General features: G+C 42.4%; 1 protein-coding gene, 1 long non-coding RNA gene and 2 pseudogenes across 2 annotated transcripts; 2 read left to right on the forward strand and 2 right to left on the reverse strand.

Moving 5' to 3' along the window:
• Window positions 1-8,941: 8,941 nt before the first annotated feature.
• Window positions 8,942-9,664, reverse strand: LOC118574648 (annotated as a pseudogene).
• Window positions 9,665-21,169: 11,505 nt separating this feature from the next.
• Window positions 21,170-22,545, reverse strand: LOC118574649 (annotated as a pseudogene).
• A 4,220-nt stretch (window positions 22,546-26,765) lies between these two features.
• LOC118573984 lies at window positions 26,766-32,007 on the forward strand. The gene is made up of 3 exons (XR_004943681.1): window positions 26,766-26,785; window positions 27,828-27,932; window positions 31,983-32,007. It is a non-coding gene; the product is annotated as an uncharacterized LOC118573984 (long non-coding RNA).
• Window positions 32,008-56,748: 24,741 nt separating this feature from the next.
• Ca5b (carbonic anhydrase 5B) lies at window positions 56,749-109,423 on the forward strand. Its single transcript, XM_036174705.1, has 8 exons — window positions 56,749-56,848; window positions 68,317-68,511; window positions 80,716-80,913; window positions 93,072-93,190; window positions 94,614-94,709; window positions 96,299-96,361; window positions 97,372-97,527; window positions 108,595-109,423. The coding sequence occupies exons 2-8, from the start codon at window positions 68,370-68,372 to the stop codon at window positions 108,772-108,774; spliced, it is 954 nt and encodes a 317-aa protein (XP_036030598.1). The 5' UTR covers window positions 56,749-56,848; window positions 68,317-68,369; the 3' UTR covers window positions 108,775-109,423.
• Window positions 109,424-122,384: the final 12,961 nt, after the last annotated feature.

Raw genomic sequence — 122,384 nt, forward strand, 5'->3', positions numbered from 1 at the left:
GCCCACTGTGAACCCAAGTTCACCCCACTCACTATAGTAGCTGTTCATCAGTATTTGGGGAATGAAAACCTTTCTGTTGTTTTTCTCCTTTTCTTTTCTTTTCTTTTCTTTTTTCTTTTTTTTTTTTTTTTTTTTTTGGTTTTTCAAGACAGGGTTTCTCTGTAGCTTTTTGGAGCCAGTACTGGACTAGCTCTGTAAACCAGGCTGGCCTTGAACTCACAGAGATCCACCTGCCTTTGCCTCCCAAGTGCTGGGATTACAGGTGTGCGCCACCACTACCTGGCTAAATTTTTCTTTAGGTGTTTTAAAGTCAGAATTTTGGAATTCTCTGAAAGCAACAAGGGCAGATTTCTGCCTTTCCACACCCAGATCGTTTTTCTGGAGCCAGACAGCAGGCCACCGTTGCTTAGAATTGGAATGCAAGTAAGGTCAAGTGAATTGCAAGTGAAAATATATGTTAGAGACATGAGGGGAAGAAGGAAGTGCATTGCATTTCATTTTCCGCCACAGGTCAAAGAACTACTAGAAGGAATGTAGAGTGGGGCTTCTTAGACTTGTTAGTGGGGAAGGTGAAGAGAGAGATCTTGCTCTAGGAGCATCCAGCTCCATGTGTACTAGTTTGTCCTACCTGGACATTTCCACATATTTTTCAGTTTCTGTTATTGACAGTTTATTTTTCTGCCCTTGATGTTTTAGATCCCTGAAAGTTATTTTGGTATCTGATTAGTATTACAAGCCGAAGTGGTGACAAATAGTGTAAAGGTCATTCTTGAAGCAGAGCTCTCTGCAAATTACTGTGAGGATGGATTCTGGTTCAGAGGTCCTTGCCAGAAAGGCTCTCGAAGTCTCTGTGCCTGTACTTAACAGACCTGGAACTGAGCCTGTCAGTCCTCTAGTGCTCTTAGCAGGGCAAAAAGGCTTGTTGGGTCTATAAAAATCTCATGTTAAACATATATCCATACATAGGGGAATGTTGACACTCCAATGTGAGGTTATATGCCTGAAGAACTGTGAACGTGACTAGTATGCACAAAAAGTACCCCTTTTTATTTTATAAAATTATAGCATGCTAAAAATTGGTTTGTTTTTGTTTTTTGAGACAGGGTTTCTCCGTGTAGTTTTGGTGCCTCTCCTGGATCTCACTCTGTAGACCAAGCTGGCCTCGAACTCACAGAGATCCGCCTAGCTCTGCCTCCCAAGTGCTGGGATTAAAGGCGTGTGCTACCACTGCCAAGTAGCATGCTAAAATTATGCCATGCAGAAACTGGCCAAGAACTTCGAGCAGTTTCAAGTAGCTCAGAGTCTAGTCTATTCTGTTTGAAGTTGTCATTTTTGGTAAGGTTCATCCAAACATTGCAGTTTTTCTGTAGGTCTCAACTTGTCCAGAGTTTACATTTTAACATTTGCTAGCAGTTCAGTTTGTAATTGTGCCCTACTTTAAACATGGAAAATGAGGGAAATTGGTAGATTTTTTTTCACATCCCTCCACATTCCTTTCTTGGAAATTAAATCCAGGTCATGCTAACACCACACAAAAGGGAATAATTATATATGGGAGCCACACAAAAGAATAATTATATATAGGAGGTAATCATTTTCCTTAAACATTTGTTTTAAATTACGTGTGCATGAGTGCTTCTGTTTGTGTCCACTGAGGTTAGAAGAGGGCATTAGATCACCTGGAGCTGGAGTCCCATACAGTTGTGAGCAGCCTGACATGAGCACTGAGACTTGAGCTTAGCTGCTTCTTGACCACGGAGCCATCTCAGCCCCAGGAGGTAATTATGCTTGATTGTGTGCTGCCCTGAGCACTGAGCTGTTTGTTGAAGGACATTTCTGATCTATCAGTAGCACCTTCCCCAAAATGATCACATTCAGAATTGTCTTGAGACATTCCCAAATTTCCCTTGAGAAGGAGAACAAAATGATGTTGTTAAAAAAAAAAAATTTGAGATAAGGATAAGAGGGTACACATACATAAACTTGTATATATGTGAATGGTGATGAGTTTAATGAAATGACTAATAGCTTTCAAATGATTAACATATTTCCAGTATTAACAATGAATTAGTGTTTTCAAACATTGCTTTGCTTTACGAGTCCATGTTTCTCAACTTTTCCTTTTTGCAGTTTATTAATGTAGGGAAATGAATTCATTACCAATTCTAGTTACAGCTGATCCTTGAAAATTACATCATGAATTTTATCATCAGTAGTTTATTTTCTCCAACATTGATTGTGGTCTCACTGAAATGAATTAGCCTTGACCAAAATAGTTTCTAGCTGTTATTTATGCTTACATCCTACCTAGCCTGGGTTATTTAGAACACTGGCACTTCATGTTCTTAGGCTTCAAATAGAAAAAGTCATATTTATCTAGGTCTAATGTTTCATATGAGTGAGTTTTCTTTGATTTTTTTTTATACATTGTTCTGTCTGCATGTGTGCCTGTAGGGCAGAAGAGGGAGTCAGATCTCATTACAGATAGTTGTGAGCCACCATGTGGTTTCTGGGAATTGAACTGAGGACCTCTGGAAGAACAGCCAGTGCTCTTAACTACTGAGCCATCTCTCCAGCCTGCTCTGATTTATTATTATTATTTTTTTTATTTATGGAAGTTGAAAGCTAAAGGCTGAAATCACTATGCTCATATATTAGGATTGCTTGCTGGGTTTAGTTCCAACCAAGAAAACAAAAAGTAGTGGCCCATGGTTGTTGAATTACTTGATTAGCTTTCCATGATGTATGTCATGTTCATGTTTCTAAGTTGTTTAAAAAAATTAGGGCACAATAGCCTTGATTTGGCTTTTAGAATGTGACACTATCTAACCTGTTTTCACCCAGGAAATATTAGGGTCTTTGCCATTCTACTGAGCATATATCTTCTTATGATAACCCACCCCTCTCCTGCTTAGTTACAAAGACAGTATTCATTGTTTCTGCAGCTTCATGGGCATGGGAAGGCTTGGTGGACACTCAAGACCAAGAATGCCCAAGAATGTTGAGCCTTAAAGAAAGATAAAGTACAAAATCCTTTGCTAGTTCCTACCACACAGAACTTAACATTGGCTGCTGTTTCTAGTGAGAGGATTGTCACCATATCTTTAACATTCTCCTTCAGATGTTGAAATCTGGTTTGTTGGAAGCACCATCACTGAAAGGTGGTAGATTTTTCTGAAACCAGCATTTCAGGACACCCCTGAGCTCTGTGCTGGTATCTTTGCTGGAAGTTATCTTGGACTGTGAACTAAGATTGTTGTCTGCAATTTTCTTAGATAACAGGCTGTAACTGTTGACCATTCTGACTTTTTTTTTTTTTTTTTTTTTTTTTTTTGTATGTGGAGCTGAGGATCGAACCCAGGGCCTTATGCTTGCTAGGCAAGCACTCTACCACTGAGCTAAATCCCCAACCCGACCATTCTGGCTTGTAATTTAACAGCTTACATGTGTTAGTTACATAAGATGAGAATGGTCAGAGCCATTTAGTGTATTATCTAATGAAAATGTGTGGTCACCGAGAAAAGAAATGAGACATAAGGTCCTAAACTATACAGGTTGAATTTTATTTTGCTAATTCTTAATTTGCTATACCAGATGTGAGCTAGACTGGAAATAGTGCAAATGTAATGGTATTCCAGTGATTCTTAATGCTTATGATCTCTGTACCTTCAGAAAGAAGCAAAACGTGGCTCACACCTCGGATCCCAGTCTTAGGGAGGCTAAGGCAGGAGTTCCAAGACAATCTGGGCTACATAGCTATGAGACCCTGACTCACACAAAAGAAAAGAAATAGATGTGAATGGGACTCTCTGAAGTGTAGCCACAAGTCACTTGTTTACAAGGAAATTTTAATTTCATTAAACTTTTATAACTGACTGTGCCTACTCCTTGCCATATTTATAGTGCACATTTTTCTCTTCAGACAATACTGCTCAGTATCATGACTGCATTACTAAGTTCTCCCAGTTTTCCAATTAACTTTGAAGGCCATCAGACATGGAGAGCTGTAGTATTAACAGGCTTGTTTTGCGAAGTCCTCACAAAGAATTCTGATGGAGGATGGGATACCCAGTCTTCTTTCATTAACTTTCCAGTAATCTTAAACAATGACTGGATTAGGAACCCCTTGGGATTTCTTGAGTTTAAGGCTCTCTTCAGTTCCCTGGTACTAACAAGAAGCCCTGTGCTGATAATAGTATGTGATTCCACTGGCCAGTCAATTCAGCATCAGAGTTCCCCAACAACCCTGAAAGTCCAGCAAGGCAATCTGTGCTTCTCTGGCTGTCATTAAAGCCTTAAGGAGAGCCTGTGTGTCCCTGCATGAGGCCAGAGCCTACAAAGATGTGGTCTTTGGTTCTGTAGGAAAAGCACAGCCCTCGTGAAAAAGACAAGCTAGTGAGGACAGAGAGCAGTGCTGTCTGGCAGGTGAGGGATAAAACAGAATGTTCACTCTCAGTTTTCTGATGGGTTAGGAAAGGGAAAGGAAACTAATCTTAGTGATGTTGTTTGAGTTTTGAGCCAGGGTCTCACTGTGTAGCCCTGGCTAGCCTGGAACTCACATAGATCTGCTTGCCACTGCCTCCTGAATGATGGGTTAAAGACATGCACCACCATGCCTGGCAGTATGCTTTATTTAATCCAGTATATTCAGGATATTGACCTCTTTAATGCATAATCAGTCTAAGAATGATTTGTAAGTGAGGTTTTGTAGCAAGTTTTCACAGTCTGAGGGTGTGTTCCATTTTGAGCACCTTGTGCTTTGGACTGACCAAGGAGAGCAGGAGGAAGAAATCAGGGCCTGAGAAGGAAGGGAGAAACGGGCTGAGATAAGTTGGGCTTCAGTACAACAGTCTCTAGCGTAAGCACACTAATGTGATGTGTAGTTTCAGGAGCCTGTTGAGGGGCCCAAACACAGATGTAGAAGGGCAAGAGAGTGGGTGTTTCATAGCATGTATGGGGTCTAGAGATATGAGCTAGGTTGGCTGTCATGAGCAAGGAGAGGAAGAGATGATGTTGAGAGATCCTTAAGAAAGAAATAATGGGAAGGTAAGTGAAAGCATCTTTCTAGTGATGCGCTGTCTTGCTCAGTCAATCCACAAGTTGGGGTGTATTTATTTTTCAAAATAGAAAAAGGCCCTTACTAACAGATTTTTCATGGCAGTATGCCTTTGCTCACTCCATGACTGATACAAATCATGCTCTCCCTTTTCTGCATAAAAGAAAAGCACAGTCGATTAAGAGCATATTATCCTTCTTGGAAGAAAAAAGACAACTCCCAGGAAATTATTCCACACTCCTTTTTATTTAAGAAGAGGAGAGAGGGGGAAACGAGAGTTTATCTTTGTAGAAAAGCAAGCCATTGGCAAAAAGCTGGATCTACCAAGAAGTTGATGAAATCCTCCAGTCTGTGTCTAAGTTAGAAAAAGAGGGGTAAAATACCAGTGGAGCTGAACATGTAAGCCAAAGGGCAAGCATGATAGGAACTTCATAGCCAGAAGAAGCCGGGTGAAAGGGTAGGCCTGGTTCTCCTGGGCTGCTGGGTGTTTGGGTGATAGAATGGACAGTTTCCATTTCTTGAAGTAGTAAGTGATTATGGATTAGCATCATCACAGCATCATCACAGGGACCGCTTTAGTATTCCATTTCTTTCCTAGTTTTTTGTTCTGCTTTGTTTTTTTGAGACAGGCTCTCTCTGTGCAGCCCTGGCTGTCCTGTAATTTGCTCTGTAGACCAGGCTGTCCTTGAACTCACAGAAATCTGCCTGCCTCTACCACTCAAGTGCTAGAATTAAAGGCATGTGTCACTACCACCCGGCTCTCTTTCCCAGTTTTAACAGAGACCTTATTCATTGGCTTGGAAGAAGATGAATTCTGCAGCTACCATTACAGTATGCCAGAGGGAAAGATGTATGGTCTCTGTTGTAGGCATCCTTAAAACAAAATCAGGAGCTGGGTGTAGTGGCATTGGAGAGCCTGAGTGAGGTGTTTAGGGTTTGAGGCCAGCCTGGAATACAGAGCAAGACCCTGTCTCAAAAAAGGTGGTATGCCATTTAAAATTCATGTTGTAGTTGGTTTCTGAAATACAAATCTCTCTAAAGAGCAAGTTATTTTATACTGAAAAAATTAAAGCATTGGCTTCAGGTCTTTTCAGAGATTAAAAAAAATACTGTGTTATACAGGGGAATAATAAAAGGTCTTCTGTTTTCAGGGCTGCTTACAGAAAATTCCTGTGTGCACTTTGCCGAGTTCTAACTCAAAAAGTAGGTTTTCTTTTCAGTCTTTTTTGGATACTGCCCAGAAGCCTGGGCATGCTTTCCCTCTGGGCTTTCTTACTCTTTCTCTAAAGTCCCCACTCCACTTTCTAATATGAACATACTGCTCCTAGACTAATAGTTCAATGGTACCCCATTTTCTGCAATAGGCTTCTGCTATTTAGTAGCTCTGCCTTCTTTCTTTTTTGCTCCCATTTATAATCCTGTAATAAAACTTTCTAAATTAAAAAAAAAAAGACGTCGCTGGGTGGTGGTGGCAAACACCTTTAATCCCAGCACTTGGGAGGCAGAGGTAGGCTGATCTCTCTGAGTTCAAGGCCAGCCTGGTCTACAGAGTAAGTTCCAGGAAAGGCGCAAAGCTACACAGAGAAACCCTGTTTCAAAAAACGAAAATTTAAAAAAGACCTCACTTTTCATAGGGCAGGATTTCTCAACTGTGGGACTGAAAATTTTGGGCTGGTCAGGGACATTCAGCTTGCTCCTGTATTTGAGGTATTGAACAGCACCTCTGGCATGTATCCATTAGATGGCACTGCAGAAACCTTTACTTGTAATATTCCAAATGTCCTCTGAGGGCACATGTGGGTGATATTGTGTTCCTCAAAATATTGTGCACCCTAATAAACTTATCTGGGGTCAGAGAACAGAACAGCCACTAGATATAGAGGCCAGAAAATGGTGGCACACACGTCTTTAATCCTAGCATTCCAGAGGCAGAAATCCATGTGGATAGCTTTTTCTGTTGAGAACCACTGGTCTAGACTTTTCTAAGATGGTTCAATGTCAATGTTGCCGGGATACTTGTACCCACCTCCACCTCCTAACACACAGGCATGCACACAGTCCTGGAAAGAAAAACAAGGGTTTGATTTTGAATTTATACTTTTAGCAACCAAAACAAGAGAATCATTTCTTCTGTGAAGATGAATGAGAATAAGGAGGTCTCTGTTTTTTATGGAAGTAGGACCTTTCCGTGCTCTTCATTTAGTTCACCTGTATTTCAAAAGAAATCAGGAAACAGAAACTGGTAAAGGAAAAAAGAATTTATTTGTAGTTTGGTCAAGTGTTGAGTTGTATGTAGGCTTATTTTAAGCGCCTTTACAAACCAGAAGACAGATTCTTTGGTAGTTTTATTTAACTCTAGGCTTGGGAAAATGGGGTAGAGACCACTTGCCTGCAGAAAACCATTCCCCTTTTTCCTAGGGAGCTGCAGATCCTGGGTTTTTCTAGGGCAATGGGTGGAAAACTTGTGCTCTTAATGTCTTTTGTTGTGCCAGGGAGTGGTTTGTTCTTACTCTTCTGCAGTTTGGCAGGCCCTAGGGATATCCTGCAGCCCTATTAACATACTAAGAAGTAAAGGGAAACTGTCTCCTGGAATGTAGAGCTCAGGAGGGAAGGATTAGTTTGCAAGTGAATCATGGTGATAATCAAGTCTTGCAGTCTTCGTTTAATTTGCATATTAATGCATACATTTTAGTCTATTCTGTTACTTACTACCCTCCTCTCCTCCATTTTTTTAAAGAGAAAAGTCTGGCTTTGTGTAGGGTATGGATAAGATCCCATCCATTATAGACTTTGCCAAGTTCTTTGTGCCTAGGTGTGGAAGTGGAAGCCTTTGGTATTTTGTCTTTGGAGATCAGCTTCCTTGTGAACTCCTGCTTACCTATAAAGGTTCAAAGTCTCAAGTGAAAAAAAGTGAGTCCTGGCCCTACTGTCTCTCTTTAGACCAGTGATACTCAACCTGTGAGTCATGACCCCTGTGTGTGTGTGGGGGGGGGGACCTGAGACCATCTGAAAACATTACAATTCATAACAGTAGCAAAATACAGTTAGGAAGTAACAATAGAAATAATTGTATGGGGGTCACCAAACATGAGAAACTATATTAGGAGTGTCTCTTCTACCTCCAAGGCTTTTGTCACAGCTGCATTCTTACTGTGTAAAATCCTTAGATTCAGTGGTAGGGCATAATACAGAGCTTCTGTTCATTTATGTCTCTCCTACTTTTACTCTTGGCCCTTATTCTACCCATCCATGATATTTCTAAAAGGTAAAGAACTGGACCACTGTGGTAAGGAAAATGAGGCAGAGAGGTGAGGCAGGGAAAGACAGGCTCTATTGGAACAGTGAGGGGCCACAGCCTTCCTGTGGGATGGAGGCTGTGCACTCAGGGCGCCTTTGAGGCAGGCATATACCAGGAGTCTTGGGATAGAGCAGGGCCCATGAGTTAAAGTTGACTTTGCCCACAGGAATAGAGGCATTGCTGGGGTGATGAAGAGCCAGAGCATCGTTAGCATGTTATATCCCTCCAGTGGTGCTTTTGCTATCATCCTATCTCAGAATTGTGAGTCCTTCCCCCATTGGGGTGGCTTTGTTGTCTTCAGTTCCCAGAAGATGTCCTGTCTGCTCTCCCCCTTGTCCTTCTGTGGGAGCCCCATTCCACACCCTAGGTGAGGAGAAGTCTAGGCATTTCCAGTAGACTTGTCTATATATTATGTATCCCCCCTTGGCTGGGGTGGGGTTCAGTGGTTCAGCACTTTTAGTGTTGGCCAGGAGGACTATTAGTTGGTAGTTAGCATTAGCTTTATAGTTTTCTATGCACCATCTGAATGAGAGAAGACAGAGTCCCAAAAGTAGACAGATAGTTTTATTTTTATTTATTTATTTTTTGAAGCAAATAGTCTTTATTGGGTTCACACCAGGAGTCCATTGGTCTTAAGGACCTCTGTGAACTTGCTGATTTTCTTCTCCACGTTCTTTTCTGCCTGTTTCCATAGCCTCAAGAGCTACTGCTTCTTCCTATAGTGGATCTTGGCCTTTTCCTTCTGTTTCTTCTCCAGATGTCCCAGGTAAGCAAACTTTCTGGTAGGCTTCAGCCATACAACCTTGAGGGCGGCAGGGACCACCATCCATTTTTTCTTGTCATAAGGTGGAGGGATCCCATCCAACACCTTGAGGCATTCCAGGGCAGCCTGGCCTCACTTGGTCTTATGGGGCAGCATGCCTCACACAGTGTGCCAAAAAATGCGGATTGGGGCTTGGAAGTGGTAGGGGCCTCAAGAGGGGTTGTTGTTCATCTGCTTTTGGAGAAATGCCAGGTACTTTAACTTGTTTCTGTAGAAATTTCCAGAAATGTTGATGCCCTCACAGCGCACAACCACCACCTAGTACCTGCTTGGCCACAATGGCCGCCAGGTGGCCCTGAAGATGGCCTCAGCCATCCAGCACTAGAACCTGCCCTTCCACCGTCTTTGGCAGCCACCTGGGAAAGCGACAGCTAGTTTTATTGACTAGTTCCCCCTCCACCACCCTGTGGTATTAAGGCAGCCTCCCAAGCTAGTTGAGGGTGGGTAGCATTTCCCACCTGGTAGGATCATTTGGAGTAACATCCATCCAGGTCAGGAGTTGGTGGAGCTGGAAGGCTAGCAGTGGGGCTCAGAAACTAAAGGGCTAAGGGTCAGGAGAGGCAGTTGAAAAGGCAGCATAGTGTTGAAGTGAAGAAACGTATCTGTTTGAGCGGGAAGAATTGGAGCATTCTTTGTAGGGAAAGGATATCAGGTCTCCAGGGCCAGGATCCAGAAAAGGTCTTCCTTGAGCACTTCAAGGAAAAGCAGAGATTAAGATGTGCTCAGGCCAGGCAGTGGTGGCGCACGCCTTTAATCCCAGCACTCGGGAGGCAGAGGCAGGCGGATCTCTGTGAGTTCGAGGCCAGCCTGGGCTACCAAGTGAGTTCCAGGAAAGGCACAAAGCTACACAGAGAAACCCTGTCTCGGAAAAAAAAGAAAGAAAGGAAAAAAGATATGCTCAGGGGCAAAGCAGTTGGTGGGAGTTCCTCAGTGATTTGTGGGAACTGGGAAGGAAGCAGGAAGCCTGGATAGCTTGAGCTTGGTGGGGCTTAGGGATGTAGAGCAAAACTGTGAGGAAGCCTTCTTGAGCCTGGAGAGGTGGACCCAGGAGCTAACATTTAATTTTGCTAAAGTTGGGGTGAGTAGAATGACTTTTGGGGGATCTGCCATTTAGGGGTTAGGGAGAAATGGAATGGGTCAGAAGCACATGTCTCCTTTTGGGGCATTGGGTAGAGTAGAGGGTAGGATGGAGTACAGAAAGGACAGGAGACTGAGATAGGAAAGGAGGGAGTTGGGGACTGTGAGCCCCAGGGTTATGAGGGTCTTCTCCCCTACGGGATGCAAATGGACTCATTAGGGAGGGTTTACTTAGAGGCCTTGGAGTTTCATCCATCCTGTTTTAATTGGAGAGTCAGTTTTGTGAGAATATTTTTTTATGGTCCTGTTTGTCCTTTCTACTGATGTTGAATTTCCAGGGGATTTGACAGAGGTAATGGAAGAGATGAGTCTGGGGACATTGTTTAACTGTATGGAGGAGGGCAATCCAAAGCAGGGAATAATCTGAAAGAGGAGTGGGTGAACGTAGTCTTTTATTTGTGATTGGGAAGGTCTTACCCTATCCTGAAAAAGTATCTACAAATACCGGGAAGTACTTGTGTCTTCTGACTGGAGACATGTGAGTCAAATCTGTCTGCCAGTTTAGGGTAGTACTGGTCTCTTATTTGGTGAGATGGAAGTTGTGTGGAAGTTGTGGAATGGGGGAGAGGGGAAAAGGTTGAAGTTAGGTTTATCTTTTGGCAAGTCTCACAGGAGTCAGCTTTTGGGTTTGTTTATTTGTTTTGTTTTTGTTTTTCAAGACAGGGTTTCTCTGTGTAGCCCTGGCTGTACTGTTACTTGCTCGGTAGACCAGGATGGCCTTGAACTCACAGAGATCCCTGCCTCTGCCTCCCAAGTAGGAGTCAACTTTTTAAGGAATAGCTTATTGGTGGATGTGAAAGGTGACTAAAAAGAGAGTAGAGTCTGATTAGAAGGGTAAAATGGGGAATGTAGATAGGTCAGAATGTTGGGGTGGAAACAGTTGTGGAAGTGGTAATTCATGTACACAGGATTGGCTCTGGAGATTGGATTTTTGCTGTTGGGGCTTATCTGGATATGATGGGATGGTCTGTTGAGCATCGATCAGCCTGGTTATCAAGAAGAGAGCTATTGTGTTTTTTATGTCCCCTGTAGTGAAGGATGGCCACTTGGGTGGGGAGGAGACTGCTTCAAGAAGTTCCTGTATCAAAAGGGAGTTAATAATCAGGAAGCTCCTTTCTCTCCAGATTAAGTTGTTGGAGTGTATTATGTTATAGCTATACCTGGAGTCAGTATATATATTGACCATGAGGTTGGAAGCAAGTGTGGGAGCTTGGGTGTTGCCTGTTGGAAGCTGTATGAGGGGTTAGGGATTTGGCTTCAACTGTGTGTGCACTTGTGGGAGTAGCCTGGTTTTCTTAAAGTATCGTGTATCCTACCACGTAAGGGACTTGTGTTAGGGTGCTACCATCTATGAACTGTGATAGCTGAGAAAACTCCATTCTGTACCAGGTGCCCGCCTAGTAACCACTGGCCTCTGCCCTAAATTCCTGAAAGGTGGGCTCCTAGCAATCTGTACCCTCCTTAGAATGGTGGAACAGCTGCATGTAATGGTGTAAATTAACCACTTGCTCTGGCTTCTATAAACTCGCTTATGGCTCTGTACTGGGGAGTGAGAAAGTTCCTTTATTGCTGTATACATGGGGAGAGAGACAGCTCCTCACATAGCTGAGGGGAGTGAAGAAGTTTCTCATACAACTGCAAATTCAACAGAAACAAGATACTGATTGTGCTCTCCACCTTAAAAAAAAAAACCCTTTATCCCCTGCTGGGTGGCACACCATTGATTTGGCTGTAAGGATGACCCCCCCCTAGCAATTTTTAATACATTTAACTAATTACAATTTGAATTGAGTCTGTTTTTTTTTTCCCTTGGTGTCTTGAACTCCATAACATTTCTGGAGGCTCCAGGACAGGTCCTGAGTGAGAGCAAGTCTGAGGTGCAGTTGGAGCCCTGGGGCACCCAAGACCACAGTTGCCCCAAATCAAAGGTTGCTAGTCAGGGATACGCCCAAGATGGGAGCAAGTTTCATAACTCAGAGGCCCAGAGCATATAGCCTTAGACAGGGGTGAACACACTTGCAGACTTGAGAGGCCTGGGAAGGCCAGACTGCCACTACCATAAATGTGCAAATTGAAAATAAAATGAAAGTAAGAATTGCTGGCCAACATGCTTTGAAACTTGGACCACTAGGTGCGTTGTTCTGTTCTGTTTTGGAGTTCAGACATTTGGAGAGACATAGGAGAGATTGGATGCAATGGCAGAGCCAGTCTCTGGGACCAAAACCATGTCCTTCTGTCCTGGTTCTGGTGTCTGAGAGAAGGAGGCCACACCCTCTGAATTTGTCTGGTCTTCTCTGACCTATTGACGGTCTGTCTTTTTATGATCCTCTCTTGTCTGCTGGAGTTGTGTCTTCAGTTTTGTTGAAGGGCTGGGGTTGGACCAATGTCAGCTGAATTGCCCCTGAACTGCATGCTGCAACATTTTCAGGAGTTCTGAGAGGCAGACTATGGACTAAACTGTCTCCATTGGAATTCTACATGCTCTGTAAACTAGAATGGCCCACTTTTGGTATGGAGTGGCCAGCTGAAGGGTCAGTTGACCCTCAGACTGCCAAGAGTCTGGCAAGTGGTCTCAGAATCCCGGCCACCCTGATCAATTTCCTTACATTGACCATGGACTCTCCCTCCTTCTCAAGCCCCCTCCTTGACTGAAATGTGCCACTGAACAGAGCTCCTCTTGTTTTAGTCTACAAGTCAGTGAGCCAGAGGCTGGGTATGAACCTTAGAAAATGCTGGCACTCCCCATTTTAGCTCTGCAGAGGAGGGGGAGGAGGGTATTCCCCCACCCACCCTGAAATCCATACATTCAGCTGGTCCAGGACTTGACTGTCTAAAGGGGACTCCACCTGCAGTCCTAAGAATTTATCCTGATGTGCTCTCAGGGTCACCTAGTTTTGCCCTCCACTCCTGACCAGTTCTCACCTCTGAATACTCAAAGTGGGCAGAGGAAGGGGCCAACTGGAAACAGAGGCTCAGACCTTTCCTAGTCTATGTACCTGCTTCAACCAATGTTCTGTAGAAGTGGAAGACACAGAACCTTCTCTTAGAACCCTCAGGCCCTCATCAGTCCGGTAGAAACCATTGGTTTTCCTTACCCATCACCCCACCTGGACTGATGGTTTGTAAGCCGCTTTTAAATACCCTTTTTACTGCTGAGGAAAGGGACCAGATCCTGACAGACTAGGAAGGCTCCAATGGACCCAGGGGCCACAGGGTTTGATGCAAAAAGAACTGAGCAAATATTGCCCCCAACCTTACTAAACAGGATCCCAACACTGACCAAGGTAAGGGGGCAAACCTTTGGCCAGGCCTTACTGACCAGAATGGGAGCAGGTGCTAGAAGACCAACTAATCCCTCAAAGTTCTCTGAAATAATTCAGAGAAGTCAGGGCTCTCCTGCTGGGTTCCTGGAGCATCTCTGAGAAGCTTCCCAGGAGATCGGCTCCATTGATGCTGATGCCCCAGAAAAACAGTGGGCTATCGATACTACTTTTGTCACCCAGGCAGGCAGCCCCACCTATGCACAGAAGTTACAGAAATTCGAAGGCTTTGAAGGAGTCAATGGCTCACAGCTGTTAGAGGTAGCTCCGAAGACTTAACAGTAGAGATCCAGATGAGAAGATAGAAGGCTGGCCAGGACCATGGGAGAAGGATCCCAGGGAGGCCAGAAGTAACTGTGGCAACCAAATCAGCTCCAAGCCAGAGTGGAGAAGACCATGTAGAGAGAAAGGGCACTGGACAAACGAATGCCCTAAGAGTCATAGACAAGGAAATAGAAAACTGATCCTTAATCTGACTGGATCAGATGGACGGGCCTGGGCAGCATACCTATGAGTCCCCAGGAATAAACACAGGAAAAACAGGGGCAGAACTCTCTAGTTCCTGGTGGACATGGGTGCAGTCCATTTGTGCTGACCCAACCCCTAGGCCCTGTCACTAAGAGAATCACCATCTAACGGGCCACAGGAACTGACACCTATGCTTGGACCACCAAATGAGTAGTGAACCTTGGACAAGGTTCTGTGGCTCATTCTTTGTGTTTGTTTGTTTGTTTGCCAGATTGTCCATACACCCTGACTGGTAGACATTTGTTAAGAAAACTTGGTACCACCATCACATCACATGAAAATAAAGGCTCTCTCTGGACCTGGGGAGTCCATACTCAGATCCTGGCAACTTGCCCCTTAGAAGAATATAAAATGACAGAAAGGAATACTAAATGAACAGAATGGACACGCCCCTCCCAGCTGAAGTTCCCTGGAGTGTGGGCAGAGACTATTCTCCAGGACTGGCCTTATATTGCCCATTCTACAAGGTTTTTTTTTTTTTTCCCCCAAGACAGGGTTTCTCTGTGTAGATTTGCTGTCTGTCCTGGATCTCGCTCTGTAGACCAGGCTGGCCTTGAACTCACAGAGAACCTCCTGGCTCTGCCACCACCACCCAGCTGTTGTTCAGCTCTTGAGTTCAGCCTTCCTTGTAAGAGTAAAACAATACCCAATCTCCAATCTCGAGAGAGGCAAGACAGGCTTTGGAAAGCATCAGCAGCCTTAGAAATACAGGAATTTTGGTTCCCTGCCACTTAGCTTAGAACAGTCCACTACTCCCTATTGTTAAGCCAGGCACCAAAGACTGTTGTCCTATTCAGGATTTAAGGGAAGTAAATAAAAGTGGAAATTATCCACACAATTGTACCAAAATCTTACACTTTTATCAGCATCCTGGGGCCAGGAATAACTGTTTTAGACCTAAAAGTTGTCTTTTTCTCTCTGCCTCTGGTGCCTGTGAGCCAATCTATATTTTCATTTGAATGGACAAAGGCCCTGAGTCAAGGTTCAGCAACCAATTGACCTGGATCTGACTACCACAGGGGTTTAAGAACTCCCCACTCTGTTTAATGAAACTCAGTATGGACGTGCTTGAATACTACCAGTAGCACTCATAGGTCACCCTCTTGCGGTATGGATGATCTCATCACCGCATCCACTCTGAAAGAGTGCCAACAAGCTACCAAGGAAATGCTTGAAACCCTCCAGCAGCTGGGCTACTGGGTATCTGCCAAAAAGGCCAAATTGTGCCCCAGTAAGGTAAATTATCCGGGGAATTGCTTACTTAGAGAGCAGCAGTAGGACCCTGGCCTTCAGCAGGATCCACGCTATTCTGAACATCCCTGAGCCACAGGATTAAAAGGCAGGTAAGAGAATTCTTGGGTACAGTTGGATACTGCAGAGTGCAGTAAAAATAGCAAAGCCTAGGAAATACAAGCAATACCAGAGCCTAGAAGGAAATGGCCCCCTGAGCAGGAAGGACAGAAAAAAAAAAAAGGAGGCATTCCCAAAACAAGGAAGCCTTGGTGTCAGCCTCAGTGTTTGAGCTATCTGACACTGCTCAGTGTTTCCATTTATTTGTAGATTAATGGCATGGAGTGGGAAAAGGCGTACTGATTCAAACTTTGAGATCCTGGAAAAGGCATGTGGCCTATTTGTCTAAATGCATGCCCCACCCAGTACCAGTATTAAATTTTCACCTACAGTGTTAAACTCAGCATCCTTCCTGCCTGATCCTGAAGAATAGCCAGTCCATGACTGTGCCCAGATCATCAACCATCTGCAGTATTGATGACCAGACCTCCAAGACCACCTTAGAAAGGCAGATGCTGGGCTGGAGAGATGGCTCAGAGGTTAAGAGCACTGGCTGCTCTTCCAAAGGTCGTGAGTTCAATTCCCAGCAACCACATGCTGGCTCACAACCATCTATAGTGAAATCTGGTGCCCTCTTCTGGCGTGCAGGCATATAAGCAGGGAGAAAACTGTATACAGAACAAATAAATCTTAAAAAAAAAAAAAAAGGGAAGATGCATCTTTATTCACCAACGGAAGCAGTTATGTACAAGATGGAGTCAGATATGCAGGAGTGGCTATAGTGACACATAGGTAATCTGGGCCCGATCTCTGCTTAAGGGACATCAGCTCAAAAGGCAGAACTGATAGCCTTGACCCAGGTGCTAAAATGGGGAAATAGCTGTACTGTCAACATCTATCTATACCAATAGCCAATATGCGTTTGCCACTGTGCATGTCCATACTGTGCATGTCCATGGTGCCTTGTTCCAAGAATGGGACTGCTGACCTCTGGGAAAAGAGGTAAGAAACAAAGAGATCTCAGCTCTTCTAGCAGCTAATTGGTTGCTGAAGAAGCTTGCTATTATCTGTTGTCCAGGGCACCAAAAAGAGCAACCCCAAAGCTAGTGGGGCCACTACAAATGTTAGACACTTCCTTGGTTCTCACCCTCCTGCCCAAACCAGACCTGCTGGAATAGCCCACATACACCAGTGAGGAAGAAAATTGGGCTAGACAACAGGGGTTCACTAAGACAGAGGACTATCCTCCAGGGAGACACCCCATCCTCCCAGAAGCCCTAGGCCCATCTATTCTCTTGCAGATTCATCAGAACACACCTGGGATCAACCAAATGAAAGGAATTAGTTGGGGACAAGTACTGCCTACTCCACCTCGGTGAAAGGGTTAAACTGATTACCTGCGAAGAGGAAAACCAGCACGTGGGTGCTCAAGAAAGGGAGCATTGTTCCTGTGAACACTGGGAAGCAGACTTTACTGAAGTTATTCAGACAAGGTTTGGCTACCAGTATTTGCTAGTTTTTATAGATACTTTTTCAGGATGGGTGAAGTCAGAAATGGCTAATGTTGTTGCTAAGAAGCTACTCATGGATATCATTCCCCAATTCGGCCTTCCCTCCTCTTTGACATTAATGTTAAACATTAAGTTCTGGACAGAAACTGGCAAATGCTGGACCGAATTGCTCTCTACTGTTCTTTTTAGGATCAGGTGCTCCCTGTACTGAGACAAGCTGAAATAATTTGAAATAATGTTTGGCTGACTGCCTCCACTTCTTTCTGCCTTGGGAAGGCCACAGATACGTGAAATGTCTAATGATTCCTTCAAGACTTTATAATCCCTGCAATAGACAACTAGAGACATCCAGAGTCATCTGTCACCCCCACCACTTGCTCCACCCTTGATTCAACCAGCACACAAGTTCAATCCCGGGGACTTTGTGTGGGTCTGCCACTTTCTCAGCAAGACTCTGGAACCTTCCTGGACGGAACTATATCTCATAATTCTGACAACAGCAACAGCCATCACAGTAGTGGGGACCACAGCTTGAATCCACCAGTCCCATCTAAAGGCAGACACCACCAGCCAGGAGAAGGGTGAAAAGGGAAGGGTAATGCAAGATCCCTAGCGCCCTCTAAAGGTGAGACTTAGCCGCACCTCAAACTCAGACTAATGCTAATACTGGGAACCTTGGTTGGTGACTCCCACTATGTGGCCAACTGAAAATGTTGAACTATGGGATTGGGAATTTTCTTGAGCCACAGATGGGAAAGTAATAGGCATTTTCCAGATCGCCACCTCCTGACTTGTGTTTAGATTTGACCTGTGTGGTTTCATTGACAACAATGAACTTATGGCTGAATGGTGAAGTTATAGTACAGTTGGAATGAAAATGTGGAAAACATTCTTCTGGTCCTCACTATTTTATGCATGTCTGGCGGGCGGGCCTACACATTGTCTTAAATGGAAGAGAGATTATCATTGCGCCACCCAGTGCTGTGAGACTGAGTCTGACCAGGGTGGGCATAAAACCCATATATCTCCATTCACCAGGTATATCCTTCTAGAGATTACAAACCTGGGGACTGCAATCACCTTCACTTTAAAGATTGTAGCCTAGAATGAGTTGACCACCAAACATTGGCCTACAGGCCAGGCCTGGGGATTTGTGATTAAATTTATTAATTATGGAGCTAGTCCCATGTAGAGTTCACTCACTATAAAAAGGTATCACCCCGCTGGGCAGTGGTGGTGCACACCTGTAATCTCAGCACTTGGGAGGCAGAGGCAGGTGGGTTTCTGTGAGTTCAAGGCCAGCCAGTCTACAAAGCGAGATCCAGTACAGCCTCCAAAGCTACAGAGAAACCCACCAGGCCAATGCTATAAGCCCCAGAAAAAGCTGGCTACTTCAGCCAAACACTAGGGTGGGTTGTCTCCTTTCCCTATTCTCCCTCCCCAGACTACTTTACCCATGGTAATGAATCAATCCATAGTCACAATCACAGGGCCTACAGTAACAGACTCAACCTCAACCCTACTCCAGAACAGAGTTAAAGTTTCATTCCCAGTGATGCCCCTGAACTTGAGACCTTTAGGTTATTATATAATCGAATACATCATACACTCCTCAGCCTGGGAAGAGATACTACCTTTATCTAGGCCCAAGGTCTCCTTTGCCTTTTTTCTTTTTTCTTTTTTTTTTTTTTTTGGTTTGGTTTTTTTGAGACAGGGTTTCTCTGTGTAGCTTTGTGCCTTTCCTGGAACTCTCTCTGTAGACCAGGCTGGCCTCGAACTTACAGAGATCCACCTGCCTCTGCCTCCGCCTCCCAAGTACTGGGATTATAGGTGTGTGCCACCATCGCCCGGCCCAAGGTCTCCCTTTTTTTTTTTTTTTTTGCATTTTAACAATTTTATTGAAAGGAATATTCCTTAGTCAAAACATAATGGCAGTTGGTTAGTTTACTTCAGTCCACTCAAAATCAACATTGTTTTCAAATGGAGGCATATCAGCCTTCAGAAAGAACTGAAAAGTTATCCATGAAACATGGTTTACAAAGGTTAAGGATGAAATACTCCTGTTCTTTGGTTTATTTTTCAGTAGTCATTATCCATTACATGTCAAAACGGTTACCTCTGGGTGGACTCAGGCTGCACAGTGCACTGAGGAGCAGCCTACAGTTCAACAGTGGAGATGATACATTCAAGGCCAGCATTGAGAATCTGAACACAACCTTGGTGGTCTTATGGAGTGCCTCCTTACTTCCCTTAAGACACAGTAGAAGTTTTGTTAATTATTCTCTTTCTTTTAAAACAAAGTACATTAGAAGCAAAGGCAGTTTTATAAAAACTCTGTGGTTAAAAAAAAAAAAAAAACTCGAGCGCTTTATCAAGTCTGAACTGAGTTCGGTGCAATAAATACATTTTTAGAGTAACCATTCATCCAGTTATTAATATAGTAGAAACAATTTTTTTCAAATGGGACTAGATTGAAGCATCAATTCTCTAGAATTATTCTTTTATTATGGATACAAACAACCTATTCTCTAGAAGAAATATTAAATTTTCAAAACTTATGAGATCTGCTTTATATAAAACACCCACAAGTTTAAATGTAATTCTCATATAGCAATAAAAATCCCACCTCTAAATTAGCTATTACTTGGTTATGAGTGCCAAGAAACCATTTACTGCTTAAATTACCCCTTATAATACCTTAAAGGTGCATTTGTGAAATGTTAGTTTTGATGTAAACCTTGTAATTTAAATTTTGAGATTTAAATTAAGTGGTTTACCATTTTCAACACCACCTAAGTATATATCGATCCAATCTAGGAAGTTGGATCAATGTTAAAATGAAGGTTCACAGTTTTATTTCACATTTACGTCATTAGCCTTGATTTGAATGTTTTGTGGGTGAATTCAAATCTAAGCATAGCTCTACCAAGCCTGGAATCAGTTTCCCAACACTGAAACCATTCTGCTAATGTGCTGATGATGTGCTGAGGTTCCATAGCGTAAATTCAGTACCATAGGAAACTCATGGTCAGAGTGGCAGACATAGACTTCAGGAATGGTTATTTTGGTGGTGGTACTACTGCAATCCTACTGCCTAAGCAAACATAAACCCAATTTACCAGAAATCTACCTACATACTTGGAGCTGCTAAAGGTGAACTGATGGTGTCTGCGATGCATGATCATGTATGTATTGTGTTGGGGGCGAGGGTGAGGCCCGTGCATATGTTAGAGAAGAACTTGTGAGTTTGCTCTCTCCTTCCATCATGTGGGTCCTAGGGAATGAAGTCAGGTTGTTAGGCTTGGGGGCAACAAGCACTGTTACCTGCTGAACCATCTTCCCAGCAACATTTACTTCTTTTCCTTTTTTTTTTTTTTTTTTTTTTTTGGTGTTTTTGAGACCTATTATGTCGGTCTCCAGTTGTCCTAGGACTCACTGTGTAGACCAGGCTGGCCTCAAACTCACAGAGATCCACCTTCCACTTGCCTCTGCCTCCGGAGTGCGGGGATTAAAGGTGTGCACCACAACGCCTGGCAACACTTAGCTTTAATCATGAAAAAGATAAATCTTTGCTATGATTAAGAAATTTAGATGGCAAAAATGTGTATGTATCAGGGATCAAGTTTATATTTTTAAGCATATAATTACTTTGTAATGGACCAACTGCTTAGAGATAAAATACTAAATATAGAATTGAGACAGCTCAGCAATTTCCAGAAACCTAATGTGGAGACTCTCTGCCCTATATTACTTTGTAAGTACATCACCCAAGTGCATACTATGTTTTCTTAATCAACAAATGGACTCAAATTTGTTCATATATGGGTCAAACTTTTTGTTTCATCCTTCTGCTTGGGTTTATGTAACTTTAAATAAGCTACAGTGAGGTGACATGTAATTTTAAAAATATTTCATTAACTACTTTTAAAAATTCAGGTTTGGAGGATTCTCTTTCTTAAGCTAATAATCTGACGAAAGTGTTAACATATAGAGGTTTGCTAAAGTCCTTTCTCTTGAGACTGCTGTGCATTGTACATGGTAAATGCCTTCCAATATTCACTAACTAGATCAACAGTCATTTCCCCTTTACTATTTTAATCCCATATTGCTTATATTGATGATAGCATTTCAGTTCTTCAGTTGTAGAAGAAAAGTATCAGACTGGAAAATTTTCTGTATAGAGAGGATAACCACCAGATTTGCCAGCTAAGAAGCCGTTTCCGGAATTGTTGGGAGATGAGTTATTCTGTAGTAACTGTGCCTCAGTTGCTGGGCAGTGTGTCCAGACATGATCCACTTCAACTTCTGAACGTTTGGCTTGGAACATTTGTTTGATGAATACTCAGTTAAACACTTGGATACCAGCTCTTGCCAGAAGGTCAAATCTCAGCCACTTATCTTGGAATGTTTCTGAATACATTCGATTCCTTCTGTTAACTCTACATGCTTTAGTGCTTGGATCTCCAAAGCAATGATAGACAATGCCATCACAGAAGGCTTTGCCTTAGAAAATATGATCCTGCAGTGGCATGCCTTAAATTGGGCTTCTAGTCTTTCAAAATTGAGATCATTTCAAATGGCAAGTTCTCTTGAATGAGTGAGTAATAGAGTTGCAGAAATCGAAAGGCAGTAGTAGCTTTGACTTTCCAACACAGTCATTTCCATTCTCATCAAGTCGAGAAAACCGTGAACCTATACTGGCTTATTCGTATCAAATCAGTAGCCAATGGGACATTCCTTTCCTCTTCTATTGATTTTCCAGCCAAATAAAAACAGCTCAGTCCAACACACCCAAGATGCTTCTCCTGTACCTTCATTTTAAACAAGAATCTGTCCAGTAAATTCACAGCTAGGGAAAATGGCTCCGTGTCGAAGCCAAAGAACTGGGTTAAACTGAGTAGGTCTTTCACTTCCAAGTCCCTGAGTCTTACGGTCATTCTGAGGCCATTATCATGTACCGACTCAATTAGTTTCAAGCCGCAGACCTTTGGCTGACATCTGGACTCCTGTTCCAACAGGGTGTTGAACTGGTGTAGCAGCTTCTGAGACAGCCACAGCTCCTCCTCGGGCCTGCTCTCAGCTCGCCCTACGTAACCGATCCGAGAGGCCCATGAGGGGAAGTGGGCGGGCAAGCGAGCAGAGGCCTGGTGAGAGGCTGGCGTCCCGGGTAGCGGGAGCCGCAGCGCCCTAAATTGGCGCGGCGTTCCCTGGGGTCAGCGCGCAGCCAAAGAGCGGTGCCCAGCAGGGCGGCGCCCAGCAGGGCGGCTGGGAGACAGGCCGGGGACTGGCTGGCTTGTGGGGGCGCATCTTTTTATGTGGGCATAAGGGCCAGTCCTTTCCATTACCCCAACTATCATCCTATCAGAAAATTTAAAAAATTGTAACCCAGAGGAAACTAAGCTCACCTTGGGAGACCTCCAAGGAAAAAGGTACTTGTTTAACCTCTTCAACTTATAATCACTCAGCTTCCCTTTACCCAAGCATTTAATGTTCACCTGAATACCAGCAAGTCTAAACCACTTCCTGTAGTGACATGGTAGGCCTGTACATTCAGCTTTGCTAGATGTGTGACAGCTGAACATCTTGAATTAGGACTACTCGAAGGAAATCTCTGGATTCTAACCACTATTCTGTATACTGGAGAGGAAGGTGGAAAACTTTTGCCTGAATTTAAAGGACACTCTCACCATGAGATCTATGGGGGCCTGGTTAGGAAGAGGGGACTAGCAATCTCAACTATAGTTCTACCCTCCTCTGACAGTGGGAATCCCAGGTACAGGGGCCTTGGGAAGGGCAGTCTTCATCATTCCAGACCAGAATGTTAAAACATTGAGAAGTAAAGGAGACCAGTACATACAGTACCTAAAGGACTACAGGACAACTAGACAAGCAAGTAGATTTCCTGGCAGAACTGGTATTACAAAACTGTCCGGGACTAAGTTTGTTACTCTTGAAGAAAGGAGGACTTTGTGCTGCCTTAGGTGGAAAAATGCTGTGTTCTTATATGTCAGTGACTTGGGGGTAATATGGGAAACACTAGATATGATTCAGAAAAACTTTGATACAAGGGCAAAGGAGAGAGCTGAGGCTTCTCACTGGTACCAGTCTCCTTTCTCTCAGTCCCCATGGCTCACAATCCCCCCCCCCTTTTAACGGCTGTAGCTGGGCCTATTCTTTTACTGCTCCTTGGCATTATGATTGGCCCTTGCATTTTAGTTTAGTTTAGTTTAGATTAGTTTTTCAAGACAGAGTTTCTTTGTGTAGCTTCAGCTGTCCTGGAACTCACTATGTAGACGAGGCTGGCCTTAAACTCACAGAAATCTGCCTACCTTTGCCTCCCAAATGCTGGGATTGTGCAACTACTGCCCAGCTGGCCTTTGCATGTTAAATTGGTTGCTAACATACATTAAAGGAAGAATCAGCTCTGCTAAAACATTAGCCCTACAGGTGTAGTATCACCCTGTACCTCAACACGAACCAATGATTTGATTCATGTGGTAGAGAGCCAGTGGGGAATAATGGCTAAGGAAACTCTTAGGAGGAGCTGCTGGGAGGACATGTACAGATGGTTAAAAACCCTACCTTACCCCTTCTGCACAGCATGCCTTCCATTAGGTTTTAAAGTGGTGGCCCTGCTACCAGTTTTTAATAAATTCAGCTAATTATAATTTGAATTGAGTCTGTGGTCATGAATTACATAACAAAACTGTTAGGGGGTGTAGAGTGGGTAGGCTCCTGTAGGGGATAATCAAAGATACAGGCAATGAGGTTGGAGAAAAGGTTGAGTGCCTCAAGGCCAGAATGATGGAGACCTGATGATATGGAGGGGTTGTAAGGAAGCAATGTCGGGTTGAGGAGTGGGCTTTGCTCATATATGAGGTTGAGATCTAACAAGCATGGAGAAGCTGTGCCCTGGATGGGAGGAGTGTCATGAAAGGGCTGTGGCTGAGGTTCTTGAGGATGTGTACGGGGCTGTGAAGTAAGGTTTGCCTCAGTGACAAGTAGAGCTAGTGTCTGGAGCCAAGGTGGCCAGCCTCTGCTGGTAACCATGTGTAGCTTTCTAATAATATATATCACACAAACACACACCCTTGACAGGGTGTTGCAAGGGCCTGCCTCTGATTAGTTTGTAAGACAAGATAAAAGGGTTTTTGTAGATCTGGAAGGGCTGGGGTAGAGGTGCATAAGAGAGTGGACTTGAGTAGGTTTATGGGAGAAAGAAGGGATTGGAGGGCTAGAAGTGGTTCTTCCAGGGGTCATAGGTTGAGCATCAAGGGAGATGCTGGGGATCCAGATGCAAAAGTTAAAAAGTCCTAATAATGCAAACAATTCCCCTTTGGTTCGGAGAGGGATATAGTCAAGGAGTTCCTTCTCCCTGGCTCCCTGGCTCCCTGGCTCTTTTTGTGAGATTGAGAGGCCCAGATAGATGACTGAGGCTTGGCAGATCTGGGCCTTGTTTGGAGAGACCCTCTATCCCTAAGCGGCAAAGAGCTGAGAAGGATTGTGCCAGTGTTGGAGATTTATCTGTGGGGACTGGATGTATAAGAGAAGATTGTCTATATATTGGAGAAGGAAACCAGAGGACAAATTTAGGTTGGTGAGATCCTGTTGTAGGTCCTGCCCAAAATATTGAGGGCTGTCTCAGAATCCCTGGGACAAGACTATTGTTAGGAACATAAGTCAACGATTTTATACGACTTAGAGTAATGTAGTGCCAGCAAGATAGGAGCCTGCTAAGAGGCAGCTCAGATTGGATGTAGGCCCCAGGGCAAGCTCTGATATGTTAATGAACCAACCACAAGGCTGCTCATTTGTGGGCAAGTCCAAGGTGAGCTTTGATATGCTAATGACCTAACTCCAAGATGGCATTGATATATTAGTGAACCAGCCATAAAGTAAATTTTGAGTTCCTTCCTATACAAATGAAAGGATAAGGAAAAATTGGGACATTGGAAGTGGCCCCTAGGATTCCACTGCTGTGCTGAGACATGTCATCTTAAGGACCTTCTAGATTTCCACTAGTGCCACCTCCTAGCCTGCCACAGCAGAAGACTTCATGGAGGACGTGGGTCAAGCCTGCACAGCTTGTGAAGCATCCTAACCAGAGAAGATTCCCTAGTGGAACCCTGCATCGGCAGATTTCTGCCCAACCAACTGTTCCTCACTTGGTGAAATGTCTGTTTAACTTTTATATTAATAGGCATGGTATTATAAGGAATGGTTATATGATTGAGCATATTCAAAAGACAACTCTTGTGTGGATGGTTAATTCCATCAGTTGAGATTAAGACCACAACCACAATTTTGAACCAAATTTGAAGCATATTTTAATTAAATACTGGCTACAATGATGGACTCTGACCAGGTCCATTCCCAGGTTCCCAGAAAATGGCCATGAGTCACATTTTGTAGAGGTTTATAAAGGCAATCCCATAAAGCTACTGTAATGATACAGCACGTGGGAGGCCTAGGCAAGTTGGGGCAAAGTGTCCTGTGAGTGAGGGAGACACGCCATGCAGATGCAGCGGGCAGTGCCATGGCATGGTGGAAAGTCACTCATACCATGCAGACACAGAATGCAAGTGGAAAGCTTATTACAATAGAGGGGGGAGGGAGAGAAAATGGAGGTATGCAAACCTCAGGGTGAGATAGGGAGGAATGCTGTGGATATCGCTCTGTGTAAATAAAGTTCTGATTGGCCAGTGGCCAGGCAGGAAGTATAGGCGGGACAAGAGAGAAGAGAATTCTGGGAAGTAGAAGGCTGGGGAGAGACACCGCCAGCTGCCGCCATGAGAAGCAACATGTAAAGACACTGGTAAGCCACAAGCCATGTGGCAAAGTATAGATAAGCAGAAATGGGTTAATTTAAGATAGAAAAGTAGATAACAAGAAGCCTGCCACGGCCATACAGTTTGTAAACAATGTAAGTTTCTGTGTGCTTACTTGGTTGGGTCTGAGTGACTGTGGGACTGGCGGGTGAGAGAGATTTGTCCTGACTGGGCCAGGCAGGAAAACTCTAACTACAGAGGAAGAGGAAGAAAGGAGGGGTTTTTCCCTAAAGGAGGCTTTACATCAGGACACAGGGCAGATTCCCAAGGGGTGAGGAAGAATGCCAACAGCTACTTATCTCCCTCCAGGAACCATCAGGGGCAAGCATATTCTTCCTGCCTACATACCTCCTGCCTACATCCAGTGAGGGGCAAGCATACAACCTGATGTGTTTTCTGCTTCCATACCTCCTGCCCACATGTGATCAGGCACATACGGTACAGTTGGGTCAAACAAATTTGTTTAGTGGAGCACAAACATGTGGCTTGTTATTTTATAAAAACAATAGCAGCAAGCATTTCAGGAAGCATCTGTCCTTAGGTAAGTACGGCTTATAGGTTAGAGGCATTTTGTTTTATGGATCTTCTAGACACAATAGTTAAAACTTAGAACAAGGGTTGGGGATTTAGCTCAGTGGTAGAGTGCTTGCTTAGCAAGCGCAAGGCCCTGCGTTCGATCCTCAGCTCAAAAAACAAACAAACAAACAAAAACAAAAAAACTTAGAACATAACTTTGACTCTTACAGAACATCCTATTGAGCCAAGCTGTCTGCAACTACAACCATTCAGATAAGTTACTGGGTGTGCAGGGTGTTTGCATCTTCCCCGGTGAAGGCAAAAAGGGCTTGGGAGGATGGGTGAAGGGAGATAGTAATAAAGGCATCACTAAGATTGAACATGGTAACGAAGGCAGCCAAGGAAGGCATGGAAGAGCATATATAGATTAACGACCATGGATAGTTTGGTTGATTTTTCAGAGGTCCTCAACTAGTTGGTAAGTACCATTGGCTTTTTTGATGTCTAGAACAGGAATGTTGGTGAGGGGCGTTGACAGGAGTTAAAAGGGTTATTTGCAGTAGCTGTTCAGTGGTGGGCTTGAGTCTGTGGCATGTGGTGGGGGTCTTGGACTGTGAAGCTAAAGAGTTTTTCGGGGTTATGAGGCCAGGATTATGATAGGTAGCTATTGGAGGGTTGTTAAAGATAAGAGGCTATGGGTGGAGGTTTGGGTTTGGGTAGGACACTACCTAAGTCCTGGATGAGGAGGAATATGGTAGATATTTGTAGGTGGTATTGCACCTTCTTTCATTGCTTCACTAAAAAATAAAACTCGCAAGTTAAATATTAGGGAAATAAACCTGAGAGATCCACGCAGCAACAGAGAAACTAATCACGCACTCTCCGTCCTTCTTGCTTGAAAAAAGACCACACATCTCCTTAGGCCCCTCCTGAAAGGAAAAATGGTGCTGTGGTGCTGGTGGACTGAACCCAGTGGTGGAAGGAGAGAGAGAGAGAGAGGGAGAGAGAGAGAGAGGGAGAGAGAGAGAGAGAGAGGGAGAAAGTGTTGCCATGGTCATCTGGGCGGTGGTGGCACACGCCTTTAATCCCAGCACTCGGGAGGCAGAAGCAGGCGGATCTCTGTGAGTTCAAGGCCAGCCTGGTCTACAGAGTGAGATCCAGGACAGTCAGGACTGTTTCACAGAGAAATCCTGTCTTGAAATAACCAATAAATAAACAATGAATTGTAGTGGCCTGGAACTCCCAAGTTGGGTAACTGCTGCCCTGCTTGCCGACCTTGACCTTGATGTCCTCCCTATGCTGATTCCCTGCCAGTCTCCATCCTCCTGAAAGCTTAAGGGAAGTTCCTTGTTTGTGTATCCTGCATTTGGTGTGACCAGCTTAGATGCAAGAATGTAGAACATTCCTAGTGAACTTCTGCCCTCCGGGGTTCCTCCATTGTGCTGTAAGCCTGTATTTAAGGTTCCCTCCCTTCTTCAATAAACAGCATTCAGCATTCCGCTCTGTTTTTCAATCCACAGCCCCTGTGGACGTGGTGCATGGGTGGAGGTAGCGCGGGCACTACCGCAACCAATGGAGGTTCTACCGGGATCCAAGAAAGAAGGGAAGAGCTGATGGACACCCGGGTAAGTCTGGCGCCAGCAATTTAAAGAAAAAGAGAAGAGAAGGGTGAATTGAAATGGGTGCAGCTAGCTCACAGTCAGTTAATTGGATTGCTGAAGCAGGAAGGCACCAAAGTTAAGAAAGGGCAAGACAGCTAAAGATTTAAAATAAAAAAGGAAATCTTCCCAATAGAGAAGAGGGAAGGAAAGGAAATTTCCTGTTAGAAAAGGGAGAAAATTTTAATCAAGTAAAAAGGATTTTCCCAGTAAAAAGGGGAAAAATTTTGGAAACTAGGCCTAGAGATTTTGGGGCCTTGTAGAAGAAGGATGAAGGAAAGAGAAAAGCCTCTTCCCAGTGGCGATGGAGGAAGAAAGGGCTCTTTCCAATGTAGAAGTTTCAGGATAACTAGAGCTCTGATCACTTTCTGCCTGCCAGCGCAGAGCGGCAGCATCTGAATTGCAGGGAGTCGGCAGGTAGGCCTCACTGCTGCTGGCTGAACAAGCAAGCCAGCCCAGAGGTTCAAGTTTTGTTGTCTGTTTTTCCCTCCGAGTGGGAATAATTCAATATTTAGGATCCCTTCGTGGGAAATGTTTTTCCTTTATGGTGGGAACAACTGATTATTAGATAGTCCCTTCATGGGAGTAAGAGGGAGTTTAAACGGGAGTGCATGTGCATGTGGCAGACAAAGGCGCTTGTGATGGCCTGTGAGATGGCCAGGCAGGTGAGCAGGTACACACCATGGGAGGTGGAGCTGCAATGGAGTGTTGCCCGGGCGCCAGCACTAGAGCACAAGCACCTGGCAGAGCCAGAGCCAGAGCCAAAGCCAAAGCCCGCACCAAGCGAGCAGAGGCCTTGGAGAGGGACAGGCCCTAAAAGTTTAAACGTGCCCAACGTCTGGTGAAAAAGGTTTCAGTCAGGACTTGGAATGCTAAGTCAATGCAGTTTGAATTTCCAGGGACATTAGTCATTCATTGCATAAAGGATGTTCTGTTCTTTTGATTGTCTTAATAAATGTCTGGATGAATGGTTGATTCTCATGGTAGATAAACTAAAGGAACATAATTCATAATTTTGAGCTATATATTAGGTATGCTCTTGTCTGATCATTACTGAAAATTTGGCTCTGCTCTTTAAGTTGCTTTCTAGAAATTCTTGGTTTAATGCTATAGAAACATAACACCTGAAATGGATTGGGTTGTTAGCTTATTAATAATGTTGTTGCTAAGATAAACCCATAAAAAACAATCTCTTACTGATAAAGAGGTTACAAAATTATTTCTCCAGTAAATAAAATACAGGTAAATTGTTTGGTCCACATCGTTAATTGGCTTTTTGCATTAATGTGTTACTTGGGATCTATAAAGAAGGATCCTCTTTTTAAGATTTTATAAAAATACTCAAGAGTATTACCTAAAGTTACCTCTTCAAATCCTATAGAGATTGTATTTAATGCTTTTATAACTGGTATATGTAAAAAGGACCATAGAAATAAAAGCTGGTGATAGAATTGCTTAACTATTATTGCTTTCATATTTTAAATGCAAAATGGTGCCTACATGTAGGCTTTGGAAGTGCAGGAGAAAAGGTGTTTTGTCGAACAGTTAATCAATGATATACAGCCTAAATTAGAAATAAAATTATATGGGATTGAGATTGAAAAAATATTGATTCTGGTGCTGGATATATCTAAAATTTCACAAGAATCCTGAGATCCCAACTGGCCTCTACAAGAAGTCAGGAAAATGAAGGCTGTTACAGGATCTTAGAGCTGTAAATAAAACCATACTTCTCATGGGAGCAACACAGCCTGGTTTGCCTGCCCCTGTGGCAATTCCTAAACATTGGCATTTAATTATGATTGACTTATATAGATAATTTATTAGCTGCTAAAGATAGAAAAACTTGGTTTTGATGCCTTTTCTAAAATTATAAGAAGTTCTTAGCCTGGTTAATTTACAGATAGCTCCAGAAAAGGTATAGGTATCTTTACCATATCATTATTTAGGTCATGAATATTTTGTTTTTCTCATTCACCTACTGGAGTGTTTTGGCAAACAGGTCCTATTCTATGGGTACATTCCCCAGCTTCTCCAGTGAAAACCATTACTCCTTATCCTCAGGCTGTTGCTCAGATTATATTTAAAGGAATCAAGAGCAGTGTTCAAACTTTTGGTAACGAGCCAGATATTGTGGTGACCCCATACACCCAGTCTCAAATAGCATGGTTGCTAGCTAATGATAATGATTGGACCATACTGACATGCTCCATGCAGGGTCAGTTTGATACTCACTGTATCAATTTTTTAAATTGCATCCTGTCATATTTGCCAAGACAGTACAGATGACTCCTATTCCTCAGGCCCGTGTAGTATTTACTGATGACATATCACTTGGTTTTGCTGTGGTAGTTTCTGGTAACAGTGAAAAGAATGAAAGTCCAAGGCACTTCCGCCCAGATGGTGGAGGTACAGGCACTGTTGCTTGCTTTACAGATGTTTTCTGATGAGTGTGTAAGTATTTATACTGATAGCCAATATGTGGCACATGCAATTACACCTTTGGAGACAACAGCCTACATACAATCCATTTCTCCCATTCATAAATATTTATTGCAAGTGCAAGGACTCATACGGTCCCACTCACATAACCTTTATGTGGGCCATATTAGAGCTCATACTCAATTGACTGGACCTCTAAGTGAAGGTAATCAGAGGGCTGATGCCATTACTCGTATGGCTGTCACACATTAATCTGTTCCACCTTTGAAAAGGCTACTCAGTTGCATCAGCGTTATCATCTTAATGCTGGATTTCTTCATCATCATCATCATCATCGTACGGGCATAACCTGGGAACAAGCCATCCAGACAGTTAAATCATGTCCTATTTGTGCTGAATTTTTACATGTTCCTCATTTGGGAGTTAATCCCCGAGGACTTTTACCTAATCATGTGTGGCAGATGGATGTCACACACGTACCTTCCTTTGGAAAATTACAATAGAGGTCCATGTGTCTATTGATACATATTCCTCTCTAATTTTTGCCTCTGCCCATTCAGGGGAAAAGGTTAAGGATGTAAAGAATCATTGTCTTCATGCTTTTACTTATGAGAATGCCTAAATGCATAAAGACTAATAATGGTCCTGCCTACAGCAGTACAGGATTTTCAAAATTCTGCCAAGATTTGTCTATTGCTAATAAGACTGGTATTCCTTATAATCCTCAAGGACAGGCTATAGTAGAACGCTGCCATCGTACTTTAAAAACATATATTGCTAAAGTAAAAAGGAGGAGCTAGGGGCTCATCTCTCCTCTCCACATTCTATTCTTTTCCTTGTTTTATATATTTTAAATTTTTTATCAGTGAATTCTGCTGGAGTATCCACTGCAGATAAGCACTGGAGGGCTCCTGTTACAAATCACCCTCTGGTACGATGGAAGGATCTTTCTACTGGCACTTGGAAGAGACCCAATCTGGTGTTAGTGTGGGCCCAGGGTTCTGTTTGTGTCTTTCTGCAGGACAATGAGGTTCCTTTTTGGGTTCCTGAGCACTGTGTGCGCCCTGTGGCTGCTGCCGAATCCCAACATGGCAGAGACCTATTGGGCCTTCGTAAAAAAAAAACTATCCCCTTCTGATGCCAATGGGGATTGAGAGCCCAATATGGCCAACCTTGGTAAGCATTAACAATAAGCCTAGGAACTGTAGCCAAGCAGTTGGATTCTTCAGAAGGTAATATATGGTAACTGCTCTTTCAAGTATGTTTGAGAACGTGTCACCAGACACCTTAGTTAGGGATTAAGGATAACCCTGAAGGTCACTGACCTTCATTTGTTAACAGTAGCATGCCACCTAAGCATTTTCATTTTCACAACCCTCTTCAAGCAGGAGTAGTACCTACTTTTCAGGAGTGGCTCTGTGCAACATTTATTGGCCTCCTGAAGTTCATCTAACCCCTTTTGAAGATACCTTAAAATCTGTGAGCCTGAATATAGCCATTATGAGACCATTAGTTCTGCTCCTTGTCTTCTGTCTTTTTTTTTTTTCTTCATGGTTCTTAATTGTTCTTTTACAGAGCTGCCAGTTTAAGTTGTGCTGGGATCAAGAAATGGGCCTTGGTGGTTCGTGTTCCTGGAGCTGTGTCCATGCCAATGGACTGTGGCAGTTAGACACCGATGATGCTCACACACTCCAGAAGAGAATTTGACACCGCTATTGCTGTTGTTGGTGTTATAGCAGTGGCAGCCACTGCTGCTACTGTTTCTGGGATTGCCATTTCACTACAGCTAGCACAGTGGAGACCCTGGCAGCAAAAGTAGCTACTATGGTTAATTACTCTTTCATTCTATTGGGCATGATAAATTTAATTCAGTAGTTATATACATTTCGATTGGCTTTGAAAGTTATAAATTTATAAACTCAAGTTCAATTTGCTTTTGGGATACAATCTTACAAGGACTTCAATTTGCAGTAAGGCTCGCTAAGGAAGGGAATGGCTCAAATGCCTTTAGCCTACTGGCTATGGGTGGGTTAGGACTTCTGTTGGTCTTTTCTGTGACGCACAGATTGCAAGCCCAGCGCCACTTTGAGATCTTTGACAGCAGTTAACTCTACAGCTCACGTGGTTGAGCCTGTATGATAATGAGTATTCAGAGATGGTTAATTCTTGGGCAGTTGCCAACCTAAGACAGAGCGCTTGTGTGGCCTGGGCAGGAGTCTCCATGACGGGTAAGGCAACCTGCTGACGTCCCAAGCAACCTAAGTCAGAAGCTCATTTTTTAGTAAAAAAGGGGAGTGCCCTGGAATTCCCAAGTTGGGTAACTGCTGCCCTGCTTGCTGACCTTGACCAGATGTCCTCCCTATGCTGATTCCCTGCTGGTCTCCACCCTCCTGAATGCTCACGGGAGGTTCTTTGTCTGTGCATCCTGCATTTGGTGTAAACTGCTTAGATGCAAGAATGTAGAACATTCAGTAGGGAACTTCTGCCCTCCAGGGGTCCTTCCATTGTGCTGTAAGCCTGTATTTAAGGTTCCCTCCCTTCTTCAATAAATGGCATTCAGGATCCTACTGGCTGGACGAATTACCCGCTATCTCTTGTCTCTGTTTTTCCATCCCGTAGCCCCTTGCTCGGACATGGTGAATGGGTGGTGGTAGTGCAGGCATGAATGAATATGTAAATAATTTTAAAAATATGAAAAGACTTGTGGGGTCATGGTGTCTCTTCATAGAAATAGAACACTAAGTCATGTGGTCTCATGTAATTCAGGCTGGCCTTGAAGTCGATATGTAAGGAGAATAACCTCCATATTCTGATTCTCTTTCATCCAGGAGTACATTTCTACACTTAGTTTATACTGGTTCTGAGGATTAAACCCAAAGTTTTACACATACTAGGCAAGCATTCTTATCAACTAAGCCATATTCCCAGCTCCTGAGATTTTTTTTCATTGTTTTTATTTGGGTTTTTTTTTGTGTGTAATAAAATGCAGTACCATTAACACAACTAATTACAAAATTTCCTTTTTCAAGATGTTAAATATGGATGGCTCTGATGAATCCAGTAATTGTTTTGGTCAACTGTTTTTAATCAATAAATCTTATTAACACATAGAAATGACTTCTTTAAGGAAATAACCAAAAAGAAGTAAAAATTCTTACTGAGTTCCCTTAAGTGTGACAAGCCTTGACCTGATGGCAATTCTTGACAAATTGACTCCACTGCTATTTTTCATCAGTGGGGCCAGTCAAAGCCAACAGTGTTGTTTTAAAAAATCTTAAGTGGCACTGGTTACCAGGCAAAAAGGTCATGAGACACAAAACCCAGTATCAGAGCTTTATTAGGAGGAAGAGGGGTCAAAAGAACCAGGCCTGGGCAAGAAGCATAAGCAGAGAGCAGAGTGGGAGAACAGAGAAGAGAGAGGAAGAGCCTGTGTCCAGCTTTTTAAGGATTCCTGTGCACGTGGGCAGGTGGGCTTATGGAGCTATGCCATGCAAGCACTGATTGCATGACTGCTGTGTGCATTTGCACGATCACACAGCACACTGATGACGTAAGAATCCTTACTTAGCTACTGAACTGCACATGTGCGGTCATGCACCTGGAGGAATGGCAGAATCCTAACAAACAGTATCTAAGGGGTGCTAAGCATCAGGTCCTTGTTTCTGAAAATCAAAAGAATTGAAGGGGAGCTTGGTTGTTATTTTACAAGTACAAAACTGTTAATCACTAACTTGCTGTGGGTACAAGGGCATGTTGTTCCTTTGTAGACCACAAGAGTCATCCCTAAACAAATAGAGGGGACATCCTTTATATGGACCACACCATTTAACTCAGAAAGAGGCTCGACTGCCTTATACTCTTCCTCTCTTACTAAATGTATGCAGTAGCTAAATAGATGAAACTTGAAATTTCTGTTATAATGAAATAATTGTAGTAGATTGTGGTGATATTTTGTTTGTGTTCTGACAAATAAAGCTTGCCTGGAGATCAGAGTGTAGAGCTAGCCATTAGTTAACCATAGAGGCCATGCAGTGGTGGCACACACCTTTAATCTTAGGACTAGGGAGGAGGAAGCAGGAAGATCAGGAGTTCAAGGCCACCCTGGGCTACACAAGATTTATCCAGTCTAAAAGAGAAATAACCAGATGGTGGAAGCTCACGCCTTTAATCCTAGCACTAGGGAGGTGGAGACAGGAATATGAAGTGGGAGGAGACAGGAGCACACACCCATTTTGGTCTGAGGATTCCACAGAGGTAAGAAGTCTCTCTAGTGGCTTGCTCCTTTACTTCTCTGATCTTTCAGTATTACCCCAATATCTGACTCAATGTTTTTATTATTAGGACCAATTAGAATTTGCATCACAGTTGATCTAGTTTAAATCTTATTGTAAATAGGTGAAAACACCATTTTCCATTGTGTGTGTACACATACACATGTAGAGGACAGAGAGCAACCTCAGGAGGCATCTACCATGTTTTGAGAGAGGTTCTCTCACTTGCCTGATACTTGTCAAGTAAGGTAGGCTGGCCAGTGAATGCCAGGGATCAATCTCTGATCCACCAATCAGGGACCAATTGCTTCATCAGTCTTGGGATTGTAAGTGCTGCACTGTACCAGGCTTATTTTTACATGGGTTCTAGGAATCAAACTCAAGGTAAGCACTTAATCAATTGAACTACCTCTCCAGCCTCCCTCCCAAGTTGCTGTTCTTAATCTAAGACCTAAGCAAATGTTGAGTACTGTGCCCCATGAAAATCAGAGAATTCTACCTACTGAGTTTTCCTCCAGCTTGTTTCCTGCCTTTAAGAAAATTGAAAAGGACCAGCAAGGTGGCCCTGGAGCCAGTAAGGGCAATTGCCACCAAGCCTGATGGCCAGAGTTCAATACCCGGGGTCTGTGTGGTAGAAGGAGAGAACCAACTCCCACAGGCTGTCTTCTAACCTCTATGTGTGCACCAAGGCACAGGTGTGCACATTCACGCACACTAAAGAGATAAATAGCAATACTGTTTTTAAGGAAGAATTGAACAAATAACAAGAAGACAATTTGATGTGAACATTTGTAGCCAGATACAATGAGTGGAATGCCAGTAGTCCTTGGGATGCTGAAGTGGTAAGATTACTGGAGCCTGTGTCTCCAAAGGGGGCTGGGGAGGGGCGCCATCTCTCCAGAATGCCCTTGTGAGTCATTCATTTGTGTGGGAAGGCTCAGGAATCTTCACAAAATGGGGGGTAGAAAGCTTGTAAAATTTAGAGGTGGTGGATGACTACAAGATAACAGTGTTTTCTGGGCACAACAGGACAGATGTGTATCTGAGCAAGCTCAAGCCGGACAAAACTCCCAGCATGGAGGAGGGGAGAGATGGACACAAAATCCCAGCCCTACTGAGGAGCTATTGGCATTTGATAGCTGCTGGGAAAGGGAAAGCCAGTTTTCTTGAAGGATGTGACTCCTGGTAGGTCGATCATGGGCCTGGGCAGGCTCTACACTCAAGAAGATTTGGGCAGCACCATGAGTTTGTTGTTGTTGTTTGTTTTGTTTTGTTTTGTTGTTTTTCCAAGAAGAGGGAACATGAAGTTGGGTGGGTAGAGAAGTGGGAATGGATCTGGAATGAGTTAGGGGAGGAATAAAATCAAAATACATTGCATGAACTTCTTTAAAAAATTTTTTGACAAGGTCTCTCTACATAGTTCTGGCTCTTTTTGTGGACCACGCTGGCCTCAAGCTCACAGAGTGAATTAAAGGCATGCACTACCATACCCAGCCTTGTGTGAACCTCTCAAAGAATTAATAAAAACAATATTTTAAAAAGAATAAAATATGCTGAGTGTGTTTCCCCATGTTTATTACCCATTTTTTTTTTTTTGTTTTGTTTTGTCTTTGAGAATTCTCTGCATTTATTGCCACATGATGTTTCCTGGGGCAATATAAAGAAATATCTATTAACTCCAGATAGAGAGGGCACCAACAGATCAAAGAAAGGATTCTAAGTCCAGCTTGGTGAATCAGTGAGTTTATTGGGTGACCCACAGACAGTTTTACCATTGAAGAGTACCAGAGCAACTTCCGGTCAGCTATAAACTAGCAAAGAGTATGTTTCCACTCTCCTTTCCCTCCACCTCACAAAACTGTTTACCTCCCCCATTATCTTGGGGAAGAGCATCTTTACGACTTCATGGAGGAGGCTAGAGAGATGACTCAGCAGTCAAGGGCAGTTGCTACTCTTGCAGAGTACTGGAAATCTGGTGGCTCACAATTGCCTGTAACTCTAGCCCTCCTCTGTCCTCCGCAGGCAGCCCCATAAGTTTGGTGTACACTCAACACAGACACATACACAGAAATGAAATAATAAAGATGTTTATGGAGGCTCCTTGTGAGTCTTGTCCCTCCTTTCATAAAGGAATGTTCGTAGGCTATATCTCATATGGTCTTCCACATGTGGCTGCAGCTGCTCTGACCCAAAGCCAAAACAAAATGGTTGTGTCCAACCTGGCAGAAATAGCTCACCTTTCCCCATTTGTTTTTTACTTATTTATTTACAGGTCTCATGTAGCCAAGGCTACCATCAAAATGTATAACTGAGGATAATTTTGAACTTCTGCCTCTATGTGCTGGAATTATAGCCATGTGCCAGTATAATTAGTTTTCATTTGCCAATCTTTTGATTGGATGATTTTTTTTTTTTTTTGTATTTAACTTTTTCAGTTCTTTATATATTCCAGCTATTAGTCCCCATCAGATGTATAGCTGTGAAGATTTCTCCCCATTCTGTAGGCTGACTTCTCTTCACCGTGCTGTTTGTTTCCTTTGCTGTACAGAAGTGTAGCAGGGTCCTTTGCTGTTATTCCCTTTGGGGGCAGGGGCCAAGTAGGCGCAGAGTCAAACCACACAGACTCCAGGAGAATGTCGAAACAAGCTCAGTTTATTCAGGAAGAGGCAAGCCTGATATACCCTCCACCCCACCTGGGGGGAGGTCTGATGAATATGCATCAGCTGGCATGACATGGCTGTCTCTCATTGGTCCAGGTTATCTCCAGATCATGTCTTAGCTGCTGTTGCTAAGACCATCAGGCAGACCCAGGCTGGCTCTCAGAAAGGATCTTTTTGTAACTTGTTTGGGCAGTCTGGCCCTCAACCCTGTTAGGGATGAGTCATCCCACTTAACCACTTTTTTTATTTTGTAGGAAATGCTCAGTGGGAGCTAGGGTGCATTGCCCTAACCTTGTTGACCCTACCTCAGGAGAGCTCAGCATAATGGACTGTGCCTGTCTTAGATTGGCTTGCCAAACAAGCTCATACCCATCATTGACTACCAGCCCTGGAAGAGCATCAATCCTGGAGAGCTGTCTGGGTGGTGGACTTTAGGCAGTAGCCTTCTGTATCTCAGTGAGCCATATATACATTATCTCTCTAGGAGGACTCTGATCTAGGTGTCTGAGAACCAATAGAACCCATAGGGTCACCTTTGTGGCCATCTTCTGTTGGTGTTACATTGTTTCTGACAGTGCTTGTTGTGGGCCTCAGTAGAGGATGACTTTAGGCCAGGAATTATAGTCAACAAAATGGGCATAACAAACAACTGGAGAGTTACTCCTGAGGCCACTACACTTTTTCTGACCAGGATCAGAATTCTTATCCAAAGATCAGGTTCCCACATGTTCTCTGGAGAAGCAGCATGCACTCTTAACTGCTGAGCCATCTCTCCAGGCAGCACGACCCACAAGTACACGCATGCATCGCGCACGCGCGCGCGCGCACACACACACACACACACACACACACACACACACACACACAAAACTAAAAATAGTCAGACTGTGGCTGTTGTTTCCTGAGGGACCAGCCCTTTTATGGAAACACCAGGCGAGCCTGAACAAAAGTATGTGCCACCCTACTGTATAGACAGATTCATAAACAAGACAAACAAAAAGAAGAAAGTGGGGGTTCCAGCATTTACCTGCTGAAGGGACTGAATTTACACAACGTAGAGGGGCCTACTCACCAAAAGAAGCTCAAGGGGGCTTCTCAACCAACACCACACATGAGTAAAGGAGACAAACAGACCCTGTTTAAGTACCAAATTTCCTGGGATTCAGCACCAGATGTAGCAGGGTCCTTTGCTGCTGTTCCCTCTGGGGACGGGGCGGGGGGGGGGGGGGGGCGGCAAGTAGGGGCAGAGTCAAACTACACAGAAGCATTTAAAAATTTGTATGTAACCTCATTTGTCAATTCTTAGTATTATTTCCTGGCTATTGGGGTCCTTTCAGAAAACTTGTGCCTGTGTCTTGAAGTGTTTCCTTTAGATTATTCTTTAGCACTTTCAGCTCTGTTGTCCCCACTCCTCTCCCCACACTGCCACACCAATGTTTACCATTTTCATTAAGAGTTTTGGCTCTTACACTGAAGAAGCTGTCTTTTCTCCAGTGTATGTTGGTATTTTTGTCAAAAATCAGGTGGTTGTAAGCTTTACAACATAGGATTTTTTAAATTTTTACAATTTTGTGTATATGAGTATTTGTTTGCGCACACACACACACCCTGAGTAGTTTATTTATTTTTTTTACTCTTTGGGGGCCCACCACCCAGCTCTCAAATAAATACACTGAGACTTATTTTTACTTATGAATGCTTGGTCTTAACGACTTGTTCCTAGCCAGCTTTTCTAACTTAAATTATCCTGTTTCTCTTTAACTACATTTTGCTCTGAGCTTTTTATCTTTATTCTATATATCTTTCTTTCCTTTTTACTCTGTTGCTGACTATCTAGCTGTGTGGCTGTGTGGCTGGCCCCTAGCATCCTCCTTTCCACCTTTTCTCAGTCCTCTTCCTCGATTTGTCCTCCTATTTATTCTCTCTACTGCCTTGCTATTGGCCACTCAGCTCTTTACTAGACCATCAGGTGTTTTAGACAGGCAGAGTAACACAGCTTCACAGAGCTAAACAAATGCAACGTAAAAGAATGCAATACATCTTTGCATCATTAAACAAATATTTCAGAGCATAAATGAATGTAACACATCTCAAACTAATATTCTACAACACACACACACACACACACACACACACACACACACACACACAAACTACATGCATGACTGGTGCTCACAGAGGCTGGAAGGAGTTGAATCCCCTGGAACTGGAGTCACAAGTGGCTGTGAGCCACCATGTGGCTCTTTCTTGTATAAAGAATAACAAGTGCTCATAACTGCTAGGCTATCTCTCCAGCTTCGACAGATATATTTAAAAAATTTTGTGTGTGTGTGTGTGTGTGTGTGTGTGTGTGTGTGTCTGTGCAGAGAGGAAGAGAGAGAGAACACATACACAGGTGACATTACAAGCAGGTCAGAAGACAACTTTTGGAAGCTGGTCCTCTTCTTTGTTGTTTCTGCTGCTATATTGTGTACTCCAGGCTCACTTGCTTTCTAGCTCTGAGTGATTGTCCTGTCTCCAACATCCATCTTGTCTTGTTAGAAGTACTGGGATTAGAAACGCATAGACAGATGTATTTTAAAATCTTTTAAAATTATTTTTAAACTTCCTTTCATGTGGTTGAGTGCTTTGCCTATATGTATGCCTGTGTACCACATGTGTGTGCAGTGCCTATAGAAATCAGAAGAGGGCATCATATACCCTGGCATTATGAACCACCATGTAGGGAACTGAACCTGATTCCTGACTTCTCTGGAGGAGCAGCCTGTGCTCTTAACCACTGAGCCATCCCTTCATCTCCAGAGAGGCATTTTTTTTTTTAGACAAGATAATAGTCCTGGCTGCCCTGGAACTCTCTCTGGCCTTGAACTCACAGAGATCTACCTGCCTCTGCCTCCACCTCCCAAGTGTTGGGATTAAAGCCATGCACCACCATCTCCACTCATTGACAGATGCATTTTTAACATTGCATTGATGCAGTGAAATAACTCCCTTTAGTCTTAATAACTTTGGGCAGGGAAAGTATAACTTTTTGAAATAGAAATAAAATTTAAGTGCTTCTTTTTTGAAACAGGATCTGATGTGACCCAGTCTGAACTTTAAACCTGTTATGTTACCACGAATGGCAGTGAACTTCTGGTCTTCCTGCCTCAGCCTCTTGAGTGCTGTATTTACACGCATGTACCACCACACCTAGTATATGAAGTGTTAGAGACTAAAGTCAGCTTTATTCGTGTTAGACAAGCACTCTTAACAGCCAAGCTGTATCCCCAAACTGTTAATCCTCATTTTAGTGAATGATTTTAAGATTCCCTTTACTCAAAACTACTTTGACAAATATAAGGAAAAATTTATTAGACTTTCATTCTCCACTTTGTTCCTCCTTTCCCTGTTAAGGGGGCAGAGATATAGCAAGACCTCAAATCTACAATCTAGGTGCCCTAGTTAGCCTTAACTGTCAGCTTTACACAGCCTAGAGTCACCTGAGGATAAATCCAAGTTGATGGATTGCCCAGATCAAATCAGTCTATAAGCTCGTCTGTGGAATATTGTCTTGATTGTTAATTAATGTAGGAGGGTCCACCCCACTGTGGGCAGCCCCATTTCCCAGGCAGGAGCTCCTGGACTGTATAGCTATATAGCATGAACCTGAAAGCAAATCAGCAAGGACCATTCCTCCATGATTTCTGCTTCAATTTCCTGCTTTGAGCTCCTTGGCTGACCTCTCTCAATGGTATACTGTATCTTGGCAATGTAAGCTGGATAAACTCTTTCTCCTCTATAGTAGTTTGAATGTAACTGGCCTCCATAAGCTCATAGGGAGTGGCACTTTTAGGAGGTGTGGCTTCGTTGGAGTAGGTATGGCCTTGTTGGAGAAAGTGTGTCACTGTGGAGGTGAGCTTTGAGGTCTCATATATGCTCAAGCCATGCCCAGTGTGATAGTTCACTTCCTGTTGCCTGTGTATCAAGATGTAGAACTCTCAGGTCCTTCTCCAGCACCATGTCTGCCTGCATGCCGCCATGTCCCACTATGATGATAATGGACTAAACCTCTGAATTGTAAACCAGCCCAAATTAAATGTTTTCTTTTATAAGAGTTGTTGTAGTCATGGTGTCTCTTCATAGCAATGCAAACCCTAAGACATCCTCTAAGTTGCTTTTGGTTGTGGTGTTTGTCACAGCAACAGATGAAACTAGAACACTTGGAAATCAGAAAGACCATTGTTGACCGGTAGTGGATATAAGCTGTTCAGATAAGGACAGCTCCTTGACAGAATGTAGAGGTGAAAGATGTGTGTGGTTGAGAAAGAAGGAAGGAGGTAAAGGTGAAGATGTTAGCCTGCTCTTGTCAGAACATAGATTTAAATTGACCCTTGGATAGTAGAACTTATTTGACCTTGTCCTCTGTCTTGTCATGGCTTATTCAGGGCTGGTGATGGGTAGGAGAAAATATAGAGCTTGCAATTCTACTCCCCCAAAAATGCTCAAGAAAGAAAGAAAGATGTGGGAAATATGTACATAAGAATGTTTGCCTGGCGGTGGTGGTGCACACCTTTAATCCCAGCACTCGGGAGGCAGAGGCAGGCGGATCTCTGTGAGTTCGAGGTCAACCTGGTCTCCAGAGTGAGATCCAGGACAGGAACCAAAACTACACAGAGAAACCCTGTCTCAAAAAACCAAAACAACAAAAAGCTCATAACAGCCCAGGTGACTGCCGTGTTTTCCACGTAGTAGCTACTCCGTAAATGCATAAAATTGAATTGAATACATCTTTACATCCCAAGTGTGACACATTACTTTTGTCATTAGTTCAGATGCCTACTTTGGAATATAGATTAAATGCTTGAAGCAGGAATATGAGAGATGGTTCAGCCGTTAAGAGCACTGGATAATCTTCCAGAAGACATGGGTTTGATTCCCAGCATCCACATGATGGCTCACAACTGTCTGTAACTCTCATCCCAGGGTATCTGATGCCTCTTCTGGACTCCTCTGGCACCAGGTATTCATGTGCTGCATAAACATACATGCAGGCAAAACAGCCATACACATTTTACAAAATGAAAAAATAAATACTTGAAGCAAATCGTTTTATTAAGCATTTCTACTTTGGTCTAGTATTGCTTTTAATAAAACATGAGATGGAGGTCTTTTAAATATTTTTAATACATTTGTGTGTGTGTGTGTGTGTGTGTGTGTGTGTGTGTGTGTGTGTGTGAGAGAGAGAGAGAGAGAGAGAGAGAGAGAGAGAGAGAGAGAGAGAGAGAGAGATGTGTTCGGGTGCCCATGGAGGCCAGAGGAGGATATCAAATTCCCTGAAGTTGAAGTTAGAGTGTTGTAAGCCACCCGATGTGGATGCTGGAAATTAAACTAAGTACTCTTAGCCAAAGCCATCACTCCAGCCCTTAGGAATAATTTATTCATGCTTAAGATAACTGTGTAAGGGCTATAGGGCACCAATATCAGGTTGTTCACAACTACTTGTAACTCTAGCTCCAGGGGATCTGACACCCTCTTCTGGACTCTATATACACTTGCATGTGGTGGTATTGTGTTCCCCAAAATATTGTGTGTTCCCTGAAATAAACTTATCTGGGGTCAGAGAACAGGACGGCCACAATATTAAACATGAGGATAGGCAGTGGTAGCACACGCCTTTAATACTAGCATTTCAGAGACAGAAATACCTCTGGATCTCTGAGTTCAAGGCCACGTTAGAAACAGCCAGGCATGGTGACACATGCCTTTAATCCCAGAAATCCAGCCTTTAATCCCAGGGAATGATGGTAGAACGTAGAAAGATTGTATAAGGCGTGAAGACCAGAAACTAGAAACATTTGGCTGGTTAAGCATTTGGCTGGTTAAGCGTTTAGGCTTCTAAGCAACAGTTCAGCTGAGATTCATTCTGGATGAGGACTCAGAGGCTTCCAGTCTGAGAAAACAAGACCAGCTGAGGAACTGGCGAGGTGAGGTAGCTGTGGCTTGTTCTGCTTCTCTGATCTTCCAGTGTTTACCCCAATACCTGCCTCAGGTTTGTTCTTATTAATAAGAACTTCTAAGATTCCTGCTACACTTGCACTTAAATTTTTTAATACAAAATTATGCAGGAGAGAGCATTCATACAATTCAACTTTATTAGAAACATTTAAAAGTGAACAGGCAGATATTCTGCTTACTGCTTTCTCCAAAGCTGTCCTGGCCCAAAGTCTCACTTTCAAAAAGCATTTTCTTATAAAGCACCCGGGTTAGGTCAACCCTAGAGTTCTGTAGTAAAAGTCCATATACACCTTCAATCTCAGCACTCGGGAGGCAGAAACAGCTGAGTCTCTGAGTGCGAGGCCAGCCTGTTCTACAGAGTGAGTTCCAGGACAGCCTGGGCTGCACAGAGAAACCCTGTCTTGAAAAACGAAACCAGAGAGAGAATGGGAGAGAACAAATCCTTCAAGACAAAGGCTTGCACACAAAACTGTTCATCTGCTTTTCAATTTCAAGGCAGTTTCTTGTTGACAGAGCTCAACATACCTAACAGTCACCAGAAAAGAAAAGAGCTGGGGTGGGAGGTGGGAGGGGCAACCCTATAGCATTGTGTCAGTTGAATCATGAGACAAACAGGAAAAAGAATCTCTAACCTCCACTCAAGGCGGGTTTAGTCGTTCTGTGGCAGGATTAGGGTATCAGGAAAACAAGCAAAGCAGCATCTGAAAGACCTAATAATTAACCTCCATGACTTGGGCTAATATTTTCATTAAAGCAGCTCATCTCCTACCGATTATTTGTGGAAGGGTTCAGGCTCGTTGGTTTTTCTCCAGACCCTAGGTCAAAACAGTATTCTCTCAGTTCACTCAAAGTAGGATACCCCCACCTCCACCCCCTAGCTGTCTGATTCAGCAGATGCTATCAAGAACGGAGTCTTCTCTTGGTGTGGAAGAGGAGGGGGTGGTTCTTGGCATAAACTTCCTGTCTTTTCCTACCAAACTATCTGTTCCATCAACGTTGGGAAGCATAAGTCACTGGTTTTCGTCTGATGACGAAAATACAGATGTTCCAGGATGTCCTCATCTGTGTTTCATTGAGAAGGTAAGCATCCTAAGACAGCGACCTCTTCAAACAAAGGGGATCATTCATTTTTGTTTGCTTTATATGTTTATTTGTTTAGTGTGTGTGTTTGTGTGTATGTCCTGCTACAGGTGTGGAGGTCAAAGGACAACTTAAGTGAGTCTGTTCTCTTTTTATCCCATGCAGGTCACTGAGATTGAACACAGGCTTTGGGCAAGTGGTTTTGGTTTTTGTAATTGTTACTGAAGCAGGCTTTCTATGTAGCGCCATGCTGGTCTGGAACTCACTAAGTAGCCTAAGCTGGCCTTAAATTCTTGGTGATTCTTCTACCTCAGCTTCCTGAGTATTGGAGCTACAGGTGTTAACTACCATGCCCAGCTGAAGGAGATGGTTTTGTTTAACTCCAAGGTCTGGTGGTTGGCTAAAGTCAACATTAATGAAATGGAGCCATGCTGTATAATGGCAGGCGCTGTCTGTGCTATCCCCGTGTGGTGGCCAATAGACAAAGGTGACTATTGATCTGGTGTGAAGGCTGCAGTTAGCAATGACATGAGCAGAATGGCTGTCCCTTTCTCAGCTACACTGACCTACCTTGGACCTTCTCACCATCATACTGAGTCAGTGTCTCTAGTCCTAATAGGTCCAAATTGAAATTACAAGCAAGCCCTGAGATACTCTGAGGATTGAGTTACAGGGATGAGAAACTCTCCCCCAGTGGCACCCCACCAACAATGCCAGTAGAAGTCCCCTGGGGTCTATGCTAGGCTTTCCTCTCTTCTCTTATGACACTTCCTTCCTGGAGAGTCATGAATGGGAAGATTAGATTGCATGGCTCTGATGTCAACTAGGACATTTGGGTTTTAAAGCATCAAAATGGAAGCTATGATGTAGCACTTTGAGAGACATAGTAAGGGTGGGATTTTGTTAGAGATGGCCCCTCTCTGTTAGCTCAACCCACCGAGGAAGGTTTTTTACCATTTGATCCACCTTGGCACCAAGGACATTGAGAGAGGAAAAGCTGTCCCAGAGGAAGAGGCAGCCAGCTCAGCCACTCTAGCAAAATCACGTTAGATGCAATGGAAATGTCCCTAAGGAAAGAGCTGACCTAACTACTCCCATCCTGAAAAAAATAGATGAAGTTATATTGAGAAGGAAAAGTCAATACACACAGAGATACAGATTTAATGAAGACTTCAATCAGGGCACAAAGGTGTGTTAGACACACAAACATTTTCTTCCTGTTCTTCAGTCACATTTCTACAATCTCAGCACTCAGGAGGCAGGAGAATCAAGAATTCACAGCTAAGGTAGGCTATATGGTGAGGTCAAGGCAAGCATGGGCTATAATGAGACCCTGTTTTAAAAACTGGAGGGAGAGAATCACATTTCTTTTTTCACTGTTATAAATAACAGATTCAGATAAATTTTCACACATTTTGATGAATGTTTTTGGTATATGTTTATACTAAAGAGTCTGGATATGCAAAAAGTAAGATTTTAATCTGTGTTCACTTTTTCTAAAGGAATATGTCAACATACACATTGTAGTATATGAGTATCTGTTTTCCAATATCCTTCACCAGATGTTACTAATCCTCAGAACCTACATTTTGGCAACACAATGGTAAAGTAATGTGTGAATCCTTCATTGGATTGCAATTCTTTGTTTCATAGTAGAGCTGAGTATCACTGTACGTTGAAGGGTAATGCTTATTTCCTTTGTATAAGTTGTATAGTTTATTATTTGCTCTTCTCTCTCTCTCTTTTCCCATGTTCCTTGTCCTCAGATTTTGTGTAAGTTTGTTTGAGTACAGACATCTTTGCTGGTTCTTAGTTCACTTTTCAATTTTTCATATGGTCATTGCCCTGATTTTTCATGTCTTCTAGACATACCTTAAAAGTTATCTCCCTTCAGCAGACACTAAGACTTTTGTTCTTTTGTCCATCATTTGTTGTTGTTTGTAGATTTTGAGACAGGGTCTTTGATAGCCCAGGCTGGCCTTGGATTTATAGTGATTCTTCTGCTTTATCATCTTGAGTGCCTGGATTACAGTAAGTCATCATACCCAATTTGTCTTTAGTGTTTTATTTAATTGAAGTACCACTACCAGAACAAGATGACATTTTTTTCTAATGTATGTGTGTGTGTGTGTGAGTGTGTGTGTGTGTGTGTGTGTGTGTGTGTGTGTGTGTCTGTATATGTATGTACATGTGCATGAGAGTACTGGCAGAAGCCAGAAGAGGGTATCAGATACCCTGGAACTGGAATTGCAGGTGGTTATGAACCATCTGATGTGTGTGCTAAGAACTGGACTCTGATCCTCTGCCAGGGCAACAAGTACTCTTAACCATGAAGCCATCTCTAATTCAATTGCTTTGGGGGGCAGGGGCCTGTTTTAAGTTAGAGTTTCTCTCTCTCTCTCTCTCTCTCTCTCTCTCTCTCTCTCTATATATATATATATATATATATATATATATATATATATATATATATATATATTTTCCTGGCTGACCTGTACCTCAACTAGACAAGACTGCCCTTGAACCCACAGAGACCTACCTGCCTTGCCTCCTCAGTGCTGGGATTAAAGGTGTGTACCTGCCGCCACACCTGGCTTCATTTTCCTTATTGTAATGGGAAAGTTACTATTACACAGAATCTAGTGAATCACTGTTTTTTTTTTTTTTAAAGATGTATATTGGCTGAGCATAGTTGTTCAGACTAATAAAAAAATCAGAAGGTTGATGCAGGAGGATCTCAGAGTAGACCCTAGCCTGAGCTACATAGGGAGATCCTGTCTCAAAACAAAACAAAAACCCACAAACACACAGATGTGCATATGTGATGGATGTTTTAGTTAAAATATCCTTTTATTCCTATTTTACTAAAATTATCCTTATCAATAATTGTTTTTTAAGCCATGCATGGTATTGTGTGCCTTTAATCCCAGCACTCTGCAGACAGAGGCAGGTGGATCTCTGTGAGTTTGAGGCCAACCTAAGTCTACAGATCTATAAATCAAGTTCCAGGACAACTAGGGCTACATAGTCAGACTCTGCCTTAAAGTATAGTAAGTACAGACAGGTTACTCGTTATTTAAATGGTCATGCTGACTTATTCATCATTACCTATGTTCATCATGACCTATATTTCTATTATTGTAAGATTCACTTCAAGGCCAATAGGCTCACATTAAGCCTCCATTGATAAGTATCTGATATGATGTCTGGTACTTTCTCGATAGCTTATTTATTTATTTATTATAGGTCTTTTGTTTGTTTTTGTTTTTGTTTTTTGATACAGGGTCTCATGTATCTCAGTCTGGATTTAAAGTTGTTCTCTAGCCAAGATTTCCTTCCTGATCCTCCTGCCTCCACTTCTCCAGCTCTGGGATTGTAGGCGTATTTACACAGTGCTGGGGTTGGAACACAGGGCTCCAGAACTCTAGGCAAGTACTTTACCAGCCGAGCTATATTCCCAGGCCATTACACAAGCTAACTAAATTTGATCTTAAATATTCTTTGAGCATCTGTACGTGGTTAGCCCTGTCTCAGTCAGCTGAGGTGTAAGTGTCCCTAGGAAGCATAATAGGGACAATTTACATATTAGTAGGGGCAAGGACAACTTTTATTTTTAAAAATGTGGCAGAGAGAGCTTAGTTGAAAGAGTAACAGAGCAAGGATCTAAAAATGTGGGGCTGTGGATGTAGCTCAGTGAAAGAGCACTTACCTAGGTTGCTTGAGGCCTTAAGTTTAATACCTAGTACCACAGAAGAAGAAACACCATGAAGTGTCAAAGAAACACAGAAAATTCAACCACTGGAATTTGGGGAATCTGTGAGAAGTTCTAGAGGTGATCCTCATGCCGGGTCTTGTAAGCCAGACCAATGGAGGGAGGAGGAGCAAGCAACCTGAAGAAGAACCAATGCTGAGAACTGGGGCAGAACATCTGTATCTTCTTTGGGATGACTGTGGCAGGGGATTGGAGTGGAGGCATTGGGAGAAGTCAGGGAAGCAGGGTGGAAAATGATTTCTTACAGGCTCTGCCAAGGAGTGCGGACTTCACAAGAAACCTTCACAATGAAAGGCTCATGGTGGTTACAGGAAGAGACGCATACTCAGAATTGCTTGTAGGACCAGCATGCTGCATGGCTGTGGGTAAGTCTGGCTGTACGCTGAAGGCATAATCAGTCATTGATAATGGTGGAATGTGCATATACAGCAGTGCACACAGACCAAGAAACCTTTACAAGGTGAAGCTGCAGGCCTTCTAAGCCAGTGCAGTGGAGGAGAGAAAGCAGATAAGGACCATTAAGGCTCCGGCTAGTGGAAATCTAGTCGATAGGAATAACCCTGCTATCTTCATGGAATGCACGTGAAGTAGTACAGCAAGGCCAGCAAAGGGCATGGCTCAATTACAAGTCAGGGCAGGGCAGCAGGGCTGGAGGAGGCTGCAGAGAGGTTCAGTGCTTCTCATGGCCCTGTGGCCCTGGCATCCACTCATCCCTTCCAAATCAAATGTAAAATCAGATTCTAGTCACTGCAGTTAGAACAGCCATTATGAAAATACTGATAGTATTTACTGATGGAGATGATGAGAAAAGAGAACATAGCTTTAGACACTGTTGGGAAGGATACAAATTAACAAAGACACCCTAGAAAACAATGTGGGGTTCTCAAGAAACTACAACCAGAACTTCCTTGTGATCCAACCATACCACTCCTGGATGTATCTGTGAAGGAGATGAAATTGGTATGTAAAAGAGACATTGACCCTGCCATGTTTACTACAACACTATACACAGTAACTGTCTTAGTTACTGTTTTATTGATGTGAAGAGACACCGTGACCAACGCAACTTAACACTAAAAAGCGTTTAATTGAGTGCTGGCTTAAGGTTTCAGAGGATTAATCCATGATCATCATGGTGAGGAGCATGTCAGCATGCAGGCATAACCAATATGAACTTTGCTTTTTCTCCCCCGCAGACTTTTTTTTGTTTACTTCATGGAAAGTTAATCACCACTCCTTCGAAATAAAAATTAACTCAGATGAACTGAGTGTAATTTTGCCAACATTATATTGTTTAAATTAAAATTTTTTTCATATGCATGAGTGTTTTGCCTACACGTGTATCTGTATAACACTTTCATGTAGTACCTTAGGAAACCAGGAGAGGGCGTGGGAACCCCTGGAACTGTAGTTACAGACAGTTGTGAGCCACTATATGTGTGCTGGGAATTGAATCCAAGTCCTTTGGAAAAGCAGTCAGTGTTCTTTCCTTTTTTTTTTTTTGTCGGAGCTGAGGACTGAACCCAGGGCCTTGTGCTTGCTAGGCAAATGCTCTACCACTGAGCTAAATCCCCAACCCCAGTGTTCTTAACTTCTGAGCCATTTCTTATCCTCTAACACTATGTTCTTTTGCTTGTTCTTTCATTTTTTGAGACAAGGTCTCTCTGCATAGCCCTGGCTGTATTGAAACTCACTATGTAAACTGGGCTGACCTCACATGTATGGACTCATCCTGCTGAGTAATGGAATTTAAAGGCATGTGCCCACCATCCCCAGTGTCCTGGCTATTTTTATGTCTACTTGACACAAGCTACAGCCATCTGAGAGGAGGGAATCTCAATTGAGAAAATGCCTCCATGAGATTGTATTGTAGCCTGTAGGGCATTTTCTTAATTAGTGATCTATGGCAGGGAAAGGGGGGAGCAGGTAGTTGATTGTGGGTTGTACCATCCCTGGGCTGGTGGTCCTGGGTTCTTTAAGAAAGCAGGCTGAGCAAGCCATGGGAAGCAAGCCAGTAAGCAGCACCCCTCCATGGCCTCTGCATCAGCCCTTGCCTCTAGGTACCTGCCGTGTTTGAGTTCCTGCCCTGACTTCGATAATGAAAGATGATGTGGAATCATAAGCCAAACAAAACCTTTCCTCCCATCTTGCTTTTGGTCATGGTGTTTCATCACAGCAGCAGTAACCCTCAATAAGACATCTGGCTTTCTTTTTTGATGAGTCTTTTGAATATGCCAGTTTCATACAACTTTCTCTTCTTTGCATCATTCCCAACAGTTTTGCGTCTTGTAGAATTCCAGTATTAGATTAGGATCAGTCATTCATATTCAACCATCAAATAATCATGGGATCTGATAAATATAAAAATGCACCAAATTGGGGCTGGAGAGATGGCTCAGAGGTTAAGAGCACTGGCTGCTCTTCCAGAGGTCCTGAGTTCAATTCCCAGCACCCACATGGTGGCTGACAACCATCTGTAATGAGATCTGGTGACCTCTTCTGGCATAGAGGTATATATGAAGATAGAGCACTCATATACACAAAAGAAATAAATCTTTTTAAAAAGCACCAAATTGTAGGCCATACTTTCCAGGAAATTTCAGTTCACACAGACAAGAGAGGAATGTTAAGGATGTGAAAAAAATGCTAGGGACATAGATGAAGGTGAGAACCCAAAGTTGGTGGACTGTCATTTTAAAAACTCCTTAAAAAAAAAAAGCAATAGAAGAATTTCTTTTTTTTTTTTCCCGAGACAGGGTTTCTCTGTAGCTTTGGAACCTGTCCTGGACTATCGGAATAGCTCTGTAGACCAGGCTGGACTCGAACTCACAGAGATCCACCTGCCTCTGCCTCCTGAGTGCTGGGATTATAGGCATGTGCCACCACCGTCCTGCAAGAATTTCTTACAGGAGAGGCTAGTCACAAAAACCCTAGAGTAAAGGTTCAGATGCTAAAGAATGAATGACAGCTCACAGTGAAAATAAACACCCATTGAGGCTGACTCAAAAGGACTTGCCGATTGGATGGCTCAGAGAAGCCTGGGAAGGGGCGGGGTTGCTGTGTGTGTGTGTGTGTGTGTGTGTGTGTGTGTGTGTGTGTGTGAACAAAGCCAAGTTGGGCTCAGCTTTTAGAGGACAGAGCGGATTCTCTGACACTGGCCCTGGGTTGGGGTATAAGTGAAGCTATGAATATGGAAATAGCTTTAGTGTAAATGACAAGGGGAAGGATCATAGAAATCACAGGGATTTACCTACCTCTAATTCCTTAGTGCTGGGATTAAAGGTATGCACCACTATGCCCAGCTTAACTTTATATTCTTAAAGAGAGAATTTAAGGCATTTACAAGTAATTGTTTGTGGGTCTCAGTCTATGAATGAGCATTAAGTCATAGAGAGTTATGTATATTAATAACCATACTGAACTTTTTATTTCCTAAGAGGTTCAGTCATTTACATTACTTCTGTAACATTGTGTTGAAATCTTTACACGATATTGATACATTATGCTTGTTTAAATTCTCACAGCCATGCATGGAAGTGTGAGGCAGGGGTTTGTGTCTACAAGTACTAATTTGGCATACTGTTGGAGTTTACGCCAAAATGATTAGCCATATCCATTCAAACTTCCTTTGTCTGTGTTTATAAAGAAGTGTCAGATATATTAGGCCATGTGGTGGTTTGAATAAGAATGGCCTCCATAAACTTATATGTTTGAATGATTGGTCATTGAATGCCCAGTTCATGAAACTTACCTGAAAAACGTTTAGTGGTAGTGGCCTTGTTGGGGGAGGTGTGTCTTTATTGAAGGAGGTGTGTCAGTGGGGGTGGGCTTTCCTAGTTAGCTCATTCTCTCTGCCTCTGCTTGTGTCTCAGGATGGAGGCTCTCTGGTACTGTCCCACTGCCATGCCTTCCTGCCTGCTGCTACACTCCCCAACGTGATGGCCATGGACTAAACCTCTGAAACTGTAAGCAAGTCTCCAGTTAAACACTTTCTTCTTTAAGTTGCCTAGGTTGTGGTGTTTCTTCACAGCAATAGAAAAGTAATTAAGCCAAGTACTTTTTTGTTTAGATCCTGTCGTGTTCATAACATAATCTTAAATTACTCCCTCTTGATACATAAGGCATATAAATTATTTAGTATCTCAACATTTCTATTCTTACATGTTGGCCAGTGATATTTATTTTGAGCTCTCTACTGTGGCGTAGCTATCAACAGCTTAATGATAAGTGTCTTTGAGGACTGTAAAAGATGTTATACAAAATTTCTGTTGCTACAAATCAGAGATGCTACATGGGTTATTTCCCACACCCGCCCACCCATCCCTCCATTGTTAGTCAGTCACAGAACTTTTTCCATCTGAGACTAGACTCATAGAATTTCATAGCACAATTTACGAAGGCAGCTACTGTAAACAGATCAAAGTTGAAATGTGCATTGAAACCTGCTTGCCATCCTAAAGGACAATAATCTGAATGCTACTATGGAACTGTGTACTGTACTTAATTAGGCAGGAACATTTGGACAGTACGTAGAATGGACTTAATGTAGTGTGCTTTGTGATTGTAACAACGGTATACTTTGAAGGAATCTGTATGCAGTTCTTTTGAGAGTCAGCACTGTCCTTCCAGTGTGGGTACCAGGGATCAATCTTATGTCTTCAGGCTTGCACAGCAAGCATGTTTACTCACTCAGCCACCATGTCAGTCTCGGGATCCTTTAGGATCCGTGTTTTCTGCTTAGCCCCCAATGTCATTTTCATTAGAGTTTGCAATTTTTCTTTGAACTAAAGATTAAGAAGCACATACTTCCCCAAATCAACTAAACAAAGTATATTGGTTACTTTTACTGTCTCTGTTACCACAGTATCTAACAGAAACAGCTTAAGAGAGGAAAGATTCAGTTTCATCCAGTTTCAGAGGGTTTAATCCATCATGGCAGGAAGGGTGCAGCAGAGTGAGACACTTCATGATATGGTAGCCAGGAAACAGACAGATGAGGAGTTCCACTTATTCCAATTTCCTCTCTGTTGCTGCAGTTAAAACACACTGACCAAAAGCAACTTAGAAGAGGAAAGGATCTATTTGGTTTATGCTTGCAGGTCACAGTCCATCACTGAAGGAATTCAAGCAGGAATCTGAAGCCAGGCCCCTTGCTATTTCATACAGCATTACCTTCAATCAAGGAACAGCCAAGGAAGTACCGTAGAAACCATGGAGGAACATTGTTTGCTCGCTCAATTGCAGACCCATGCTTAGCTGGCTTTCTGCCTAGGGAATGGTGCAGCCCTAGTAAGCTTGGCCCTACATCAACTAACAATCAAGACAATTCCTCAGAGACATATTCATAGACCAATATGATCTGGGCAATCCCTTAACTGAGACTCCCTTCTTAGGTGACTCCAGGCTCCATCAAGTTGACAGTTAAAACTAACAAGGCCACCAGCACTTGACTTGCCTTCTCCTTTGCTTTTGTAATTCAGTGTGAATCACCGGCTCATGGTACACTGCTGTGAATATGCAGGGTGGGTTTTCCCAATCTTCTCTGGAAACACACTCTTGGACACCTCCACATGTGTACTTTACCATCTTTAAGTGATTTGAAATTCAGTCAAATTGACAATGAAAATGAACCATACAAAGAAACCAAGCTGTGGTTTTAATTTTGTGAACACTGAAAGAATCTTCAATTTGTTGTCATACTCTCTTGATAGCGGCACATGGAACATAGAGTCAACCCTTTAGCCCATTTTGAATAAAATGTTTCCCCTTTGTGTTCAGAAGCCTGAATTTTTTCTTACTTTTTGATCTTGTTACTGACTACATTGTTTTCTATTTTTAAATCATTTGATTTCATTATATGTGTATGGGTATTTTGCCTGTGTGTCTGTGTACCATGTTTGTGCCTAGTGTGTGAGGGAGCCAGAAGAAAGTGTTGGCTCTCCTGGAATTGGAGTCACATATGATTGTGAACCACCATGTGGGGGCTGATAACCAAACCTGGGTCCTCCATAAGAGTAGAAAGTGCTCTTAACTTATGAGTCATCTCTCCAGTCCTCAGAGTAGTTTTTGACCAAATATCTGAATACCTTGTTCCAGCCAAATTAACGAAGTTATAACCATTGTGTGTGAAATCTCACAAAAGAAATTTGCCTCTATTACAGTTCTTTGTTCTTTTCATGATCTTCTCTTCTCCCCAGAACAAAGCCTCTGTCTTTCTCACAACTGTCCACTTTCTACCACAGTTTCCCATTACCTGCCAGCCTCCCCACCTCTTTTGGGAGACAAAGTCTCACTGTGTATTCTTGAATTTGCCTGAAACTCACTATGTAGACCAAGCCGGCCTTGAACTTGCAGACATCTACCTGCTTCCACTGGAATTAAATGAAATGTATATGCCATCACACCAAGCTTCATTTTCTTTTTATTCACCATTTATTTTTCTCCCGCAAGTGCTCATTTACTCATAACATCTTTTGTTCTCACTCTTTTCTAATTATCCACTCTTACTCACAATCCCTCATTATGTTCTTCAGAAGAACTCCAGTTGCAGTTGGAACATGTTACAAACGAGGCAGGGCTCTCAGGGCCAGGATGAGTTTGATCAAATGCTCTGTTGTGATGTCTTCTTTTCTCTGTGTTCTTTTGAGGACAACATTTTGACTATTCTCACCATCTTCAAGCCAGAAATGGAATAGGAGGCAAGAAAGAATTGATATGCAATCATAATGCCTTTATTATTAGGATTTGAAGCCAGCTATGAGGGCAGAAATTGTGTTTTTGTGTGCATTTGAAAAGGTAGGTACTCACTAAAGATTTTGGGGGAATTTGTTGCATGAATTAATGTACTAAGTACTATAAAATGTCTTTCTGTGTTTGCCACCCAGTAATATTCCTGCTAATGGGATTGAGAAGACCTGTGAAATTCAATGCATGTTACTGTCTATTCACGTTGTTAAACTACCTAAAATGTAATTTGAGATACATACATGCTTATATTATGAACAATAAGCAATAGGAGATGTTAGGTTTTATCACCCACTACTCTCTTTGTAAGCAAAGACAGTTGATTTAAGAAGTAATTATAAACCAGGTGGTGGTGGCACATGCCATTAATCCCAGCACTTGGGAGGCAGAGAGGCAGGCAGATCTCTCTATAAGTTCGAGGCCAGCCTGGTCTACAGAGCTAGTTCCAAGACAGGCAGGGCTATACAAAGAAACCCTGTCTTGAAAAACCAAAATAAAAAGTAATTATAATTAGGAGTGGGCTATAGATGTGATACTTGGTATTAAAGATAAACTTGTTTGCTTCTTGTGTAATATACCTGAAAGCTTTTTTTTTTTTAAAGGAATGTATTTTCAGGGGCTGAAGAGATGGCTCAGAGGTTAAGATTTCTTTGTGGTCTTGCAGAAGACCAGGATTTGGTTCCCAGCACCCACATGGCAGCTCACAACCATCCATTATTCCAGTTCCAGAGGATCCGGTGCTTTCTTCTGACCTCCATGGGAACTAGATATGCATGTGGTGGTCATATATACATTCAGACAAAATACACACATGAAAAAGAAAATTTTCATCTTAAAAAGTATTTTAAGGAAATAAATGCATATTCATGGTAAAGAAGAGGAGGAGAGGACCTGTGATTATTAAGTCCTCTTCACCTACCAACTCCTTGCTACTTCATCCCTTTTGAATTTTACTTTTTTGGTGGGAGTCACATCTCAGCTGGAGCTGGGGCAACATCAAACCATAGAAACCCTGAGGTTTGTCTTATTTGCCAGAGGAGCCTCTACACCATGAATGTGATTTGAATGAATGAGTAAGGGATGTGAGTACAAAGGCAGCAAGCTGGTTGTAACTTCTCCACATTTTTCTTAGACTGGAAGGAGGAAAGAACTGAGTATGTACTCTCACAACCAGTTTCAGTTAGATTAATGTCAAGATGCTCCGACCCTACGTAGCAAGAGGGCTCTGGTTGCCTTAAAAAATCATCTGTAAGAGACTACAGGAAATAGAGGAGAGTGCTTATTTGGTACCTCTGCCTTGCATTTAAAGTCAGATAAGGACAAAGGGCTAGAAACACAATTTCACAATGACGGTTTAAAGGATATAAAAACTGGTTGAAAGGAACATGAGCCCACAGTTCAAATTAAGAGGATATTTAGAAACCTGGGTAAATTGAGCTGAAAAGTAGTGGGAAAGAACACATCCAACATTTCGACTTTAGCATGTTAAAATCATGGTATTCAGAGATGGATGAAACTTGAGGAAAGCCAATTTTTAGACTTAGAGGCTTTAGGCCAGCTGTCTGATTTTATCCAAGAAATAGTGCTTTTGTTCCAGAAACATTGCCTGCCGCAGGCAAAGAGAGAAAGGGAGGCAGCGGAGGGTGAAGAACTCTGAGGCGTGGCTCGGGTTTAGGGGCGTGGCTTACGTAGGGGGTGTGTGTCAGGGCAGAGAGCAAAGGCACGCCAGGTCTAATGGGGCGTGATTAGGCCGGTCCCTGTGGGTTTAGCGGTGCTGGAAGGGGTGGGGGGCGTGGCTTATAAGGGGCGTGGCATGGGCGCCAGAGGGCGAGGCTTTGATGGACACTCCCCAGTCGCAGGTCCTGGGAAGCTAACTTGCGAGTGGCACTTGTTAAGTGCTGTCCGAGAATCGTCCAGGTAAGGATGGGCAGCCGAATGGAGTGGGAGCCTCAGGGAGGATGGACAGACCCAAAGAGGGCCATGACCCTTCCCACGACCCTCTATCCCACCGATCGGGGCTCCGAGCCGCGACAGCTGTTGATTCTTCGAGTCTTGCTTACTAAGGGCCTGACTGGGCGTCGTCTTCTCTGCTTCGGTCCCCCTTTCTCCACTCTTGGGAGTCACCAGACTCTTTCACAGTTCTTTTGCAATTGAGAGAATTGTGGGGGCACGGGAGGAGCAGTCCCTTGTGAGGGCATGTCGCCAGAGTTGGTTGAATCTAAATAAGAAAGTCCAGCCTGCTAAGAAACAGCTGGAGACAAGGGTAAAGGCTACCAATTCTGAGGCTTCCTTCAGAAACTGAGGCGCAATAAGTCAAGACTCTGATTGGCGTGGTTTCTTCTTCATCCCCACCCCCACTAAGCCAGGAGCTGCGGACAGGCTCACAGCCATCCCTAGACTGTGGAGTACTGTCACAGCTGTGCTTACAGAAATCAAAAACTTTTTCACTCTGAAATCACCCAAGACCTAGAGGAGAGGTACCTCCAAAAGTACAGAATGGTTGGTAGCTACCATTCTTTGGAACATTCCTTGTGAAGCATTTCTGTCCTGAGAAAGCTTGTGGCAGCTTGTTAATATTAATGTCAGTGCCCTCCCCCATGTACTTTCCCTGGGAAGGTTTGAGAAACATTAGGAGCTAATGGGCACACCTCAGTTCGGAGAGCACTTGTGCCTTCTCAGCCGTGGAAAAGCTCCTTGCTTTCTGCTTCCTGGTCTCCCTTTGTTGATACTCTGCAGTCTTCTACTGTTAAACAGTGCTGCTGTTTAAAAGCTGGCCTGGATTATGAGTGGAAGTAACCCCATTTTCCTGTGAGTGAAACTCCACGGATCCCTTAGCAATACCTGGCATTGCTTAGAGTAGCTGATGTTCACAGATATGTAGGAAGTAGAAAACCTTTCCACTTTCTTAGGCGTTTCTTCCTTAATTCACAACCTTGAAAATCAGGCTAGAATTCCTTGAAGGCCCAAAGCAGCAAGGGTACCATTCTCAGATGGGAGTCATGCTCCCAGGGGAGAAGTGGATGAGAGGAGGAAGCTAAGTTTTCTCTATCAAGATTTGGCAAGATAATATCTAATTCAGATTTGAGGAGTTGCAAAAGGCTTCCTTTTGAAATCAAGAGTCAGTCTGATGAGAAACAATTTCTTTCAATGTGATTGTAACCTTTATCCAGAGTACATTTTCTTTCTGCTGTCTGTTTTGCACAGAGAAAGTTTAATCAGGCAGGGTTCAAATTACTTATCATAGTAACTACACAATTTATGAATGAGTCTTTAACAGTTTTTATGTTTTCTCCTTCTCTCACACATTTTCTAAGTCTGCACAGCAGCAGACATGGCAATAAAAATCCAAGCATCTATATAAATAATCAGTGGTAGCAAAGGGCACGTGTGTAGATGTGTAGAAAGTTTAGCTTCCCTATGGCACATGATGCATCTCTATGAGCAATGTAGACACTGGTAGATTCTTCATAAAATGCAGTAATATGTAGTGGAAGATCACTGAGATGTGGTATGTTTGATAGTTAAACGCTATTTACTGTTTAACAAGATTAGACAATTTGAGTTCTGTAAGTTATAAATAACCAACTCTCAAGAAATTATTACTTCCAGTTTAGCAGAAAGGATTGACCCTAGACCTGAACATTAAAAAACTCAAGTACTGTTACAGATACTGTAGCCTAGCATTAGTTAAAGTGGGTTTCTAATTATTCCGATTTTCTTGGAACTCTCTTCACCCCTGACCATCCATATTCAGTTTCTTTCTGGACTCATTGTTCCTTTGCGGTTGGCTGCACCCATAATTGTCCCATCTGCCATCCTCCCCTGGTACACCTGTAACTCTTGGAGGGGGCTGATTTTCTTTTTTGTCTAGCTTTGTAACCGCTCCTGCACACCAGCACAGCACTGCTGACTTCCCAGACCTTTCTTCTTTGCTCTCCCATTGGTGTCTCCCATTGAGTACAGTAGATGGCGAAACCACCATCTTCCCTTGTTTCTCATGCCAGGGGCTCTTTCTCTGTTCATAGATTCATTCTTATTCTACCTGCTCTGTTGTTCATCCAGTGTAAATCCTGCTGCCTTTCTTTTAATATCAAAAATGGCATTCTACTACTGAACTCCATTCTCAGACCTCTCAGGGCCGTTTTGTTGCTGTTGTTTGTTTGCTGTTTTGATTATTTTATCTCTGACTGGCCTGGCATTTGCTATGGAGTCCAAGCTGACTACAAACTCCCCATCATCCTCCTGCCTCAATTTCCCAATTTCTGGGAATATAGATGTGTACCACACCCAGCTCCAAGGGAATTTTTTTTTTTTTCAAGGCATGATTTCTCGGTGTATCAGCCCTAGATGTTCTGGAACTCGCTCTGTAGATCAGGCTGTCCTCAAACTCTGGGAATTTTTGATAGGTAACACTGAGTGATCTTATATAAATAAAAATCAGATTGCTACTCCTTTAGTCAAAAATCCCTGCTAGGCAGTGGTGGCGCACACCTTTAATCCCAGCACTCGGGAGGCAGAGCCAGGTGGATCTCTGTGAGTTCGAGGCCAGCCTGGGCTACCAAGTGAGTTCCAGGACAGGCACCAAAACTACATGGAGACACCCTGTCTCAAAAAACAAAAAAAAAAAAAAAAAAAAAAAAAAAGAAGGAAAGAAAAAACTCTCTATTTTTGCCCTCGTTTCTCAACCTGGGACAACCTTTCCACCAGGCAACATCTGGCACTGTATAGAGACCTTTTTGTTTTTCTAGCTCTGGTGTAGGTGCTATTAGCTTCTGCTGGACCCTGGATAATAGGGATGCTGGTGAGTAGCACACAATACACTGGACAGCCTCTCAAAACCAAGACTCTTCTAGTTAACAATGCCAAGGTTGAGAAACCTTGGTTTAGAGGAAGAACCAGTAGTATGGTATACAAGTCTACGGTATGTGACATCCGTTGCCTCTGGTTCTCATCGGCTTCTTGTTTTTATCCTGGTCCCTTTGCTTTGGGCATGTTAGTCTCCTCACTACCCCTTTAATATGCCAGTTGTGCTCTTCTTCAGGCTCTTTGCACAAACATTTTGCCTTACCTAGAATGCCCTTTCTTTAGATGGCTGTTTAACTAATTCTTTTTGTTTGTTTGTTTTTTGTTTTTTGTTTTTCGAGACAGGGTTTCTCTGTGCAGCTTTGCGCCTTTCCTGGATCTCACTCTGTAGACCAGGCTGGCCTTGAACTCACAGAGATCCGCATGCCTCTGCCTCCCGAGTGCTGGGATTACAGGCGTGCGCCACCACCACCCAGTTTAACGAATTCTCTACCCCTTTCAGTCCTTAGCTCAAATATCACCTCGTCAATGAGGCCAAATATAACACTCCCGCCCCAGTGGCACTCCTGATTCATTGTATCCTGATCTATATTTCATGAAACTTATTTGAATCACCTCTACAACCAGTTTACCACGCTACTTGTTTATGATCTATTTCTCCCTAGTAAAACATAAACTTCATGAGGGTAGGAACTTGGCTTTGTTCCCTTGAGCCTAGAAGAGGGCGTGGTGTTCAATTGCTATTTTTTGAAGAAACTACACATGAATGAAGGGTGACTGACATAACCTTGACTTGTCTGGCTCTGCTCCCCATCCTGGGCTCTTCTGCTGGATCTATCAGAAACCATCCATGACATGGAATGACATCCAAAATGCTTCTAGTCCCTTGGAAACTTGTATTCTCCCACATGAATCTCAGAACCTCAACCAGCCCTGCCTTCCGCTGCATGCCCTGGTCCCTGCTAGGCCAGTACAATTACAGGTATCAATAGAAGACTTGGGATGGTAGGAAGGAGGTTCAGATATCTTTTCACCTGGTTTCAAAACAGAGATTTGGATTTCTTTTTAAATATGGTCTTTCAAAAACCAGGCTTGAATTGAACTCCCTGTGTGGCCAACCTTCAAGTTCTGATCCTCCTGCCTTTGCCCTCCTGAGTTCTGAGTCCTAGGACTACAGGCCTGAGCCACCATTCCCTGTTTATGGGGTGCCAGGGATCAAGCACAGGGCTTCATTTTGGGCAAGTACAGTACCAGCTGAGCCACATCCTCAGTTCCCTGTTGTTGTTTTGTTTTGTCCATGCAATACAAAAGAAAGTCTGAAGACTCAGGGTCCCCTACAGTGGGATACACAACAGAGGTTCAGATTTCCAGAGCATGACAGGCCCTTCGGAGCATGGCAGAGTAAGGGTGACATCAGGTCCTCTAGAGCCTTCCTGAACCCCTAGCCCTAAAAGCCGGTCTTGAGATGCATAGGCAGTGTTTCTTCTGGGCCAGGTGTTACGGCTCATCAGGCTGGCCCTTGTCATATGACAGGGTGATTGTTGAGTGTGAGGCATTCATCTGTGTTTATTCTCAGCTTGTCACGTAGCTCAGCCTTACCTCAGGGATTTCCTGACAACTGTGTGAGGAATGAAGCCATAGGCAAGAGTTCTCTGGGAAACATGCTAACATGTTTAAGGTCCCCAGGGAGTGCATGTGCAGGACCTTGTGCTCTGGCCACGTGTGTGGCCATCCATCTGTTAGTACAATTTGTGCCTTGCAGGCATACCTGTGGCCTTGACTTGTTAAAACCTTCCATCTGAAGGCTGAGATGGCATTCTCCTTCTGTTGAGTACACACTGTAGCTGGTATTATCTTCCTGAAAGTTACTAAGTTTCTCAGACTACCAACACTGTAACCTTTGCTTACAGCCCTCCTGACACTGGCATTGTTCACGGGATAAAGCCTGTTTTAACCTCAGTTGTCCTCTCTAGCTTTGGTACCTGATCACTCTCCTCGTGCCCTCACTTTGCCTGGTTCCCCTTGTCCTTCTCTGTGTGTTTACCCCTCCTGTTGAATCATCCCCGATAACCTCTGCTCTACAACTCAGTGGGGCTGTCATCACATCCAGCTTTAATTAAGAGATTCCCGTTCTATGACGCTAAGTGAAGTAAGGCAGCCACAAAAGAAGAAATACTGTGATTCCATTTATATGGGGTACCTGGAATAGTCATACGCAGGGACTTCCAGTAGACTAGAGGTTAGTAAGGAGTGAGGAGGAGGTATTAATAAGTACAGAGTTTACACTGGAGATGGATGATGGAAAAGCTTTGGGCATAGATAGGGGTGATGGTGACATAATGTTATGAATGCATTTAATGCTTTTGAATTTGTAGAATTAAAATTGGTTAAAATGGAAATGATGCATGTTTTATCACACATTTTTAGAGATAGGAAAAACCTAAAGTATTTGTTTTGCTTTATAGATTGCAAGCTTTGGGGAGTGAGGAGAGGGCATATTCTTTCCTCAATACATTAATACTCTGCTGTCCATCCGGTAACTGTTCACTATTGCTTCTGTTCAGGAATGCAACTCAATTCAGAGACAGCACAGAGCTAAGCAAATTTTCCTTACATCTCCTGAGAGTTTTGAAATTCCATTTTAGTATCAAATCAGTTTTGTAGAGGAAATCCAGAGTAGTTGCTATTGTTTGATGGGATTGGCTTTAAATGTGGCGTTTAAAATTATCCCAAACTGCTGGGTGTAGTACTGCATGCCTAGAATCCCAACACTAGGGACACAGAAGCAGAAGATTCCTTCCCTGCAGGTTCAAGGCCAACCGGGGCTACATAGTGAGTTCCAAGACTACAACCGGGGCTATATAGTGAGATTTAGCCTCAAAAAAAGGGAAGGGAAGCCAGATATGACTGTGCTTGACTTTAATCCCAGCACTGGGGAGGCAGAGGCAGGTAGATCTCTGCTAGTTCAAGGTCAGTCTGATATATATAGCCAGTTGCAGGCCAACCAAGGCTACAAAGTGAGACCCTGTCTCAAGCAAACAAAAATAACAGCAAAAAACAACACACACACACACACACACACAAATAAAAAATAAAAATAAACAAGCAAATAAATCTTTAAAATGACCTAAGGAGGATAAGCAGGGGTATTAATAAAAAATGATTATTAATGGATAGATACTTGTTAAAATAGAATGCTGAATATATAGTAGTTGGTAGCTGGTTTTTGTTGTCGCTGCTGTTGTTTTTGGTTTTTTGAGACAGATGTTTCTCTGTGTAACAGCCCAAGGTGTCCTGTAACTTGCTTTGTAGACCAGTCTGGCCTTGAACTCATAGAGATCCACCTGCTTCTGCCTCACAAGTGTTAGGATTAAAGGCGTGCTCCACCACCACAGGGCATGTAGCTGGTTTTAGGATAGTATTTTTTTACTATGCAATCATCCCATGGAGATTGATTGTATGATCTACTCAGAAACTAAATCTGTTGATGTGCAAGTCTTTTATATAAAGTGACACACTCATAATATATACATGTGTTGAAATAACATATAACATATAGTACTCTGTAAATATGCACAGTTTTGTGTTTTATGTATGTTAAATATTTTCATTTATTTATTTTGATGCCCTTGTTTTGGAAAGAGTCTTACTAGGTAGCTCAGGCTAGCCTCAAATTAGAAATCTTCTTACCTCAGCCTCTCAAGTGCTAGCATTGTAGTTTTGTACCACTATACCCAGTGAAAAACAATTTTTTTAAAGTAATTTAATTTTATTTTATGTGCATTGGTGTGAGGGTGTCAGATCTCCTGGAACTGGAGTTGCAGACAGCTGTGAGCTGCCACATGGGTGCTGAGAATTGAACCTGGGCTGTCTGGAATAGCAGCCAGTGCTCTTAACCACTGTGCCATCTCTCCAGCCTGAAAAACAATTTTAAATTACAAAAAATGCAAACTGAAAATAATTGGTATATGTCCAAAACAGGTAAAATTCTTTTACATGTATTTTTGATTCATGTTTGGCTGAATCCATGTATGTAAGTACAGAGGGCCCAATGTATAAATTTGAAGTTTTTCATAATAAAAGATTAAGAAAAGAAAGCAGATGCTTGCCTAGCAAGTGCAAAGCCCTGGGTTCGATCCTCATCTCCACAACAAAAAAGAAAGAAAGAAAGAAAGAAAGAAAGAAAGAAGGAAAGAAAGAAGGAAAGAAAGAAAGGAAGAAGGAAAGAAAGAAAGAAAGAAAGAAAGAAAGAAGGAAGGAAAGAAAGAAAGAAGGAAAGAAAGAAAGAAAGAAGGAAAGAAAGAAAGAAAGAAAAAGAAAAGAAAAGAAAGCAGAATCAAAATGATGAATTGAGGTGGTCAGTGAGCTCTTATTCTGTAAGGCTGCTCAGTTAATTCAGTTAATGATGATATTTGAAAACAAGATAATGTATTTGTATCTTCCTCAGTTACTGCCTTTTTTGAAAAACCGGGTCACTCATTGAACCTGGAGCTCACCAATTGGCTAGACTGTCCAGTAAGCTGTAGGGATCCTGCTGTCTGTTTCCCCATTGCTGAGATTACAGGCATGCTCTGCAACACCTGACTTTTTACATGGGTAACTGGAGATCTGAACTCCTATCCTCATGCTTACAGAACAAGCACTTTACTGGTTGAGCTATCTCCTCACCCCCTAGTGAAATAGTTTCTTACAAAACTGTGTTCAAATATTGACTCTGGCTTGGCATACATGCTTTATCCAAAGATGTATACACTCCAAAACACATAAAAATATAAATAAAATTGATTCTAACTTTGGTTTGAGAATTTCAAATACCCTTTGAGCAAATTTACACACAGTTTAGAAATCACTTGCTTAAAAGCCGTAGGTAGAGTCAGGCTAGAAGTGAGGACTCTTGTTGGCTTTGGAAACATCTTATCAGTCTCTCCTCTTGTGTGATGGATGCACTTTGCTGCTCCTGGGTGTGCATTTGACTGGGGACTGCGTGAGAGACCAGTGTAACCATCTGGGGAGATGGCGTGATGACAGTTACTGTTCTGCCTGGAACCCTTGACAGTCCCTTGGAGAGTAACTGCTCCTGTTCTCACTGGATACACGTCACTGCCCTGTGACTTCTCTCTCCTTTTCCTCGCATGTAGCCTTCCTTCTTCCCTCTAGCTCAAAAGGAGCAGGATCAAGGGCAGCAGCGCAGAGGAAAGCAGCCAGCTCCTAGCCACTGGATAGCAAGGATGTGCTTGAAGAGGGAGAGGCGGCTGAGGTCATCCTTTGCCTCCTTGCTTTGCACTGGGTAGGTGGATGGGGCTCATGATACCAGTTTTCTGTGTGTGGACTTTCATTCTTTTTTCCATCTAATACTCTTCTTGGAAAGAAGAGATTCAAGTCTGTAGTGAAATACATCTGTCGAATCTCCCAACTTTTCTTTTTTATTTTCTGCCTTTGCCTCAAGACCAAACTGTTGGGAACTGGTTTTTCCATCCAAGACAGAAACTCGAGCGTGGTAATCACCTTCCTGTGAAATGGTTTGCTGCAACTTTCCCTGGTTCTTTCTTTAGAAAATACTCGTGATTAGGTAAAAAGTCACACAAAATAAAACTAACATCCTGAAGTGAAAATTGCAGTAGCATTTAGACTTTTTCACAGTTGTATCACTGTCACCTCTATTTAGTTCCACAAGCTTCCATCACCTCAAGAACATACTCCTCCCTAGTAAGTGGCCAGTTGCTGTTTTCTCTTTCATTCATCAGTCTGCCTTCTGGTCTATAGTTTCCTATGGTTGGTACTACATGTGCTTCGTTTATCTTTATATAAGACAATGCATTTTACTTTACAATAGACGGGCAACTCCTCCACTCTGTTTTAGCTGTGACATGTAGATGATGTAAGGTTGGTTTTTGGTAGTCATTCTGAGCAAGATTATTTTACATTCTTATTTATTAATATCTTTATGCATGGGTGTGCATACACACATGTGTCAGTGATAGGACAAGTTTTCCAACTTTCTGGAAATCAGTTCTGTCTTTCCACCACGGGTTCCAGGGATCAAATTCAGGTCCCCAGGCTTGTATGGCAAGCACCTTTTCCCACTGAGCTGTCTATCTATAGCTTTCCCCACACCCCTGTTTGAGATATGGCCTCATGTAGCCCAGGCTGGCCTCAAACTCAAGGATGGTTTTGAATTTCTGACCCTCCTGCCTCCATTTCCAAAGTGTTGGGATTATAGGCATGAAGTACTACACAGGCTTTGATCAATATTTTTCAACTGGAAAATACTTAGGACCCAACAGATGTTTAGCGTGTCACATCAGTTAACAAATCTGGCATAGATGCACTTGAAGTAGAAATGACAAAGCCATTTCCTTAAAAAAATGTACTTGTTTACCACAGTTTCCTTATTTGATGGCATATGTTCTTGTTTAATCAGCAGTGGTGGAAGAAACTAATATGTAACTTTATATGTAAGTTTGTTCTAGTTAGCATTTTCTGTCAATGTGACACAGACTAGCATCATCTGAAAAGTGAGTATCAATTATCTTTATCAAGTTGTGTCTATATCTGTGAGGGATTGTCTTGACTATTAATTGATGTCAGATGACCCAGCCCACTGTGGGCAGTACCATTCCCAAGGCAGGTAATCCTGGGCTATATAAGGAAGCTAGCTAGCTGAGCTGGAGCCAGAGCAAGCCATCAAGCAAGCATGTCATCAGGCAGCATTCTTCCATGGTATCTGCTTCAAGCTTGAGCTTGAGCTCCTGCCTGATTCCCCTCAATGGAAGTGTAAGCTGAAGTACACAGCAACAGAGATGAAATGGACTTCTTTCCCTCTAGCAGCATAACATAACGCCATGTATCAGGATTTCTTTTTTAATGACTTTTGTCCCTCCTTAGAATCACAGTGTCCAACATAGTATCTGGAACAAAGGAAATTATTATAAATGTTGAAACAATAACCAAAAGAGTTGGGACAATTCCCACCCTTGAGTGCCTAAACTAGAATAAAAAATAATATAAACAAACCATGTGGTCTGAGAGTATAACTCTGTGGTAAAGCACTTGCCTGGCATACATGAAACTTTGGGATACTTACCACTGCAATAAATAAAATAAAATAAATAAAGCAGAACCCTAGGAAAGACTTTTGGTTCTGTTCCAATATGTGCTGGCTGTCATATCACAATTCTCAGTTCTTAAAATTAAGATCTACAATTCACCACCACAAGGAAACCTGCTCTGGTCCTCAAATCCATGTTTTATTTTTTTAAAAAAACATTATGTGTACAGATATTTTGCTTGTGTGTATGTCTGTGCACTAAGTGCATGCAGAGTCTATGGAGTCCAGAAAGAGGGCTTTGGATCCCCTGGAACTGGAGTTACAGATGGTCATGAGCCACGATGTGGGTCCTGGGAATTGAATCCTGGTCCTCCAGAAGAGCAACCAGTGCTCCTAACTGCTGAGTCATCTCTCCAGTCCCCAAACCTATGTTTTTTAAGGCATTGCCCCTAAGAGATGCAGCTATGACCAAGACAGACACAAGCACTGCTCCCACTAGGGAGCTTGGGTCCTGGGGAGAATGGAATTGTAAAGTGCATTTCTGATGAACTTAATTCAGCTGTGATAAGCACCAAGAAGAGGGTGTTATGCTAACCTGGTGAGTGTGAGTTGAGGGAGCCTTTAAGGAAGTGGCTCTGTAGTCAGTCACATAAATGGTAAGCAGGAATTAACCAGGCACAGGAGGAAGGAGAAAGGTTTGGGGAATGAACGTGGCCTTTAAACAAGTTTTGTTGCTTTGTTTGTATTTTTAATTTCAGAACTTGTCTGGTCACTTGTTACTGGGATAAGAGTCTTCAGGAGATGTCAGTGACTCAATAGTGGGGCAGGGGTGAGGGACTGCCAGAAGGGAAATGTTCCAAGTTAATGGTACCATAATCTGAGGCCTCTTGGATGGTGCCTTGGAAAGCATTGCTTCGGAAACCATCACCGTGAATGTGCGTGGTAGAGACAAGGTTTAAGACTTCACCACTGGCCAGGTTTTCTGTGTTCCAGAGCAGGAGTCACAGATTATTCTTCAACTTAGATTTCAAAACTACCCAGAACTCTTTTGGCAGGATGTATCTGCTGTTGTTTTTTTTAAAGCAAGCCAGAAACAAATGTGGTTTTGTTGTTGTTGTTGTTTGGTTTTTTTTAATTCAGACTGCCTGAAGGGAGCATTAATCATTGAATTCTTCCGACATGTAAATACCATACTGGGTAACTAATTAGGATTTGAGGGAATACATTTTCTTTTAATTTTAAGAAACCACCAACAATCTTTATGTGTATGAGGAAGAATCTTTTCTCTGGGCCTCTAATGTTTGCCAACTCTGAGGAAATGGCCAAACTCATGAGTCAGTCCTCTGAACCCTGCATGCCACTAAGGCACTCAGTTTGAAAAACAAGAGTGAATAAACTGTTGACTCTTATTTGCCTGACCCCCACATCAGGGTGTGAAGTAGCCTTCCCAGTGTTGTCCTCTCTGAGGTTTCCTTGGGCTGTTCACTCCGTGTTGGGCACTGTGTATAGCTTTCCTTCTTCTGCCCTCCTCCAGGTTTCTAGGCTCCCTCGAGGTGTTTAGCCACTGCTGGAAAGTCCAAGCTAAAGATGCCGGTGATGAATCACCTGAGAGTGTTTCTGCGCTCGTCTCCCTGTACATTGCTGTGGAGAAGGTTCCAGGTTCCGAGGTCTGTGCCAGTGCGGCCCTGCAGTCTTTACACCTGCACTTACAGAACCCGGAACAGAGCCTGTGAGTACCCCACTCCTTTAAGAGAGTGAAAAGGTTGGTTGCTACTTCCCTGTAGAAATGTCAATGTGGGATTATACACTTTAAGAACTGTGAACACGCCAGGCGATATTGGTGCACACCTTTAATCCCAGCACTCAGGAGGCAGAGGCCGGAGGATCTCTGTGAGTTCAAGGCCAGCCTGGGCTACAGAGTGCATTCCAGGACAGCCAATGCTACACAGAGTAACCCTGTCTCCAAAAACAAAACAAAACAAAACAAAAAACGTGTGAACATGACTGTAAAGACCGCAGACATGGCAAGTCCTTTCAGACCTGTTTTAGCCTGCTAAATAATGTCATGCTGAAAGTGGACAGGGGCTATGAAAATTTGGAAATGTCTTGAAATCGGCTGTCATATTGCTTCTTTTGACTAAGGTTGACGCACAGACTGCCAACTGATGCAGTAGAACTTACATTTATAGAACTCACAGGTTAAATTTTGCACATGGGTGGTTGCCTTCATGCTCCGGAATATTCTGCCTGGAGTTATAAATCCCAGACTCAATTCTAGCTGACCAGCTTGTAAGTGTGTGCTCTGCTTAAAATGTGTGAGATCAAGTGAGGCAGCAGATGGTCTCTTCTTTCAGTGCCCTGTGGCTCCCTTGGAGACATAAGTTATTGTCCACATCATGGTATTAAAGGGATTCTCCACCCTGGCACGGGTGTGGGGCTGTGAGGGAGTGTGTTCACTCCTTCAGCGGTCCTGCATGCAGCCCCCACCCCAGTTAGAAGAATCAAAGGTGTCTGTAGGCATTTCCCAATGAGTTCTAGGGAACAAAATTGCCCCCTGGATAAGAACCATTGAGACGATGAGAAAGGATGGTGTGTATATTTGCGTTTATGGGCAGATGAAGTAGCTAAGTGTATCACTAAAGAGAAAATTTCCAAACAAAACAAAACAAAACAGCCTCACACAGACTTTTTGAATGTTGGCCTGCACTGATATCTAGGTTAGAAAATGCTTTGCCAATGATGGTGTTAATCTAGTTTAAGCCCGGGATTCTGAAACTGCTCCACAAATCTATTTTAACTGAAATTCCTGTTGCCTTCAGCACTGGGTGTCTTCTTATTAAAAGAAATTGGCCTGAGTCATACGACATTTCTGTTTGCTGGGTGTGGCTTCCTACAAGCGTGCCCACATCCTATCCAGACCGGCTTACTGTGGATTCTGGTACTTTGTGGTCTAAGGCCTAAAATGGAAAAAATTAGTCATATTGATCCAGCTACTAAAGTTTTCCTCTTTTACGTTGCAGCAGAAGGTTGAAAGTTAAACATCTAAAACCCTGTCTGCCGTGTTTCAAGGACAGCTTGCTGCAGACAAGAGTGGCAGAGAAGGCCAATTTCCCTCGAATAATCTCTCATACATGCTCTTGTTTCTAAGTCGGTGGGGAAAATGGGGCATGGTTTCCTATTTGGCTCTTGGCATATAACACTGTTCCAGCCCTTTTTCAGGCAGGAGAATATTATGGTCTTTGTTGCCCCAGTGAGCATATTTCCTCCTGTGCTGGCCCATCCTTTGCCTGCTTGCTTGTGAAGACAGTACTCATTGTTTCTGACAGCTCAGTAGGCCAGCAGAAGGCCGCTGCTCTGAGACAAGAAGGACTTGAGGTCGTCAAAGGCTAGAACGTCAGTGCTGGCAGCTCCTATTAGTATCATGATCATTCTTTTGTGAAAGATTTATTCATTTTATTTTGTGTGTGTGTTTGCCTGCATGTATGTCTGTGCACCACATGCATGTTTGAGGGTGCCTTTGGAGGTCAGAAGAAGGACTTAGATCTGCTGGAACCAGAATTACAGATGGTTATGAGCCACCGTGTGTGTGTGTGTGTGTGTGTGTGTGTGTGTGTGTGTGTGTGTGTGTGTGCTGGAACCAAACCCAGGACCTCTGCAAGAGCTGCAAGTGCGCTTAATCCCTGAGCCGCCTTGCTAGACCCCGTCACGATCATTCTTATCTTCTTATCTTCATCACTTTTGTCACCATCGGTTCAGTGCTTGCCTCACATGTTCAAATCTGACCATTTCATGTGCTGTGTGTCTGGGCTCATGTAACCCAGGCTGACTTCCAACTCACTCTGTAGCCCGGGATGGCCTTGAAATCTTGCTCTTCTTCCTGCCGTAGTCACTGGGAGTGCCAGTGTTCAGTCCTGCACCTCTACACCCAGCTTCAGGTCTGACCATCTTCAGGTAATGTAAAGCAAGGAGTAAAGGAAGTAGGAGACTGTGGCAAATTCAGAAGCGTTGTGCTCATCGCCTTCCACCTTTTTTCTCTGTTCAGTTATCATGGGCTGTCTAGTCAAATTGCTGTTTGCTCTTTTCCCAAAATGCAGTCAGTAACTCCAGAGGACTTAATAAGCTATAGGCCTATTACCAGAGATGAAAATAAAATCACTGTCACTCAGAGTACCTTTTAGCCTAATTGCTGCATTAAAAAATTAGGCAGAAGACCTTAAAACACAGGAAAATGAATTTGATGATTTAGTAATTTTTAATTTAATGAATTTAATAAAGGTATAAAGAAGATGATGGAGAATAAAAATGGTGCACATTTGTTATTCCATTAATGATACTTAGTGTTCTTGATCTTCTTACAATTATTTGTTTGTTTGTTTGTTTGCTTTGTAGCTGGGGCTGCCCTTAAACCTCTGCTTCTTCTGTCCTCATTTCTTTAGTGCAGGGATTACAGCTGTGGGTCACCACATCTGGTCTTTTTTTTCAATAAGGAAGAGAAACATTGGAATTATTGAACTGCGCTGTATAAAATGCAGCCACTAAAAAAAAGATATGAAACTACAAAGATAAAAACAAAGAAATAAAAGACAAAAATGGAAAGAAAAAATGTACTCGCTAGTCTCATGTATATACATGTCAATTTAAAGTCATTAATATTTTATAACCATGTGTGCTTAATAGTTACTACACTGGCAGTTTCAGCCTTCAGAAGACATTCTACTGAATATTCATGTTTGCAGTTTTTACAACATTGTTTTATTGCTTCCTCATTTAATTTTGAAGGACACAAAGCCTGGACAACAATAACATTTATGAAGCTTGCTTAGGGGGCTGGAGACATTGCTCAATAGTTAAGGGCTCTTACTACTTTTACAGAGGACTTCTGGCCTCCTTGGGCACGTGTATACACACACACACACACACACACACCACATGCCAGACATAGACACCGACACATGAATAAAAATAAATAAATAAAAAGTAAATTAATCTGAGGGGGTTATTTAGGTGATTCTCCTTTAAGAAGTTCATACTTACACTTGGGTATGTCTTATTCTTGTTTTTTTTTTTTTTTCTGTACTTAAAAATCTGTTAAATCAGGAGTAGTGACACACACCTTTAATTCCAGAACTTGGGAGGCAGAGGCATTGAATCTCTAGGAGTTCAAGGCCAGTTTGGTCTACATAGTGGGAGTTCCAGGACAGCCAGGGCTACATACTGAGACCCTGACTTAAGAAAAAAATCTATATCAAAAATGTTTTTTAATAAACTTCAGTTCTGTTAAAAATTCTTGTTCAGCCGGTGGTGGCACACATCTTTAACCCCAGCACTCAGGAGGCACAGGCAGGTGGATCTATGTGAGTTCTAAGCCAGCCTAGGCTACAGCATGAAACCAAAAACAAAATTTTTTTTGTTTAGCTGAGCGTGGTGGCCAAAGATGTTTATGGTAATCCCAGCATCAACAGACAAACATAATTAAATAGACAAAAGTAAATTAATGAACATATGTAAGACTTCTCTTTTTACATTTTCTTTTTATTATTTTTATTTATGTATACATGTGTATGTATGTATGTATGTATGTATTTATTTATTTGTTTATGTGTGTGTGTGTGTGTGTGTGTGTGTACCCTCTGAGGCCAAAAGAGGGGATCAGGTCTGCTGGAGCTGGAGTTATAGGTGTTGTTTGAGTTGCCAGATGTTGGTGCTAGAACCATACTTGAATCCTCTGCAAGAATAGCAAATGAGTTTAACTATGGAGCCATCTCTCCAGACCAGTTAAAGTTTTTTAAAAGTTTGGCATAATGGCTCACACTTGTAATTTTAACACAGGCATTCAGAAATCTAAAGCAGGAGGATTATGGATCCAGGCCAGCCTGAATTACATAGTGAGACCCTGTTTCAAAAACAAACCAAACAAAAATTCATTGATAACTCCTGGGTGATATACGTCTCAGATGCTTCAAACTGTATTTGATATTGAGAGCTTCTTGGAATCTCTTGGTGATCTTGGGATTATCTTCAACTCCCTGGGACTAACAAGAAGCCCTGAGCTAAGCATAGGAAATGCAGGCTTTATTCCCTGTGCTGATAATGGCATGTGATTTCACTGGCCAGTCAATTCAGCATCAGAGTTCCCCCACAACTCTGAAAGTCAATCTGCTTCTCTGGCTATCATTAATGCCTTAAGGAGAGCCTGTGTGTCCCCGCATGAGGCTGGTGCCTTCTGCTGGCCTTTCCCAACTCTAGAGCTGTGAGAACGGTATTGCTTCGGCTTCTTAGTCACCCATTCTATGATATTCTGTTAGAGAAGCCCAAAGAGACTAAGACCGTGTCAAAGCTACACAAATAAGAGTTGAGACCAAATGCAACATGGAATCTGAAAGTTTGAGGGGCTGAAGAGATGCATCTAGTACACAGCCATGAAGGCAAAACAACCATATGCATAAACACAAAAATAAATCTGTGGTGGTTTGAATAGGAATAGCCCCCATAGACTTACACATTTGAATGCTTGGCCCATATGGAGTGGCACTATGAGGAGGTGTGGCCTTGTTGGAGGAAGTGTGTCACTGTGGGGTCAGGCTTTGAGGTCTTATATGCTCAAGCTATGCTCAGTGTGGAACACAGTCTCTTTCTGCTGCCTGCAGATCAACTGTAGAATGCTCAGCTCCTCTCCAGCACCAAATCTGGCTGCACACTGCCATGTTTCCTGCCATGATGATAATGGACTAAACCTCTGAATTGTATGCAAGCCTCAATTAAATGTTTTCCTTTATAAGAGTTGCTGTGGTCATGGTGTGTCTTCACAGCAATAGAAACTCTAAGACATCTTTTAAAAAAATTTAATGTTGTTGTTTATCAGCTACAGACTCTTTTATTACTATAGTAACTATTATTTGCAGTCCTGGGCATTGAACCTACAGTATCATGCCTGGGAGATAACACTACCACTGCGCTAACACCATAACAATTACAGATTCTTTTTTTTTCCTCTTTTTTTTTTCTTTTTTTATTTGTCCTCAATTACAGATTCTTATGGACAATCTTACTCTACTAACTTGAGCTTTATTTGACACAATCATTGCTGTTTCTCTCTCTCTCTCTCTCTCTCTCTCTCTCTCTCTCTCTCTCTGAGATAGAGGATAGGGTTTCTCTGTGTAGTTTTGGAGCCTGTCCTGGAACTCACTCTATAGACCAGGCTGGCCTTGAACTCAGAGATCTATCTGCCTGCCTATGCCTCCTGAGTACTGGGATTGTACCACCACCACCCAGCCTGTTTTTATTTTCTTTAAGAAATAAAACTTCTTAGATGCAATATAATCTTCCTATTTCAAGGAGAAAAATCAGCAAGTACCAGTAAATTATTCCCATCTGCTTTTTTTTTTTTTCCTGAGACAGGGTTTCTCTGTGTAGCTTTGTACCTTTCCTGGAACTCATTTGGTAACCCAGGCTGGCCTCGAACTCACAAAGATCTGCCTGCCTCTGCCTCTCAAGTGCTGGGATTACAGGCGTGTGTTGCCACCGCCGCCGCCCGGCCTGCTTTTGTTTAAAAGGAGAAAGAAAGGGAGAAAGGAGAATAAAAATGAGTGTATCTTTTGAAAAACAAGCTTTTGACAAAAAGCTGTCTAAGAGGACAATGACCAAGGCTTCTCACTCTCAGTGGTCTAGATCAGTAAAAGGGGAGCTGAATGGGATGAAATAAAGTCTGATGGGAGCTGACTTTGTAAAACAAAAGTTATCAGTTGAGTCTAGTATTATAATCGTAAGTGGGCAGTTGTTGGAGTGTGCCGAGCCCGGTTTCCTTGGGCTGGTGTTTGTTTGCATGGATGTGAGAATTTATAATTCCTGTTTTCTGAATGAAATGTTGAACAATTAAAGATGACTGAGGGCATTGTTTTAGGAACCTGATAACTACACTCCAGTTCTTCACAGGAGACTCTCTCCTGTTGGCTTTGTTTGTTTTTTGATCTGGTTTGGTTTTGGTTGTTTCGAATCAGGGTTTCCCTGTGTAACAGCTCCAGCTGTCCTGGAACTCGTTTTGTAGACCAGTCTGGACTTGTTGGCTTTTTAACAGTATGACTTCTTAGGTTATTGGCCATAATCTGAGGATGTCAGAGGTGCAAGACAGAAGGTTTCCTTGGGCCAGGAGTCTTGAAACTGACTGGGCTATGAACCAGCCTGTAAGTTCACTTATAGCTTTTGGCTGTAGGTGAAGGTTTCTCAATTCTGGCACTAGAGACATTCCTGGCAGGGAAATTCTTGTTTTGGGGAGCCTGTCTGTCCTGTGAAGGGAAAGGTGTTTATCAGCATCTCTGGTCTTTATCCAGTAGAGGGCAGTAGAACCCTATGCCAGCTTTGTCCTGCAGCATCTGGAAACAGTCAAATGTCTAAAAGAGGCTGAATCCTGCCTAATGCTGAGAACAACTGGTCTACACCCTCAGGAGGACTCCATAGGTGCCGGGACACTTTTGATAAAATAAAATCAAGCAAACAAAAAATTAAAGATAAGACTTGGAGAATTTTAGCTTTGGGCAGCTATTAAAAGGAAGTGAAATAACTTCTCTCTAATAGTGAAGCAGAGACAGGATTCTGTTTTTGTGTTAATAGGAGGATGAGAATGAGACCGACATATATGGGAGACTTTCCTGGCTAGCAACACAACTATCTTAATCAAACCCTTAGAGTCAGTGGTGGGGCAAGATGGACAGGGCATTGCTGCTGACTTCAGTCCATTTTTGTTGCCCCTCTTTTTTCAAAGGTTTTATTTCATTTATATATATATATATATATATATATATATATATATATATATGTGTGTGTGTGTGTGTGTGTGTGTGTGTGTGTGTGTGTGTGTGTGTGTGTGTGTGTGTATAACTGTACAGGAACCCGCAGAGACCAGAAGAGGGAGTCAGATCCCCTGGAGCTAGAGTTTCATGTGCTTGTGGGCCCCCTGGTGTGGGTACTGGAAACCAATTTCAGTAGCAAGCACTCTTAATCAGTAAGCCATCTCTGCAGCCCTGTGTTTCTCCTCTTTTTCCTGTTGGCCTGGATTCATAAACTCCCCCCTCCTCCCTGAATGAAGAATCTTGTCATGGAAGCAGTAGTGTGGCCTGTGAATCACACAGTTTACCCTTAGTCCATTCATCTTTTCTTGCAAGTGTTCACTGCCACAAGTCATTGATCTAGTTCAAGGCCTCTGGCTTCTGCTATGCCACCTTTAATGGGCTTTCAATGGGGCTTCTCATGGATACCCTGTTGTCCTGTGTCATGGAGATTCTGCTGTTTTGGAGCTGTAGATTCATCCCCTTCACATCCTCCAACAGTTCATAGGTGAGGCAAATGTTGAGGTGGGCCAACTCTTAGCCCTAGTTCTGGGCCTATGTGGTAGCTGGATTGGTCAGCCTGCCAGGTTTCCCTTATCATCACCACCAGGGTGAGCTCTTCAGCACTGCCCAGGCTAGCTCACCCAATGCAGCCTGTAGCAAAGAACAGAGAAAATAGAATTTCTTTTTGCCAGGTGCTTTTAATCCCAGCACTTGGGGAGCTGAGTCAGGCGGATGTCTATGAGTTTGAGGCCAGCCTTGTCTACAGAGTCAGTTCCAGGACAGTCAGGACTACACAGAGAAACCCTGTCTCAAAAAATAAAAACAAAAGAAAATAGTTTCTTTATATAATACATTCCGATTGCTGTTTATGTATCTTTCCTCTGCTCCTCCCAGTTCCTCTCTACCTCCCTCCATCTAGACTCACCCCTTTCGATCTCTCATTAGAAAATAAACAGGCTTCTATTATTATTATTATTATTATTATTATTATTATTATTTATGTTTTAGTCGAGGTCTTTCTATATAGCCCTGGCTTTCCTGGAACTCACTACATAGACCAGGCTGGCCTTGAACTCAGAGGTTTGATTGCATCTGTCTCCCAAGTGCTGGGATTAAAGGTGTATGCCACCATGCCCGGTACTTTTTATTTTTTATTTATTATTATTATTATCTTTTGACGGTCTGTCTATATATATCCCTGGCTGTCCTGGAACTCACTATGTAGACCTATGTAGGCTAGAAAACAAACAGGCTCCTAAGGAATAATATATAATATAATATAATATAATATAATATAATATAATATAATATATAGATAAAAGAAACACCAACATGTTGGATGAGGAAAAAAACAAACAAACAGAAGGAAAAGAGCCCAAGAAAAGGCACAAGAAACAGATAGAGATGCAGAGACCCATTTGTTCACACACACAGAAATCCCATAAAAATACTAAACTATAAGCCATGATATATAGACAAAAGACCTATATGGTAAAAAGGGAGAAAAAATTAAAATATATATATAATAAAAAATAAGGCCAGCAGTGGTAGCACATGCCTTTAACCTCAGCACTCGGGAGGCAGAAGCAGGTGTTCGAGGCCAGCCTGGTCTACAGATGGAGTTCCAGGACAGCCAAGGCTACACCGAGAAACCCTGTCCTGAAAAACAAACAAACAGAAAAGCCTTGTCACAGTATTATGAGACAAAGAACCTTCGAAAATGCTGTTTGTTTTCTGTTGGCCATGTATTATTGGGCATGCAGTCTACCCTTAAGAATAGTTTGTTTCCCAGTGAGACTCTCTTAGAGAAAACTAAGTATTTATTTTCAAGTGGTTATCAGTTGGAGATACTGCTGGGTTAGGGATGCAGGTATGTGTCCACTTCTCCTTTCAGCTCTAGGACCCCATCTGGTGCAGACCTGTGCAGGCCCTGTGCATCTGCTTCAGTCTCTGAGTTCATAATGAGCTTTGATCATGTTGATTCATCAGGCCTTGTTTCCTTGGTATCCTCTAGCCTCTCTGGTTCTTTCCACCTCCTTTTCCACAGGGTTCCTTGAGCCCTGAGGTGAGTGGTTGATGAACACATCCCATTTCAGGATGAATGTTCCAAGGTCTCTCACTCTGCATGTTGTCTGGCTGTGGGTCTCTGTATTTGTTCTCACCTGCTGCAGGAGGAAGCTTCTCTGATGATGGCTGAGCAAGGCACTGATCTATGACTAGAGCAGAATGTCAGTAGAAGTCATTTTAGTGCTATGTTCTTTCAGTAGAACAGTAGTATTTGGTTTCAGGCTAGGTCCCTGGACTGTCTATTCTTAGGTTCTTGTTCACCCAAGGATCATCAGGTATGAATTTCATCCCGTGGAGTGGGCCTTAACTCAGGTCACATAGTGGTTGGTTACTCCCACAAGATTTGTGCCACCATTGCACTAGCACGTCTTGCGGGCAGGACACTATTATAGATCAAAGGGTTTGTGGCTGGGCTGGTGTTTAGGTTTCTCTTTTGGTAACATGCAGAGTATTAAAGCTGCTAGAACACAGGGTGGAGACTCTATTCAGGCACCAGCGCACTTTCTCCATGTTCACTGAGTTGTGCAGCTGCTGTCTTCAGCAATGGGGCCTGAGTATCAGTTTGTAGAGCACTTAAACTGATAGTCTCAGCAACAGCCTTGGTTGTTTGGGGGTTCCCATGAGACCCCTTAACCAACAACTCAGTTAGGTGTAACCCATTCTCAGTACCGGAAACTTCATTTGGTAACAGGAGATGTTCAGTTGTGGCTCTGTCTCCCCCATTTATGATAATTTCATTTAGATCACCTTCATATGTATGTATATTTTAGGATGCTTCTACTGTATTAGGTTTCCATACTATCCTTCAGATGGTCCTTAATTTTAGCTATTTCTCCCCACTTTCCCTCCATCATCCCCATTTTCCCGTCTCCTCCCCACTTGATCCTCCTGTTCCAGTCACCCCCATTCATCCACAACTATCTATACTGTTTCCCTTTCCTAGGGAGATCTGCCCCTGCATAGTCCCTTATTCTGTGATGCCATGGATTGTAGCTTGGTTATCATTGACTTAATAGCTAATATCCACATATAAGCAAATACATACCATTTTTTGTCTTTCTGAGTCTGGATTACTTCACTTGTAATGATTTTTTCCTAGTTCCATCCATTTATCTGTGAACTTCATGATTCCTTTTTTAACAGTTGAATAACACTCCATTGTGCAAATGTGCCACATTTTCTTTATCCATTCTTCTGTTTAGGGACATCTAGATTGTTTCCAGTGTCTGGATATTATGAATAGAGCAACAAGTGTTTCTGGGGTAGGATGAAGCATCTTTGGGTATAACTGGGTCTTGAGGTAGATCAATTCCCATCTTCCTGAGGAACCGCCATGCTGATTTCCATACTGGCTGTACAAGTTTGCACTCCCACCAGAAATGGAGGAGTGTTCCCTTACTTCACATCCTGGACAGCATGAGCTGTCACTTTTGTTATTATTCTTAGCCATTATGACGGGTGTTAGATGAAAATCCTTTTCATTTGCATTTCCCTGATGGCTATAAGGATGTTGAACATTTCTTTAAGTGTTTCTCAACCCTTTGAGTTTCTGCCATTGAGAATTCTCTGTTTAGGTCTGTACCCCACTTTTAATTGGATTATTTGTTTTCTTGATGTCTAGTTTCTTGAATTCTTTATATATTTTGAATATTAGTCCTCTATCAGATGTATAGTTGATAAAAATCTTCTTCCATTCTGTAGGCTGTTGCTTTGTCTGAAAGATGGTGTCCTTTGTTGTGCAGAAGCTTTTCAGTTTCATTAGGTCCCATTTATTAATTGTTGATCTTAGTGCATATGCTAATGGTGTTTTGTTCTGAAAGTCTTCTGTGCCAATGCATTCAAGGCCATTCCCTGCTTTCTATTCTATCCGGTTCACTGTATCTGGTTTTATGCTGAGGTTTTTGATATATTTGGAGTTGAATTTTGTGCAGGGTGATAAATTTGTATCAGTTTGGATTCTTTTGCATGCAGCTGTCCAGTTTGACAAGGTAAACCACCCAAAATTGATAGGTGTGGGTTCTGTTCATCATTTCTGGGTGGCTTAACAGTTCTGTTTGTAGCTGGGCGGTGGTGGTGCACACCTTTAATCCCAGCACTCAGGAGGCAGAGGCAGAGGCAGAGGCAGGTGGATCTCTGTGAGTTTGAGGCCAGCCTGGTCTACAAAGCGAGGTCCAGGAAAGACGCAAAGCTACACAGAGAAACCCTGTCTTGAAAACAAACAAACAAACAAACAAACAACAACAACAACAAAACCCAGTTCTGTCTGTGTTATCATCAGAAAGTCTGCTGATATTTATTGCTGAAAGACCTGGGCTTGCCTCTATGAAGGAAGGAGCTGCACAGACATATAGTGAGTGCCTGTTTTGGACAAACTGTATGGTATGCCTTAAGAAATTGTGTCGACATTCTTTTGACAAACTGTGGACTTGAGAGACCTCAGCAATGCTGGTATCTATCCACGCCTTTATAGGGTGGCTGCTTAGCCCTCACAGTTGTTTGTAGAGGTGAACCTGGCAGGCACACTTGTGTGGCACAATCATTTTCTAGGAGGCAGGCTTTACTAGCCAACCAACTGAAAACTGACAATACTGAATTAAAGTTTGTTTTCCAACAGTCCTAACTCTCTTTCCTTTGTGGAGATAAAGTCTGTTATTGAAAGTTCACTTGACTTTGTATTTGAAACCAGTTGAGGTGGTCAGAGTTCAAGAAATTGCAATGAAACAAAGACTGGCCTTTGTGAAGACTGGTTCCACACTCTACTCCCCATGTATTTGCTGATTCCACAGAACTGATGGCACTGACTTCAGGGCACCATTAGCAGACAGGCTGAGATGGGTTGGTTTTATGAGATGACAGATGAAGACTCCCCTGCAAAGTGCTCTCTGGCCTGCTTTCCATAGTTGATTAAGGACCCAAATAGCTAATTTCTGAGACTGTGAGGTGCCTTTGCCCTCTTTGGCTTCTTCCCAAATAGGATGGTCTCATGTGTGGTGATAGATAGTGGTTGCTTTTTCTAAGTGCCTGGACTTGCTCTCTCCTAGTACCTCCACTCTGGGAGAACGTGGACCTTGTTCCTGCGGGTGATCGGCAGTCACCCATCAACATCCGATGGAGGGACAGTGTTTATGACCCTGGCTTAAAACCACTCACTCTCTCTTACGACCCGGCCACCTGCCTTCACATCTGGAATAATGGGTACTCTTTCCTTGTGGAATTTGAAGATTCTACAGATAAATCAGGTAAAAGAAAGATCTGGTAGTCATTTGTATAGTGAAAGGAACTATGTTATACCAAATAGGACACATCAGGCAGTCTCCATGGTACTAGTGACCTCTTATTAACAGTGATGTGAAACTTGCTTCTTTTACTTTTTGAATATATATAAAAATGTTTTTACAATCATTTCTTCCATCCAATATAAGTGATATTTTATTACTTACATATAAATTCTATAACCAGTGAAATTTATCTTTGTTAGAAATTTATTTTGTATATATTCAATATGTACAAATTTTCCTCTGTTTGCTGACTTTACATGAATCATCATATTAAACAGAAATATCATTAATCACATTTAACTTATCAGATTGCAATACATCTGAAATGGGGCAAAAATAATGTTTGTTTGTGTGCTAGTCTTAACTAGTTAAGATGAATCATATATTAGAGAAATAAGAAACTTACATAATGGTAGTTTTATTAAATAGTATTACTTAGTTTTGCAGGGTGTGATGACATATACTTTTAATCCCAACATTCTGGAGGCAGAGGCTGGTGGATCTCTGTGAGTTCAATGCCAGTCTGGTCTACAGAGTGAGGTCCAGGACAGCCACGGCTGCAGAGAAAGATCACATCTCAAGCAAACACTGTGAATTTAATGATGTCCAGTAATTATTACTTTGAAACAACTATTATTAAAAAATAGTATAGCTAATGTAGGGTTCTCAATTAGGAATAGTTTTGATACCTTCTTCCCATCGCTACATTTCCACTCCTGGTGCCTGGACTGGGGATTTTCAGGAAACTCTGTAGACATTTTTGGGTATTTCAATTATTAGGGAAGGAGAATATAAGTAGCATTTAGTGATTCAGGATCAGGGATGGTGCTAAGGATCCTATAGTATACAGAACACCATTCATGAAGATTAGCAGACCTTGGATACCATTAGAATTCACTTTGACAGTTCCTGAGCTCAAAGAAAATGGCTTTCTCTCATGAATATGAGAAGGTGAATTAGTAACAGTGATGCTGGATAAGGTATAAACATGTAATTTAAAAGCATGGGCATATTTAACTGGTCTGGAAATCTCGGTTGTTTCTTTGTTTTATTTGCATTTTATTGTAATTCTTTGATGCTTAGATATGGTGCTCTGGCTTCTTTGGCTCCCTGGACTGCAAATAGACCACTCTTCCAGTGGTCTGTCTGTCTGTCTGTCTCTCTCTCCCTCTCCCTCTCTCCCTTCCTCTCTCCCTTTCTCCCTCTCTCCCCCACCCAGTCCACAGCTTAGACCCAAGTAAACACACAGAGGCTTATATTAATTAAAACTGCTCGGCCATTAGCTCAAGCTGACTACTGACTAGCTCTTACACTTAAACTCAGCCCATTTCTGTTAATCTATATGTCACCACATGTTCCATGGCTTTACTTGTGTGCCATTACATGCTGCTCCCTGGATGGCAGGCTGGCATCTCCTCACTCAGCCTTCTTCTTCCCAGAATTTTCCTTGTCTGCTTATCCTGCCTATACTTCTTGCCTAGCTGCTGGCCAATCAGCATTTTATTAAACCAGTGTACAAAAGCATTATCCCACAGCACTAAAATGTCTCCACATCCCCTATTCTCTGCTTTGTCCTGTGTAGGTGCGTGTGTGTGTGTGTGTGTGTGTGTGTGTGTGTGTGTGTGTGTGTGTGTAGTATATACAGATATGTGTAGTACATGCAGATATGTGTACCCGTGCACTTGCATACAGAGGCCACAAAAGGATGTCAGGTGTTTTACTCTATTACTAGCCACCTTATTCCCTTCAGACAGGGTCTCTCATGGAACCCAGAGCTTTCATTTCAGCTAGGTTGGCCAGCCATTAAAATGTTGGGATCCTCTTTCTCTCTCCCAGTGCTGGAGTTACAAGCATGTGTGGCCATGCCTGTTTTTTTGCATGAGTGCTGGGGATTAACACCCAGGTCCTAATGCTTGCGCAGCAAATCCTTTTACCCACTGAGCCATCTTTCCACTCTGCTCTGAATGTGTTACTTAATATGCCTCAAACTAAGAAGGAATTTGCTCCTTTTCCTTATTGATTTGGGAACATTTTTCTCATACTTTCCCCCAAACTCTAGAGTCTGTTCCCATTTCAACTGGAAGCTCATATTATCCCATGTATAAGAATTCCAGAAAATTTCAAAACAGCAAACTAAATCCCTATGACTGTGCTGGAGCACTGCTGTTATCCCTGTTGGCCTAATGGACAGACCTAGCTGTGGGTGCCTACCTGCATACATTCACTCTGGATAGACTTCAAAGTTCCTTCAGAGCTCAGTCGTAGCCCAGTTCCTGGTATTCTTTCTTTTTGTCTGCAGATCCTAGGGTATTAGTCAGCTTTGAAAGCCCTTGTTAGACTTAGCAGGTTGACAATTTATCATCGATGCATTGAGTTGGGAATCTTAGGAAGCTGTTCAAATGGCTTCTCTTAGCCAAATGAGTTAAGCCCAAGAGAGTTTTGTTTGAGACTGGATCTCATGTAGCTGAGGCTAGTCTCTAACTCTCTGTGTAGCCAGGGATATCTTGAACTCCTGATCCTCCAGCCTCTGCCTCTCAAGTGCTGGTATTGCATGTGTGCCACAAGCTGGCTTCAATAGCTGTTTTACAATTTGAAATGTAAACGTTTTTAGTCTCTCTTTTTTCTTTTGAACTGTAGATTTAAGAAGTCCTAGTCTAGTCATTTGCATGGGTAATCTCAGATGAGAAACAAATAAGGCCTTTTTTCATCACAATAGATTCTGGTATTACAATCCCACCTGACTAAAATCCCTCTGATCCTGTTTCCCTGAGTGAGTCATTCTCTAGGATTCAGTCACACTGTTTTGTCATGATTTGTTTTTATGAACATGCAAGAAAAATTCTAGAGAAGTTGCTTGTTCTTTCCTTTCTCAGAAAGAACTAAAAGTGACAGCTCTTTTATAGTGGTTGATTATTATTTCCTATAGAATACTGTCAATCTCTAATAAGTCCATAACTTTCTCTCTTTCTCATTTTTCCTTTCAGTGACTTACTGCCTCTTAATTCCTGCTTATTCTTCATTGTTATTTCTTCATCCTGTCTCAAAAAAATTCATATTACTCCAACAGGGGCAAAAATAGAGCATGGGAACATCAAAAGTAAAGAAATAATAAAAGACAGGCTGGAAATAAAGAAAAGCAAGGGACAGTTCTAAGGAGAAAAATCTAATCTATGAGTTTCAAAATACAATCCAAAATGAAAGTTCCCTAAGAAATGCTGCTGCAGAGTATGTTGTATGATCTGGAATAAAGTGAAGGAGAAGGAGCCAGGGAAGTTATGTGACAGAAAGCATCCTGCCAGACCTCACAGGATGCAGCTAAAGGAGTGTTTGGAGGGAAGTGCATAGACAAAAAGGCCCATAACAGAGAAGAGCGCTGTCCCTTCCCTAAACTTAGCTTCCCACCCTAAGAAACTGCACCAGAAGAAGAACCTAAACCCAAAGCAAGAAAGAAAGACATGATAATGAGCTGAGCAGAAATCAATGGAACGAAACAGTGGTTCTTCAGAAGGAGCAACACAATGAACACAGGGTCAATTAGATGGGCCAAGAAAACCAGGAAAGAAGATGCTGGATGATTTCGATGACTGGAGAGGCACCACAACTTACCTTACAGAAACATACACCTTCAGAATAGAAGGCATGTGAGCATGCCACACCACGGTCCTCTTTGGAGTATGGCTTTATTGTCTGGTTCCCTTGTTATAGTTTTATTTCTGTGGCTATGATAGAATATCCTGACAAAAAGCAACACAGGGCAGAAAGAGTTCATTTGGCTTACAGTTCCAGGTTACAGTCCATCACTGCAGGAAAGTCAAGGCAGAAATTAAAAGCTTCACATCCATGGTCAGGATCAGAGAGAGAAATACTTAATTTAAAATATCTTAAATCTTTGCTTGCTGATTCTGCCTAGCTAGCTTTTTTTTTTTTTTTCTACTCTTGCACCATCCAGAGCCAAGCCATGGTGCCACTTGTACTCAGAGTGGGTCTTCCTACCTCAGCTAACAGTCAACATAATCTCCCAAGGACATTCCCACAGGCCAACCTGACCAAGAGAGTCTCCAGCTGAGACTCTGTTTGCAAGTGATTAATACCAGCACTTGGGAGGTAAAGAAGGTGGATGTGGGGGTGGGGGCGGTGTTGGGGATTTAGCTCAGTGGTAGAGTACTTGCCTAGCTCATATAGCTTAATTTAACTGGTTTCTCTTCATCTATGTTTTGCCTCAGGGCTTTTTATCTTTCATTCTGTATGTCCCACTTTTCCTGCTTCTTCCATGTCTGTCTGTCTGGCGGCTGCCTGGCTGGCTGGCTCTGGGCATCTTCCTCTCTTTCTCCCTCATTCTCACTTCTCCCCCAGCCTATATTCCTCCTCCTACTTATTCTCTCCACCCACCAGCCCCACCTATCCCTCTACTGCCTAGCTATTGGCCATTCAGCTTTTTATTAGACCAATCAGGTGCCTTAGACAGGCAAGGAAAAACAAATGAAAGGCATCTTTATTTTACATAGTTAAACAAATGCAGCATAAACAAATGTAGCACACCTTTACACAGTTAAAGTAATATTCCACAACAGGCAGGGCACTATATTATCCCTAGGCAAACATGAATGATCCCTGCCATTAACTTAATCAGCTTCCTTGAAATTCTTACTGGCATTCAGGAGGAGGAGGGAAGACTCCCATTGTTCTCCTAAGGGTGCTGCCTATCCAATCATCCAGTCGTGTATCTCTTGATACTTTTATGGGCACCAGCAGGTGGTGAATCCAGTAAGAATGCTTTCCAAAACCTTTTCACTTCTCCTTCCATAGTTTGGTTCTACATTCTTTAAAAAAATGAATTATTTTTAGTAAACTTACAGAGTGGTGTCACCATCAGTACAGTCTGATTTTTAGAATATTCCCATCATTCCCAAGAATCCCTATGCCCACTTCCTCCTTAATCTGTCGGGATTCTGTTTGGCAGGTAAATTTGTGGAGGTCAGAGGAAACACAGCCCCCCCCCCCAACCCACACATCCTCTGATCTTCTGTCATATGTATAGTTAGCTATGATCTTTCCCCCATCTCTTCAGGGTATCTCTTTACTCTACTGATTGTTCCCTTTGCTGTACAGAAGCTTTTTAATTTCATGCAACCCCATGTGTCTGTTCTTGCTATTTTATTTCCTAAACTACAAAAGTCCTATTTGGAAAGACCTTGTATGCTTATATCTTGAATTGTTTTCTCTGTTTTTTCTCTAACAGTTTTGGTTCAAGGAATTTTTTAATTTAAAATTTGTGGTGTTTTGACTACATGTATGTCTCTGCACTATGTATGTCTCTGCACTATGTGCACTCAATGCCTGAATAGGCCATAAGACATCTGATCTCCTGGAAGTGAAGTTACAGATGGTTGTGAGCTACCACATGGGTGCTGGGAATCAAGCCTGGGTCCTCTGGAGGAGCAATCAGTGCTCTTAACCACTGAGCCATCTCTCCAGCCCCTTGAGGTCTTCTATTACTATCTTTGGTCCCTTTGAAGTTGACTTGGAGCCAAGAGTGCTTATTTGTTTGAGGCAGGATCTCCTGTAGCCTTGAATTCCTGATTCTTCTGCTTCCACCTCTTGAGTGCTAGGCTTATAGGCATGCCTGTTGTGGTGTTAATGTTTATTCAGGGTGAAGGAGGTCAATTTTCATTCTTCTACATGTGGATATTTTCCAAGCCCCATCTTTTAAAGAAGCTACAGAGACAGTTTTTATTTATATCCAGGCCAAAAGTATGTATGTGTATGGTGGTGGGGGAGGGGTAGTATGATCCCATTCCAGGGCTACCAGAGGTTCTTCTTTTTTTTCTCTAATTGAAGTGGGGAGGTGCACAAGTATCTCTCTTGAGAATATCTCCTCTCCTACCATGGTTTTAGAGACTCAAGGTTAAGCCAGGTACTCAGAAAAGAAACAGGAAGAAGCCGGGTGGTGGTGGGTGGCACATGCCTTTAATCCCAGCACTCGGGAGGCAGAGGCCATCTTGGTTTACAGAGCTAGTTTCAGGACAGCCAGGGCTGTCCTGACAAGGGAAACCCTGTCTTGAAAAACAAAGAAAAAAATGGAAGGAAGGAAGGAAGGAAGGAAGGAAGGAAAGATGTGGTCCCCACCTTTAAGGAGTTGAAAGTATGGTGGAGAGACAGACCTTAGGAGAGGTGCTGTTGCTGTAGAGTAGTTAAGAGCTGTGACAGTGGTGTGTATGTGGGGCAGAGTGAAAGGCTTCCTGGAAGAGGTGACACATAGGGAGTCTGCAGGTCCACAGAGGTGTGAAGTTGTGCGATGTTTGCACTGTGTGTCAACTGTAAGAAGGAGGAGGCAGCAGAGCAAGCTCAGAGGGATAGCAGGAGCTGGTTCTTGGAAAGCAGTATAGACCGTGCACATGGACTGAAAATCTGGACACAGCTTAGCTGAGTGCTCTGCGCTTGACTTTCTCACAGGGCTGTGAGCAAGCATTAGTCATGTTTGGGCTTTCATCCCAAGGTTCCTTCCCTAGGCATAGGATTTTGCAAACTCACTCAAGTGACAATAGCTAGAGGCCACCTCACTTTCTTGTCCTGAAGACTTCTTCATAGGACTGGTGGGGATCTCCCCTGGAGCTGCCCTCTCCAGACCCCACCCCTGAGAAAGTCTTCCAAGCAGCTGCTCCACTCCAGAGGGTATTTAAGGTCTGGCCCATGGGCTTCCCCTCCTGGTTTTCCCTTGTGGTTTCTCCTCTTTCCCTGGGGCCATCCAGGAATGCTTTGCTTGGATTAAACCTGGATTTATTAATATAGTCTGATCTGATTTATTACTTGGCCGAGTTACTCACTAATGAGGGATTTTTTTTTTCTTATCAAGGACAACTTATCACATAACAGCAGGCTTCATCAAGCTTTTCAAATAAGCATGTGAGGAACGTCAGGGAGGGTAAGCAGGATGCCAGACAGCCTTTTTGTAATTTAATCCCCAAAGAGACATTCTGCCACTTCCTCCCTTAGAAACAGGTCTTGAGGCCCAGCTCACACCCAAGGGACAGGATCATACAACACTATGAATACCCAGGGATGGGGATGACTGGGCATAAAGTTAGAAATTGCCAGCACATTTGGCAAGTGATGTTACCGGGTAAAGCTTCTCCTTGGTTCTTGTCTTTTCAAAGGAAAAAAATTCAGGTGAAATGCAGACAGTTTAAGCAGAAGCTTATTTGAGCAGAGTAAAGCAAACTATGCACTCAGAAGAGAATGGACCAAGCCAAGGTGGACCAAAAAAGGTCACATACCACTATTGCATTGAGTTTTAAAGACATTTAAATCAATATTTATGCAGTGGGTAGCATATTCATAGAAGTAAGGTGACCTTAGTAACCTCTCAAATCATGGTGGACCAGATCTCCCTTTTAGGGCATTTCTTCCCATGATCCTCTTAAAAGCCTCTTAAAGGAGGGTGTCAAAACCACAATGTGGGGCTGGAACAACAGCTCAGTGATTAAAAGCACTTAGTGCTCTTCTAAAAAAGTACCTAGCTAGTTTCCAGCACCTATGTGGTGATTCTCAACCACCCATAACTCCATGTATAGGAGAGCTGACACCCTCTTCTGACCTCCCTGGGTACCAGGCACACATGTGGTACACATACACACATGCGGGCAAAACATTCAAACACATAAATATAATCTTTTTCTAAAAACTCCCAATGCAAGGAATACTATATGAAGCCTGGAGCTAGTAAGAAAGCAGACTTTTTGCTGATGAGCATGTTTGGCAATTAAGGAAGTTCTGCAAGCCTGCAGGGTCGAAGCTGGTCCCTTTGTTTCCTGTGACCTGGGTTTCTGATACATGGGGACAAACGTAACTGCAGCTTCAAGGGTATTTAAACTACAATGGGGCATTGAGAACCATAGGCTAAGCTCCCAGTGTACAGTTACAGTTCCACTAATTTCCTCATGTCTCATCTCCCTCCAAAACCAAGAGACACAACTCCCAACATAGAGCTACTGTTTCCTTGGTTATCTCCTATCTAACTCCTTGCCTATGGGGTCTCAATGACACATAGCCGATGGGTTCAAAGCAAGGTTCTTTTCCTTCAGAGTTGATCTGCTCACCATATTATGTGCCTCTCCCTGTTGTACAGTTTACATAGATAAGATGCTAAGCACACACTAAGGATGTTGTAACTTAGCCAGTGCTGGTCCTCTAACCTCTTTGTTCCCAGGAACCACCATGTGGTTCTATCTACCGGCCAGGGAGCTAATGAGAGTTAGTGAGACCGGCAGAGTTTGAAGGAAACAGCAGCAATGGAGAACAAATGGGTCTACTCAAGGGGCCAGCTTTTTCACCCACCCAGCCCGCTGGCCAATGAAATTGTGTGCCCAGAATGGCCAAAGGAGTCTCACTGATGCACATCAGGTTAAAAATATGTATTTTTGCATGAAATTCTCCAGCTTTAGTTTTTTTTCCTGTTTCCATTTTTCATATGTGTGTGGTGTGCATGTATTTTGCACACTTGTGGTAGCACATGGACATGTGGAAGCCTGAGGTTTGTTTCGGGAGTCATCCTCAATCTCTCTTCCTCCATATTGATTGGTCTGCCGATCCAAACCAGAGCCTGCTCCTGATGCTAGTCTTGCTAGCTAGCTTGCTCTGGCTGTCTCCAGTCCCTGCTTCCTAGGCTGGAATTACACGTGGGGCACCTTGTCCACCCACCTCGCATTTGATGTGGGTTCTGGGCATTCAAACTTTAGTCTTCACACTTGGGCACAAGCAGTTTAACCATTGAGTTATTGTCTTAGCCCTGAAATTTTCTAGCTTTAAATTTGGGCACGTGAATTTAAAAATGTATTTAATGTGGTGTGAACTGATGCTGTGTGGAGAACTGAAACACGTGAGACCAATGCTGCTTCTCGTTTCCCTCACAAGCACTTTGTTGGCGAGATCTCTTTGCTTTGCTCATCGTCTTTGGAGGAAACGTGCAGTCAAGGGCCAGGGTGTATTCCCAGTGTTGTCCTAGGGAAAGAAGAGAAACTGACCCTTTGCTCTCTGTCACTTTACTTGGGATTAGAACTTCAATTCCATCCAGAAGATTAGATTAAATATTTGGCAAAAGCATGTTCACAGTTTAGAGCTTTAGAAAAACGGAGCTGGGCATGTGGCTCCCTTGGTAGAATGCTTGCCTAGCATGCACAAAGTCAAGCAAGCATCAAGACCATAAAATTTAAAAAAAAAAAAAAAAAAAGACCTGGTGGCACACATGGGTAATCTCAGCACTAGAGAGGTGGAGACAGGAGGATCAGAAGTTCAAGGCCATCCGCTGTTACACAGTGAATCCAAAGCCAGCCTCTACTACATGAAACCCTATTTCAAAAAAAGTATTTTTTTTTAGGGGAAGGGAACATTTTTTATTTCAGTTCATTGTAGCATTGTGTTCCTATTAAAATAATGATTTGGGCCATTAACTCTACATCACCCCTGCCCTCCAAAGAAACATCACTTTTGGTGACTTTAATGAAAATATCATGCCCCACTTCCCACTTTTTTTCAGACAAAGTTTGACTATGCACACTCACAGAGATCTACCTGCCTCTGCCTCCTGAGTGCTAGGATTAAAGGCTTGTGCCACCATGCCTGGCAAACCACTATTTATTTATTTATTTATTTATTTGTTTGTTTGTTTTTGTTTTTTGGAGACAAGGTTTCTCTGTGTAGCTTTGCTCCTTTCCTGAAACTCACTCTGTAGCCCAGGCTGGCCTTGAACTCACAGAGATCCACCTGCCTCTGCCTCCTGAATGCTGGGATTACAGGCATGGGCCACCACCGCCCGGCCCAAAACCATTATTTAAAGAAAACATTATGTGAGAAAACTTTAGAGGACAGTAAGATACAGAGCTGACCACTGCCTGATACATCAGTGTATTTGGTCCTTGGGGTTTCCAGACTCCATCATTTGTACACATAAGTTGCAACTGATGACATAGTAAACTCTGAAGATCATTAAGATGCACGAGATGGGTACTTGTAGTGCTGCTGGGTTGGTTTGGCCATGTACAGATGTTGCTAGAGTCTAGAGTGAAGAAATAAGGAGCTGATATGCTTTAGCAGAGTTGGGGGTGGGGATCAGCACAGCTCAAAGTGGATTGAAGAGTGACTTTTTCCCCCTCTGGTGACCAGGTTGTACCATATAGCCTTAACTGACTTGAAGCATGCTATCTAGACCAGGCTGGCCTCGAACTCACAGATATTTGCCTGCCTCAGCCTCCAGAGTGCAGGGATTAAAGGCATGAGCAGCCCACAGGACTGCTTCTAAAAGTTATTTTTCCTGAATATTCTTTTGTTGTTATTGTTTTAGTTTTACACAGAGACAGGGTTTCTCTGTGTAGCCCTAGCTGTCCTGGAACTCACTTTGTAGACCAGATTTGCCACTAACTCACAGATATCCTCCTGCCTCTGCCTCCACCTCCCAAGTGCTGGAGTTAAAGGGGTGTGCCACCATCACCTGGCTAAATATTATACTGTACTGATTTCACTGATTTCAAAAAAATAGTTTGAACAAAAAGTATTTGTTATTCATCACTAAAGCCAGTGGTAAACTGTGTGATGGTTCACATTGCTTATTCTTTCTAAAGGGAGCTGGGTAATACTTGTTGTGTTTCTTATTTACTGTATATATTGATGGAATGCAGTATATATTTTTGTATATGTACATATTGTTGAATGATGATATTAAGCTAGTTTATATATCCATCACCTCACATACCATTTATTTGTAGTGAGAACATTTAAAATCTACTCTTGTAGAACATTTGGAGTAGATGCTTTTGTTTGCTATGGCCACCATGCTGTGCAATAGATCTTGAAAATGTTATGTCTATTTAAATGGAAACTATATGCTCTTGGGCCACATCTCCCTACTGATAATTTTTGCCTTGCAAATGTTCTATTCCATTTCAACAAAAGTGAACGAAACACTAGTATGTTCAAAAGTTGACAAGAGGAGTCTGGAGACATAGTTCAGCAGTTAAGAGCACTGACTGCTCTCTCAGAGGACCTATGTTTGATTCCTAATATCTATATGGCCCACAATCATTTGTACTCCAGTTTTAAGGGCTCTGATACCCTCTTCTGGCCTCCATAAGCACCAGGCATGCAAGTGATCCACAAACATGTAGGCAAAACACCCATACACATAAAACATATTTTTAATATTGGAAAAAGCCAAACCCAAACCAATCAAACAAAAAGAACCCCAAAATTGAAAAGAGCCAGGCATGACAGTTCACACCTTTAATCCCAGCACTCTAAAGGTAGAGGGAGGTGGATCTCTCTGTGAGGTCAGCCTGGTCAACATATCAAGTTCCAGGCCATCCAGGGTAACATAGTGAAACCGTGTCTCAAAACAAAACCCCAAAAGTTGAAAAGGAAGGTGTTAGTGTATAGATAAAGAAAAAGGATGGGGGCTGGTGAGATGGCTCAGCAGATAAAGATGCTTACTGCCAAGCCTGATGGTACCTGGGAGACACACACACACACACACACACACACACACAACTTTTTTTTCTAAGAAGGAGAATGAATGTGGTAAAACACACCTTTAAAGCCAGCTCTTGGGAGGCTAAGACAGGGTAATTCTTAGTTTGAGGGAAGGCTGGCCTAAATGAATTTAAAAACTTCTTATAATATCTTTTGTCTGCATAGTTTGGTTTTATCTGATTGAATGGGATAAATACATCAAGAGAAATTTGCATTTTATTTCACACAATGGAAACTAGGCCCAATAACTACAGATGCAAAAACAAGTTAATCTGTAATCCCAGCATTCAGGAGGTGAATGTAAAATCAGGTTCAAGGTCATCCTTGGCTATATAGTGAATTTGGGGCCAGCCTGGGATACACGAAAACTTGTCTAATTAATTTATTTATTAAAATAAGCTGAGATCTAGCCTTTAACATTTGTATGTTGCTTGGTATATGATTCAATCTTGATATTATTTGGCTGAATCTTTATGTATGTGTTTACTTCGTGGAAATCAGTTTTATAGATACTTGTATGTGATATTGCATACTCCGAATGATTCAAGGACGGGGTCCACCTTTTCCCCACGTTCCCTGAATTGCTGGATGTGTCATTTCAGTGATTGAGGGAGGACCCCTGGAACACAACTACCGACTGAAGCAGTTTCATTTTCACTGGGGGGCCATTGATGCCTGGGGTTCTGAGCACACTGTGGACAGCAAATGCTACCCAGCAGAGGTATGTTTCCTTTCCTTTCCTTCTTTTATTTTTAATTCCTGTAGCCTTGGCTGTCCTGGAGGTCACTCTGTAGACCAGGCTGGCTTTGAACTCACAGAAATCCTCCTGCCTCTGCCTCCCAAGTGCTGGGATTAAAGGTATTCATACCTGGCTTGAACAGCAGAAGTATGTTGAAAAGGTCCCAAAGAGCAATGGGTCTGGAACAGTGGGGATAGTTCTGAGGTTTCTAGTTCAAAGAAATTACCAAGACGTCTCAGACAGTGCTTTAAGTGCTATTCAACTTACACGGGACATACCAGAGCCTTCCCATCTTCTACATGTAAAATATATCCATTCTGAATAGCATACATGAAATAAACCTTAAGATGATAAAACTGAATTCTGGGGCTGGAGAGATAGGTCAATGGTTAAGAGCACTTGTCGCTCTTGCAAGAGGACCTGGGTTCAGTTCCCCACACTCACATGGTGCCACAAGCATTTATAACCCCAGTTCCAGATCTGATGCCCTTTCTGGCCTCAGCAGGCACCAGACATGCACATGATACACAGATATACATGCAGGCAAAACACTCAGAAACATAAAATAAATAAACATTGGGAATTGGAATGGAGTTCTTTCTGAATTCTGAGCTAGGTGCAGTCATTCCTAAAGCCACAAGCTACTGTAGAGCTGTAAGACTTCGTCAATCCAAGCGGGCAACGGTGGGGGTCTAAGTGAAGGCTGTGGCAAAAGAGAGAGAGAAATGGAAAAAGTATCAGGGTTCTGAAATCAAAGTGCCAAGGCACCAGAACTTGCAGTTGGGATCCGAGAGGGACCTTGAAATGGTTCACTTGGGAAGTTAGGTGATGGTAATGCAGGTTTGAGAATGATGGCTGAAGAGTGATTGATAGGGAAATGCAAGCAGAGCCCAAGGAAATAGAATTTCTCTTTGCAAATCGAATTTCATCTTGCAACTTTTCCCTTAATCTAGCTTTAAATGTGATGCTAAAAATGAAAACATTTTAAGTGATCATCCCTCCAAGAAGAACTTTGTCTCTAGTTCCCACCTAATTTTCACAGGGAGAATGCATTTCTCTTAATATAAACATCTTCTCTCCTTTAGATGCAAATGGATTTGGGATATTAGTATTTCATGCAAATCAGGATAGGAATGAAGAAAGTGTTGATCCATCATTGCAAAGTTACTTTGCCATGTGAATTTTATTTTTTCTCCCCTAACAAACCCCTCTCTTCCAAAGTACTATTGCTGTTCTTGCCACTATTTCTTCTTCCCATTCTTGACGTCGATCTCAGTGTGCACTCGACTGCTCTATTTGGAGTGATGAAACAAGATTAAATGTTACATGTTGGGTGGGGCTGTCAGTTTATTTTGGTGCAATCCTACAAGGTCATATAGAAACCCCACTGTTTCTGTTGTTTCAGCTGCACTTGGTACACTGGAATGCAGTCAAATTTGAAAGCTTTGAGGATGCAGCACTGGAAGAAAATGGTTTGGCTGTGATAGGCGTATTTTTAAAGGTAAAAACAAACATTCAGGCTGGGCACCATGGCACACCTTTAATCTCAGCTCTTGGGAGGCAGAGGCAGGCGGAACTCTGAGTTCCGGGCCAACTTGGCCTACATGGTAAGTTCCAGGACAGCCAGGCCTATAGAGAGAGACCCTGTCTCAAGCAAGCAAGCAAACAAACCATCTCACCAGGTTCAAATGATATATTGTATCTTACACTGAAAAGATAAAACATTACAATATAAGTTAGATCTGTAGAGATTGCTTAATGGTTAAGAACATGTATTATTCACACAGAGGATCCCAGTTCAGTTCCCAGCACCCATATCCACCAATTTCTGACTGCCTGTAAGTCCAGCTCTAGGGGTTTTGGATGCCTTTACTAAAATGCACATTAACCCTTCCTATGCTCATGTGCACCGTGTACTCAGGCAGGTGGATCTCTGTGGGTTTGAGGCCAGCCAGGACTACAGAGTGAGACTGTCTAAAAATATATATGTTTTACATATAGATAGTAAAAATAAACAGTGGTTAAAATCAATAACTATTATGAATATATTTCAAATGGTATAAAAATGTAGTCCAGGGGCTAGGACAATGGCTTGGCTCTAGAGTGCTTGCTGATCTTGTAGAAGACTGATCCTCAGTTCCTAGTATGCACATCAGGCCACTCACAACTGCCTGTAAGTCCAGCCTCATTGGATTCAACACCCTCTTCTGTACTCCATGGGCATCTGCCCACACATGCACATATTCCTCCTCAGACACACATACATACATACATAAAAATAAAGAATAAAATAAGTCTTAAAAATCCATTGAATAGCTTGATCTGTTTGGGAGGCATCCAGGCTGTGGGACCAGGATCTGTCCTTAGTGCGTGAGCTGGCTGTTTGAAACCTTGGGCTTACATAGGGACACTTTGCTCAGTCTGGAAGGAGGTGACAGGACCTGCCTGTACTGAATCTACCAGGTTTAAATGAATCCTCAGGGGTGCCTTGATCCTGGAGGACATGGGAATGGAGGGGAGGGGCTGCGGGGAAGGTGGGGGTGGGTGCGGGAGAGGGGAGGACAGGGGAACCCATGTCTGATGTATAAAATTTAAAACACATAATAATAAAGAAAAAAATTATTTACTAAAAAAAAAACACAGCCAAATAAAGTAGACACAAGTCATCTGGGGCAAGTGAACACTTGAAAAATGTTTAGTTCGGGAAGTTGAGGCAAGAGGATCAAGACTTTGAGACCAGCCCAAGCTACATGGTAAAACCCTGCCTTGGGGAAGGGGGTTAGTGAAAATGCAGGGTAATTTGTAATTTCATCAATTTAAAATTCAGTTTAAGAAATGATACTTAATTGGAGCAGGAGGTACCTTTCTCTATAGACATGCTGGTCTTGCCAGCAAACAGCCTGTTCATTTTTGTTCTAAGTCTAATTTAATTTAGTGGTGTTTATAATGGTTGTAATTACCAGCTGGAATCTAGTTGCAGTCCTGTGGTTTGTTTATATTAACCACCAGGTGGTTAATTTTGATTCACATTCTATTTGAGTTTCTACAGTGAGATGGCCATTGTATGTACTATTTCTTCTTTTTATTTAGCTAGGTAAACATCATAAAGAACTACAGAAACTGGTGGACACTTTGCCATCAATTAAGCACAAGGTAATTTCCCCCTTATATCACTTGAAGTGTATTTTATATTTGCATCTAGGAGTAGATAATGCACTTTGAAGCAGGAAGACAAATTGAACTGTATTCAGGTCTCTTTCAACACTGCTGCAGGAGGAGAGCAGACACAGAGGAGGTTAAACACTGCAGCGCACAGGAGAGGTTACCTTGGTGGAGTTTTCTGGTTTTGCTGAGTATGTGCTGCTAGGGAATTTACTTTGCTCCTGACAGCTTCTTCTCCATCGTTGTAGAAACACTCAGAACAGCCTTCTCCCCAGCTACCTCCCACAAGTAGGGAGGGGGAAGGGTTTTCCAAAAACTTAACTTGTCTAGAAGTGAAGAACTCCATGTCCTCTGTCCAACTGTCAAGATAAAGTCCTCAAAATGCAGAATCCCATGGGGGCTGCTTCCTGGAAATTAGTACACCATTCTTCTGTTCTCTTGTCTTCCTGTTCCCTTGCCTCCCTCATTTTCCTGTCTCCCTCTTTTTCTCTTTCTCCTTAGTCCAGGATTCTGGCACCCAGTTCCTTCCTCCTTTCTTTCCTTCCTTCCTCTCCCGCTTCCCCCTCCCCCTTCCCTCCCTTTCTCCATCATAGCAGTGCCAGGGATGGAACTCAGTTTCTTGAGCATGCCAGGCAGTAGTCTACCACTGCACTATACCCTCAGCTCTGTGCTAGTTTGAAAGGAAAATTGGTGTTAGTTTCTCTCAAAGAAGAGGAGCCTCTCTGTTTATGAGCCCCCACTACTTAATACTTCCCAACAGAATTATAGGAGAAAATGTTTTGGCTGTTTTCCCAGGGAGAACTATCAGAAATACACAGCATGATTTTGTGTTAGGTAGTGATAACTATTTCAGAAGCTACCCAGAGTCCCTGGACCTCCCCTGGACCTCCCCTGGACCACTGTTTTCCCCAGACACGCTATTAGAATCACTGCCTCACCCTCTGATACCTGAATGACTTTCACCAATGAATAATAACTCAGTAACTCCTTCTCTTGGACAGGACACCCTGGTGGAATTTGGATCTTTTGACCCTTCCTGCCTGATGCCTACTTGCCCAGATTATTGGACCTACTCTGGGTCTCTCACTACACCACCCCTCTCAGAGTCTGTTACCTGGATCATTAAGAAGCAGCCAGTAGAGGTTGATCGTGATCAGGTATTCTGTACACATTTTCCATTCAAGGAAACGCTAGTCTGCCTATTCAAGCTGGGCTCAAATCTTGGCATTATCTTTGCTTGTTTGCTTGCTTGCTTGTTTTGGGAGGAGTAGGGTCTCATGTAACCTAGCCTGGCCTGGAACTTAAAAAAAAATTAACTTTATGTGCATTGGTGTGAAGGTATCAGATCCTGTGGAACTGAAGTAATAGACAGCTGTGATCTTCCATGTGTGTGCTGGGAATTGAACCCAGGACCTCTGGAAGAGCAGCCAGTGCTTTTAACCACTGAGCCATCTCTCCGGTCCCTAGCCTGGGACTTTAAATGAACGATTTTTTGTCCTTGTTTATTGTTTTGTGGTGGTAGGGATTGAATTTAGGGCCTTGCATACACTAGGCAATCATTTACTACTATGTCCCTAGCCTTAACCAGGAAAAAGACTTAAAGCATAGAATGACATAAGCTATTGGCTTCTGTATTTGCTTAGGAATTGTGTGCTTCCTTTGTGACTGTTTATCTCTAGTTAAAATCAAGACCCGGGTGAAGGGAAGAGAGAAATCTGGAAATGCCCAGAGCATTTCTAATACTTAAGGGAATTTTGCAATAGTAGCTGAGGATAAAGAGACTCTAACAATGACTATGAGGAAAATTTAATATTATTCAAACCTATGGTCTATTATTTGCTTAGATAGTCAGTTGAACTGATAATTACTATACCTATACACAAATTCTTGTTTAGTTTACAACTAAAATGCAATAATATTTGCTCATGGGCTTGGGGTCTTGCTTAGTCCTGGGTTCAGTCCCCAGTAACCCTTCCCTATACACACACACACACACACACCACACACACACACACACACACACACACAGAGAGAGAGAGAGAGAGAGAGAGAGAGAGAGAGAGAGAGAGAGAGAGAGAGCGAGCAAACAGACAGTTTCCACTATTTTTTCATATTTGCTCTGTGGGATATATATTGATTACAAAGCATTTTCACAAGAAACAAACAAAATCTCCCAGACTTTTTTTTAAAGCCAGTATCACTGGCACCACCAATGATGGTGAAATTTAGACTGATAGAAAAGGAAAAGAGGTCAAACAAAGTATTAGAAACAGAAGCCAGCAGTATTTCAAAAGCAGAGGGATGCTTGGTACATTTTCATTTTATTTCTATGTCCATATGTGTCTGTTGAGTGTATGCCACTGGGTGAGGTACTTACAAGGAGTGTCTAATCCTTTGGAGCTGGAGTCAGTTTGCTGTGAGCCAACCAATGCAGGTCCAGAGGACAAGTCCCAAACACTCTTAACTGCTAAGCCACCTCCCCAGCCCTGGATGGTTATTCATTATTATAGTAACACAATTCATGGCATCAGTGACTCTATCTAGGAAAAAATAATAACATTTCCAGAATTTTTTTCCTTTTTTCTGCCTGCCTTTGCCTTCTGAGTACTGAGATTAAAGGCGCACACTACCGCCACCCAGAAAGATTCTTTTTTTACATGGTACTGAGAATTGAACCTAAGACCTAGTGCATGCTTGGCAAGCAGTCTATTGCTGAGCCACATCCCTGGCCCTCATTTCCATAAATTCTTAAAAGACATTTGTAAAAGTCTTTATTTTTTTAATTAAAGAAATAGAAATAGAAGCAGTTTACTAAGAAAGAGAAAGTACTCCTTCCTTAAATAGGAATGATCTAGTGAGTTGAAGGAAAAGTCCCTAAAGCCTCTATTTTGTTTTTTTGAGACATGGTCTCTCTATCTAGCCCTGTCTATTCTGGAACTCACTATGTAAACCAGACTGGCCTCAAAGTCCCAGAGATCCTCCTGCCTCTGCCTCCTGAGTTCTGGGGTCAAAGACATGTGCCACCATGCCCAGCTCTATTCTGTCCATAATAATTTGTAATAAAATACAGATGAATAGAGTCTTCCCAATTGATCTTAGTTCAAAAGTAAGGGAGATGGCCCAGCAGTTAAGAACACTTGCTGCTCTTCCAGAAGACAGGTGCTCAGATCTAAGAATTCATGCCAGACAGTTGATAGCCACCTGTAACTTCAGTTCCAGGAGATCCAATGTCCTCTTCTGGCCCACATAGATACCACCCATGAGTATTCTACCCTCTTTTTCACAAATAAAAAGTAAAATAAGTTTTTTAAAAAATACAGTCATCTGCCTGGTGGCAGTGGTGCATGCCTTTAATCCTAGCACTCGGCAGAGCCAGGCAGATCTCTGTGAGGCCAGCCTGGTCTACAGAGCAAGATCCAGGACAAGCACCAAAACTACACAGAGAAACCCTGTCTCGGAAAACCAAAAAGAAAAAAAAATACAGTTATCCAGTGGTAGCTGTAGAAGATTGGTTCTAGAACCCCAAATATACAAAATATGCTAATGCTCAAGTCCCTTATATGGAATTGCATAAGATTTTAACATTTGCATACATCCTACACACATCTTCCAATATACTTTAAATCACCTGTATATTACTTTTAAAGATTTTTTAAGATATTGCCATACAATGTAAGTATTTTTCCTACTATATTGGTTAGGGAATAATGGCAAGAAAAATATCTGTACGTGCTCAATAGAAGCAGTTTCCTAGAATGCACTGCGTAGAGCAAGCTGGGCTTGAAATTACAATCATTCTGTCATGCTGGATTACCTTGCCCAGCCTTTATGCAGGAGGAGGAGCTTGGCCCTACCTTAACTTGATGACCATGCTTTGTTCAAGCCCATGGGAGGCCTGCCTGTTTCCCAATGGAGACAGAGGAGGAGAGGATGGGGAGGAGGGTAGATGGGAGTAGGGGGAAGAGGAGAGGAGGGGAAATTGTGGTCAGTATGTAAAATAAATGAAAAAAATGTTAATTAAATAAAATTTAAAAACTTGAAAATCAATATTTCTGAAAAATAGAGAATCAATATTTCTCATAAAAAAGAAATTACAATGATCCTCCTGCCTCCTGAGTACCAATAGTATTTTTCTAATATTTATGTGGAACCCATGGATATAGAATACCAATAATTGTGTTTAATATGAAAGTAATTTTTTTTTGTCTCATGTAGCCTACTCTGGCCTCCAACTCACTATGTAGCTAAAGATGACTTTGAACTCTTGATCTTCCCTCCTCTACCTCCCAAATTCTGGGATTACATGTACACTCCACCATGCCCACTGGAATAACTGTTACCATATTAAATGTTGTATTAAATTATATTGTAGATGCTGGGTTTGATCCTCACCTCAGGAAAAAAAATATTCTGGAACTATTTATGTGCTGTGCATGCCTTTAGTTCTAGTTCCTCAGGAGTCTGAGGCAAAAGGATTACTTGAGCCTAGCTGTTCAAAACTGGGCTGAGCAATATACCAAGACTACTCCTCTCTCTTAAAAAATACATTATAGAGCTGGGTGTTGGCACATGTCTTTAACCCCAACACTAGTGAGACCCTGTCTCAAATACAAAAAGCAAGAAATGTTGTAGAAATGGCCCAAAAAATAAAACTAAGTGAGGAAACCAGTTAAAAAATACAAAAATAATTTAGCAGTTGGTGAGATATAATGTTAATGTACAGACATAAAAATATATATCAAATATATGCCAGTTAAGAGACACTATGATACAAAGATATAATAAAAGAAAGTCATAGCTATGATCAGAATAAAACTGTAAAATACATTTGAGTAGTTTGAACAAGGGATGCTAACAGTAAAACTTAAAAATCTTCCAGGATACCAAAGAAGACTTAATTAACTTCATACTCTATTACTGGCCAGGAAGACATAACAATGGTATCAGTTTTCCTTAAGTTGTTAAAATTTCCATGAATTGTTTAGTCTCTATAATTTAATGTAGCTCCAGTAAATATGCCAATAGGATTTAAAGTGGATACATTACTTTTAAGAGATTTTATTTTTAAATATATATACATATACATATATATATATATATATATATATATATATATATATGTATTTGTCTACATGTATATATATATGTGCATACCACATGTGTGACTAGTTCCCAAGGAGACCAGAAAAGGGCATTGGATATCCTGTAACTGGGGTTATGGATGGGTGTGAGCCTCCATGTGGGTGCTGGAAACTGAACTCAGGTTCTCTACAAAAGCAGCAAGTGATCTTAACCACCGAACCATCTCTTCAGCCTTGTTTTATTGTTTTAAATTGTGTGTATGTGCGGCACTCACACAGAAGCCAGAAAAATGGTGTCAGATCCACTTAAACCTGAATTAGAGGCTGAGTTGCTCAGTATGTGTGCTGGGAACCAAACTCGGATCTTCTGTAATAATAGCAAGTATCCCAACCACTGAGCCATCTGTCCAGCCCCCTAGACATCAATTTGAGTTAAAACAGATATGTGTAAATAGCCAGGGAGATGTCTAAAAGAACAAAAAAAGGAGTGATTAGATTTACAAAGCTATAAGGCTTCAAGAACCAGTGCCATGGTACTGGCACAAGAATAACACAATCAAGAAAAGTGTTTAGAAACAGAGCCAATGAAAGACACACACACACACACACACACACACACACACACACACACACACAGAGAGAGAGAGAGAGAGAGAGAGAGAGAGAGAGAGAGAGAGAGAGAACAGAGACAGAGACTGAGATGGAGAGACAGAAGGAGAAAGAGGAAGAGAGGAAGAGCAGGAGAGAGGCAGGAGGGAGAGAGACGGTGGGGAGGGAAGGAAGAAGGAAGGGAAATGGGAATGAATTAGACTGCGCTCTCTTGAGCAGGACTTCTTATGCTCATGTGATTATGGAGGCCGAGAAGTCTTCTGGTTTACTATCAACTACTGAAGAAGCAGCTTCTTCCACTTCTGAGAAATGGAGAGGAGAAGGTGCAGTCAGCAGTTACTAAACATACACACAGGAGGCCTAGCTGAGGGGGCAAGGCTTAATTGTGCATTTTATTTTTTCTCTTTCTTCTTCTCCTTCTTCTGCCTCTTTATTTTTCTCTTATCCCTTTTATACCACCTAAGACAAAAGTGTCTGTGCAAGAAAAGATTACCTCACAACCACAAATTACATGTTTTCCAAAAACAAATTGAAATCTTTACATGAGAGGAAACCACATTATGATCACAAGTTACATGTTTTTTTAGAAGCCCACAAGTAGTTAAACATTTTTCTTTGTATTAATTTTCCCACCATAACATCTTCATCCCAAAGCAATGATTCCTTCATTATTAACAAAGTCCTTAGCAAGCCAAATATATTTCAGTTAGTTCCTTCGTGCTGACAGACGGTTGTGATTTCAGTGTAGCAGATTCCTACAAAACTTTAAACAAGTAGTCTACTTAATCATCTATTTTTCTTTACACATGATAGGGTCATTTAATTTCCTTTCACAAATTTGTTTTTTTCAAGATGCATACAGAAACCCGTGATTAATTCTGTAAGCTATGTGACCAAGGAACTCAGCCCTCACCCTGGGTGTAGGGACATAATTGCCCTCTTTGATCACCAGCCTGTTTTTCCACAGGCAGAATTCATGGGTCTATAATGCATGAGACTTCCTTGTTCTTATTTTCCATGCTCCGAAAATCTCACATGTAACAAAGCAGAAGGTGTCTTATAGCCTATAGCCTATTTTTGTCTTTTTTTTTTCAAGACAGGGTTTCTCTGTGTAGCTTTGCACCTGTCCTAGAACTCACTCAGTAGTCCAGGCTGGCCTCGAACTCACAGAGATTCTCCTGTCTCTGCCTCCCGAGTGCTGGGATTAAAGGCATGCACCACCACTGCCTGGCTTGAATGTCTTATTACAGCAATTGGCAGAATAACCTGAACCATTTCCCTAATCATCTTCTAACTGTTTTAACCACCTATATCTTTAAATCATTGATCCAACTAAGCACCATTTCTCTTATAAAAATCATCTTCATTATGCTCTACAAGTAAATTGCCCAGTGAGGAGTGGGATTTTCCCATGAAACATCACACTCTACTAGATACAGTGGGATCCTTTCACATTGTCAGCACACCATGATACAGCAGGAACATGACAGCAGCAAGCAGAAGAAAGCACAGCAGAAGCAAGGGGCATTCTGGAGACAGTCCCCCGCCCCAGGGCTCTGCCTCTCCAGGGTGCACCCGTCATAGCTTTGCTATCTGGTGGGTTGTATTCCATAAGCGCCATTGCTGACTGCGGCTCCCCTGACATGGCACTGACAATCTACAGCCTAAAGCTTACCTGAGACGTGAGCTCAGAGGTCTGGGAGCTGGAAAGCCAACGGTATGCATTCTCATCTTCAAGACCCAATAACTAGGAGCTCCTAGTGCAGAGGCAGATTGATGGCTCAGTTTAAAAGCAGTCAAGCTTTTGATGGTGGGGCTTGTAAAGCACAGAGAGACAAAACAAAATAATCCACAACCAAGAAAGATCAGGTTACCTTAGGTTACCCTTTCTTGTGACAGGATTAAGGCAGAGGAATCTTCATTACAAGGCCAACTGAAATGACCTGTTTGGGATTTTGCTGTTAAAATTTCTATAATTTTTTTCTAAGATTAATCTCTGAGATTTCTCTAATCTCCGTTTCTCAGAAAATCATAGAAACAGTGTAGTTTCCCCTTGGGAAAATGGAAGTCTAGTGTGACTCCATCTTGATTTTCTTTTTCTGAAACAGGGTCTCCCTATGTATCCCTGGCTGACCTGGAACTTCCTATGTAGACCAGGCTGGCCTTGAACTCACAGAGATCTGCCTGCCACTGTCTCCTGAGTACTGAGATTGAGGAGCCACCACACCTAGCTTCTCTATCTTGATTTTTATGTTGTTCTATTGGGACCTAATGCAGGAACTTAATCTAAAACAGTAGTTTTCTAATTCTACACAAACTAGGTGTTGGGGTGTTGTGCCTATAATACCAGCACTTGGGAAGTGGCCACCCTCAGTTATATAGCAGTTCAAGGCCAACCTCAGCTATTTAAGATCCTTTCTCAAAACAAAACAAAAAGACAGCAGAGAGCAAAGTTAACCCTCTACTTTTTTGTTCTATTCAGGCTCTCCATAGTGGCTGACATCCTCATAACAGAAAGCCATCTGCTTTACTCAGTGTCCCCCAATTCAAATCCTAACCTCTTCTGGGAAACACCCTCACAGACACACTTACCAGTTAACCAGCTATCTGCACACCCCCAGTCTGATTGATAGAAAAAAATAGCCTTTGCAAGAAGAAAGTTATAAGTTCAAAAATGTGTCCAATTACATTTGAGAATTTACTTTGTGATGAATATGGCATTGTTAATCCTACAGATTGACAATAAGACCACTACTGAAGTTTAAAGCCAAATTTGAAGCAAGCTTTAATTAAATACTGGCCAGGTGAGTGGAATCTAGCCAGATCCATACCCAGGTTCCTGGGAAATAGCCCAGAATCAAGTATGGCAAGGACTTAAGAAGGAAAACCCATAATTCATTGCATTTCCCATCAAGTCCAATGGGCAAGCATATATCCTGACATATTTCCAGCCTGTGAACCTCCTGCCCACATGTGATCAAGCACATCAATGCAGATGGGTCAAACAAACTTGTTTAGGGGAATAAAAACAGGTGGCTTGTTACTTCCCATAAACAATAGTCTCCAGCATTTCAGGAACTGTCTGTACTTGGGCAAGGGGCTTGCAGATCAGAGGCACCTTTGCTTCATGGATCTCTAAGGTATAGTAATTCAAACTTCAAGTGTAACTTTGGCTCTCACAGTATCTCAACTCAGGGAGGAAAAAGGACAGAACATTCTATAAAATATGTGGTAAGGATGATGTTTGATGGTAAAAGGGGAGTTGGATTTAGCATTCAAACTTTATACAGGGACATATTCTCCATATATTAAATGTAAAAAAAATAACATAATTGGAGTTGGGGATACAACTCAGTGATAAATTGCTTGCCCAGCATATGTGAGGCCCCACATTGAACCCTCAGTTCTGCAAAACAGGAAAGCATCATAAAAATTCATCACAGAGAATTCATTTTAGAGTGCAAGGTGGCTGGAGCTCTTCTAACTACAGAAGAAAACCAGAGGTCTGAAGGAACACCAGCAGTTAAACTTGTGTTAGACCACACTCAAACATTTCTTTATGATGAAACTTGCAAACATAAGACAAAGTCCAGAGCTGGACTGCTCATAAGCCTGGCCTTGGGGACCTGCACATTCAGTCGGCTATGCTACTATCCTTCATATTTAAAAACTGATATAACTCCGAAAAGTTATGGATCAGTGGCCCACGTAAGGAATTTTCAATAAAATTTTAACATAGTACCCTTTTTTGCTTTTTTTTTTTTTTGTGATAAACACCATGACTGAAAACAACTTGGGAAGGGAAGGATTTATTTCACTTTTAGAGCATATAGTCCCTCATTAAGACAAGCCAGGGCAGGAGCTCAAGCAGGAACCAGAGAAATTAAAACAGGCCATGGAAGACCACTGCTTTCTGGCTTGCTCTCTGTGGCTTGCGCAGCCTGCTTTCTTATAGCACCCAGGACCACCAGCCCAGAGGTGACATTGCCCACAGTGATCTGGGCCCTCCCAGATCAATTATTTGTCAAGAAAATAGCCCCACAAACTGGCTGATGTACTAATCTGACTCTAGCTTTTGTCAAGATGACGAAACCCACCAGTATACACAGATAATACAGTAATTAAGGAAATGTTACCCAAGGATGTCTACACAGTGAATGGGGGAGGAGGACACACTTTCCTCAGTGGTAAGGTGCCCATCCTCCTATAAGTGACCCTACTAAAAAATCGGGTCATATAATGTTTTTAAAGACATGAAAGTCATTGGGAAGAGGGAAAATATTAGATTTTGGAGCTCAGAGACAGAAGGCAGGAAATAGACCAGAGTCTGACCTCAATAGAGGAGACTGTTTAATTCAAATAGCAAAAGACAGGCACTCTCCATGGGACAGAGGTTCTGTGTGGGAAAAAGCTAGCTAGGATCCTTTATGGAGATTGGAGGGAGGGTAGCTTGGGAATGAGGAAGTTCATGCCACTTCAGGAGGCAATGTGCGAGTGTGCAGATTCTCCTTTCTGAATTTGTTTGCCCAAGCCAGACAGATTATTTTGGGAGATAGCCTGTCCAGCAAACATTCTTCTCTGGGTTGTGGCCAACTGATAAGGATGAGCAGGGTCATCTGTAATTTCATGGAAATCCAGGCCCTCTGTCATCTCAGACCCTGAAGCACAGAAAGAAGTGAGGGACAGGGGCACCAATTCTTTCTTAACTGTTTGTGCTGGTGGGGGGGATCATTGTAAGGGAGAAATATAAAAGTATTTGGGGGGGGGGGGTTCCAAGGTCTTTTGATTTTAGAGGTATCTTGATTTCTCAAGATTAAATGGCCTTTTGGGATCATCCTGTTCCAGGACTCTGAGGGGTTGAGTGATAGTTGAGGAAGTAAGGGCTTGAACTCTTTGCTACAACAGATTAGAGAGGAATTTTAAAACATAAAGACTGAAAATTAGAGCTAAAACTATCATAATAAGGGGCCTAATAAAGGAGGTCATCCATGTACCCTAAGTGCTCCCAAAACCTGTCCAGCCTGGCTTGTGATTCTAGTCTTTCTTTTAGCTGTCTGGAATTCTCCTTTACGACAGTTGATAAATTCATGTAGAAACAATATCCCTCCACTCACATAGTATAGATCCCTCCCTTCTACCATGAGATCTAATCCCCATCTATTTTGTAATACCATGGCTGCCAGGGAGTCCAAGTGAGTCTGGAGTTTTTGTTTGTTTTCTTCTCTTTGTTCTTTGTTTGTTTGTTTCTTTTAAGACTTGCTGGACAGTGGTGGCACATGCGTTGGGAGACAGAGAGGCAGATCTCTATGAGTTTGAGGCCAGCCTCGTCTACAGAGAGAATTCCAGGATAACCAAGGCTACACAGAGAAACCCTGTCTCAAAAAAAACCCAATATTTATTTATTTATTTGTTTGTTTATTTATTTATTTAATGTATTTTGTCTTCATGTATGTCTGCATACCAGAAGATGGCATCAAACCCCATGAGACTATGGTTATAGACAGTTGTGAGCTGCCATGTGGGTGCTGGGAATTGAACTCAGGACCTCCAGAAAAGCAGCCAGTGCTTTTAACCATCTTCAACCCCAACTCTAGAGTTTTTTGATGATGTCCTATACCCATGTCAGATCAGCCTTGATTTGTTGAGTGAGTTGGTGATGTTGGACTTGTTGGAGTTCAAAGGCCCTTGCTCCAGGCTCCAGCCATAGTTACAATGTCATTCCTTTTGGTTTGGATGGGGGTGGGCTGGTGGTTTATTTTCAAAAGAGTCAGCTGGAGTGGAAGTGGGAGGTAATGGGGGTGGGGAGTAGCAGCAAATAGGATGGAAATATATTATATCCATGTTAGAAAATGTCATAATGAAGCCCATTATTAGGTATAATTATATATGCTAATAAAGCATTTAAAATGTTATCTGTCATTTATAATCCTAATCACTGGTTATTTTAGCACTCAGCATTATTAATTATTTGGGTAAATCCTTCTGATCTTTTATCTTTATAATATGCATAATTTTGTGACAAAATGGAATCATTTTGTTCATACCATTTTTCTAGGCTTTTCTCTCCATTTGATGTTCCTCAGAATCAAAGAGATGATGGAACTCACCTTTGGCAAACAGACAATATGTGGGGACCAGGGCCTTTGTCCCTAATCTTCACATCCCAAAAGCTTGACTGGTTTCACCAATTCCTGCTGTTGTCACACAACCATGCCAACAGCATTGCATTGAACCTCTTGTCAAGTGGTGAAGACATCTCACCAAAATATAAGTTCTCTTTCTTAATACAATTAGAGACAAAGTGTTGTAGAATTATATAAGTGAAAGCAAACCAGGTGTGGTGGTGCATGTCTGTAATCACAGCATTTAGGAGACAGAAACAAGTGGGTCTCTGGGAGTTCAAAGCCAACCTGTTCTACATAATGAATTCTAAGGGTTACACAGTTGAGACCCTGTCTCAAAACAAACAAAAGTAATTTAGCCATGGACTAAAGATTGTTTTTGATTGATATTCTTAATGTTTTCGGTTTCTAGCTTGAGCAGTTTCGGACCCTGCTTGTCACTTCTGAGGGGGAGAAAGAGAAAAGAATGGTGGACAACTTCCGCCCACTTCAGCCACTGATGAACCGTACTGTCCGCTCCTCCTTTCGCCATGATTATGTGCTCAATATACAAGCAAAACCCAAACCAGCAGCCAGCCAAGTCAACCCCTAAGATGTTCATACTTAGGCAGCATCTTTCTTTAATGTGTATTAGCTTAAAATCTTAGCTAGATTATTTTAAAATGCTGCACTTAATACTTATGTGTATACATTTATGTTTTTTTCCTTCTTTGGTTGTAACATTTCTAAACTCCTATCCTTGTAAGGCAAAGACAGGAAGACAAAACAATACAAACAAAAACCCATAACCAAATAACATCAGGTTACCTTAGACTACCTTTTTTTTGTGTGTGACAGGATTAAGGCAGAGGAATCTTTGTTACAAGGCCGGTTGAAATGGCCTGTTTGGGATTTTGATGTTAAATTTTGCCTAATTTCTGTTTCTCAGAAAGTCAGATAAACAGTTTAGTTTCTACTTGGTAAAATGGAAGTGTGGTGTGAGTGACTCGTCTTGATTTTTCTGTTCAAGCCTAATACAAGAGGTTACCCACAGCAAGAGGTTCTTGTGAGTTTTCTTTAGTGACATCACCCTTTTGTTTGAACCGTTAAATGGTCTCATCTCATGGTATTGGCCCCACTCTTAGCTACCAGCATTTGGAGCTGCTGGTCTCAAAATGACATTCAAAGCTTACAAATGCATTTATTGGTTTCAGAGTATTTCATCTGTCTTCTTTTAAAAAGATAAGGTTTCTCTGTGTACTTCAGGCTGTCCCTGAACTATGTAGTCCAGTCTAGCCTTGAACTCATAGAGATCAGTCTGCCTTTGCTCCTAAGTGCTGAGATTAAAGGCTTGTACCATGGTGCCTGGCTTTCATTTGTCTTACCAAATGCGTTTGCTTTTTGAATGATAATAGTATGTGTCATTGGAATACCAGCATGACATGCAAGTTGCTCTTATAGCAACCTGTTGGGAATTAAGATGTGTTTTTATATCTGACATTGTGTGTGTGTGTGTGTGTGTGTGTGTGTGTGTGTGTGTGTGTGTGTGTGTGTGTTGTGTTATGTTTTAAGTCAGGATCTCACTCTGTAGTTAAGGCTAGCCTGGAACTCACAGTAATCCTCTTGTCTCAGTCTCTCCAGTTCTAGGATTATAGGTATAAGGTACCACACTAGACTATTTATTATATTTGACACATTTGGCTATCATTTTTATTTTTTGAAACAAGGTATCATGTAGCCCAGGGTAGACTAGACTTTGCTATATATCCAAAGTGGATCTTAAACTTCTGATTCTCCTGCCTCCACCTCCTGATTTCTGGGTTCTAAATGTGTGCCACTGCGCTCAGCTTTAGCTATCTTTTAATGTTTATAGTTCTGTAGAATAGTCAAAATGTTAACAGCTACCAAAGGCATAGACTCACCACACAAAACCCAGGTTACTTAGAAAACATCTCTACAGGCCAGACTGATAACTCCTACCTGAATATTGGCCATAGTTTCAGGTATATTTTGTTTCAAATGTTGGGTGTGCATTTTTGTATTCAGACTTCTTAATGAGTATATTTGTACTAATCTTTAGTTGCTATTACTAGCATATGATATGTCTACTTATTATCAGTTTACTATCTAGAAAACACATTTTGTAGTAATGGGCTAAAGACACTTGCCATGAAACTCTGATGACCTGAGTTTGGTCCCCAGAACCTACTTAAATATAGAAGAAAAAACTAACCCCACAAAGTTGTTGTCTGACCAAGCATGCTTGTGGCATACACACAACCCCATATGCATCAAAGATGCACACAATAATAAATAAAACTTTAAAAGATTAAAAAATTATAATCACAAGAAAACAGGACTTTTATTATATCTAGAATTTTTTTTGCATTTTTGAAGGTCAGCTATTTTACCGAAAGGCTTGGGATTATATAGAAAGATGTCTTAGGAAGGGTTTCTGTTGCTGTGATGAAACACCATAACCAAAAAAGCAAGTTGGGGAAGAAAGGGTTTATTTGGTTTAAATTTCCACAATACTGTTCATTCTTGAAGGAAGTCAATACAGGAACTCAAGCAGAGCAGAATCCTGGAGTCAGGAGCTGATGCAGAGGCCATGGAAGAGTGCTGCTTACTGGCTTGCTTCCATGGCTTTGCTCCTCTTGTTTTCTTATAGAACCCAGGAACACCAGCCCAGGGATGGCACCTCCCACCATAGGCTGGGCCCTCCTCCATCAATCACTAATGAAGAAAACACCTTATATCTGGATCTTCTGGAAGCATTTTCCCGATTGAGGTTCCCTCCTTTCAGATGACTCGAGCTTATGTCAGGTTGACATAAGACTAGCCAGGTCAAAGCATATTTAGAATGTCCTAATGACATGTTCTAATACAGAATTCTTTCATGCTAAATTTACAGAAATATGTTTCAAAGGACTAATTGTCTAGTAGTCTATCATTTGTAGTATTAGTGTACATTGTTTGTACACTGTTACACAGAATAAATTTCCAACAATAATTGAGCCCTCTTACATTCTCATTAACATGTTCTTTTTTAATTTTAAAATTATTTTTCTTTTATGTGTATGTGTATTTTGCCTGCATATGTCTGTGCACTACATGCATGCCAGGTGCCCAAGAAGGCCAGAAGAGGGTGTTGGATCTCTTGCAATTGGAGTTACAGATGGTTATCAGCCATCTTATGGGGTCCTCTGCAAGAGTATCAAGTGCTCTAAACGTCTGAGTCATCTCTCCTGCCTCCTTTCACATTTCATAAAATCTACTCTATTTACCCAGTAGCCACGTTATGTGTGTGTATGTGAGTGTGTGGGTGTATGGGTAGGTGAGTGCCAAGGTTCTTTATAAGGGCAGGTGCCTGATTTAAACCTCCTGATTTATACAGTGGTTTAGAGGACTTTTGTTAGAGTAACACAGAGAGAAATTTGATAGTCTGAAATCTATATGATTCTATATATTCTAAAGAATCCACAACACTGTTGCTCTTACAATGTTTCTGGTTGTCTCCATGCTTACGTTTCAAATATGGGAAGTATTTTATTTAGTCTGCAAAACAAGATGGAAATAACATAAACTTGTAACTTCTGCTCATCACAGAAAACAATCAACAAAGTGAAAATGCAAACTATAAAGTGGAAAAAGATAATTGCAAATCACCTTTAAGATAAGGGATTAATATCCATAATGCACTAAAGAATTTCAATAACTCAGGGGGAAAACACAACAGCCCAATTTTAAAATGAGCAAAGGACTTGAACAGACAAATCTCCAAAGCAGGTACACAAAGGGCCAGTAAACACAAAAAGCTACTGAACAACAGTAATATTAGGAGAATGCAGATCAAAACAAAAATGAGCTATCAGCATGCCCATCATGATAGCCACTATCAGATGAGAACAAAATACCAAGTGTTATGAGGATGCAGAGAAGTGGCATGGTATATCCACTAAAACCAGAATTATCATATGATCCAGAAATCCCACCTCTGGGTAGATAAGCAGAAGATTCCAAAGCAGGATCTCAGAGAGATAATTGCACATCCTTTCTAATAGCATTATTTCCAATATCCAAGAGGTGGAAGAAACCTGAATGTCCATGGACAAATAAATTGATAAAGGGAATGTGGTACAGTGGAATGTTAGCTTTGAAGAAGAAAACCTAGCTGCATGCACAAAATGGATTATTCTCGAAGGTATTATGCTAAGTGAAATAAGCCAGTTCCAAAAGGACACATACTATATGATTCCACTGTTATAATGGGTCTAAAGTAATCAAAATCATGGAAATAGAAATTAGACAGATGATTGCCAAGGGTGGGGGAGAGAGGGAGGGAGAATCATGTTTAGTGGTGTAATAGTTAATCTTGTCAACTTGATTTGATTCAGAGACCCAGAGGAGTTTATACTGAGTACCAATGGGTGTTTTTCTGAGGGAATTTCCAGAGATGACTAGATCATGAGAGATCAAATATGATCAATAGTTCAGTCTAATGATGAATTCAGACTTTGAATAGGTTACTGGGAGGTGGTAGAGCTGCAGAAGGTGTGGTTTGGCAGGAGGAAGTAGATCATTGAGAGTGAGTCTTTGGGGGCCTTTGTTGTGTCATGGTTGAGTTCGGATACTGTTCTCTGTTTCCTGGTTGCTGAAGGGAATAGTTTTATTCCACCAAGTTCTTCTACAATGATGTACCACTTCTTTCCAGGTCCAGAAACATGGAACCACCATGGACTAAAACCTATTAGACTCTAGACTAGACTGCTGCTCAGGCCACAACACCTGTAATAGTCCCTCTTGTCTTCCCAACCCATAGATACTGATAGGCAACCTATTGAGACCAATTCTGTGACTATCTAGCTAATGGACTCCCATGTGTCTGATTTCTCACTTGAGGAGTTTGCAGGCCCAGATACATCAAAAGGATATGGGTGGCTACAAATCGCACATACCACCCTCCTCATCCCCTCTCCTGGGGGATCAGAAAGTCTGGCTGAAGGTTCATGCTGTAAACCTTTCCAACTTCCTCAAAGAACTGTAAGAAGGAACCCCCACTCCAGCCTCCTCTCTAGGAACTGGTTTCAGAGTCCCCCATTATGCTGCAAACTATTTGTAGTGTTGGGACCTGAAATCCCAAGTCCCAGACATGCAGCTATGTGTCTGACTGTCCATGGAATTAATAACTTTGAATACATTTCTTAGCCCCAACAATCTGTCTTAGTGCCCTCCTTAACTCCTATACTCAAGATTTTTAAAAATTTAAGTCAAAATAAATACTTCAGTCTTTAAACTGTTCCTCTTCTTTCAACTATTTGTTATAGTAACAAAAAGTCTAACACAAATGGTTAGAGTGTTAGTGTTGCAGGATGAAAAAGTTCTAGAGACAAGATGAATGTGAATGTATTTAGCATTATTGAATACTTATGTACTTACAAAGACTTAGGATGGTAAATACTAAAAGTGGTTAATATGGTAAATTTTATGTGCATTTTACCATGGAAGTAAAAAAAATAAGTTCAGTTTTAAGGAAAGATAAAGTTTGGAGTTATACAGGAAAACTTGTGGATATCTCTTTTGTAAACAAAAGGTAGAAGCAGACTTTTGTTTGTGTGTCTTAAGACCTGCAAAAGATGTTACAGTGATTAAAAGAGGGTGTGATGGTTAGTTCTAATGGTCAGCTTGACACAAGTTAAATCACCTGGGAAGAGTTCTAATGAGGAATTATGTAGAGCATATTAGCCTGTGTACATATCTGTGGAGGGTTGTCTTGTTACTTGATGTGGGAAAATCTAGCCCACTGTGAGTAGCACCATTCCCTAGGCAAGGGGTCCTGGTTTGTATAAATGTAGAGAGCAAGCTGAGTATTAAGAAGTATGCATGCATGCTCTCTTCTCTTGACTGTGGTAGTGATGTGACTAGCTCTTTCAAGTTCCTGTCACCTTGACTTCCCCACATTGATGGACTGTAACCTGGAATTGTGAACTAAAATAGACCCTTTCTCCTCTAAGTTATTTCTGCCAGGGTACTTTTTTTTTTTTTTTTTGCGTGTACCACCAGCACCTGGCCTTTTATTTATTTATTTATTTATTTGTTTGTTTATTATGTATACAGAAGAGGGCACCAGATCTCATTACAGATGGTTGTGAGCCACCATGTGGTTGCTGGGAACTGAACTCTGGACCTCTGGAAGAGCAGTCAGTGCTCTTAACCTCTGAGCCATCTATCTAGGCCCCTCTGCCAGGGTATTTTATTACAGCAACAGACATGAAACTAAAACATGAGATAAGGTACAGGGAGATGGCTCAGTTGGTAAAAGTGTATAAGCGTAATGTGAGTTCCGATCTCAAGAACTCACATTAACACACACACACACACACACACACACACACACACACACACACACACCCCAGATGCAATAGTGTGCATCTATAATCCCAGCACTCCTACTGGAAGATGGAAGGTAGATGCAGGAGAATTTCCCCAAAGCTCACAGACCAGCTAACTGACTCCTAACATTGTTCTCTAACCTCCACATGCAAGCTGTGCCACCCATGTCTGCACTCATATGCCCACACCAGAGAAAGAGAGAGGCAGAGATTTAAAAGGGAATGGGGGTGGTGTTCAGCAGTACAGTGTTTTGCCTAGCATGGACAAGGCCTTGGGTTCAATTCCCATCATCACAAAAATAAACATCTTGAAAAATAATTATGTTAACTTAATGAACTTCATGTATTTCAAACTCTGTTTTTTTTTCCAAAGGGCAAACACAAAATATTTATTTCCAAGGGTACATGAGCTCCCCTCTTAGCCTCTTACACACTTTTTATGGACACTGTATTGCAGCAACTCGTCCAGATTGGAACCAATGCAAAGAATAACTGAGCTGCCTTTATAACAGAGATATAAATCCACCTTTCCTTCCCTCTTCATTCCCTCCCGCCTTCCTCAGTCCTTCTTTCTATTAAATGTAATAAATTAGGTGATAATAAAATAGCAGGTGTTAGTCAAGACAGGAAGCTGACACACGTCTCCCCAGAAGAGGCAATTTATGGGAGAAAGGTCTTCAGGTAAGAGGAAGAGATTTGATGGAAACAATACGATATGTGGAGATCTAAATGGGTCAGGGCCTTAGAGGGAAGTAGAGAGGTCCTAGTTAGGGTGACTGTGGCTGTGATGAAATATCACGACCAAAAGCCACTTGGGGAGGAAATGCTTCATTTCACTCACAGTTCCATATAATAGTTCATCACCACAAGCAGTCAGGACAGGAACTCAAACAGGGCACAACTCTGGAGGCAGGAGCTGATGCAGAGGCTGTGGAGGGTTGATGCTTACCGGCTTGCTCTTCATGGCTTGCTCAGCCAGCTCTCCTGTAGAACCCAGGACCACTAGCCCAGGGGTGGCACCACCCACAATGGGCTGGGCCCCACCACATTAATCACTAATTAAGAAAATGTCCTACAGGCTTGCCTACAGTCTGAGCTTACGGAGGCATTTTCTCAGTTGAGGTTCCCTCCTCTGGATGACTCTAGCTTGTGTCAAGTTGACAGAAAACTAGCCAGCACAAGAGGCTTCACTTTAAAACATGAAGAGGAGCTACCTTAAGAGTCAGAACAAGGAGCTGAAGAGATGGCTTGGTGGTTAGGAACATTTACTGCTCTTGCAGAGGACCTGAGTTTAGTTCCCAGCACTAACATGAGAGCTCACAACCACCTGTAATTCCATTTTCAGGGGAACTGCTGCTCTCCTCTGGCCTTCAGGGCCTTCTGCACACACGTGGGGCACCTAAATTCATGCACACACACACACACACTTTTTAAATTATTATTATTTCTTTTGTTTTCAATCCATCCTGACCAAAGTTTCCCCTCCCTCCATTCCTCCCAGTCCCCTGCGTGTCAAAGGAGGAGCTTTCCACAGTGAGAAGGAGGCACTGGTCTCTGCTAGGCAGGCTATGCCCCACTCCTAGCCCTTAGCTCTGGGTGCTTGCACTTTACTTTCTGCTGCATGGATGGCCCTCTCCCAGAGTCCTTGGGTCTTTCAAATTGACACCTGTAATTCCCAAAATGTGGACACAGGTGACCCCTTCTCACCCACAGCATCCAGCACATTTCTGATCACAGTCTCTGTGCTCTCCTCCTCATTGTCCTCTGTGTCTGCCTGGAAGCCATCCATATCCCGAGCACCTATCATACCGACAGCTTATATGTAAGAAGCAAAGGAGTGCCCTAGCCAGGCCTCATGGCACAGGCACTGCCACTGTCCTCCTTGGGTGTTGAGGGCACAGCTAGAACACAGGTCTCATGACCTTTAATTCTTAACCCTCCTGCCTCTACCTCCTGAGTGCTGGGCTTACAGGCATGTGACACCATGCCAAGTTCATGTGGTGCTGAGGACTGACCCCAGAGCTGCATGCATGCTAAGCAAGCACTTTACCAGCTGAGCATGTACAGCCAATCCTCCTTTTGAGAGGAACTTTCTTTTTAAAATTATATTTGTTGCCAGGTGCTGGTGGCAGTGCATGCCTTCAATCCCAGCACCTGGGAGGCAGAGGCAGGCGGATCTCTCTGAGTTTGAGACCAGCCTGGTCTACAGAGTGAGTTCCAGGACAGCCAGAGCTGTTACACAGAGGAACCCTGTCTTGAAGAAAAACAACAACAACAAAATTAACCTGTTGGATAGAGAGACGGCTCACCAGTTAAGAACACTGGCTGATTGTCCAGAAGTTTGATTCCTGGTACCCGGGTGGTGCCTGACAGCTGTGTAACTCTGAGGATCAAAGGTCTTTTTCTGACCTCTGACCATACCAGATACACAAGTGGTAGACAGACATACACACAGGCAAAACATCCGTACATATAAAATGAAATTTAAAAAACAATTTGCATTTATTTTATTCTGAATTTCCTTCTTTGCCATGGCTTTTGTTTCTTCTGTGCTATCTCTTTCTTCTGTGCGTTGGAAGAATTTGTTCCTCTTCAGTGAGACTCATCTCAATGTGGTGGGGAAGCTCACCCATGGGGGAATCACACCATCAGCTCTATAAGTTCAGTGGTACATCCTGGGTGCTTTGTTCACTTAGATATGTTCAGTAACTAGAGACTCTACTTTCAAACCCTCTTTGGGGGCCATAGACACTCTGTCCATCTCCACTGTTTTTTCAGGGGACACCCACATACTTCATCATCATCCAGCAGGAATGACACACATCACTTCTTTAAAGTAACATCTTTGAGATGGTGGGTTTTTGGATGTGCATGCCCTTGACAGCCTGGGCAGTTTCACATGAAGATATGAACTTCTTGATTTGCATGATTGTATAGACTTTCTGGGTTTAGAGAGTAGTGGCCTGTCCTCACAGGTCACCTCACCCTGCTTCTTGAGAAATCTTGATCACACAAACGTCTTTTGCATTTTCTTGCCTTAGAAAATAAAGCCATGTTAAATTTGAGACTAGTATGATTTCCCATTCACAGTTCTGGGAGTCCTTCACAGGACACCATTCCTCTGGCTGAGGCCCAGCGTACAGATCCAGCATAAAGTAGGGAGCCAGGCTGGCAAGGCAGAGTGCTGGTTCTGAGGGAAGCAACTGGGCCACAAGCTACCTTGGGTCTTGTTCCCAGAAGAGAGCCCTGTGTCACAGTAGGAGCATGTCCCAACATGCCACCCAGCCTCTCGGCCCTCCCTTTTATGCCTTTAAAAATGTTTTATTTGAGTCGGCAGAGTGGCACATCCCTTTAATCCCAGCACTCAGGAAGCAGAGGCAGGTGAATCATTGTGAGCTTGAGGTTTAGCCGACATAACAAGTTCCAAACCAGCCAGGGCTACATAGTGAGACCCTGTCTTGGTCGCTGTTCTGTTGCTGTGAAGAGGCACCGGGACAAAGGCAACTCTTACAAAAGAAAGCATTGAATTGGGGCTGGCTTACAGTTTCAGGGGTTAGCCCATCATCATCATGGTGGGAGCATGGCAGCAGGCAGTGTGAGAAAGACACTAGGCCTGGTGTAGGCTTTTGAAACTTCATATCCCCCCAGGGACATACTTCTTCCAACAAGACCACACTTTCTAATCCTTTTTAAGTAGTGTTACTCCCTGATAACTAAGCATGCAAATATTTGAGCCTTTGGGGGGTCAATCTTATTCAAACCACCACAAGCCCTATACTTTAAAATAAGTTTGTTTGTACCTTCCTAAACATGAATTGGCCCAGGGTCTGGTCTGGAGGTGTGTGTGTGTGTGTGTGTGTGTGTGTGTGTGTGTGTGTGTGAGAGAGAGAGAGAGAGAGAGAGACTGACTCTTACCTCATGTATCCCAGATTGCCCCCCACTCTCTGTGTAGCTGAAGATCACATCAAATTCCTCATGTTCTTGCCTCCACCTCCCAAGTCCTGGGGTTACAAGTGTGTGCCACTGTATTACTTTTCTGGTGTTGTGATAGAATATCCTGACTGAAAGCAACTTAGAGAAGAAAGGGTTTCTTTTGGCTTATGGTTCCTGAGGGATAGAGTCCACGATGGAGCAGAGGGCATGGCAGAATGCAGGAATGATGGTAGGAGCAGCATGCTGCCTAATCACATTTTAAAATATACAAACGAACAAGTAAATAAATAAACAAATGTATAAATATACCTCAAAGGTTACCACCAGTGATGTACTTCCCCCAGCAAAGCTCCACTTCCTAAAGGCTCATTCCAGAGCCCTTCCAAACAATGCCACCAACTGGGGACCAAGTATTCAAATACTTGAGCCTGTAGGGGACCTTTTTCATTCCAACCACAATGATAACTATGCCCAGTTTCATGTGGGCTGAACCCAGTGTCTTGTACATTGTTGGTAAGCACAATACCGATTGAGCTACCTCCCTAGCCAAAGAAAGAGGTTTTTTTTTTTTTTTTTTGAGCTGAGAATCGAACTCAGGGCCTTGCACTTGCTAGGCAAGCGCTCTACCACTGAGCTAAATCCCCAACCCAAAGAAAGAGTTTTGAATGAAAATTGTTGTCATCTCCATTAAGTGGTAGTCGATCACTGAGCCCTTCCACATTTTTATTATTATTTACAATGCTAATGGGTTTTCATTCTCACTACATGTTTGGACATGTAAGATATCTGCAAAAATCCACGAGACACCCTTTAACACATGAGATAGCAACTGGAAAACTCGTAAAGGATTTACTAGAGAAGCAGTAACAGGGAGAAGCAGCCAGTTTCCCATAGCTCACCTCTCTGCATAGCCCAGCACACAAACCTCAGCTGGCACTAGACCAAGCAGGCTGCCAGCCCCATTCTTTTTTTCCTGGACGACATGCTGTGGGTTAGGGTTACTGTGCAGACATTCCCAATTCATCTAAGTGGTAAAACAGAATGTTCATGTAGAAGTCTGACAAAGCAGGCGCATGTCTCACAGATCAGTACAAGGGACAAGTGAATCCTGGGGTCATTTGTGAGCTGGCCCTCCAAAGCTTCCTGAGGTAGACAGAATCTGGACAGCATCTGCTTCACTCCTATCACAGCCGAGCCCCCCCCCCCCCCCCCCCCCCCCCCCCCCCCCCCCACCCCGCCCCCAGAAAGGATGCTGTCTCCAGGTTGTATACCTCAAGGGCTGTAGGACTTACTAGGCAAACATTGAAAGGGCATCCTGCTTTGAATGGAGTGGAATAAAGTTGGGGCTGTCCAGAGCAGATCCTCCCTAATCTGAAATGGGACGTTCTCAAGGAAGGGCCGGAACAATGTCCAGGCTATTTTGGGCAGGCCATGCCTGGCCAGCAGATTCTCCAGTTACTCTAAAGAATTATAGTAAGACAGAAGGTTGAACCAGGTAGGTTAGATGTCACCAGAGCGCTGTCCTGAACATGGAATAGGATAAGGTTGTCTATTCTAAAACTAGGCATCTCTTCCCCAAAACTTTAGGAAGACATTTTTCCTTATTGAATTCAAATGATAGTAATTTTAGTTTGGAAATGGAATTGGCTTTTGGAGCTCCTTCTGTAAAGAAATTAACTTGAGCAACTTAAGCCTGTTTCCTGAAAATGAATTCAGTAGTTAACTTGAAAATAAACGTCTTATTCCAGTTGGAGGAGATTTATATTCATTTATCAATCATAATAAAATGAAATCTACATCTGTGTCTTTTACAAAGATTGGAACATCTTCCTGGAAGATATGCTTTCCATTTGAAAGTGACAGTCACATGCAGTACATGTTGCAGTCACTAAAGCTCTGATGCTTTCTGAATGGCAGCATTTTGAAGTGCAAATCCTAGTCATAGGGCTCTGTACAACTACCTGGTGAGTCACACAGCAGCAATCAGCAGTGCCATCCAGAGCTGTTCGTGGTTTTGGGTTATTTTTGCCAAATCTGACAAAAAGTTTAGATTTATGCAAGGGCTAGGTTTGTAGCGTGCACCCATAATCCCAGCACCTGGGATGTAGAAACAGGTGGATCAGGAGTTCAACGTCGCGCTCGGCTATCTAGTGGATTTGAGACTACATGATACTCTGTTTGCAAGAAACAAAATGAAGCAAACAAAAGGTTTAATGTAAGAAGTATCCAAGGGAAGAAAGCCAGGCCAGTATACTGCGATAGATGTGAAGTATCCATGACAGGAATGTGGCAGCACCAGTGCTAACCCACACTTGGTAGGAGAGTCAGGAAGTTTTCACAGTAATGATGATGATGATGACATTTTCGTGGCTTAAGTTTGGGGATACAATTGCTAAGCATTGGGTGTAGGTATTGAAGGAACTCTGGCCAGCCCAGGCATGGCAAACATGGCTCTGGCAGGCCTTGTCCTTCTCCCCCATTCTCTCTGCCTTGCTAAAAACCTTTAGATTACATTCCTAAAGCTAGCCACCAAGGGCCATGCCCTTATTTGACCACTCCCTCCTCCTGAGGCTGACCACCAAGGTCCAGCTACCATAGTATTGAAGGCCAGCAATCAAAAGCCCCCTGTGGCTCACCTAATTAACATGCCCAATCAAAATCAAATGCCTCATCCTAACAGGTTTTCCCCTTGTACCTTTATAAACTGTCATTTCCCTATGTGCTACAGGAAGTCCTTTGTTCCACTCTGAGACAAATACCCCTCTTTCCTCTCCCTTGTTCCCTTCCCCTTCTCCCTTGTCCTCTATCTCCTGTCTTTGTCTCTTATTTCCTGCTCTCTGTCCTTATGGGGCAAATACATCTCTTTTGTGCTGAGAACTTGGTCTTGGACTTTTCCTTTCAGTATAGCATGGGCTATCTTATGCAATCTTGTAGTTAGAGTTTTCCTGCCTGGCCCACAGTCAGGACAAATCTCTCTCAACTGCCAGGCCCATAGATGCTCAGTCCCAACCAAGTAAGCACACAGAGACTTATATTACTTATAAACTGTATGGCCGTGGCAGGCTTCTTGTTATCTACTTCTTTTATCTTAAATTAACTCATTTCTATTAATCTATACTTTGCCACGTGGCTTGTGGCTTACCAGTGTCTTTACATCTTTCTTGTCATAGTGGCGGTTGGCGATTTCTCCCTGCCCCAGCCTTCAGTTTCCAGAATTCTCCTCCTCCTTGTTCCGCCTACCCTATCCTTCCTGCCTGGCTACTGGCCAATCAGCACTTTATTTATTTTAATCAATCAGATCAACACATTTGACATACAGAACATCCCACAGCACAATCTTCGTAATAAAATGTTTCCAGCCGGGCAGTGGTGGCATATGCCTTTAATCCCAGCACTAGGGAGGCAGAGGCAGGAAGATCTCTGTGAGTTCGAGGCCAGCCTGGGCTACAGAGTGAGTTCCAGGACAGCCAGGGCTGTTATACAGAAAAACACTCTCAAAAACAAATACAAAAACAAAACAAAACAAAAAACCATCAAAACCAAACCAAAGAAAAGAAACAAACACACAGAAAACAGCCCAGGAACCAAGTGTTCATCAATGGTCACAAGAATCTCCTCTCTCAGGTAAAGGCCTTTGATACACATTGCAACAAGTTGCTATAGAGTGTGAAGGAGCTGTAGATAGATATCCCCAAGGGCGAGAAGTCCAAGCTGCTCAACTATTATCTCCAAGATCTTCCTGTGGGACTTGTCATCAAAGTCCTGAGAAAGTACTATGGCTAGCAAGTAGGGGTCTCTTATCAGAACCTGTTCCTACCTGAGAAGATTGCTCATGAAATGTGAATAAAACCCTGTTTTTGTTTGTTTTGTACAAAGATAAATCAAGGGGCAATTCTTC

This window comes from Onychomys torridus, chromosome X, assembly GCF_903995425.1.
Source record: "Onychomys torridus chromosome X, mOncTor1.1, whole genome shotgun sequence".
In the NCBI taxonomy this organism is placed as follows: Eukaryota; Metazoa; Chordata; class Mammalia; order Rodentia; family Cricetidae; genus Onychomys; species Onychomys torridus.

Coding starts and splice junctions, on each gene's coding strand:
- Ca5b (XM_036174705.1), top strand. CDS start 68,370: ATGCCGGTGATGAATCACCTGAGAGTGTTTCTGCGCTCGTCTCCCTGT. Junction 68,512..80,715: donor CAGAACCCGGAACAGAGCCT/GTGAGTACCCCA, acceptor GCTCTCTCCTAG/TACCTCCACTCTGGGAGAAC. Junction 93,191..94,613: donor GCAAATGCTACCCAGCAGAG/GTATGTTTCCTT, acceptor CTGTTGTTTCAG/CTGCACTTGGTACACTGGAA.